Source organism: Lotus japonicus, chromosome 6 (assembly GCF_012489685.1).
Source record: "Lotus japonicus ecotype B-129 chromosome 6, LjGifu_v1.2".
In the NCBI taxonomy this organism is placed as follows: Eukaryota; Viridiplantae; Streptophyta; class Magnoliopsida; order Fabales; family Fabaceae; genus Lotus; species Lotus japonicus.
Genome location: NC_080046.1, coordinates 23,245,545 through 23,388,406, shown reverse-complemented (window position 1 = coordinate 23,388,406; position 142,862 = coordinate 23,245,545). Strand labels below are relative to the sequence as shown.

At 37.6% G+C, this 142,862-nt stretch overlaps 8 protein-coding genes and 1 long non-coding RNA gene across 9 annotated transcripts in view; 4 read left to right on the top strand and 5 right to left on the bottom strand.

Annotated features, from left to right (window-relative positions):
• The first annotated feature begins 18,347 nt into the window (after window positions 1–18,347).
• On the top strand, window positions 18,348–20,853 carry LOC130725121 (uncharacterized). The gene is made up of 5 exons (XM_057576374.1): window positions 18,348–18,351; window positions 18,482–18,502; window positions 18,616–18,686; window positions 20,357–20,446; window positions 20,554–20,853. The coding sequence occupies exons 1-5, from the start codon at window positions 18,348–18,350 to the stop codon at window positions 20,851–20,853; spliced, it is 486 nt and encodes a 161-aa protein (XP_057432357.1).
• A 5,193-nt stretch (window positions 20,854–26,046) lies between these two features.
• LOC130721960 (peroxidase RIP1-like) lies at window positions 26,047–31,561 on the top strand. The gene is made up of 3 exons (XM_057572546.1): window positions 26,047–26,254; window positions 26,692–26,886; window positions 30,668–31,561. The coding sequence occupies exons 1-3, from the start codon at window positions 26,048–26,050 to the stop codon at window positions 31,226–31,228; spliced, it is 963 nt and encodes a 320-aa protein (XP_057428529.1). The 5' UTR covers window position 26,047; the 3' UTR covers window positions 31,229–31,561.
• Window positions 31,562–36,068: 4,507 nt separating this feature from the next.
• On the bottom strand, window positions 36,069–36,875 carry LOC130725120 (uncharacterized). Its single transcript, XM_057576372.1, has one exon. The coding sequence runs from the start codon at window positions 36,873–36,875 to the stop codon at window positions 36,069–36,071; it is 807 nt and encodes a 268-aa protein (XP_057432355.1).
• A 31,678-nt stretch (window positions 36,876–68,553) lies between these two features.
• On the top strand, window positions 68,554–75,192 carry LOC130721974 (peroxidase RIP1-like). The gene is made up of 4 exons (XM_057572562.1): window positions 68,554–68,686; window positions 72,463–72,564; window positions 73,045–73,239; window positions 74,240–75,192. Exons 1-4 carry the CDS (start codon window positions 68,576–68,578, stop codon window positions 74,810–74,812), a joined length of 981 nt encoding a protein of 326 aa, XP_057428545.1. The 5' UTR covers window positions 68,554–68,575; the 3' UTR covers window positions 74,813–75,192.
• A 4,136-nt stretch (window positions 75,193–79,328) lies between these two features.
• Window positions 79,329–80,923, bottom strand: LOC130724108 (60S ribosomal protein L9-like). The gene is made up of 4 exons (XM_057575281.1): window positions 80,690–80,923; window positions 80,271–80,393; window positions 80,077–80,145; window positions 79,329–79,928 (listed from the first exon to the last, which is right to left on the bottom strand). Exons 1-4 carry the CDS (start codon window positions 80,921–80,923, stop codon window positions 79,854–79,856), a joined length of 501 nt encoding a protein of 166 aa, XP_057431264.1. The 3' UTR covers window positions 79,329–79,853.
• Window positions 80,924–88,994: 8,071 nt separating this feature from the next.
• Window positions 88,995–90,720, bottom strand: LOC130721843 (uncharacterized). Its single transcript, XR_009013670.1, has 2 exons — window positions 89,752–90,720; window positions 88,995–89,658 (listed from the first exon to the last, which is right to left on the bottom strand). It is a non-coding gene; the product is annotated as an uncharacterized LOC130721843 (long non-coding RNA).
• A 23,727-nt stretch (window positions 90,721–114,447) lies between these two features.
• Window positions 114,448–120,938, bottom strand: LOC130725118 (protein FAR1-RELATED SEQUENCE 5-like). The gene is made up of 5 exons (XM_057576371.1): window positions 120,840–120,938; window positions 120,441–120,722; window positions 115,645–116,144; window positions 114,854–115,552; window positions 114,448–114,736 (listed from the first exon to the last, which is right to left on the bottom strand). Exons 1-5 carry the CDS (start codon window positions 120,936–120,938, stop codon window positions 114,448–114,450), a joined length of 1,869 nt encoding a protein of 622 aa, XP_057432354.1.
• A 2,102-nt stretch (window positions 120,939–123,040) lies between these two features.
• LOC130726693 (cationic peroxidase 1-like) lies at window positions 123,041–125,438 on the top strand. The gene is made up of 4 exons (XM_057577989.1): window positions 123,041–123,312; window positions 123,670–123,861; window positions 123,981–124,146; window positions 124,781–125,438. The coding sequence occupies exons 1-4, from the start codon at window positions 123,091–123,093 to the stop codon at window positions 125,164–125,166; spliced, it is 966 nt and encodes a 321-aa protein (XP_057433972.1). The 5' UTR covers window positions 123,041–123,090; the 3' UTR covers window positions 125,167–125,438.
• Window positions 125,439–142,502: 17,064 nt separating this feature from the next.
• Window positions 142,503–142,862, bottom strand: part of LOC130724094 (uncharacterized) — a 1,492-nt gene continuing 1,132 nt past the window's right edge. The window contains exons 3-4 of the mRNA XM_057575265.1: window positions 142,861–142,862; window positions 142,503–142,721 (exon numbers count right to left, since the gene is read on the bottom strand). The exon at window positions 142,861–142,862 is cut by the window's right edge and continues 169 nt beyond it. Coding sequence (XP_057431248.1) covers window positions 142,623–142,721; window positions 142,861–142,862 — 101 coding nt within the window. The 3' untranslated portion in view covers window positions 142,503–142,622. The remainder of the gene's footprint in view (window positions 142,722–142,860) is intronic.

Below are 142,862 nucleotides of genomic sequence, written 5' to 3'. Positions count from 1 at the left end.
TTTTGTTTTATATGTCTGGCTCACTCCTTTTACACACATAATATAATAGTATTACTACTAGTACTCAAATTTTTTTTGGAGACAATGGGGGAGCTGAGGCTCCTCCCAGTCACTTAAATGCTCCGCCACTGCCTATACTCCCAAAAATATCAAAACTCAAATTAGTGCATGCATCTTGTTTTGAAGCCGCAACGGAGGAGATATCAACACTACTCTCACAGGAAGATTGGAGCGATAACAAACCCAGCAGTATCTTTGAATGGGTCTCCCTCCCACTGTGTCTCCTGTAATTCATCTTCATTAATATTGAATCTTCCCCTGGTCTTCACTTTCAGGAAAAATAAAAATCCCCTGGTCTTCAACATCATTACCAGAACCTAGAAGCACAAACCCAGAAAAACAAGCCCCTTCGTTCAAACCCAGATCCACACCCACCACCTTCAGTCACTTCTATTCATCGAATTGCAGCCAAAGGTAGAGCCTTTCTTGCCCCTTCATTCAAATCCCCTTCCAATCGCAAATCCAAAACAAGAAAAAGAAACACAATCGCAGATCCCCTCTCTCACCTTCTTCTCCTTCTCTCATAAACTCATATTGGGGGGTTTGAGGTTTAGGGTGGCGGTGGGGAGTGGGTGGTTTGGGTTTGGGTTTGGGTTTCGATTTGGGTGAGGTTGGGGTTAAGGGTGGCGGTGGGGAGTGGGTGGGTATGGCGGCGGTGAGGTTGAGGTGGCTGAAGGAGGTGGCGGTGGGGAGTGGGTGGGTATGGTGGGGATTGGAATTAGAAGATGAGGAGAAGAAGAACTCTAATTTGATTGGGAATTTGGGGGAATTGGGATTAATTAGTTTATGTTAATTAAATTAGGGTTAGTCTTGTTAATTGATTTTATTTTTGTTAATTTAATTTAATTTTCTGATGTGTAATTTATTTATTGTTTTTTATTAGTTTTTAAAATCCACATAAGCATTGTTATCCCAATCAGCAATCCAAATCATCACTCACCGAAGCTCTGGGCTCCGGTGAGAACCCGCCCCAAACAATTTACAAACAAGAGGATCTTTTACAATAATTTTTCCGGCGAGGGACCTAGTTCAGACGGCGACTTAAAGACAGGGACTAATATGATGCTTAACCCTTATTTTTATGCAGCAGTTGTAATAAAACCAAAATTTCTTTTAACTTGTCTGGGTGGATATATTAGAGCATATCTTAATAATATATAAGACTAATCCATCAAAGTGGGTCATATTATAACTTAAATGCCACATGTTTTTTTCTCCTATTGGTTGTTACAATGAATTTCCAAATGTTTGAATTTGATTGGTCCATATTGATGACTTAATAAATAAAGAAATTAAAAAAATTAAATCCATTTCAGAAAAAAAAATTTAAATCAAGTTTCATTAGGAATACTAGTGCAATAACCCGCGCGCTGCACGGAATTTTATGTTGAAATTTTTTAATGAATAAATTAGATTTCATATATATGTTTTTTTTTAAATTATAAATAAGTCAATCGTGTATAAGTCAACCGTGTAGAATATATGAAGAGAAAAATGTAATAAATAAATGAAATTGTGTTGTATACATCAAACATTTCTAAAAAAAATTAAACAGTACATTTACAGTACTGGTCTGTTGTTTTACCGACTCATCCAGTGGGTGTGAGCGGGTACGGTCCGATCTGCGAATCTGATCAAACCGATCCAAACAGAACACATTATGGTGGGTTGGATTGGATCATTGGTTCAGTTCGGACTTTTTTTATTGCATCTGATCGCCATCGATTCGGGTATCGGATTCAAGGATTGAAAAACCGATGAATCTGAACCAACCCAATGATATTGAGTTTTTTTTACTTCACCCCAAAGACTCCAACCTATTATATAATTTACATTTGAAGAGATACGAAAACATGCTCACTGATGTTTAACATTTTACTGCCTATTTTGTGTTAATGAAAACTTGGGGAGTACAAACCCAAGTTAAAGTATTTATATTTATATTGGAGATGTTGGTTTTAGCCTGTTTATGTTGGATTATATGAATTATGTCATCTTGTTCTTTTGGATATGTTGTATTATATGAAGATTCCTTTTTTTTTTTACAATTTTTCACGTTTTTAGAATACACTTCGTGCAAATTTTAAAACAATAATTTTTTTTATTTTAAATCCGACCATCCAAACGGAACCAATCTGATTGAGATCAGTTTGGTTCGGTTCGGGTCCAAAATAAAAAAAAATTAGGAAATCCGAACCAATCCAAACCGAACATGTTTGATTGGTTCAGACATTTAAACACCCTAAATCCGAACCAATCCGGTCCGATTACACCCCTATCCAGTATACAAATTAAGTTTAAGACCCTTTTTTGAGCGTAGTCTAGAGAGAGCTACATATAACTGACCATTATTGAAGACGGACCTCAGAAGGAAGAGTCCAACCTGAGATAGTGTTTGTCCTTGACTTTTGTTTTTGGTCATCGCAAAGCATACTGCAATTGGAAATTGTCTTCTTCTGAATTTAATTGGAAATTTGGAATCAGAAGGAACCAAGTTCATTCTTAAAATGTGCACTTTATCATTAGAATTTCTTCCCGTGATAACAATTGCACCAATAACACGTTCACCAAGTTCATCCACAATTAACCTTGTTCCATTGCATAAACTTGTTGTTTCGTCTAATATTTCTCAAAGGCATGATTGGAGTACCAACTTTCAATAATATTTTGTGGTTTGGGATTCCTGAACTTCTAGTGTTATTCAAAAAATTTGTGGTGAACCACTCATCTCGAATTTCAGAATCCTCATTGAAGGTGTGAAAAACAACTAGAAGGGGGGGTTGAATAGAGTTTTCAATATAAAAACTTTCCCCTTTGGATTTAAGGTAAATCTTTTCGGTTTATCTGAGATAAATGGTGCTGCGGATAAAGATTGAGAGAAGAGAGAAGCACACAAGTATTTTATCCTGGTTCACTTTATAAATCTCTCAAGCTAATCCAGTCCACCCGTTAAGGTGATTTCTTCCTTAGAATGAAGGCAATCCACTATTCAGAGTTTGTTACAACTGCACTAGCAACCTGCTCAGTGACTAACAATACAATGAACTAGTAAACACTAAGATTCACTCTCTTAGTCTTCTCAAGGATACTGACCTAACTGGTCCCTTAAGGAATCACCACTAAGATACACAGATCCTAGTCTTCTTAAGGATACTGACCTACCCGGTCCCTTAAGGAAAAACAAACAACTGTTTGAGGTTGGTGTTTACAAAGGTTTTCTTCTGAATAAGCTAATTGTAAACTAAATAAGAACAGATGAAGAAAGTGGAGGCTTGAATCTTTTCTTGTATTGCAGCTCTTGGTTTCTCTCTCCTAAGTCTTTCTTCTCTTCTTCAGCCTTAAATAGTCCAAGGTGCAAATGATATTTTCGTTGAGAAAATATGACCGTTGGAGGTCATTTATGGAACATCCAGAACCTATTGTGGCTGAACCTTGGTAGGTAGGCTTGTCAGAATAGTACACTGCTCTTGTACTTCTTGATAGTGACATTTGCCTTTAACCATTGACTTCTGATCTGACGACGCTTCATGTTGGAACTTGTGAAGCTTGGTGATCAGAGTCAGAGGGAAGCTTGGATCCTCTGACCTTCGTAACTTCTGCTTCTGGACCTCAGAGAGAAAGTACTTGGTCTTCAGAGACAGCTTACTCTTGGACTTCAGAGTCTTCACTCCTTAGCTTCTGGACCTTCAGAGCTTCTGGACCTTCAGAGCCTCTGGAACTTCAGAGCTTCTGGACCTTCAGAGGTCCTTCAAAGCTTCTGGACCTTCAGAGCTTCTGGTCCTTCAGAGCTTCTGGACCTTCAGAGCTTCTGGTCTTCAGATCTTCTGATCCTCAAATCTTCTGATCTTCAGAACTTCTGATCCTCAGATCTTGTGATGAATATATCTTATGGTATCAGAATCAGAACCTGTTTGTCAAAACACCCAAGACAAACGTTAGAGTATCATCCACAAATAAATACTTGTTATCATCAAAACATAGAGTTGTACCACATGACCAAATCTTGATCTTACACTCATGAGATCGCAAGGCAGAGTCAGAGCTTAGGTATTCATGTTATGGTGCAACTATCATGCCAAACATGTAAGAGTTTATCATTTCGATCAATAGTCTTTAGTGTAGGGTTAATATTGCTCTATCTTGAGAGAATTGTGGGTCTTCATTTTCTGCGTAAGGTCAGGATATGTATATTTAATCAATTCCATTAATGGATCAGGACTAATTGGGATGAGAAGATCTGACGGGATTTGAACATCATACTCTCCTGCTCCAGAATCAGAATGATTTCCAATTTTAAGAATCCAATATGTATACTCTTTGATTTTTTTTGCTCCATCAACCGTCTCAGTTGCGGTTAGCCGCATGTTCTTAGACAATTTCATAACATTACAATGCTTCCACAATGATGAAAAGTTTACAATAGCTTCAATAACTTCATGTCTGCTTTCTCTAGTTATTACATGTAGTATTTGTCTAAAATCACCTCCAAGTATTAATACTTTTCCTCCAAAAGGTTTATGAATGTTGTCTTCATTTTTCAACCTCTCTAAATCTCGGTGTGTAACGTCTAAAGCTTAGAAACAAAACTTTTTCAACATTGGAACTTCATCCCACATAATAAGTCTTGTTTCAAGCAGAAGCTTTTCTCGTAGACTTTCCTGCTTTATATTACATTTTGAGGTCTCTGTAGCATCTAATGGAATGCAAAATTTAGAATGAGATATTATGCCTCCAGGCAAGAGTAATGGAAGCAACATTAAGCACAATTAGTCCTCTGGATTTATGTGACGCGGATGAAGTGTTCCAAACAAAAATCTTTCCGGTTCTACCATAGGCATATAAAAAGTAGAAGCAGCTTGAGTTTGACAACATATGTGACAACCCTATCATATACAGACTTTTGCTCATATGTAAGCATACTAAGCAACTCTTCATAGTGTATTTTTAATGCATCTTTGTCATAATATTTTGGTTAATCGACAATAAATCTATTGTCAAATTGCAGGACTTCGTCATATTCTAGAGTTGGCAAAGATAGGTAATCGTTTAATGACCTACCATTTCTTTGGAGTTACTTCTAAATTTTAACGATACATTAATTTTTCAAATCAGCATCTGCGGATTCGTAGCCGTGCAGTCGAGAAGGAAGATTAGCCAATGATTTTTAACTGTATCGAATATAACTAATGTTGTTCACACACTTTGCATAATTATCATGCGCGACGTGATTTTCTAAACTTTTGAATTTCATTTAAATTAAATTTAGCAAATAATTATATGATTATATCAACATTTCAAATCTTAATAACATAACTTGAAAACCTACATACCTGAATTATGAAATGTTTTCTTCTATGGTGTAGAATGCCTTCAGATAAAAGAAGTCAGCATGCGTCTCAAACATCATTTGGTTTTGAGATTGAATTCATCATTAACATTTTTACAAAGAGTTTCCGCATTTGTTCTCCGGAAGAGAGATCAGACACTTCTTTAATTGCATCTATATATTCTTTGTCATCTTTTAACAATCTCAATTGATCACATGCTTTCTTAAAAGTATCATATGTTATTTCCTTCACCACTCTGATACTTCTATATGATGTACAACCCTTTTGCATAGTTAGTAGGATTCTCATGTATAGATGCTTGGAGGGATATATTGTAGTATGCCAATTTTAAAACCTCTCTTTCTTGGTTTCCATAGTCTATCTTTTTTATGATAAACAAATCTACAGGGAAATTCGGCATATGTTAGATTCCGCCTATCCCGGTATTTCTCATTAGCTGCAAACCAAGTTATAAACATAGTGGATCTTGTATCACTCTTTTCAAGAACATCTCCAACGTCTTTATCATCATTATAATATACCAAATATTCATTTGGAAGATGAAAACTTAGTTTTTGCATTGACGCTCTTCGTTTGTGTATGGTAAAGTCAAATGTTCTCCAAATTGCCTCACACTGATAAAGATAACGATAATCATAATATTGCTTTATCTCTTCCATTGACTCTTTCGCTTGAGCATTGTTATTCTTATTTGATATTTCAAAAATTTGCTCGGTCTGCGCCTTTGTTGATATATTTGAACAAATATTTTATAGTATTGGACTTGTTACAATACTCCACATTAATGTGAGTTTTGGTAATCTCCAAAGTTTAAATAGATATGTTGATTTTTTTTAAATGAATTAGACATGCGTGAAAAGGAATGGGGACTTGATAAGTGGAGTAATTCAATTCGCATTCTTTATGCCTAGTATCTAGTCATTATTGATTGATAAAAAATGATTACCAACAATAACATTGAATTTTGAATAATTTTAAGCACATTTGGAATAGTCATAGGTAGCATTTGGCCTAACTTGTTTGGACCTTAAAAACTAATTTTAAGTTAATGTTTAAAATAAGAGTTTAAAAAACATGATAGAAGTTGTTTGTCAGTTTTTATTTATTAATGCTTAAAAACTACTTTTAAGTTAAAAGTCGTTTGATGTAAATTTTTTTAAAGCACTAATTTTATTTAAAAGCAGTAACTTGAAAAGAATTTCAAATTAATATATTTTTGAGGGGCCAAATTAATATATTTGATTTGATGAAGTTTTTATTTCATAATGCTTAAAAACTACTTTTTAGTTAAAAGTTGTTTGATGTAAATTTTTTCAAAGCACTAATCTATATATATATATGTAAAGGAGACTTGAGGTTTTGCATGTATTAAATGCATTAAACCATAAAGCTCCCATACATTTATATTAAATACATTAAAAAATAACAAAAAAAATTTAAATATATTAACAACTGAAAAAAAAATATAATAAAAAAGTATTCAACTACTTATATTAAATAACAACATTCATAAACTTAAAATTGACTTGAGCTTTGCATTTTACAAATATTAAAAATTAAAATTAATAATAAATAATATTTATTAATAAATAATTTATATAAAATACTTTTAAATCTATCTATCCTCTCTATATATATATATATATATATATATGTAAGTACTAAATGCATTTAACAATGAAGTTGAACAAAATTTCTATTCAACTTTTAATATAATGTAACTTTTGAAACTCTCCAATCTTTTTGTGTTTTTTTTAATGTTACACATACTAGCATTAAACAATGAAGTTGGACAAATTTCTATTCAACTTCTTTTATTATAATGTAACTTTTGAATCTCTCTAATTTTTATTTTTTTACGATACACATGCTAATATAATGTAACTCTTGAAAAGAATACATATAGCTTCTATAATTGAAAAAGATATATAATAATCGCATGTCAATCTTTCTAAGTGCAAATTTGAATACATATTGTTTTTGAAAGTGCAAATTCCCTTTAACTAATGGAAATATGTCATCTTTCTCTTCACCAATTCATTTTCCCAAATTCAATTAATACTATCGGTTACAAATATGGATCAGTTTCATTTTTTATGAGTCATTAATCATTCATCCTCTTATTCAAAATTAGTGAGACATTTCATATTCTTCAATGATTAATCTTCAAGTATAAATACACCTCATTTGTTTGAGTTTTATGCAACTTTCATTCAACCCCCATGAAGTATGAGATATATATGGAGATAGAGGTCATGGATCTTGGGTGCTACATGTATTTCTTTTGTTATTTGTTTTCATATCTTGCTTTGGTAAGATTTATTTGTCCTTTTATGGCTTCTTCTTTGTTCTCTCACCTACTTTGATATTTTTATTCTCTAAAACCACCATTTTTCTACCCTTTTACCCCACCTTGCTTAACCCTTCTCGGTTTCTTACTCGCTTTTTCCTTGCTAGCTTTCACGCCGGGGTTGTAACACCCCGATTTCGGTGGCGTCACTTTAGTAACCAAAAGTAAACTTAATGCGGAAAAACGTGAAATATTTTTTTTTTCGATAATAACTAAGACAAGACTGAAGTAAATAAAACCCAACAATAACAATAATCAGAACTAATATACAATATATAAACAGCCCCCGCTGTAGTAGTAACCTCGTCACGAGTAAACCTCCAGTGACGGAAAGAAAAGTGTAACGCCCGAAGGCAAAAGGTACAATCCACAAGAAAGGTCAAGTGTCCGCAACACCATCCCTCAAAACTGAGAATAAGCTGGCCCATCGGCCTGAAGCAAGACCTCCTAAGTCCAACCAACTCTCTGTGATTCCCGTAAAGAAACCACACAAAAAGCTATAGGTGGGAAACTACCCTGTCCCCAAAGAAAACAAATGATGTTCAGAGCTAGGACTCTACTCCTACACTAATCCCATCTCGAGGAGCTCACACTAACACTCAATCCTACATGCTGGCATGATCGTCGTCCGAATTCGAAATCCAGAACGACCTAGTCTATGTACACCATCCGTCCTCCGCTCGCTATCGCGATGCGCTCCTGTTCCAGCATCCCAACTCTAGTTTCCCCCGAAGGGTGAACCGTCGTGAACCAGTCCGCCAAAGACATCTGACAAAGGGCGTTTGTCCGCCAAAGCACACACAGAAGACGCGAGGGTCAACTCCAAAGAATTACATAAATAATAGCACCAATAGATATAGATAAAAGAATAGCCACTTAGGCTTATAGCTAGGGATAACATCCTAGGGTTGCATATTCCATAATGAACTTAACAGCAATAATAACGATTAACATGTTCCACATAGGATTAACAAATAACAATCACACTCGACAACTAAATCAGTATGCATGAATGCAGGATGATTAGTCAAACAACGTCTCCGACTCTCACTCGACACGTCGCCACGTGTTCTAGATAAATTAAAGTCTCTAAAAGCTTACACTAAGGTAAAGTCGATTTCTGCGACAAAAGACACTTCTTCACATCAACATAGTAACTCATGATGATCTCCGGATCATCCGACTCATCTCAATCCGATGGTCACAACTGCTCAACAAGCAAAGAGTATCACATACTCGGAAACTACCGGTTTCCCGGACTTATCCCCAGGATAGCCCAACAATTAGGCATGTCAAGTCGATCCAACCCCCTGGGTTGAACATACGGACTCGCACACGCAACAAATGACAACGCCAAGTCGGTTCACTCAAAAGAGTCGAACATACGGACATTGCGCGTGTCCAATGACTATCGCCGAATCGATCCAATCCATCGGATTGAACATACGGATCCGCGCGAGTCGAAAGGTTATCGCTGAATCGATCCAATCCCTCGGATTGAACATACGGATTCACGCGACTCCCACGATTAGGCATGTCGAGTCGATCCAACCCCCTGGGTTGAACATACGGACTCGCACACGCAACAAATGACAACACCAAGTCGGTTCACTCAAAAGAGTCGAACATACGGACTTGCGCGTGTCCAATGACTATCGCCGAATCGATCCAATCCATCGGATTGAACATACGGATCCGCGCGAGTCGAAAGGTTATCGCTGAATCGATCCAATCCCTCGGATTGAACATACGGATTCACGCGAGGTAAAATGGCAATCGCTAAATCGACCCAATCCCTCGGATTGAACATACGGACTCACGCGTGCCTGAGTGACTACCGCTCACGATGACTCTTCGGGTCATCAATACTCTCACGAAGTCTCACGCTTCAGTGAAGTTTCATGCTCTCACAAGGTCTCACGCCTCAGTGGAGTTCCATGCTTTCCACAAGGTCTCACGCCTCAGTGGAGTATCCCGCATTCACAAGGTCTCACGCCTCAGTGAAGCTTCTCGGCTCATCCCTTGGATGACTAACAAACTGCTCAACGAGCGAAGGAGTACCAACATACTCAGAACTTACCAAACTCCTCAACACTTGGATCCGACGACACTCCTCGCTTTTCCAAAACCATGATTTGACTTCCAATGCCTTCCTTCGAGGTTGTTATCATTACTTAAAGATTTTGAGGTTATTTAAGGTCTTATGAATTTTCTTTATAAAATAGATTCCATTTTGTCTTATCGCAAGTCTTATACATTTGCAGGATCTCCCAATCCCAAGTCGCTTCCAGAGGATGTCTCGATCCACTAAACAAAATTAAGGCCCGAACCTCGTTCGTCCTATCAAACTTTCTCAAAACTCTCAAAATAAAATCGGCATGACCTGCCCGCTATTCTCACCATTCAGAATCTCAGATTCCAGTACAGAGCATATTTAAATCATCACAATCAACAACATGTCATATATCAATAAATCGCATCATAAACACTTAGCACTTAGCATATAAAGCATGCACCACACCTCCTAGATTACCCACATAGCACATAGCATGTAAGACAATCTCAAAAACATTCAGTAGATGAATCATCTACATTGTCAGCCGAAGCCTCAGAAAACATTTTCCAATCACACACAATTCCAGTGCATAAACAGTAAACAATGTCGAAACATCGACCCTAAGCATTAACTAGAGATTCAGTGAGAAGCCCTCACCTGCAGATTCTCCAGGATTATCTTCTAACTCTTCCTCACAAGCAAAGCGTTGCTCCTCAGGAAATTCCTCAAAAGTTCCTTTAAAGCAAAGTCACAGAAATACTATCAGAATCTATCGAGAACTAAGCTATCGATACTTACTAAGGTTACACGAAGTAATCTATACTCTAAGGTACGATAATCTAGCGCGAAAAGACAAGTTTTCGGAAAAGGAAATTTCCTCCTCCCCCTCTAATAGGCTCGGCCACTTTGGTTAATTATGGGGCTCGATTTTTCTTCGATCAAACTTGGTTCCTATGCTTTCATAAGCCGTAACTAAGGGTATTCTGAACTCGGAAAAATTATCGGATCAAAAACTGTCGCAGGGGTATTTTGGTCATGATTTTTAACTTAGAAATTTCAAAACTGAAATCCCTAAAATAAAATTTTGCAGGGACGTCACCAACGACGTTTATGACAACTAATCCTACTAGCACTAAGCTAAGGCGATAGTTTTTAGCCTAAAGGTTGAAGCTTTACCTCAAAAACTCCAAAAATGGGTATTTAAGCCTAAAATTGATTCCGGCGGAATTCCGGCGACATAACGGAAAATCTAATCCGGCAGAAGTGATCTTGGGCACATATAGAAGAGGTTTAGAATCAGAAATGAAAGATTCAGGATAGTTTTGCAAAAACCCATAAACTATCCGCTCAGAAAACTCTACAGAAAAGCTATGGAAAAAGCGATCAGAGGTAAGGATTAGCGACTATACCTCGAAACCTTGAAGCAGCAACTGATTAATCAACGATCAAGCAAGAGATGAAGAAAAACTCTTCTTCCTTCCTCTTCAATGGAGCTCGCGGGTTTGGGAGAGAAATGGAGGAGTTCTTGTAAATTTTCTCACCTTTCTTGCTATATGTAGAAGATGGAAATTCGCGGCGAAATGAAAGTTTCGCGAATCTGATTTTTCCGGCGTCATTCTTCATGAATTCTAAGATATGTTTTGGCGAAAGAATTCCAAAACTAAAATGAGGTCTCCTTATATTTTTGGCAACAAATGCATAGTCGGTGTAAAACTATTTTACCCGATAAGTTGCTTTTTGCATCGAATGTCGGAATAGAAAACTTCCTTCGGAAGAAAGATTGAAATCATCAAGAGAAATGGGTGTACGCGTGTGGAATAATCATTTGAAGCTCTGAATAGAAAAAGTCTTCATCGTCGAGAAATTCTAGGGTTTTGAAATACCAGGGATTCGGTTTCGGCAAACTTCCGATGATTGGAATCGGACGTTCGTAGATCCTAAAGTTTCGCCTCGAAACGATTGTGATATATGGAAAAAGAGAAGTTCTAACCTTTCTCTGAAGATTTTTGGAATTAACTTCCGTCGTGCCTAAAAGTGAAAATTAGCTATATACTAGGGTTTCTGACCTAGGTTTAAGCGTATAACGATCGTGCTATAACTTTTATCGACTTCAATACGAACCTCAGACTTTTCCTGAACTTTCTCCTTCATAAATTTATTTCATTTGGTAAACTCTTGTTCAGGTTTCCTTTCACGATACATCAAGCCTAATTGTAAATGGAAATCGCTTCCACTTATTCTAAGCTTAAAAACTTGGGTCTTACATTACTACCCTCCAAAAAGAAAGTTTCGTCCTCGAAACTTAGGGTTCAGTAAAAGCTCTGACTATTGTTCTTGATCTTTTCCTCTAACTCCCATATGGCATCGTCTGTGTCTTTGTTCCAAATAACTCTTACTAAAGCACTCTGCTTTCCCTTCGATTGTTTCACTCTTCTAGTCCCAATGTTGACCAACGGCGTCTCAACAGACATATCATCTTTCAACTTGCCGAGGTTTAACTACAATCATCAATGATAACACCACTAAAACTCTTACTCGAATATGATCTCCAGTTTCTGAAGTCAATCTTTACCCTAATATTCTCATTCCACTTAGCAAAATTCACTCGCTAATCTCTAGCTTGTATCACCGAAATCCATAACAAGTTTCATTCACTATTAGACTCTGAGTAGCTTGTCCAACTATGATAACTTCAAGTATTCATCTTAATACTAACACTTTCCTTCTTGTAACTTGATTACCATCTTGCCGATAAACTTCTTAATCTCCCAATCAAATTATGACAAACTTCAAGTCCTATACACTTATGACAAGAATTAATAGACTTAAAACCTAAACCTTTTCCAAGTTTGGATCTCTGATGCTCTGTAGCTCTCCAACATTTCCTAAAAGAATATTCATCTCTTACAACGATAACTCCTTCCCAAAGAAAATCAATTACTTAACACGAACTTTCCTCCCAAATCCGACTAATCCTCGATCAATTCAAATTCATCTTACACATCCGCACGGGTTTTATATCAAGTTTTATTTGAAAGCAGTAACTTGAAAATAATTTAATTGATTTGATGATGATAAATTCGGAAATGTTAATTACATAAATTCAGAAAATTTAATTAAAATTAAGATTGCTCGTTTTTTTGGGTACATCGGAAAGATAAATTACACCCGTCAGGAATCGATCCCTGGACTTCCCCTACCCAACCCATATGTCCCACAACTTCTACCACTTAAGCTATCCTACAGGACTGATTGCTCGCTTCGTATCTTCTTTTAATTTAAGAGAGTTGCTATTGCCTCTGACTCCATCGTCCGAATTGTCCTCCAAAGGCTCCAACAACACATTAATTTAGTTTCCATATCAATACACATTTTGCTTATAAAAAAATTAAGTTTAACTTTTTTATTTTTCTTAATTTTTCAAACATACCCCTGAATCTCATAATGGTACCAACAATAAATTACTTTCAGTTTTCAAAAGAAATAACAAATTCATTTACACTTAATCTTAATAATTTTTAACATAAAATATAATTGAATACAAATTTGTATTTAAGTAATAATTAATTAAAACTGTTACTAAATACATATTATTTTTAAGAGAAAATGAATGATGTATTTTTCGGCTAAACTTTTTTACACATGCATCTAATTGATTTTTTTTTTACTCCATCGGAAAATTGCATCTAATTGATTCTAGCTACATCATAAATTTATAAAGAGATGAAATCGTTTAATGCTATGTGACATAATGTGATATTTACATAAAATTTCTTTACACTGGCGTTGCATATTTATTAATCTCTATTCGAAAATAGATGGATAAGATTTAAATTTTCTAAATTTAAATAATGATTAATTAATTTTCAATAGTACTTCTCAAATAAATTTATATTATTTAAAGAGTTTAATTTTGATGCACTAACAGTGTAAAAAAAATTTACACCATCGATGCATCAAACTTTTTATCTTATTTAAAACTTATAGGGATTGTATATTTAAAACTTTTAAATTTAAATAAGAATACTTTTCATTATCTTCCACAACTACACTTAACAATGTTCTTCAGTTTGAATCAAACTTATGAATCAAATGATTCAAACCAATATATGTTTAGGTTAAACCCGAACCAAACCGATTTATAATCAGCTCGGTTCTCAATTTGTTTTAATCAGAACCAACCCGACCACCCGATTAGTTTATTTTTTTATTTAGGACTAATATTTACACATTTAAAATTTTATTATTTATAACAGTTGGCTAACACACAAGTCAAGTAGCTCAAATGAAAGCTTGAATAATCATGAATACGTACTTGTGAAGTGGAAAAGCAAAGAAGAAGTAAATTTCGGACACAAAGGGTGAGTTCGGAAAGTGGTAGAAAAGAAAAACTGTTAGCATTAAATGAGGAGAGAAGAGGAAAATTCGGAGGAAATAATTAGGAGAAAATATCATTTTTCATAATTTTTAGTTTATTGATTCATTGATTGTGCTCACAATTTCGACCAATGAAAATTAAACAATGTGGATCAATCATAATATGTCATTTGGAAATTCAATAGAAACAACCAACAGTATGAAAACATGTGGATATTAAGTAACAATATGGCCCACTTTGGTGAATGGACTTTATATATTATTAAGATTCTAACAAAATCCCACATGTGGAAAATCATCATTTTGCGGTGAATGGATACTAATTATGGAATTTGACTAATATGCTTATGTTGGAATTTTCAAAAAGCATATTTGTTTACTTTGATGAATGGATTCTATTAAAAAAATAAATAAATAAGAGAAGGGATACCCTTCATCAGTATGTTCGTGTTTCTAATCAAAACTGCATTTGCAAATCTCCCTTAGTCCCTTCAAATGGCCACGCCCCTTCTTCAGTGACATGACCATCAAAAGTTTTTTTAGGGAATTGTTATTCAAACCCCCCCCCCCCCCACAGCTATTCAGACTCAATGGAAAACCGGAAATCCGAAAATGCCCCTTTCGAACGCACCCTTGTAGTGCGTGTCTATCACACCTACCCACGGAGTGACGTAGACGCACGTTGAACATGCGTTCCGAGCGCACGTTGAAGGTGCGATTAAGTAGTGCCAGAGTTGATATCCCAGTGTCAGACTATACATAGGAAAGACACATATACGCACTTAGTGAACTGCATTAGTCGCGCCGTTACAAAGTGCGTGATATGAGTCGCTCTTTATTAAGGCGTTACCATCGCACACGGAAAGTGTGTTGGTCACGCAGTTCTAAAGTGCGAGATTATGCAGAAACTTGACAGAAACAAACAGAAACATAAACTCCAACAGAAACAGAAACTTTAACACAACAGAAACAGAAACTTCAACAGAAAAGGTACATATAGGAAAGGCACATATACGCACTTAGTGAACTGCATTAGTCACGCCGTTACAAAGTGCGTGATATGAGTCGCTCTTTATTAAGGTGTTACCATCGCACACGGAAAATGTGTTGGTCACGCAGTTCTAAAGTGCGAGATTATGCAGAAACTTGACAGAAACAAACAGAAACATAAACTCCAACAGAAACTTTAACACAACAGAAACAGAAACTTCAACAGAAACTAATCTGTCATTGATACATTTCAATGTTACATTATAAACTTCAAGTTAAATCTTACATCATAATCTATCATTGATACAATACAACTAATATGAAAATTTGCAAATGGACTACTACAACATCACGAAACTAATCTTTAGCGAGATTTATGATTTCATCGATCTTATGTATGTCTACATTTTCCTCTCGGGAGAGTTTGTTGAATAGGGTCATGCGATCCAGGTATGGTAGCTGCCAACCACGAGCTTCAACAGTACAATGATACATCCATTGTGGATTAACTGTTGGCAAAGGAAAGTCACTTGAAATAAGCACCTACAAAATGATCAATTATATTGTTAAGTATGTGATAAAATTCATGTAATGTTAGGTAAATTCATACTAAATGTAATATTGATCAGTACCTTCACCTAGTGGTTGTTGTTGACAAGGAGTAAACATAAAATATGGTGCTCTAACAGATACACGCACTCTCAATGTGCGTCTCTCTCGCTCTTTCAGAGTGCGAACTTGACGCACACAAAGAGTACGGTGCTCACGCTTAATGAAAGTGCGATAAATCTAGATCGGGATTAGAGTGCAGTACCTTCACAGACGACGGCAACGAGGGAGGAGAAGTTGGGTGAAGACGACGACGGCGGTGGCGACGTTGGTGATGGTGTTGGGTGAGGACGACGGCTGCGGTGGCGTGGGTGGTGGAGGCGGTGGCAGGCAACAATGTGGGTGTGGAAGTTGAGAGTGGGTTTGGAAGTTGAGAGTGGATTTAGAAGAAGAAAGAGAATATGGTGAGAGGGGGGTGAGGGGGGGGAGGTTGAACAAAGCATTAGGAAGAAGGTGAGGATGGAGGGAGGGGTATTATTCAAATTTTCTATTTTCAGTAAGGGTATTTTTGTCATTTCCCAGATTTTTGGGGGTCTAAATAGCTATGGGGGGTCTGAATAACAATTCCATTTTTTTTTATTATAGCCATCAAAAGTGCATTGATATGAATACTCTGTATTTGTATAACTTCAAAAAATATCCAACCATCTCATTTAAACTAACAGCCATCAACCAGTTTATTCGGTGAGTGGATACCCTTCATCATTGTTATTTAATGTTAAAAATGTTGTAAACAAACTTGTGCAACGCACAAGTATAATATTTAGTTTATATGTATTTCCACCTTAAAACAATTATGGATTTAGATTAAACCATATTTAATTTTTAAAGTAAAATAATTTATATGATGTATAAATCACAATAATTTACATCAAAAAATAAAGCACTAATAATTATTAAAAACAGAGGTTATTACACTTTTTTATAATAAAATAAGGCCCTTTTTTATTGGTTGTTTTCTTCTTGGATACTATATTAAAATAAAGGTTATTATACTTTTGAGTTTTGATTTCCAATATAAAAATGTCAATGTATAAATTCAAGTATAGTTTTTAAATTTAATAATAATAAAATTGAAAAAAATATCTCCACACAAGTTTTTAAAAAAATGTATATGCAATGATGTAACCTCCTCATACAAAGTCCATTCTGCATCGAGAAACAAGCAATCATTATTTATATAAAGTCGACTCTCAACAATTAGAGTATAAATGACACAATTAAGAAAATTACATGTCATGAAAATAAGAAACAAGTGTGCAATATAGGAGATGAGAAAGAGAACTAGGGAAGGACCATCTGGGCCAAGAGATGATCATTGTTTGGGGTCATTCAAGATGGACATGCCTTGCTTCACCACTTTGTCTGTACAACGAACCTTCAGCTTCCTCACAAGGGAGAGGTACTTTGACGCCCCGTTGTCGCTGTTATTACTTGGATTTAAAGCCTTTTAAATTGGGTCTCCTTTGTTTTCCCCACCATGATCCCCAATTCACAACTTCAACAAACAAAGAATGCAGTGTTAACAAATCGAATAATAACAATGCCGAATATTCGCAAGGCTCTTCCTTGATCACGACTTGGAGCACACAATAACTCACGCTACCATGCTTTCTCCTCTCCCCATAATCAAACATCACTTCTTCCTCCAAATAAGATAAATCTATTTTTGGGAACTGAAACACGGCTAATCACTCAAACTAAACTTTTATATATATTAAAAGAAACTATACTTATCATTATTATGAATCTATCTTAACCTATGGAATCTTTACCTTTTCTGATTTTATAGAAAGAGTTATATACCTAATATATTTAGTATTGAGACTTTTCTGATGTATTCTATTTACTTTGCGTGCACAGGAAGTTCCGAGTTCTGACACGGGTGCTTGAAGAAGCTGGCTATAAAAAGAATTCTATTTAGTCTCGCTTGACTTTGTGAAAGTCTTGAAAGTCTGTAACAACAAATATCTACAATGAGTTCCAACATTGGAATTCTTAAGTCTAATTTAGATAAAGATTTTTATAAGCAAGTGGCAACTAAGGGGTAACATTGAGTCTTTTATTTTGTTGTTTTGGTTGTTTCCCCTTCATAACTATGATGACCATGATCATTTTGTTTTTGCTGTTTCCCTTCATAACTATGATGACCATGATCGTTTACTTTAAAGAAACAAAGTTTTGGCGGGATAATTGCCTAAAATCATTAATGCATATTTTGTCTAGAACAATATTCTACATGACTTAACAAATGTTAACTTGCAGTGACAAGGTTATTAAATATCTTTAATGCCAATAAGTAAAACAAACATCAATATTTTCATTTGGAACATAGTTCATAATTAGTATAAAACTAAAACTTTATTTTTCAACGGGCATATCATCTCATGTGGTAGCTACAAGAGGTGTTTTGTGTCCTGGTCAGTTAAGGGTAGGTGCATTAAATTCTTTCCAAAGAAATTTCAAAACACCACCACTATTGACGAAGAAGGCCACCCGCAGTATAGAAGAATGCAAACAGGAATTGTAATAAAGAAAAAAGACATTGAAATTGATAATGGGTATGTTATTTATTACAGTTGTAATATGCATTGCGACTACAGTAAATTGATACCAATTTGAAAAAGCATAACTTCGTGAAAAAATGAAAGATAACTCAGATATGTTATTTATTACAATTGTAATCTGCAGGTGGCATGTTCTATATTGCAGGTATGTTGTGTCTTACAATCTCACTCTCCTTATGAGGTATCAAGCTCACATTAATGGGGAGTATTGTAACAAGTCCAATGCTATGAAATATTTGTTCAAATATGTCAGCAAAGGTGCAGATCGAGCAATACTTGAAATTTTAAATAAGGACAACGATGCTCAAGTGAAAGAGTCAGTGGACGAGGTAAAGCAATATTATGATTGTCGTTATCTTTCTTTGTGTGAGGCAGCTTGGAGAACATTTTCCTTTACCATACACAAACGATGGTCGTCGGTACAAAAACTAAATTTTCATCTTTCAAATGAATTTTGGTATATTATAATGATGATGAAGACGTTGGTGATGTTCTTGAAAAGAACGGTACAAAATCCACGATGTTTATGGCTTGGTTTGTAACTAATGAGAAAAACTAGGATGGGCAGAATCTAACATACGCTGAATTTCCCAGTAAATTTGTTTATCATAAAAAAGATAGAATCTGGAAACCAAGAAAGAGACGTTTTAAAATTGGTAGACTACGGTATATCCCTTTAGGCATTGGAGAATTATATTACATGAGAATCCTACTAACTATGCAAAAGGGTTGTACATCATATAGAAGTATCAGAACAGTGAAGGGAATAACATATGATACTTTTCAAGAAGCATGCAATCAATTAGAGTTGCTAACAGATGACAAAGAATATATAGATGCAATTAAAGAAGTCTCTGATTTAGCTTACAGAGAATAAATGAGGAAACTCTTTTTAAGAATGATAATGATGAATTCAATCTCAAAACCTAAAGATGTTTGGGACGCATGCTTGCTTCTCTTATCAGAAGTCATTCTACACCATAGAAGGAAAACATTTCATAATCCGGGTATGTAGGTTTTCAAGTTATATTATTAAGATTCGAAATGTTGCTATAATAACATAATTATTGCTTGAGATTTAATATGAATGAAATTAAAAAGTTTAGAAAATCACATTGCGCATGATAATTATGCAAAGTGTGTGAACATCATTAGTTATATTCGACACAGTTAAAAAACATTAGTTAATCTCCCTTCTCGACTGCAGGACTACGAATCGCAGATGCTGATTTGAAAAATTTATGTATCATTGAAATTGAGAAGTTGCTCAAACGAAATGGTAGGTCATTAAATGATTACTCATCTTTGTCATCAGAATATGATGAAGTCCTGTAATTTGACAATAGATTTATTGTCGATGAACTAAACTATGACAAAGATGGATTAAAGGTACAATATGAAGAGTTTCTTAGTATGCTTCCACATGAAAAAAAGTCTGTACATGAAAGGGTTGTCACATCTATGTTGTCAAACTCAGGAGGCTTTTACTTTTTATATGGCTATGGTGGAACCTGAAAGACTTTTATTTGGAACACTTTATCCACATCACTTAGTTCCAGAGGACTAATTGTCCTTAATGGTGCTTCCAGTGGCATAGCATCAATACTCTTGCCAGGAGGCAGAACAACTCATTCTAAATTTTGCATTCCATTAGATGCTACAGAGACCTCAACATGTGATATAAAACAGGGAAGTCTACGAGCAAAGCTTCTTCTTGAAACAAGCCTTATTATATGGGATGAAACTCCAATTTTGAAAAAGTTTTGTTTCGAAGTTCTAGACGTTACACTATGAGATTTAATGAGGTTGAAAAATGAAGACAACGTACATAAACCTTTTGGAGGAAAAGTAGTAATACTTGGAGGTGAGTTTAGACAAATACTAACTGTAATAACTAGAGGAAGCAGACAGGAAGTTGTGGAAGCTACTGTAAACTCTTCATCATTTTGGAAGCATTGCAAAGTTATGAAATTGTCTAAGATTATGCGGCTAACCGCAGCTGAGACGACTGATGAAGCAAAAGAAATCAAAGAGTTTACATATTAGATTCTTAAAATTGAAAACCACAATCATCTTAATTCCGAAGCAGGTGAGTATGATGTTCAAATCTTTCTAGATCTGCTCATCCCAATTAGTCCCAACCCATTAATGGAATTGATTAAATACACATATCCTAACCTTCTGCTTAAAATGTAGGACTTGCAATACTTTCAAGATAGAGAAATATTGACCCCTTCACTGGAGGCAGTTGAAATGATAAACACTTACATGCTTGGCATGGTAGCTGCATCAGAACATGAAAATCTGAGCTCTGACTCTGCCTTGCGATCTGATGAGGATTCTGAAATCCGAGGTGAGTGGTTTACCATAGAATTTTTGAATAGCACTAAAAGTTCAGGAATCTCTAACCACAAACTATTATTGAAAGTTGGTACTCCAATCACTCTTTTGAGATATATGGACCAAGCAGAGGTTTATGCAATGGAACCAGGTTAATTGTGGATGAAGTTGGTGAACATGTTATTCGTGCAACTGTTATCACGGGAACAAATGCTAATCACAAAGTACAGATTTCAAGAAGGAACCAAGTCCATTCTGATTCTAAAGTTCCAATTAAATTCAGAAGAAGACAGTCTCCAATTGTAGTATGCTTTGCGATGACCATAAACAAAAGTCAAGGACAAACACTATCTCAAGTTGGGCTCTTCCTTTCGAGGCCCTTCTTCACTCTTGGTAAGTTATATAGCTGTCTCTAGAGTACGCTCAAGAAAGGGTCTTAAACTTTGTATAATGGATAAGTCGGGCAAAGAACAGACCAATATAGTGTTTAAAGAAGCTTTTGAAAATGTTTTTTTTGGTTTGACACAGGTGTCCTCCTTCGGAGGCAATCGTGTTCGAGCCGGGAACATCCACATCATGGTGGAGCTAACTCTCCCAGCAGGGTTTTTTTCATCCACAAGACTCGAACAAGAGACCTTGCTTAAGTGGAATCAAGCATGTACCACTTGAACCAACCATCAGTTGATAATTTTTGGAAATGTTTGAAATATACAACACAATTTTATTTATTTATTCAATTTTTCTCTTCATATTACACGATTGACTTATTTATAATTTAAAAATTACATATGTATAAAAACTAATTTATTTATTAAAAAATCCAACATAAAATTTCGTGCAGTGCACAGGTTATCGCACTAGTTCAATGCAAGGTTCTTAATTCTTATTTATGAGTATTGAGTTCTAACTATTGGAGGAGGCTGACGTGGAGTACTTAGTTCTTAAAAATAAGAACTAGTTCTTATATAAGCAGTTTTACTTTTTGAGTTCTTAGCATAAAAAATTAATTTTTTCTCTCTCATTCATCAATTTTAGTATTGAATTAGCATTTAAATTTAAATCAAAATTATATGAAAATAAAAAATATTACTACTATAATGATATTTTGAGACCAGATGAATAGTGTTAATAACTAAGAACAAAAAACTCATGGTTGGACCACAATCTGCAAAGAGTTGCTTAAACACATGTGGCAATACGGGCTTACATGAATAGTGCTAAGAACTAAGATCATATGCAATGGTGAGTTGAGAGAGATGTTGAGAGTTGTTGAGGGTTTGTAGTGGTTGTTGAGGATGAGGTGGAGGAGTGAGATGTTGAGAGTGTTCAACAAAGTTGAGAGGGGTGTTTGGTGCACGTGGCGGCTTCTGAATGGTGGAGAGGAGAGATAAGGCAGGAGAGAGAATCTGAGTGGAGATTTTTTGTTTTTAAAAATTTTAAACTGAATTATCTTGTTGAAAAAAAAAAATTGAAATTATTTTTAACCAAAATTCATAACTTTTTTTGCTCTATAAATAGAGACTTGGTTCGTTTGATTTGGACACAGAAAAAAAAAACCAATTTTTTCACCATCTTATTATCTTTCCTCTATAAATTATTGTGTGCTTAGTTTGTTGTCTTCCATTTTTAAGTTAAGGAAATAAAATAAATTATTGTCTATATTTAAAAAAAAATTAAATTGTTAAGTGTTTATTGTTTTAATTTAATTTAAAACAATAATTGTAATTTTATGTAAATAATAAAAATAAAAATATAAAATTAAATAAAAATATGAAATAAAAAAGTGGTGGGGTAGGGTGAGTGGTGGGGTAGGGTGTTGAATGAAAACCATTGGAGTGGGTAATTGTTGAGAGAGTGTTGAATTGGAGAGAGAAGATGATGTGGAGTGTTGGGAAGAGAAAAAGTGGTGTTGAGAGTGTGTAATTTAAACATACCATTGTAAATGATCTAAGAAACTAGCGTTTATTAGTTTTTATTTTTTAGTTGAGAACAAAGAAATGAGTTCTTAACCATTGGAGGTGATGACGTGGAGTTCTTAGTTCTTAAAAATAAGAACTAGGTTCTTTTATAAGAAGTTTTACCTTTTTTAGTTCTTAGCATAAAAAATTAATTTTTTTCTCTCATTAATTGAATTTAAGTATTGTATTAGCATTTAAATTTGAATCAAAATTATATAGAAATAAAAAAATATTAATATAATGGTATTGTGGGTCCGGGTGAATAGTGCTAAGAACTAATAACTCATGGTTGGAACAAAATCTGCAAAGAGTTGCTTAAGCACATGTGGCAGTACGAGCCTACATAAATACTGCTAAGAACTAAGAACTAGCATTGGAGATGCTCTTAGGAGAGCCAAATCAATAGGGAGAGAAAGAGACATATGTTGCCTAAAATGACCCCAACAGTCACAAACGGATTGTTGATGCATTTTTAGGCAATATTTTTTACATGCTGCTTAAACCAGTGTTGTTAAAAGAAAAATAAATATTATAGTAACTATCCTATGGTCTTATTTCTTATAACCTCATTATATAAATTTCTTCCCTCCTCTTTTGGCTCCCCTCTTACTCTAAGAGTTTGATCTTATGGCTGTTGAGAGATAGTGTTTTTTTTTAAATGATGGTTCTGCCGATTTTGTTTATCGCCATGAACTTCATACAGATCCGTTCATGGACTTGGTTTTCAGCTAGAGTAGGTGGGAACAATTTTATATTTTCAGATTGTATCCATGCTTGTAGAGTATATTATAAACTGATTGGTTTGGCCATTTGAGTATGGGCTTATTTGCGCAAGTTCTTGTTTTGTTTATTCTGGAATAGTTGGTAAAGGTTTGGGGCTTTTTCATCAAAATACGTAGAAGGGTGGGTATCCCTTATACTCACTCTTAATAATTTATGAGAAAGTTTGAGTTAAATAACTTATTGTCCAATCACATTAAAGATAAGTGAGTTAAAATTTTTATATTTTATTTATTGATTTATTTATAAAAAATCTTATTGGTCTATGGACTTATGAGTTAGTAACCCACATGAGTCATTTAGACAATCTATTTTCATAATGTAGATAAAATTATATTACTCAATAACATTCGACGACTTTGGGTCTTTGCTGCCAGCTCATAGCTCTATTAAAATTTTCTGCATTTAATTCTCATGATCTTAAAAGCTTGACAATTAGATGCCCTGCTACACTATTTGCAAATGGTTTTGAAGGTTGAGTTGTAATTAAATTGGAACAACTAAATCAGTTTTATGCTTAGGATCTTGTTTGAATATGACAATGAAAATGACGTTGGACTGAATAAAGTTGACTAAAACAATCTATTTAGTAAATGAAAATAGTGTTTCAACTTCCAATAGTTGTGTGAAAGTGATTTTTTTTAAAGCAAAAAATCGTAGCTAGCTAGCTTCCCCATTCCGCGATATGCATTTTTACTTGTTCATCTTTGCATATTGATATATAAAATTACTTGTATAATTCTCAGCTAGGTTAAGTACTCTAGCCGGCGTGGGGCACGATGAACTAAAATATTTTGTATGTGAATCGTTCAAGCAAAAAATAAAGGCTTAATCCAGTTTTTGGTCCCTAACCTTTGGCATAAATATGGCTTTAGTCCCTCGCCGGAGCAAAGGTGGGGATTGGTCCCCAATTTTTTGCAAAATAGTTGGCTTTGATCCTTCCGGCCGGTTGGGTCAACGCCGGAGCTCCGGCAGCCCATGTGGCATGGCCACGTCAATTAATGAGCTGATGTGGATTTTTTTCTTTTTCTTTTAAAATATTAAAAAAATATAATTAAATAAAAATTAAACACAATTTTTTTAATGATGATCTTCCTCATAAAGGTTATGAACTACTAAACTCTTAAGTTCTTTAACAATTATGCAACAACAACTTCATCTCTACATCTGTTCATCTTTATCAACATCAACATCTTCTTTACAACCCAGAATACAACAGAGAGGGAATTACAAGAAGAAAACAGAGACAGAAGTAACAGATAATAGGCTAGAAAAAATGATTAGAACGAAGCCACAAAATTTGAGCATCCAATTGCCCCAAATTACCAACACATATACATCAGGTCCACCAACACTAAATCAACCCCACGAAACAACTCCCACCCAACCAAATACTTGACAACCTTAATATGCTGATAATTCATTGCCACAAATAATCAACCGCAACACCTCAGCTTCATCAACAACGTGAACACCTTCAAGGCCTAGGATCCAAATTAGCAATTTTGTACAACAAACGCCATGAACCACACCTGTAAGAGCCATACGAAATAACCTGCACTTGCTTCCAGTGATTGCAAGTGTACCAGCGGCTGGGAAACCCACTCAAATAAAGAGTACCTGAATTCTCCACATCAACATCTTCTTCTTCACCCCCACCTCCCACGCTCTCTCTCACCCTCACCCCCAACCCCAACCCCAATCTCTTCTCCCTTTCAGAAATTAAAATCCTTCAACCCAAAATCTCAAAACCCAGAAAACAGCCTTAACCTAGAAAACCTGAAGTTGCTGCACCTTCCACATCCCAACCCAGAAAACCACTATTTTCTCTGCCATAGACCAACCCAGATCCAGATCCAGAAACACTTCCCTCACCCAGCTCTCTTCCTTGTCCTCTCACTTTGAACCTAAATCTGATATCAACCCAAAAGCTTAACCTTAGAGCCATATTTGCCTCCAAGCTTTAGAGCTTCCATCTATCTGCCTCTGAATCGTGATCACACACGGTGAAGGCCCAGCTGCTCACCAACCACGTGACCAACACCCCTGTGAAACGAAGACCGACCCAGAAATCGCACCCCAACCCAAAAATCCTCACCCAAAACAAAACCGAGAAGGAAATAGGGAGAGAAAATGATAGGAAGATTGATACATCACGCATGAAGAAGAAAGGATCTAGGGATTTGAAGGTGGTGGTGTGGTTGGGGAGTTCTAGGGTTTAGTTTGGTGAGGGAGAGATTAATTAGTGAGGTTAATTATGTGTTTTTTTAATATTTTAAATGAAAAAGAAAAAAATCCACGTCAGCTCATTAATTGACGTGGCATGGCCACATGGGTCGCCGGAGCTCCGGCGTTGACCCAAACGGCCGGAGGGACCAAAGCCAATCATTTAGCCAAAAACTGGGGACCAACCCCCACCTTTGCTCCGGCGAGGGACTAAAGCCATATTTATGCCAAAGATTGGGGACCAAAAACTGGATTAAGCCAAAAATAAACTCTTCAATGTGCTCAATGGCTTGTGATCACATCCTTCGTCCTCTTATATAAATCATGTTCATATCCTTAGCCAAAGCAATACTAACTTAGCTCAAAGCATCGTAAGTGCATAACAAATGGCTTCTCTTCTCCAATCAATGCTTGTGCTAGTTATGGTCACTTTGGCCACCTTTTCCCATGCAATGCTCACTAGTGATTTCTACAAGAATGTTTGCCCAGAGGCACTGCCAGTCATACGATTAGTCGTTGAAAAAGCAATTGCTCGTGAGCGGCGTGATGGAGCATCCTTGCTGCGTATGCATTTCCACGACTGTTTTGTTAATGTAAGTTGCTGAAGGAAGTTGTAATTGCTGTTCTATATATGCGTGTGTAGGAGAGAAGCTAAGAGTGTGGTGAGAAAAAATACTTAACCTCGGCAAATAAGTAGCATATATATCTAATCTTGATTATATATTGCCTTGTATATATGCATGGTTAGGGTTAAGTTATGATATTTGTTAGGACAATTCTATCTCGTGCATCCGTAAACCATATTTTTACTATGTGTTAACATTTAGTGCATGCTATTTTACAATATGTTTCTTATATATTAAAATTAATATACATATAATTAAGTTCTTTTAACTTGTGAACTATTTTTTTTCTTAATTCACATTATTTTTTTGAAACACTTAATTCACATTAGATAAGGCCAAATAGTATGTAGTATCATAATTTATTGACATATATATTGATTGTGTTCAATTCTTGCAACACACAGGGTTGTGATGGATCAGTTTTGCTGGATGACACCCAGAACTTTATTGGTGAAAAAACAGCCCTGCCAAATAATCATTCATTAAGAGCATTTGACGTTGTTGATGACATTAAAGCTGCGGTTGACAAAGCTTGCAAACGTTCCGTCGTATCATGCGCTGATATTTTAGCTGTTGCTGCTCGTGATTCTATAGCCATAGTAAGTATATTATATATTTTTTTTGAAAACAAGTATATTATATATGCTATAACCAATTCTTTCTTCTAGATAGTTGAGGTGTTTTTAAATAGGCTTAATTACAATTTTAGTCCTGATATTTATAAAAACCACAATTGTAGTCCCTCACCTAATTTAATTACAAGAAAAGTGTCTCACGTTCTCTCTCATTTATAATGTTAGTCCTTCCATCTAATTATTAACGGAGAAGGTTGACAACGCACATGCCTCTCATGTGACCAAGAAAAATGGTTTAACTGCACTTTTGGTCCCCTACTTATACGCATTGTGTAGTTTTTGTCCTTAAAGTTCAAAAGTTACATTAACATTAATAAAAAACCAAAAAAATGATGACTTTTCATCTTCTTTAAAAATTGCATTCAAATTAAAATTTTATTTATTATGCCTGATTATCATTTTCTAAAATATTTATTTAAATTCTTATTTATTAATGTTTTGATAACAATCATAATTGTTTCGCTTTCTATCCTATTTAATTTAAATTGAAATTATTTATTTATAATCCTCTATGTTTTTTCTCGATATTTTTGTATTAGATTGAATGTATTGATTAAAGATATTTTTATTATTCTATATAATATAAACAAATAGAGCACATATATTTTTAATTATTTAAAATTAAAATTTATTTTACTATGCTTGATTATGACTTTATAAATATGTAATTAAATTTTAAGAAGATAAATACTCATCATTTTCTGGTTTTTTCTTTTGATTTTTATTAATTTGAATTTAATTTTTGAACTTTAAGGACCAAAACTGCATAATGTGTATAAGTAGGGAATCAAAAGTGCAGTTAGACCATTTTTCTTGGTGACATGAGAGGCATGTGCGTTGCCACATAAGCCTTCTCCGTTAATAATTAAACGGAAGGGCTAACGTTGCAAACAGAGGGAACGTGATGGACTAGTATTGTAATTAAATTAGGTGAGGGACTAAAATCATGGTTTATGTAAACGTCAAGGGCTAAAATTGCAATTAAGCCTTCTAAATAAGGACCGATGAATCTATGGTTGGTTCGGTTAAAGGTTCAAAACCAATATGTTATTCAAACGGTTAAACTCGTTATGAATATGTCTAACTTGAATGAACCAGCTTTAAACTGGGTGGTCGAACCCCACCTTCCACTCGACCAAACCAGTTTGAATTTCAAACTTTTGAATTACGCGGGAAACAAATTTTGAACGTGGTCAAATTTGATGAAAGTGCTAATTTAAATGAGAAACTATTTTAGCCGAACATTGGAGTAATGATATATACACACATCATCTTTTAAACACTTCATTTCAACCTATTTTTGTTTCTATCTCTCTCCTCTTATTATCTATCACATCTCATACTTTCTCTCTCTTACTTTTTCTTTTCTTTCTATTTCTCTCCTCCTCCACCTCCTTCTACCTTAAAATGAGGTGTGAATAAATCATTTTCCCGAACATTGCCAAAATTTGGAGGAAAATATAATATTAAGAAAAAGATAAAACATAGATAAAGATTCATATGTGCGGTTTTAATTGTTGTCCAATTAAAACAGGATACATAAACGAGATATTGGTTGTTCGAGAAGTTATGACAATAATAAAATATTAAGATAAGTAGCTGAACTTTTTACTAGTCAACAACACACAAAAAAAAAACTACCTTAAATATTGTACTAGCTAAGCTTTATCCAAGCTAATAGTGGGTCGAGAAATTAGTCTCATAACTGTTGAGTGTGACTAGAGCTGTCAATACGGGCCAGCCCGGCCCATATGGGTTAGCCCGTATGGGTTGGGTTGAAAACGGGTTGGGTTGTGTCAACCCGGAGTCTTAACGAACCAAGAAAATATGAACCCAATCCGGCTCGCTACGAACTCGCGGGTTGGCGGGCTAGCTCGCGGGTTGAGTGAAATAAATATAAAAAATTACGAAATTGGATTAGAAATTGTTTAAAATGTTATAAAAATAATTTCAAAAAAATGCTTATAGAAATTGGTATCAACTCATAAAAAAATGTTTATCAACGCAATTATTTTTATCTCACATTTGAAATATAGAAAAAAAATTTAGTTTACAGGATTTAAGAACACAATTATTTTACTGTCAAATTTAAAATGAGATAAATAATATAATAACAATAAATAAAACATAAAAAATTGACTCAAATTAAAAGAAATTAAAATTTTCATTTTTCTATCTAAAATTAATCCCTAAAACTAACATGGAATTAAAGAGATATAAAATAAATTTTTTTTATGAAAAATAACTCTGACCTGACGGGTTGGCTTGTTTGACCCGCGGGTTGGCCCGTCTAACCCACGGGTTAAACGAACCGGGTTGCACTAACTCAAGTTCTTTTCGAGCTGGAATTTAACCAACCCAACCTGGCTCATTTAGCCAACCCGTCGAGCTGGCCCGCGGGTTGGAACCCATATTGACAGCTCTACTTGTGAGGATATCTTAGTTAACACTGAAAGCTAAGCTTTGCCATGAAATAAAATGTACTCTCATAGATTTCTAACCTTGAATCTAAGAGTCAACGACAAGTGTCATAACCATTAGGCCACATGTTGCATTGTATCATTAATTATATATAGGGGAATACTAACTTACTCCCACTTGTTTTTTAGAAGGAGTAAATTAGCATTTAACACCTTTATCTCTTGGACAAAAATAACCTTTCTCTAATGCTTAAAAAGAACTTCACCTACTGGGCAATTAGTAATTGGGCTCTCCCTTATTTATTTATTTCTAAAAACCTGTGTTGCTTTTTGTTTTCTCTCTCATGCTTAACTTTCTTCAAGCTTCCTTCCCCAAGTACATGTCCCACATCTGCAACTTACTTCACCATTTTTTTTAAGAATGCGGTTCATGTTGTCTGTATTGTGTGATGTTTCTTCCCCTTCCATTAGACTTCAACTCCACCCATTCAAAAACATTTCTAGGTTACCATATATTCTTCCTACCACGCTATTTCTTTCTTGTCTTCTCTTCTTAATTCGTGGTAAAAGGAGATGAAAAACAAAAATACTGAGAAGTGGTAAAATGAGATGGAAATAAGAAATTTGTTGTGGCCGTGCGACGAAGAGGAGATGGAACTATGTTGGTGAAGCCATGAAATCTTCTGAGATCTGTGTTGGTTCCTTTAGAAAGAGAGAGAAATTGGGAAAATGTGATAAATGAGGAGAGAGAAATAGAAATTGTTGACTTTAAAAATTATGATAAGAAATTTACATGAAAGCCCTTAACTTTATCTACTTTTAACAATAAAAGGTTGGAGCTTTTTGTCAAAAGAAAAAGGTATTGAGTGCTAACTTACTCCTTCTAAAAAACAAGTGGGAGTAAGTTAACATTCTCCTTATATTTATATATATATATATATATATATATATATATTATCTTCGAGTGAATCGATCCCACCAGTGATACACTAATATGAGTATAACCAGTGACTCATTGACTCAATAGTCCAACTAAGTCGATAATGAGTCTAAGTTTTAGAACACCAGATACAAAAATGATTTTATAATTCTTTTTAACATGTTAATTTCTTAAACAAAATCCCGTTGTTAGTTTAAAATGTGAATAATACACGTACTCACATATTTTGTGTTAATTATTTTTTTATTATAAGAGCGAGATCAAATTTTAGACATCTAATCCTAATACTATGACTTGAACCAATTTTACACTAAAATTTAACTGTTAAGTGAAGACACATAAATCATCTAATATTTTATTTCTAACTTTGATGTATTTCTACTAGTTGGGGGGTCCACACCTTTGGTATAATGTATCATTGGGCAGAAGAGATGCAAGAACTGCAAGCAGGGATGCAGCAAACACCAATATCCCTGCCCCACTTTTCAGTTTCTCACAACTTGTTTCAAATTTTAACTCTCATGGATTGGACCTCAAAGACCTAGTGGCACTCTCCGGTGGCCACACCATTGGCTTTGCCAGGTGCACCACCTTCCGGAACCGGATCTACAATGAAAACAACATAGAGAAAAAATTTGCAGCCTCTTTGAAAAAGAAGTGCCCTGGAAATGGCGGAGACAACAATTTGACACCGTTGGATTCAACTCCTGCAAGGGTTGACACAATGTATTACAAGGAATTGATGTGCAAAAAGGGTCTCCTGCATTCTGATCAAGAGTTGTTCAAAGAAAATGGTAGTGAAAGTGACAAGTTGGTGGAGCTATACAGTACAAACCCGTTTGCTTTTGCTGAAGATTTCAAAGCTTCTATGATCAAGATGAGTAACCTAAAACCTCTTACTGGAAGTCAAGGAGAGGTAAGGTTCAATTGCAGAAAAATTAATTAATACTGTATCTAATTATTTGTCAAGTTACCTGGTGAGTCATATTGTCAACTTTTATCTATTTGTGAATGAATATGTGTGGTTGTCTAAATCACCTCAATAAATATTGTGTAAAATTACTTTAGCCTTTAAGAGACTCAATAATATTTTAACATGTGTCGTGAGTTAGAATTTTCTAAAACACATGTTAAAATATTTGCCTCACTTAAGTTAAGGTAATTTTACTCAAAATAAATATTGAGTGATTTAGAATCTGTTAATGGATTATGTACTATTTCAGTTTCTATATGTGTGGATAATTTCAGATTTAAATAATATTAAACCATAAGGGTCAAAAGGAAATCGGCAAAATCCTATACATGTTGAGTTCTTATTGTACTATGATTTCTATTACATTAAGGGAATTGCTTATTTAGTTTTATGTCAATTTTTGTGGAATATGAGGATAGTGTAAAGCAATCAATTATCCAAAAAATTGAAGTTATATTAGGTAAAAGTTACATGAATGATTTTATATTGTACTTTAAATACTCTCTCACGCAAGAGCTCACTTGGGCTAAAAGCGTGGACAGTGCACATGCTCAATCTACTACATGTGCTAGATTAAACCTCTTTTTATTAGAAGAATTTGGGGGTAAAGATCGAACTCAATACCATATAATCATTAAGACTCTGATACCATGTCAAACAACGAATTGTCCCAAAAGCTTAAGCTATTAGATAAAAACTAAATTATGAATGATTTTATATTACACTTCTAACATATAGTTTTGCGTACGATAGAGATGGAGATGAAACTGCAGGCTATTTCATGGAGTAATAATATTTTATTTTATATAAGAAAGAAGAATATATCGGTTTAAATAATTTTGTTCGTAAGATAGTTATGCAACCGTTTTTTTTATAGGTGACGACGCCGTCAAAAAAAAATGATGTGCAATTAAGAAATCCTAACTAAAAATGTTGATAGAGGAAATTACAAAATGCTTTATTTTCGTTAATGGGAATAAGTGGTATGTAGCGAAAGAATGTGTGCATTATGCAAAAAAAATGCGATGGAGGTTGAGAAGTTTGGATTTGGCTCTTTTAAACCGAGTATTTATCTTAGTGGGTAAAATAAGAATAATCCTATATCCTATCCTACATATCCAAAATTAAAAGTGACAATTCCGATAAGAGTCACTCTTTTATTTTATGTCTTTCTTCATAAGTTTTTTCTCCCATACTATAATTAGTAGGTAGATGATGTCATATTTATATTTTCTCATTTTTTTAGTAGTTTAGATATTAAAAATATTTCATATTTTCAAAAATAATTAATGCATTAGTATTGCATTTAATAGTTATTAATAACATTAGAATAATTAATAAGAGTCAACTGTGACTTTTTTCAAAAATAACTATTATATTAATTTGAAATTTAATGGTTTTAATGACATAAGAATAATTAATAACGTCAATTATTAATTTTCTACCATTATGATGTATGCTGACAATTTTTTAATGATTATGATTATTTTTTATATAAAAAATTTAATTGAATGAACTATCTTACGTTCAAAATGATTTCAAATATGTCATAAAAAAGTTGATATCTTGTAACCAAAAAAATTTGATATAAAATAGTTTTAGAGAATTGATTTGGAAATTAACTCAAAAAAATTGTATTTTATGTTTTCGTAATTACATTTGGAAGATTAAAATGGTCTTATCATATTGATTCGAAACATGACAAATTAGAAAAAAGAGGAAATTAGAATGTAACTAGGATTAGACAAAAAAAACTTAAATAGATGATATACTTATTTAAAAAAGAAAAACGAGAGACAAAATACGAAAACTCTGACAAAGGATCAATACTAGTTATAACTATTTTTTTTTTGCAAGGACAAAAAGAATGAATAAAAAGTAGCATTAGGGATGCTACAACCCAAGTACAAATAAGAGCTAAAAAAAAGAGAAAGAAAAAAAAAAGGCATATAACAAGGCTTGTAAGACCTCTGAACGTAGCAGGTCAAACAAAGCCAAGAACAGCAAAAGAGAAACATAAGTCAAGGACAAGGGCCAGAAAACCAGTAAACTAAATAACCAGCTACAACAGCTCAAAGGAAACATAATAGATTAAGATTGCCAAGTAAATCCTAACCCCAAACACACACTTGGGTTCCAATTCCAGGCATAAGAAGAATAAGAAAAGTCCTTCTTTTTGCATTGAAGCCACTTCCAAGCTTTGAATTTTTCCAATTCCACTACTGTCTCTGAGCTAATGTTCCTTGCATTAAAAACTACTTCATTTCTGTGTGTCCAAATTGCCCAAATAACAGCAAGCCACACTGACCACCAACCTGAGCCTGTGCTTTGAAGAATGACATAACCATGTTGCTCAAAATGGCTTCTTGCATCTTCTGCTTGAACTGTAATCACTCCCAGCCAGCTGTAGATCTTGATCCAAACCTCCCACGCGAATTGGCAAGTGAACAAGAGATGATTCACGTTCTCAACATGATCCTGCCAGAACATGCAATAGCTATTTTCTCCTAAATGGATTATTCCTCTTTTAACTAAATTATCCTTGGTCTGAATTCTATCTAGCAGTACTTTCCAAGCAAAAGCTTGGACATTAGAGGGGGCTGCTAATTTCCAGATTTTTTCAAACACAGCACAGTCTTGAGCCAAGTTATGCCTCATTTGAATATCATATGCCGATTTTACTGTGAAACTACCATCTACAGTTCCCTCCCAGTACCAGAAGTCTTTAGTTCCCCTTTTCAGTATTGAGGAATTAATAATTTGCTCCAAGTCTTGCAGTAGCAACTTCTCCCATTCAAATAACAATCTTCGCCACTTAAGAGTCCACTTCCACTGGTTATTTTCCCACTCTCCCATATCTGCTATCAAGTTATGCTACTGAGTAGAGATGTCAAACAACCTTCAAAACTTACACTTTAGATGCCCCTCATCCTGCACCCATTTCTCTGTCCAGAAATATGTTGCGTCCCCGCATCCCACCCTCTTCCTGATATTCGATTCAAACCACTCCCCTTCTCCTCCACAAACTTCTTTTACGTCCCTCCACCACATCGAATCCCCACTCTCCCTAGCTATCTCATGATTCTGATTAACCTCCCCATATCTCGCAACCAAAACTCTCCTCCATGGCCCACTTTGTCCTTTTACAAGTCGCCAACGCCACTTAGAAATTAAAGAACGATTAAACACCTCTATGTCCTTAATCCCTAAACCCCCTTCTGATTTTGGACGACACACGTTATCCCATCTCACCCAAGCAACTCTCCTTACTCCCTCATCACTCCCCCTGAGAAAGTTTTTCATAATTTGATTGGAAAGGAAAGAGATGCCCTTAGGCATTTTAAAGAAAGAGAGGAAGAAAAGTGGGATTGCCGATAGAACACTTCTAATCAAACAGATCTTACCTCCAAAAGATAATGCCTTGTTCTTCCCAGAGGAAAGTTTCCTTCTCAGCTTCGAAATCAAAGGGTCCCAAGTTGCCTTCTTTCTTGGGTTCGCTCCCACCGGAATCCCAAGGTACACAAAAGGAGTCTCTGTGATTTTACAATTCAACATGCTAGCAAAACGATTGAGGTTTTCCCTACTCATAGAAACTCCTACCAGTTTGCTCTTTGAGAAATTAATCTTGAGGCCGGACATCATCTCAAAGCACCTCAACATACTCTTTATGACCAGCACATTTTGTAGTGAAGGTTCTCCCAAAAACAAGGTGTCATCAGCGAATTGTAAGAGAGAAACTTCTACCCCTTTTTCCCCCACCTTAAACCCTCTAAACAGATTGTTTTTAGTTGCTTCCCGCATCATCCCTGAGAGACCTTCAGCCACCATAAGAAACAAGAAAGGGGCAAGGGGGTCACCCTGCTTAAGTCCTCTCTCCATAAGGAATTCCTCCTTCGGGCTCCCATTAACCAGCACTGAAATGGAAGCTGACTCGATGCAACCTTTCATCCAACTGATCCATTTCGCACAGAAACCCAACCTCTTCAACATATACCATAGGAATTCCCTATTCACTGAGTCATACGCTTTCTCAAAATCCACTTTGAAGATCAAGCAAGCTCTCTTTGACCTTTTAGCCTCATCCAAAACTTCATTAGCTACCAGAACAGAATCCAGCAATTGTCTACCCTCTATAAAAGCTGATTGGTTGTCATCAATGATGCGTCCCATCACCTTTCGTAGACGGATTGCAAGCAACTTTGATACTATCTTGTACATGCTACCAATAAGTGAGATGGGCTTGAAATCCGGCAAGACGGAGGGGTTGTCAACCTTAGGAATGAGGGAGATAAATGAGGCATTCCCTCCCTTAGGCCAAACCCCATTCCTGTGGAAATCCTCTACAACTCTCATAATATCAGACTTTAACACATGCCAGAACGATTTTAGAAAGTGAAAATTGAAGCCATCCGGCCCCGGGCTCCTATCCCCTTCACAACTCCACACTGCATTTCTCACCTCTTCCATATCAAACTTAGCCGTGAGCAAAGCATTAGCCTCCTCTGAGATTGTTCTGAAAAAAACCCCTTCAAGAGACAATTGGGGCCTAGGAGCTTTTTGAAACTTTGATTGAAAAAAGCTCTTAACTTGACCTTTTACCACTATGGGGTCCTCTACCCACTCTCCATCTACCATTAGTCCCCTAAGAGCATTAACTCTTCTCTTCCAGTTCACTAAGCTGTGGAAGTATTTTGTGTTTGAGTCCCCTTCCTTTATCCACTTGTCTCTTGATTTTTGAAAGAGAATAGAGTCGTTGAGTCTAGCCACCTTCTAAAATTCATTTATCAGATCACCCCTTCGGATTAGTTCCTCTTCAATTAGACCCCCCCTCTTCCGCCTTTAGATCCAACACATTGATGCTCTTCACCAATTCTTTACATTTTCTGTCCAAGTCCCCCACTTTCTCCTTGTTCCATTGTTTCAACTCATGTTTTAGCAACTTCAGTTTTTCTTTAAAAACAAAAGCTCCCCACCCTTTAATGGAAAGATTGGACCAAGATGAAGAAACAAACTCTCCAAAAGAGGGATCGAGCAACCAACAATTCCTAGTCTTGAAAGGTTTAGGACCCCAATCCACGTGAGAGCACTTCAAGACTAAGGGACAGTGGTTCGAGACATCCCTTTGAAGGACATATTGAGCACACTCAGGCCAGGTCAAGCTCCAAGGGTAAGACACCAAAAATCTGTCTAGACGACTACTTGCCTTACCGTTTGGTCTTGTCCAAGTGAATTTCCGCCCCACCGCTGGAATATCATCCAGCTCCATAGCGTCAATGAACCCATTGAACTCCTCCATTTCACTAGCTCCTGACACATCCTCACCACGGATCCCCCTTCTCTCCTCTACCCTTCTCACAGAATTGAAGTCTCCTACAAGGCACCAAGGTAAATCGACATACCTCCTTCTCAACTCTCTCAAGTTTTCCCTGAGCTTTCTCTTCTCTCCCAACACATACAGACTGTACACATTTACAATAACACTATCCACTTCCTTCCATTTACCTCGGAGCCAGAGAAAACCCTCCCCCGGCACACACTCCTCTAGACTAAAAATACTAGCTTTCCACACACATAGTAAGCCTCCTGCTCTCTCCCTTGCTGGCACAATCCTCCACTCCATATCATTACCCCCCCCCCCCAAAAAAGATGCACATGTGAATCTACTTACTGCTTCAGCTTTCGTTTCTTGTAAAAGAAGCATATCCACCTCTTCGGAAAGAACCAAGTTCCTCAGGGTCCTTTTTTTTATCCTCCCCCACTAGTTATAACTATTAATAGTGATTATCTACTTTTCTTTTGGTACATCGGAATTTAAATTGCACCCGCCAGAGATTGAACTCTGAACCTTCCCCTCCCAACCCATTTGTCATTCAACACTTACCACTTGAGCTATCATTCGGGGACATTGATTACCTACTTCAAAAAGTCAATAAAATAACTTACTTTTGTTTTTTTAAAAAATAATTATTATATTTACTTTTCTTATACAGTGTTAGTGAGTCCATTCACTATAGAAAAGTTTTTTTTTAAGGTAACTGATTTTATGTGGAGTTCCCACTTCCCAACAAATACCATGATCCAAATTCAAATACTCAATTTAGCTTCAATGGTTTTCAACGTCATTGGATGGTTTCGGATTTCAGCTACTGGGTACAAAGGCTGGGGCAAATAGTAGAACTCTATCAATGGTGGGCCTTTTGAGAAGTCCATTATCTTCAGCAAAAATAGCTAGTCTGACTACATGGTTTCCAACTTACTTTAAAAACTATATGGATTTTGATCAAAGCCAATTAATTGCTAGAGAATGGGCTAATTATGGATACCGAATTTTGTCCAGATCCACTTTTTTAAAACAAAAAAATAAATAAAACACAATAAAGCCTGAACTAATATTTATTTCTTAGCTTACACTAATTTAATATAAACGAAAAAAGGTTTTTTTAAAACTTATTAGAATTTAATAGTAGAAAATAGGAAAAAAGATGAAAGATATTTTCTCATGCTTTTCTCTCTTCACCCACCAATAGGACAAAAGATTTTAGTAGTATTATTCTCAATTTTCAGTAACTCACGCCCCAACTAGCACACACTATATAGTCTGAGTAATGATATATACACACCTTCTTATTTATACACTTCATTTCCACCTATTTTTATTTCTATCTCTCTCCTCTTATCATCTATCACATCTTATACTTTCTCTTTCTTACTTTTTCTTTTCTTCATATCTCTCCCCTCCTCCACCTCTTTCCACCTCAATTTAGAGCTGTGGACAAATAATTATTGATATAGTCTTGACTCCTGATTGATGTTCACCATTATAGCAACGAAACTTACAAAACATTAATGCACACACTAGACAAAAGCACACCACCTCACACATTCTAATCACAATTTCTCTCTTTCGTTCACATATTCACGTACACACACTTTGCAAAAACACCGCCAGTAACTATCGACGATTTTTTCATCGTTAACTAAAGATGGTTTTTTTTCATCGCAAACTTATTGACTTTTTTTTTTGTCGTTAATTACTGAAGGTTTTTTTTATTGCTACTTACCGACGATTTTTTTTGTTGCTAAATTACTGACGAGTTTTTTGTTGTTAATTACTGACGATTTCTCCGTCACTAATTACCGACAGTTTTTACGTTGTTAACTTATCGACGACTTTTTTGTCGCTACTTACAGGTGGTTTTTTCCGTAGCTAACTTACTGACTTATTTTTTTCGTCACTATTTACCAATAGTTTTTACAAAATTTTTTTCCATCGCTACTTACCGACGGCTTTTTTCCGTTGCTACTTACCGACGACTTTTTCTTCGGTAATTAATTTAGTCTACTAAAAAACTCCTTTCGTTGCAACTAAAAATGTCGCAATGACATTCTTATATGCAACAAAAAGAACATTTTGCGCTCTTTAAAATTATCACTATTTATAATTTATACAAAGTGAGAAGAAGAGGAAGATGATGATAAAGTGTACGTAAGATGGTCTGCAAACTATTATTTATAGGTTACCGACGGTTAGCTTATCGACAACTTTTTTCGGGATATTTATATGTTATTGAAAGTTTCGGCTGTTGGTATCTATTTTTTGTAAAGTCCACCAAATATTTGGTTGGTAGAAATTTCAAATTTTTAAATTACTGACGGCATTTTCTGCTGGTAATAAATTTTCAATTTTTTTAAAGCTTGTCAAGATTTTGGTAGGCGCCACTTTCAAATTTTGAAATTACAGATGGCTTTTCCATCGGTAAAACTGTCAGTAATTATTTTTTTCAGATTTTTAAAAGCCCGCCAAGTTATTGTAGGCGACAATTTCAATTTCAAATTTTAAAATTACCAACGGCTTTTATAGTCGGTAAAACCATCGATAATGATTTTTTGAATTTTTAAAGTCCGCCAAGTTATTGGTAGACGTCAATTTCAAAATTTGAAATTACCGATAGTTTTTTCCGTCGGTAGTTTGGTGGTAACACGACTTGACATCTAAAGCAAAAAATATACAAGAATGAACATCTTTGAGTGATCCCTATACGGGTGGGTGGGTCTTCTTTGAGTGATCCATATGTTGGGAGGCATAATATTAAATTTTGGGCTTAAGTCACGTGGCATGTAAGAACAAAAAAGGAAAAGTCATATCAGCCCCGCCGTTAGTTTTCTAACGTCAAACTGTCGGAGGGGTATTCGCTACACTTTTCTGTATCATTGAGGATACAAACATGGATAAAAATAGATGGGGTGTCTTTTGCACATTCGCGATACATCAGGGGCATGAAATGCTTTTAAGCCTAAAATTTGAGAGACCTAAATCTACCCAAAGAAAAGCTAGCTCAAGAGGTGAAGATTGTCTTTCCATATTTAAGGGCTATCTTGGCCATATATCTCTAGTTAATGTGAGATTTGTTATCAGACCCCCTCACGCACAAGACTAGATATTTGGAATGTAAAACCGCAGAGGTATAAAACTTTAAAGGGATTTCCACATAGGGTTAAAGAGTAGCCAACAAGTGGATTATACACCACTTCTTTCTCCCAAAATTTTAGTGCACAGGGTGTATGACTCATCTCACTTATAAAATGATTAAGACTCCCATTTTCTTTCAATGTGGAACTAACTAATATCACAAGAATTTTAGGGTTGGATTATATAGTATACCAACCTTGATGGCGGGGTGTGTCGAGAGGGTGGGGTTTTTTTTTATGTACTAGTTTGGATTTGGACTTTATCCCAATCTCATCTAAGAAAGATGTTCTTAAAATTTATTTAGGGTTAAAACTGTTTTCTGTCCCTGAACTTTAAGCAAGTTTTGATTTCTGTCCCTCGCCGGAAAATCTTCCTAGAGCCATCCTAAACTCAATTGTTTGTACGGAAACCGTCCTTGTCGTCGATATACCTCAGACAGTCGTGCACGTGGCCATGCAACGTCATTTAATGAAATGATGTGGCATTTAAATAAAAAAATTAATTTTTTTTGTTTTTTAAATTTTAATTAAGCCCCCAGATTTTAACCTAATTAACCTAAATAATCCAAAAACTAATTAACTCTAAACAAACCTCTAACCTTTACTCCTTCAAAACCCCCAAATCGAAATTAGGGTTCAGATACACCAATTTATCATCTCATTTCCTTTCTTCTCTTCTTCTCCATCGAATCACCAACTCTTCTTTGTCGATTTCTTCCTCTCTTTCTCTTCCATCGATTTCATAGTCTGAGTGGCATCCTTCGATTACACCCTTTATTCACTCGATTTCCCGTCCTCTCTACTTCCTGGGTTTTCTGGTTCGAGTTCTTCACAGTTCAACCATGAGAAGACTGTGTTCATCTAACTCTAGTGCATCCTCGGGCACTTACTCCATGCCTCCAGGTAGAATATGTGCTTGTGGGGAACTAATTGTGTACCTGGCATCCCACACCTCTGAAAACCCAGGAAGACATTTCTTGAGATGCAGGAATTTCAAGGTAAATTCTCTCCTCTCTTTTACCTTTAATCTGCCAATTTAAACTGGCTATGTTAACTTGTCCCCTTTTCATTGTAATTACAGACCCCCAAGGACTGTGGTTTCTTCTTGTGGGATGAAGATGTTGGAGTCCAAAGTTCATGAACACAACGTGTTGTTGATATGTTGAGGACAGAGTTGGAAGATTCGAAGAACAAACTGGATGAATTGAAGTAGAAATTGGAGGATACAAAGATGAAATTTGAGGATACAAAGATGAAATTGGAGGAAAGCAAGAGCAAGATTTGCAAGCTTCAAAGGAAGCTTGACTGTGAGTTGCTGAATAAGAAAATGGCCTTTGTAGCCATACTAATTGTTGTATTAGCTTGGGTTGTTAGTTTTTGCTTCCTTTATGGGAAAAAAATGTAACCTGAAAAGGGAATGGAAGTTATTGTAAGGTTTCATGTTGATGTTTTGGAAGTTATTTGGGTCGGTTGGGTTTATGTAGAATCATGTAATGGAGTAAGGTTTCATGTTTATGTTGTACCATGTTCCTGAATTGAGAAGTAATGGAGATGAACTTGTTTATTTCATGAACTTTGTATTGTATTGCCCCTCTTTATATACTTGTTTAATGAAGCAAATGCAATTGAAATGTAAAAAAAAGAGAACTACATTACACATAAACAAAAGTAAAAGAGAGAATCTTTGACTAATGTATTGCCAACAACATCAAGCTTCATAATTCAATGTCAAGTGGTCCACACATCCACACATTCAGATTTTAAAATGGTCCTATACAAAGCTTCAAGCTTAAGTGGTCCAAATTACATAAAAAAAAAAAAAAACACTGCAACCCATGTGCTGCCTAAACTATATCAAAATGTGCACCCATGTGGTGTCAAAAGTAATGCCAACAAACCACAAAATATTCCCACTTGGTCTATTCACATTAAATTTCTTTCAGCCCTCCATTATTGCTCCACAACCGAGCTCTTACCAACCACAACAGCTTTCAACCCTCTCATTTAGCAACTTGAGATTGGGGTGCCTGAACAACTTGAGATGGATCCTCTTGAACAGCAGCAGATCCTCCACTTCCAACACCAAGATTAGATGGCCTTGCTCCATGAACAGTGTGCAATCTTGCCATGTCTTGATCCCATTGTTCCATTAGCATGGCAGATATTTAATCATACTGGATCTGATATTGAACAATATGAATATTAAGCATTATTTTTGATGAGAAACTTACATAAATTTGTAGATCTGTTTAAAATAAGTTAGCCTATTATAAGTTAGCATATTATAAGTTTACTTACACATGCATCTTGTGTGACATTGATGACCTGAGATGCATCCTCTTTTGTTTGAACTGGCTCAGATCCTGCTGCATGTGGAACTTGTCCTGCTTCAGACCCTAGTCTTGCTTCTGGTTCTTGACTCTCCACTGGATTTGGGCATCTCCTTGTATTATGGCCATGCTGACCACACCAGCTGCATCTGTGTCTAGCAACATTCCTGCTGAGTCTTGTGCTACCTGTTTCTTCATGGAGATCCCTTCTTCTCAGCTTCTTAGGCCTTCCAGGCCCTCTCTTCTTTATGGGAGGAAGGATCTCAGGGTCATTTGTAGGCTGCCATAGTTTTTGGCCATTGATAGGAGTGATCTCATGCCCATATGTGGTTTCATATGCAGCTCTCTTATAGTATAGAAGCACAGAATTCTGTGGTCTCAACCATTTACATGTTATGGCAGCCACTGCATGCCTGCATGGTATGCCAACCAAATCGAACAGATTGCATGTGCATGAACTTTTGCTCAAGTCCACAACAAATCTCTCACCTGTTTTCATCATATTGCAGAATGAGTACAACCATTAACCATGAAAGTAAACAAAGTGTATAAATTCTTGTTGGAAACCATCCTGATACAATGTGTTTGACTTCAAACCTTCACTATGAGCACATTGTTGGAAACCAGCGAGAAGCCTTTTCAGTCTCCCATGCCAACCTCTTTAAAGGCTTGCATTATGTCACATCTAAACTTGTGAAAATTCTCCCTCAAGGTTGCAAACCTTCCCATTAAGTATGTTCTGATCCAGTCCATCATGGTCAGAATTGGCTTGTCCCTTCCCAATAGAATTGTGGAGTTGAATGACACCCATCTAATCCAATAAAGGGTCTACAACCCTGAAGAAATCACCTCTTACAACCTTCTAGACACATATAGAATCTGCCAAACCTAGGTTGTATAGTTCCAGCAGGGTTCTCCAACTGCATTTTGCATGTATTGCCTACACAAACCCTCCTCAGTTCAGCACTGAATTATAGAGCAATGTGTATTGTTTTCTTGCATCTCCCTCAACTACCTGCATAGCAAGCTGTCTACCCTTCCAAGTTCTATACCTTGTGATGCCAGTTGAAAAACCCAACCTCATCTCAGTTTCTCCACCAATTTCTTAGCAACAAACTTGGAAGTAGCATTCTTATTGTTGAATACTCTCCCACAAGTATGAGGGCCACTCAATGTCTTAATTGCAAAAGTTTGTTTCCACCCACTTTGCTGCACAACATAACCCAACTACAATCCTTCTTGCAAGCAGCCCTAACCTTGGTTGTATAATTTTTGGGGAAATAAATGTCCCTTCCATTCAAAACAGAGTGGTCCTTAGCAGCAACCTTAAACTCTTGCAATGAAGTAAATTCCATACCTACTTTGAAGTTAAATTCTGCCTTCATATCCTCAGGATGAAACCTCATACTCCTGTTCCTCACAATGCAATCAACATCATCACCTTCAGACATGCTATGTAACTCTTCCTCTTCCCAAGAAGCCTCCATTTCATGGTCACCATCAAAAGCATCATCATTTTGAGGAAGCACAGTTTCTGCATCACCACCATCTACTTCATAGGTACCTTCCACCATTTGCCTTACTTGCTCATTTAACAAAGCTTCAGCAACACCAACTGGTATGCCTTCAAATCCATCATCATTAACCCCTGCAGCTCTTTCCTCTTTGAAGGTGCGAAAAACACTAGAAAGGGGGGGGGTTTGAATAGAGTTTTTAACCAAAAGTTTTCCCCTTCTTAAGTTTTGACAAACTTAAAGATAAGAACTAGGTGCTAAAGAATATGAAGTAGAGCACACAAGTATTTTATCCTGGTTCACTTGAGATAAAAGCTCAAGTTAATCCAGTCCACCCGTGAAGGTGATTTCTTCCTTCTTCTGATGAAGGTAATTCACTAAAATCAATGAATGTTACAACTGCACTTGCAACCTGCAAAGTGACTAACAGTACACTGATTTTCTCACTAGTATACTCTCAAGAAGCTGATCTACTGATCCTCTCAAGACTAGCTAAACACTGAACCAAACTTGATTCAGTCCTCTCAAGATCCGACCAACCTTTGTCTCTTAAGGAACTTTACAAAGTGTTTGTAAAAGGTTTCGGGTTTTCAAGAAATGCTTCTGAAAAGCTAATGGTAAACTCAGATGTTCAAGAACAATGAAGAAATATTGCTAAGAGATAGGTTAGAATGAACTCTAGAAAATCAGCAAAGTTTCTTAGCTTCTTTCTTCTATCTTCAGCCCTTATATACTCCAAGGCATTTGGTGTATCCATTGCTAGGGTTTTGACCGTTGGAGTGACAATCTTGTAATATCAGACTGCTAGGCTGAACGTGGTAGGTGGCGGACAGGCTATGACAGTACGATGTGTACTATGACAGCGACTTGTCCTTTCACCAGCTGACTTATGATCTGGAGTGCTTCATATGGACGTTGGTGAAGCTTCTGATCAGAGTCAGACGGAAGCTTGGATCCTATGACCTTGCAACTTCTGCTTCTGGGCATGTTCTTCAGAACTTCTGAATGCCAGAGTTAGAATAGCTTGGGTCTTCAGAGCCAACTTCTTGCAGGTCTTCAGAACTTGAGTCTTCTACTTCTGGACCGCTCCTTCTGGAACATCTGGTCTTCAGAACTTCTGACTCCGGTTCTTCAGTACCTCTTGAGAGCTTCTATCTTCAAAACTTCTGAAGGATTTGCTACTGTTCTGAGCGAACATGGTGAGCTTTAGAACTCTCTTTTGGTTACTCTTGGGTCTTCATCTTCTGATGGAATCGGCTTGAGTCAGAATCAGAACCTGTTTGTCACAACTATAAAAGACAAACATTAGAGTACCATTATTGTTCATACTCAAAAACCTTAATTGTAATCATCAAAATATAGAGATGCAACCACTGATCAAATCCTGATCTTACACTCTTCACTATCATTGAAATGTACAGAACCTGTGGAATCTTTAGTGTCACTTGATGGAATGAAAGAATCATCATCTTCATATACATCATCAAATCGAGGCTTTTTGGCATTTTTCTTTCTAGTAACATCCACATGCACATTGCCAGCATCTCCATTAGCAGTGGCATCACTGGCAGCATCTCCATTACCAGTGGCATCATTGGCAGCATCTCCATTAGCAGTGCCACCAGTGTCACCAGTAGCATCATTGGCAGCATCTCCAAACAGATTGACATCATTGATAACATCTCCAATAACAGCATCCACATGCACACTAGCATCTACATTAGCATTGTGAGCAACATTTTTCCTTTCATCATCACTATCTAGAAGCAACAATACAAGTTTTCTATTGTTGGTCTTTGGCTGGACAACATTGCTTCTTATCCTATCAGACCTCCTCACTGGCAGTTTGAAGTTTGCAGCCCTCTTTGTTGGAGAAAATTTCTTAACTCTCTAAATTATCAAGACCAGGTAACAGAGGGGTTGGTGACTTCAGTGGTGCATCCACTTGCTTCTTGGAAGGAGGTTTAAATGGCTTGTTTTTGTTCTTCGGAGCCTCCACAGCCACTTGCTTCCCCTTGTTCTTTGAATCATTTGTTTCCCCTTTCTTCTTTGGAGCATCCAACTTGGTCTGGTAGAGACGAAGTAATTGGGCTGACTAAAACTTATGTATCAAATGGGCCGGGCAACCCATGGTCCAGCCGGACCAAAACACAAGCTATAAATAAAAGAGGAACCCAAGCGGCGGGGACCTATCATTTCACGCATTTTACTCGCTTTGTTTACTTTCGCTTGCTCTCTAAATTGGTTAGCCTAAGTCTGCGGTTCCATACCGGAACATTGGCGCCCACCGTGGGGCCGAAGGATAATTTCCTAGGCTTCGCTTTTTCACTACGATGGTGACTCGATCCGGGGCGAACGGAGAGAGGAATCATGTTCAACAAAATGATGTTCCTCCCGATGCTCTTCAGCGGATCATGGACGATCTCAATGAACTTCGGCAACATAATCAACAGTTACAAAATCAACTTACTGATCTCAATCAGACTCAGGGCTTACGAGAGGGCGATCGAAGAATGGCTGAGACGGTGGTGGACTTTCAACCTTTCACAGAGGAAATAGCGAATACCGCCGTCCCAGACAATTTGAAGACGTTAAAGCTTGATTCTTACTATGGTGATTCAGACCCAAAGGACCATTTGGTGTATTTCAACACGAAAATGGTCATTGTTGGCGCATCGGACGCGTTGAAGTGCAAAATGTTACCGTCAACTTTTAAGAAGTCGGCGATGATTTGGTTCACGACTCTACCGTCAAGGTCAATTGTCAATTTCACGGAATTATCTACAAAATTCTTGTCTCAGTTTTCTACCAGTCGTGCACAAAAAGTAACTCCGGCGACATTATTCAATGTTCGTCAAGGGCCAAATGAGACTTTGCAGTCTTACATGGGGCGATTCAATCAATTATCTGTTCATTTAGAGGATAAAATGCCGGAAATTTGCATTGCAGCTTTTGAATTGGGCTTGAAGCCGGGTGGTTTGAACAGTAATTTGAGTAGAAAACCTGTGGAGACAACGGCGCATTTACGCGAAAGGGTACAAGGATACATCAGAGAGGAGCAGAGCGATCAGATCATGAACAACCGCCCGAATACAGCGGTTACAAGGCAGAAGCAACAGTTTGAGGCGAAGAGGGGAACGGTTGCAGATCAATATTCGAAGGGATGGACCGAACGTGGCAACGCAGGGTATAACAATCGCAACCGTTATGACGGTCGTTTTGATAACCGTTCTAATTTTAAAACTCGTGCTCAGCCGTATGGGATGCGTGGGCCAGGACATTCAATGACGTGGACCCGGAATCAAAATGATCGTGCAGTGCCGTTGGCGGTTAATTTGACTGAAGCTTTACACGCGTGTTTGGAGGCGAACGTCATCCGTTTTCCGCGGCAGCCAAAGCCGTCAACGGGTTATGTGGATAAGAAGAAGTGGTGTGAATATCATAGGACCTCGGGACATAATACTGATGATTGTTTTACTTTGAAGAAGGAGATAGATAAATTGATAAAGGCTGGGTATATGAAACAGCTTGAAGGGCGAAGCAATTCAGATGAAGCAGGAACTTCAACAAGACGAACCGAAGATGGAAAAGAGATTGAGAGTGAAGGACAAAACAGACAATCTGAAGGGAAAGCGAAGGGGCGGATTCACTCCATTTTTGGTGGATTTCGCGGGAGAGGAATTACTAACTCAGCACGTAAGAGGTACGTCCACTCCATTAATGCTGTTTATTCTAACGATTGGGGAAGTTGGGCAACCAATCAACCCGATATAACTTTTACTGTGCGATATTTTGAGGGGGTCCAACCTTATGAAGACGATCCGATTGTAGTAATGCTGAGAATTGCTGATTACGAAATTGAGAGAGTACTTCTGGATCAAGGAAGCTCGGCGGACTTGATTTATGGTGATGCTTTTGAAAAGTTGGGGCTAAATGAATCTGATTTGTTGCCTTATGATGGTTCTTTGGTGGGTTTTTCTGGAGAAAGAGTATTTGTTCGAGGGTATGTGGAATTGAAGACTGTCTTTGGAGAAGGGAAGAATGCGGAGACATTTGCTATTAAGTTTTTGGTAGTAAAATGTACTTCGCCGTACAATGTACTCATTGGGAGACCATCACTAAACAGATTGGGAGCGATCATTTCTACAAGACACTTAACAGCGAAATATCCATTGAGCAAAGGAGGAGTTGGATTTTTAAAGGCTGACCAAATTGTTGCTCGGAAGTGTTATTCAGAAAGTTTCAAGCAGTATGGGCACATGGGAAAGAAGGCAGTGAAAGAGGGGCATCGAGTCTATGAGGTGGATTTAGAACAATCAGATATTATTTTGGATCCTCGAGAAGGATTCAGTGAGCACAAGATGAAATCAGAAGAGGAAACTAAGGCGATCCAAATTGGTGAGCGAAACTTGAAAGTTGGTGTCAATTTAACTACAAGTCAGGAAAATAGGTTAGTAAAGTTGTTATCTGAGAATATGGATTTGTTTGCATGGAGTGCAAGGGATCTACCAGGAATTGTAAGGCCCGAGTTTTTAAGTTCATGCTAAGTGAATAAACTTCTTATTCACGATTAGGGTTGATGTAATGTGAAGGGAAACCTGAACGAAAGTTTATTAAATGAAATAAATTTATGAAGGAGGAAGTTCAGGAAAAGTCAAAGGATCGTATCGAAGTCGATAAAAGTTATAGCACGATCGTTATACGCTTAAACCTAGGTCAGAAACCCTAGTATATAGCTAATTTTCACTTTTAGGCACGCTGGCAGTTAATTCCAAAAATCTTCAGAGAAATGTTAGAACTTCTCTTTTTCCATATATCACAATCATTTCGAGGCGAAACTCTAGGATCTACGAACGTCCGATTCCAATCATCGGAAGTTTGCCGAAACCGAAACCCTGGTATTTCAAAACCCTAGAATTTCTCGACAATGAAGACTTTATCTATTCAGAGCTTCAAATGGATATTCTACACGCGTACACCTATTTCTCTTGATGATTTCAATCTTTCTTCCGAAGGAAGTTTTCCATTCCGACATTCGATGCAAAAAGCAACTTATCGGGTAAAATAGTTTTACACCGACTTTGCACCGACTTTGCATTAGTTGCCAAAAATACAAGGAGACATCTTCTTAGCTTAGGAATTCCTTTGCCAAAACCTATCTTACAATTCATGGAGAATGACGCCGGAAAAATCGGATTCGCGAAACTTTCATTTTCCCGCGAATTTCCACCTTCTATATATAGCAAATAAAGGAAGAAAAAACACAATTTTCCTCCATTTTCTCTCCTCTAAACCGCGGCCAAGAACAAGGAAGAAGGAAGAAGAGTTTTTCTTCATCGTTTGCTTGATCGTCGATCAATCAGTTGCTACTTCAAGGTTTCGAGGTATAGTCGCTAATCCTTACCTCCGATCGCTTTTTCCATAGCTTTTCTGTAGAGTTTTCTGAGCGGATAGTTTATGGGTTTTTGCAAAACTATCCTGAATCTTTCATTTCTGATTCTAAACCTCTTCTATGTATGCCCAAGATCACTTCTGCCGGATTAGATTTTCCGTTATGTCGCCGGAATTCCGCCGGAATCAATTTGAACCTAAAATACCCATTTTATGTAGTTTTTGAGTAAAGTTCCAACCTCTAGGCTGAAAACTATCGCCTTAGCTTAGTGCTAGTAGGATTAGTTGTCATAAACGTCGTTGGTGACGTCCCTGCAAAATTTTATTTTTGGGATTTCAGTTTTGAAAATCCTAAGTTAAAAATCATGACCAAAATACCCCTGCGACAGTTTTTGATCCGATAATTTTTCCGAGTTCAGAATACCCTTAGTTACGGCTTATGAAAGCATAGGAACCAAGTTTGATCGAAGAAAAATCGAACCCTACAATTACCTATAGTGGCCGAGAGCTATAAGGGGGGGAGGAGGAAATTTCCTTTTCCGAAAACTTGTCTTTTCGCGCTAGTTTATCGTACCTTAGAGTATAGATTACTTCGAGTAACCTTAGTAAGTATCGATAGCTTAGTTTCCGATAGATTCTGATTGATTTTTTGTGGTTTTGTTCTAAAGGTGATTTTGAGGAATTTCCTGAGGATCAACACCTTGCTTGTGAAGAAGAGTTTGAAGTTTTTGCTGGAGAACCTTCAGGTGAGGGCTTCTCACTGAATCTCTAGTTAATGCTTAGGGTCGATATTTCGACATTGTTTACTGTTTATGCACTGAGATTGTGTGTGATTGAAAATGTTTTCTGAGGCTTCGGCTGACAATGTAGATGATTCATCTACTGAATGTTTTTGAAGATTGACTTACATGCTATGTGCTATGTGGGTAATCTAGGATGTGTGGTGCATGCTTTATATGCTAAGTGCTAAGTGTTTATGACGCGATTTATCGATATATGACATGTTGTTGATTGTGATGATTTAAATATGCTTTACACTGAAAATCTGAGATTCTGAATGGTGAGAATAGCGGGCAGGTCATGCCGATTTTATTTTGAGAGTTTTGAGAAAGTTTGATAGGACGAACGAGGTTCGGGCCTTGTATAGGGTTTATGGATCGAGACATTCTCTGGAGTCATTTGGGGATTCGAAGATCCCGAGAACTTATAGGAATTGCGATAAGACTAAAAAGGATATTATTTTGAAAAGAAAATTCATAAGACATTAAACAACCTCTAAATCTTTAAGTAAGGGTAATAATCTCGAAAGGAGGCTTTGGATGAAAATCATAGTTTGGAAAACGAGAAGTGTCGTCGGATCCAAGTGTTGAGTCTGTTGTTGTTGTGCTGTTGGAGCAGCGTTGGTTGTTGTGCTGTTGGAGCAGCGTTGGTTGTTGTGCTGTTGGCGCAGCGATGTTGTTGGGCTATCCTGGGGATAAGTCCGGGGAACCGTTAGTTCCCGAGTATGTGATACTCTTGTGCTGTTGGAGCAGCGATGTGTGTTGTGAAGTGTGTCTTTTGTCGCAGAATCGACTTTACCTTAGGGTAAGCTTTTAGAGACTTTAACTTCCCTAGAACACGTGGCGACGTGTCGAGTGAGGACGGAGACGTTGTTTGACTAATCATTTTGCATACATGCAACATTAATGAGGTATTAACACAGGACGTACTCTGGACCTCGTCGGTTTCCAAAATGGTCATAAGACCCGGAATGCCGTGAAAGAGCGTTTGTAGACGTCTCTTGTAGCAGACCGAAATGGCAGACCTACGGGTTACGGCTGATCTGGCTACCTTGGTTTGGTGTAAGAGACACGCGGGCGGAAATGGTCCCACCGTTGCTGGTGCTAGGATTGATCCGTTGATGTCCATCCCAGAGGCACGCGAGCGGAAATGGTCCCACCGTTGCTGGTGCTAGGATTGACTCGTTGTTGTCCATACCTTTGCTTGGTGTAAGAGGCACGCGGGCAGAAATGGTCCCACCGTTGCTGGTGCTAGGATTGATCCGTTTTGATGCCCATCCGTTTCCGGATTGCATATTGGTTGACTGGGTTAACCTGCATACATATCACGCAACATGCATACTGACTTAGTTGATGAGTGTGGTTGCTATTTGATAAACTTACTTGGAACATGCTAAATGTTATTATTGTCATTATGATTTGGTGGAACATGCAACCCTAGGAATGATATCTCTAGTTATAAGCCTAAGTGGCTATATATTATTTGTACCTATTGGGTTTATTATCTACATAGTTCTTTAGAGTTGACCCTCGCGTCTTCTGTGTGTGTTTTGGCGGACAACGCCTTTTGTCAGATGAGTATTGCGGACTGGTTCACCATGGTTTACCCTTCGGGGGAAACTAGGTTGGGATGCTGGAACAGGAGCGCGTCGCGGTAGCGAGAGGATGACGGATGGTGTACATTGACTAGGTCGTTCTGGATTTCGAATTCGGACGACGATCATGCTAGCATGTAGGTTCTGGTGCTGGTGTGAGCTCCTCAAGATGGGATTAGTGTAGGAGTAGAGTCTTAGCTCTGAACATCATCTGTTTCTTTTGGGACAGGGTAGCTTCCCACCTATAGCTTTTGTGTGGTTTCTTAACAGGAATCACAGAGAGTTGGTTGGACTTAGGAGGTCTTGCTTCAGGCCGATGGGCCAGCTGATTTTCAGTTTTGAGGGATGGTGTTGCGGACACTTCACCTTTATTTTCAGTCTGTACATATTGCCTTCGGGCGCTACACTTTTCTTTCCGTCACTGGAGGTTTACTCGTGACGAGGTTAGTACTACAGCGGGGGCTGTTTATGTATTATATATTAGTTCTGATTTTGTTATTGTTGGGTTTTATTTAATTCAGTCTCGTCTTAGTTATTATCAGGAGGTTGAAAAAATATTCACGTTTTTCCGCATTAAGTTTACTTTTGGTTACTAAAGTGACGCCACCGAAATCGGGGTGTTACATTGTGGTATCAGAGCACGGTCGAGTCTTTCGGGAGTTGTTGGGGAATAGGTCTTCTGTGCTAGGTGGTGTGACTCTGCAAAGGGTGAAAAATTGATTGTCTGCAAGCGATTTTTCGCTTAAAAATTGATTGAAGTTATTGCTTACTCATATTGTATAGTTATACTAGATGCTATCTTATGATGAGTACTAACTGTTTGTTTAACTTAACAGAACATGGTGAATACTAATCAGCTAGCTGAGATGATGGCCACTATGGCCCAAGCGGTAACAGCGCAAGCCCAAGCGGTAACAGCACAGGCAAACGATAATGCCATGAGGCGTGCTACTGAAGAAGCACGTGAACAACATCAGCGCCAGAGGGAAATAACTCTGGACCAGAACAAAGGCCTCAATGACTTCAGGAGGCAAAACCCACCAAAGTTCTCTGGTGGTACTAATCCAGACGCAGCGGATCTCTGGATCCAGGAAATCGAGAAGATTTTCGGCGTTCTGCAGACTGTAGAGGGTGCCAAGGTGGGCATGGCGACTTATCTTCTGCTGGGAGATGCTGAATACTGGTGGAAGGGCACCAGGGAAATCATGGAAGCCAACCATGAAGAGATCAACTGGGACTCGTTCCGGACCGCATTCTTGGAAAAGTATTTTCCAACAAGTGCCCGGGATGAGAGGGAGGCGCAGTTTCTGACACTCCGTCAGGGAGGTATGTCTGTACCGGAATTTGCTTCGAAGCTGGAGTCTTTGGCGAAGCACTTCCAATTCTTTAATGATCATGTTGACGAGCGCTACATGTGCAAGCGCTTCGTGAATGGACTGAGGCCCGATATTGAGGACTCAGTGAGGCCACTGGGAATCATGCGATTCCAATCATTGGTGGAGAAAGCCACGGAAGTGGAGCTGATGAAGAACCGGAGGTTGAACCGGGCTGGAACTGGAGGGCCGATGAGATCAGGTTCTCAAAATTTTCAAGACAAGGGGAAGTTTCAGAGCAGGAAACCATATCAGCGTCCTGCTGGAGGAGGGATTACTTCAGGATCTTACAGACCCATGACGGGTACTGCTGGCGGTTCTGGAGATCGGACTTTGAACAGGGAGGTGACCTGTTTCAGATGTGAGAAGCCGGGGCACTATGCTAATGCTTGTCCCGACAAGAGGCCCAAATGCTTTAATTGTAACAGAATGGGGCATAATGCCGATCAGTGCAGAGCACCCAAGACGGAGCCAACCGTGAACACTGCTCGTGGAAAACGTTCTGCTGCTAAAGCAAGAGTTTACACCATGGACGGTGAGAAAGCTGAAGGATTTGTCAGAGGAGAGCGCAAGAACGATGGTAACCTTCTAACCAATCTTTCTTATTTCGGTATAATATTGTTCCATTTCTCTCGTAGCGTGTGCAAACACACCTAACTTACATATACTGTCTGAGCTTTAACCTTATAGTTAGTACACCTATTAAGACTTTACTCAGTTATTGCTCGTATTTTAACTATAGAAGTACACGAGGTTTAGGATAACATGCTAAGCCTAGGAAGTAGTCTTCCACCGATACGTTTAAACGGAAGTATATTGTGGAGCCGACACATGCTATTGAGCTGTATGACAGTAAGTTGAAGGGTGAGATGACGAAATGACTGGTTAAGTCCCTTGAGGTATAGTTATGGTTTGAACCTCTAGAGGTTAAGTCTTGATCTGTGTGAAGTGTTTAGGATTTCAATAAGTCGAAATTGGTTTGAGTGAGGAATGTTTTGAGGACGAAGACGACAATAATGGATTATTGGATATTAAGAAGATGATTAGCTGATGAGTGGTCAATGAATGGATGATTAAGGAGATGAGTCTTGTCATGCACGAGGTATTAAGACTCAAGTCGAGTTTTAGACTTGAATGGTGACTAAGTAGAAGATTGATTTCATGGTGCGAGTGATGATGATCACGAAGTTAGAAGTAACGTTAATGGACTATTAGATTCCAAGGCAATAGTTCGACTAGGAGTTATCAAGCGACCGAGTTGAGTTTGGATCATGAGTGAACATCACGAGGACAAGTTGAGCATTCACTCCGGAACACAGAGAAGTACCGAGCTACTAATCAGTAATTTGGACGAACAAAAGCAATGGAGCAAGTGGTTAAGGTTGTGCGATTGCACGAATGCCAACGAATATTATTTCCAACGGAGACCCGATGCAAGTGGTCGAACCGGACAACATAGAGTTGGAAGATGATATGTCTTTTGAGACGCCGTTGGTCAACATTGGGACTAGAAGAGTGAAACAATTGAAGGGAAAGCAGAGTGCTTTAGTAAGAGTTATTTGGAACAAAGACACAGACGATGCCATATGGGAGTTAGAGGAAAAGATCAAGAACAATAGTCAGAGCTTTTACTGAACCCTAAGTTTCGAGGACGAAACTTTCTTTTTGGAGGGTAGTAATGTAAGGCCCGAGTTTTTAAGTTCATGCTAAGTGAATAAACTTCTTATTCACGATTAGGGTTGATGTAATGTGAAGGGAAACCTGAACGAAAGTTTATTAAATGAAATAAATTTATGAAGGAGGAAGTTCAGGAAAAGTCAAAGGATCGTATCGAAGTCGATAAAAGTTATAGCACGATCGTTATACGCTTAAACCTAGGTTAGAAACCCTAGTATATAGCTAATTTTCACTTTTAGGCACGCTGGCAGTTAATTCCAAAAATCTTCAGAGAAATGTTAGAACTTCTCTTTTTCCATATATCACAATCATTTCGAGGCGAAACTCTAGGATCTACGAACGTCCGATTCCAATCATCGGAAGTTTGCCGAAACCGAAACCCTGGTATTTCAAAACCCTAGAATTTCTCGACAATGAAGACTTTATCTATTCAGAGCTTCAAATGGATATTCTACACGCGTACACCTATTTCTCTTGATGATTTCAATCTTTCTTCCGAAGGAAGTTTTCCATTCCGACATTCGATGCAAAAAGCAACTTATCGGGTAAAATAGTTTTACACCGACTTTGCACCGACTTTGCATTAGTTGCCAAAAATACAAGGAGACATCTTCTTAGCTTAGGAATTCCTTTGCCAAAACCTATCTTACAATTCATGGAGAATGACGCCGGAAAAATCGGATTCGCGAAACTTTCATTTTCCCGCGAATTTCCACCTTCTATATATAGCAAATAAAGGAAGAAAAAACACAATTTTCCTCCATTTTCTCTCCTCTAAACCGCGGCCAAGAACAAGGAAGAAGGAAGAAGAGTTTTTCTTCATCGTTTGCTTGATCGTCGATCAATCAGTTGCTACTTCAAGGTTTCGAGGTATAGTCGCTAATCCTTACCTCCGATCGCTATTTCCATAGCTTTTCTGTAGAGTTTTCTGAGCGGATAGTTTATGGGTTTTTGCAAAACTATCTTGAATCTTTCATTTCTGATTCTAAACCTCTTCTATGTATGCCCAAGATCACTTCTGCCGGATTAGATTTTCCGTTATGTCGCCGGAATTCCGCCGGAATCAATTTGAACCTAAAATACCCATTTTATGTAGTTTTTGAGTAAAGTTCCAACCTCTAGGCTGAAAACTATCGCCTTAGCTTAGTGCTAGTAGGATTAGTTGTCATAAACGTCGTTGGTGACGTCCCTGCAAAATTTTATTTTTGGGATTTCAGTTTTGAAAATCCTAAGTTAAAAATCATGACCAAAATACCCCTGCGACAGTTTTTGATCCGATAATTTTTCCGAGTTCAGAATACCCTTAGTTACGGCTTATGAAAGCATAGGAACCAAGTTTGATCCAAGAAAAATCGAACCCTACAATTACCTATAGTGGCCGAGAGCTATAAGGGGGGGAGGAGGAAATTTCCTTTTCCGAAAACTTGTCTTTTCGCGCTAGTTTATCGTACCTTAGAGTATAGATTACTTCGAGTAACCTTAGTAAGTATCGATAGCTTAGTTTCCGATAGATTCTGATTGATTTTTTGTGGTTTTGTTCTAAAGGTGATTTTGAGGAATTTCCTGAGGATCAACACCTTGCTTGTGAAGAAGAGTTTGAAGTTTTTGCTGGAGAACCTTCAGGTGAGGGCTTCTCACTGAATCTCTAGTTAATGCTTAGGGTCGATATTTCGACATTGTTTACTGTTTATGCACTGAGATTGTGTGTGATTGAAAATGTTTTCTGAGGCTTCGGCTGACAATGTAGATGATTCATCTACTGAATGTTTTTGAAGATTGACTTACATGCTATGTGCTATGTGGGTAATCTAGGATGTGTGGTGCATGCTTTATATGCTAAGTGCTAAGTGTTTATGACGCGATTTATCGATATATGACATGTTGTTGATTGTGATGATTTAAATATGCTTTACACTGAAAATCTGAGATTCTGAATGGTGAGAATAGCGGGCAGGTCATGCCGATTTTATTTTGAGAGTTTTGAGAAAGTTTGATAGGACGAACGAGGTTCGGGCCTTGTATAGGGTTTATGGATCGAGACATTCTCTAGAGTCATTTGGGGATTCGAAGATCCCGAGAACTTATAGGAATTGCGATAAGACTAAAAAGGATATTATTTTGAAAAGAAAATTCATAAGACATTAAACAACCTCTAAATCTTTAAGTAAGGGTAATAATCTCGAAAGGAGGCTTTGGATGAAAATCATAGTTTGGAAAGAGCGTTTGTAGACGTCTCTTGTAGCAGACCGAAATGGCAGACCTACGGGTTACGGCTGATCTGGCTACCTTGGTTTGGTGTAAGAGACACGCGGGCGGAAATGGTCCCACCGTTGCTGGTGCTAGGATTGATCCGTTGATGTCCATCCCAGAGGCACGCGGGCGGAAATGGTCCCACCGTTGCTGGTGCTAGGATTGATCCGTTGATGTCCATCCCAGAGACACGCGGGCGGAAATGGTCCCACCGTTGCTGGTGCTAGGATTGATCCGTTGATGTCCATCCCAGAGGCACGCGAGCGGAAATGGTCCCACCGTTGCTGGTGCTAGGATTGACTCGTTGTTGTCCATACCTTTGCTTGGTGTAAGAGGCACGCGGGCAGAAATGGTCCCACCGTTGCTGGTGCTAGGATTGATCCGTTTTGATGCCCATCCGTTTCCGGATTGCATATTGGTTGACTGGGTTAACCTGCATACATATCACGCAACATGCATACTGACTTAGTTGATGAGTGTGGTTGCTATTTGATAAACTTAGTTTCCAGGCAAATTCAGGGTGAATATCAGGCGAGGGATGCACAGCTGGCTAAGTATTTATTGAAAGCTCAGGGATTGATAAAGCAGATAGGCGCAGTGCAGGTCAATTATGTTCCGCAGGAGGAAAATACAAGGGCGGATATTCTTTCAAAGTTAGCAAGCACCAAGAAGCCGGGGAACAATAAGTCAGTCATCCAGGAAGTTTTAAGCAGCCCGAGTATCAAAGAGGATGAGACAATGATGGTGTTAACTTTAGAAGAATCAGATTGGATGGGGCGTATAAAAAAGTGTTTGGAGGCAGAGGGCTCAGATGTGTTGACATTTTCTAAGGATCAAATTCGTGAGTCAAGTCGTTACACATTGCTGGGGGATCAATTGTACAGAAGAGGGATTGGAGTGCCTTTATTGAGATGTGTATCTAAAGATGAGGCGGAAAGAATCATGTTTGAGGTCCATGAAGGTGTGTGTGCAAGTCATGTGGGGGGCAGATCTTTGGCGGCGAAAGTGCTCAGAGCAGGGTTCTATTGGCCAACTTTACGAGGGGACTGTATGGAATATGTGAAGAAGTGTGATAAATGTCAAATTTATGCAGATTTACATAAGGCACCGCCTGAAACTCTTAGCTCAATGATATTCTGGGACCGTTCACTCCAGCAGGTTCTCAGATCAAATTTATTTTGGTTGCGATAGACTATTTTACTAAGTGGATTGAGGCGGAATCAATGGCGAAAATAACAGCAGAGAAAGTCAAAAAGTTTTATTGGAGAAAATTGATTTGCAGATTTGGCGTTCCAGCAACTATCGTCTTAGACAATGGCACACAGTTCGCTAGCAGGAGTGCGAAGGATTTTTGTGCAGAAATGGGAATTGAGATGCGCTTCGCCTCAGTTGAGCATCCTCAGACAAATGGTAAAGTAGAGTCAGCGAATAAAGTCATTCTCAATGGAATTAAAAAGCGTCTAGGCGAAGCTAAAGGATTGTGGGCAGAAGAGTTAATCACAATCATTTGGGCGTACAATACTACTCCTCAGTCAACTACTGGCGAATCGCCTTTTAAGTTGACTTACGGGGTAGATGCTATGATCCCAGCAGAATTGCAAGATGTAACTTTCAGGGTGACAACTTATAATGAAGAGCAGAACGACTTGAATAGATTGGTTGATCTCAATTTAGCAGAGGAAACGCAAGCAGAAGTTGGTTTGAGGCAAGCAATGGTAAAACAGAGGTCGGAAAGGCGATACAATTCTAGAGTGGTTCCGCGACAAATGAATTGGAGATTTGGTTCTGCGTAGGAAGGCGAAGGGGCCTGATGATTCGAAGTTATCACCTAATTGGGAAGGACCTTACAGGATTCTGCGAGAGCTTGGTCAAGGGGCGTATCATTTGGAGGAGTTATCGGGGCGAAGGGTCCCAAGGGCTTGGAATGCACAGCATCTCCGTTACTATTACAGTTGAAGTGCATGGTGGTTCGTTCAGTTTGTTTTGTGTTGTACAGTTTGGTTCAGTGTATGTTTGTCCAAGACCTTGTTTCGTTGTTTCAGTTTGTGTGTGTTGAAGTCTACGTTTGTTGGTTGTATCGTTTAAGACTATGTTTGTTGTGTAAGACTAAATTTGATGCACTCTTTTCTCTACCCCAGGCGGGAGAGTTTTTAACGAGGCATCAATTATTAATGAATAACAGGTATGCACTCTTTTCTCTACCCCAGGCGGGAGAGTTTTTAACGAGGCATAACCTTTTTAAAATGATCAAGGGCGTATCATTTTACTTATTCCTTTTACCCATAGCGGAAACTTATCAACTAAGGTCTATCAATTGGGCGACGTCAGACAATTGAGAAGAAAGTAAGTCTCTTAAAACAAGAGCATTCGACCACGAATTCATAAGCACAGTCTTAAATTGGATTTAAGCTTGTCCAAACTAAGCACAAGTCTCCACACGAGCATACTAATGAAATCAAATATTTTGACTTTGATTTCCATGAATAACTATGTCAAAAATGAAAAATTTGACTAGGTTATGTACACAAAGGCCTTATGATTCCAAAGTAGTTGACTAAGTTTAAACTTTACAACATTTAAAGAGATTCACTCAAGAGTATTTTATTATGTACGGTAAAATGCGAGGATAACGTACTTAACTAAATGATGAAGGCGTACCGATTTTGGTGAAGGTTAGTAAATGTCATTTATGTTAAGTTATATTTTGAAGTTATATGATAATTTCAATAACTAAGTGAAGTTATGCTTATATTTTCAAGTTATATGATAACTTGGATGATTTAGTAAAGTTATGCTCAGTTATAGAATTAGTTTCTGTGATAGTTGTTTGGGTGAATTAGGGATAAGGTTATTATAGAAATTATGAAATTTTAGATTTTAGGCGAAGAAATTACGACATATGTGGATTTTTAGGCGAAACAAGTATAATGTGAAGTACTCATGTAGGTGCTGAAAGGAAATTCATTACATTAAGGGAAAAGTTCAGTACATAAAAGTGAAGGAATAAAGGGACGAAAGTTAAAGAGACCGGAGGTCTTTTACATAGTTTGCTAAAAGGAAAAGGAGCAAGACTTGCAGCTAGTGGTTCTCTCCTTCTCCTTCTTTGGTGTTGACATTTTCCTCTTCATTCTTTTCTTCTTGTTCTGCTTCTTCTTCTTCTTCATTTCCTTCCTCATCCGCGTTATCCGAGCTGATTAGCTTACCGTTCACGATACGAGCATAAGGGTTTGAACCCTCCAAGTTAATCGCCAGGTCAGGATTGAGGAAGGAGATTTGATTCAGTGCTTTGGCGAAGCCAGCTTCGAATTGATCCAAGACGGAACATTTTAGTTCAGTAATCTCCGTTGTCATCTTAGAATTCTCATTCAGAATTTGGTTGTGCACTGTAGTCAGTTGCGCGAGATCAGCCCTTATTTTTTCATTATCTCCGCTTAATGCTTGAGCGGAAGCTTTGTTCTCCTCAGCAGTCTTCTTTAGATTGGCAACTTCCAATGCCAAATCAGCGGCTTTTTTCTCATTGGCCTTGTTGGATTTGTCCAACAACTTCATTGTAGCTTTCATTTTTTCAATCTCTTTCTCTTTTTCCTCAATGAGTTTGGCGTTGGTAGGACCGTCAAACCCAGCAGATTCTAAGTCGATCATTTTAGAGATGGCAGCAATCTCTAAACCTTTAGTCATCATGGCTTGACAAGCTTCTTTCAGACCAATCTTTCTCATCTTTTCCCGGTCCGCCTCAAACACTAAGTTTGTTTCCACGAGAGAGTTGAAGACCATCTTCGAGTCCCACAGTGAAGTTACTTCAGTTGAAGACAATTCTTCAAATTCCTTCAATAAATTCTTCCAGCAAGGGGGCGGACCGCTTGATGAACATCCTTTGTTCGCCTCCAGAGCACCGCTTTTGCCCATAAATTGTTCCAGAGAAGTTTGGTTGATGATTTTGCTTTTGGCAGAGGCCGGATCTTCGTTCTTCTTCTTCTTCTTAGTAGGGCGACCCGTTTCAGTGTCGGAATGGCTAGTGTCTTGATCAGCGAGCGACTTGGAGGGATTCCTTTTTTCTCGTGCAGCTTGTTGTTCACGACGGAAACGAAGGATATCCTCCTCTGATAGGCGAGCCATTTTGCCTGCAACAAGTGAGGAACATTAAAATATCAACAAACATAAGGTGAGGCAGGAAAGGAAAATGTAAGTTAGGATGCCTTACCAATGTAGACACCCACTTGATTTTTAGAAAGGGCGGTCATAAAATCATTAAGGTTTAATCCTAGGTTTGACAGAAATCGGCAATCAACTAGTTCCTCAGGTGTCAATGCGTCATCAGGAATTTTGATGATTACCTCATATTGGTTCGTCCAATAAAAAAGGAATCGAGGGCTTCCATCATCGAAGTAGAATATATCCTTACACCGATCAGACTCACGGAGTTTGAAAAACTTTCCTTTGAAATGTTTGTAATGACTTTTGAAAAGGGTAAACAGCCCCAAGCCTCTAGCTGTAGCGAGCGAAACATATTCTCCCCTAACATTGCGTCCACAGGTTTCAAAAAAATAAAAGAATTTGTTGCTAGTGGGTTCGATGCCTAAGGTTAAGCAGAGGACTTCAAAGGCTTTCAAGTAAGCCCACGCATTACCATGAAGTTGGGTAGGGGCTACATTTAGCAGGGTTAGAATAGAACAGGTGAAATCAGAAAATGGGAGTTCGTACTTCAAATCGGAAAAGAGGCTTTCAAAGAGGTAAGTGAAGTTTCGCCCTTGGTTATCTGGCTGTCCAAAGCAACATGGTTCGTCAGGGGAACAGGGAAGTATATCCAGGTGGGCATCTAGGCCATCTTTTCTAAAGTTATATTTGGTAACTAAGTCTATGACAGCTTTTGAGGAATTGATTTTAGAAAACTGTTTTTTGATTTTACTAGAAACCCATAAAGAGTCTGTAGTGGTTTGAACATTAAGTGGCGAAGTTTCCCTACGTGTTCGTTTGGCAGCCATTTTTTCAGAAGGAATCCTGAAAGTAAAAATTTTAGAACAGTAAGATGAAGGTAGGAGTTGGGTTAAGTTGTAGGACCGAGCATGCAAGAGATTTATAATGAGTTTCTGGGTTGAAGAGAGTTCAAGATTTATAATGAGTTTCTGGGTTGAAGAAAGTTCAAGTTTCTGGGTTTGAAAATGCCCCAATGTTCATGTAAAGTAGTAACTATGCAGAAGGAAAAGGGAAGAAGGATTTACCTGGGAACGATGAAGATTCGAATGCTTTCTGGAGATGGTGTCACTAAATGTGGGTGGAAAATGGTAAACGTCGAGTGAACTTAATAGGAAGGACTAAAAGTTTGAATTTTTGTTAGCTATGGTAAGAGGGAGAATAGGAATATGGAAGAATGAAGTGTGGAAGTGGGGTAGAAATTTTAGACTTTATATAGACAAAAGAATGAAGATGAAAGGGTGAGGTAAATGGTGAGCGAATGGACGCGTGCCTTCATACGTGGGCCCGAGGCACGGGTTTTGACGATTGGATCAAAAGGACACGTTGGTAGGAGAAATTTGAATATTGAAGGGATGAGATTTGTTGCAGGGGTAGACTGAGGGGGTATTTTAGCCCGGGGGATGTGACGTTTCAAATTTGTTGACGTTTCGAGAAAAGATACAACTTTTCGCTTATACATTCAATAACAGCTTTATTGCATTTACTTCCATTTTGATGATTGTATTAATGGAGTTTTAAAACGCATGATACTGTTGTAGCACCAAGTTCCCAAAAATATGCAGGATATCTACTTGATGTATTTATGGCAGGAAAAGCAATAATGGCTTTGAAATCCGCCACAGTAAGGGCATATGAAGTGACAGCTGAGTGGATGTGACAAGTTGATTCAACACGCAAAGATGATGTTCATTAGGTGTTTGTTAAGGTTTATAAGTATTTGAATTTATACGCCTTTATTGACATTTTATGTGATGTAAATAGCTGAGGGCTTATCAAAGACACTTTCGCCTTACACAAAGTCTTAGTGTCTTGAGGGCTTGTGGTCTGGTAGAGACGAAGTAATTGGGCTGACTAAAACTTATGTATCAAATGGGCCGGGCAACCCATGGTCCAGCCGGACCAAAACCCAAGCTATAAATAAAAGAGGATCGCCCAAGCGGCGGGGACCTATCATTTCACGCATTTTACTCGCTTTGTTTACTTTCGCTTGCTCTCTAAATTGGTTAGCCTAAGTCTGCGGTTCCATACCGGAACACAACTGCAATTGCTTCCCCTTGTTCTTTGGAGCCTCCACAGCCACTTGGTTCCCCTTGTTCTTTGGTTCATTTGTTTCCCCTTTCTTCTTTGGAGCATCCACAATCACTTGCTTCCCTTTCTTCTTTGGACCATCCAACTGCTTGTCCTTGTTCTTTGGTTCATTTGATTGAACTTTCTTCTTTGAACCATCAAGTACCCGGAGGAGATCAATTGGAGTAGCTGGCAGTTCTTCAGGATCATTCATAATAAACAGATGCACTTCCCCCCTCTTTTCAGCATATTCACCCAACTCCATTACCTCTTTATCGGTCAACAAAGGCCTGAAAATATGAATTGCATAGTCCTCGTCTTTCATCCAAAACACCTTGAACTTTCCTTTTGTATACCCCAGCTCAACAACTACATCAAGATACTCAAAAAAAATCCACCTATCAGTTTCAGCATCCACATTGTTAGATGACATCTAGGTAGTGCAATCTTGGCTCCTCAACAAATTTTTCAGAGTGATGAATAATGGCTTTGAAAGCCATCCTACATTAAGCAACATAATCAAGATTAATTACGTGTAGGGTTAAGCAACATCATGCTAGAAATAGAAAGGACAAAGGATGACAGATGAGGTTACAAATTGGGGTCTACAAATTGATCAACAATAACCCAATGCAAGAATGCATGACTCTACACAATCAAAACCCTACCAAAACCCTACGAACAATTCATGCTAAAAATAGAAAGCATGTTCAACTGCGAAAGAGATAGGCAGAGCAGAGGAACCCAAACCAAAGATACACACTAACCTCGCCTACGTCGCCGTCGATTGCAGTCGCCTTCCTCGCCATCGTCGCCGTCCAAGTTCGTCGTTGCCTCCTTCACAGTGCTTCGTCTGGGAGAGAAGGTAGGTTTCGAGTGGGAGAGATTGAAGGGTGGGTTGAGAGAGGGGTGAATAATTAGGGGTAAATGTCAATTACTGTATTAGGTTTTAGGGTTAATTAGTTTTAGGATTATTTAGGTTAAAATCTGGGGGCTTAGTTAAAATTTAAAAAACAAAAAAAATTAATTTTTTTTATTTAAATGCGCCATGTCATTTCATTGAATGACGTGGCATGGTCACGTGCACGACTTCCGGAGGTATATCGACGGCAAGGACGATTTCCGTACAAACAATTGAGTTTGAGGATGACGTTTGGAAGATTTTCCAGCGAGGGACGGAAATCAAAACTCGCTTAAAGTTCAGGGACGGAAAACAGGTTTAACCCATTTATTTATTAAGTTAAATCAATTTCAGTTTTTTTGAAAAAAAAAAGAAAATAGTTTCCCGACATATAGTTTTTTGAAATCAATTGTTATTATAGAATCATAATTAAGTGATACATGTTTGATTCATCTCAACAATTTTGGTGTGAAATAAAATCTTTGAATAAAGCATACACCTTACTATAAGAACACCCCTTAACTATATATACACTCTTCAAGAGATAACTGTTAAAAATTCCCGTGAGAATGATTCAACAAGTTATAATTACTTTTTTAATTAACTGAATGATTCAACTTTACTTGGTTAATTTTTTTAGTATGTGCTTATCATATTCATAAATAATATAATAGACAGTATGCAACATGCCTGCAATTAGTTTTAAAATGTGTTTCCTCAAAACAAGTTGGCTTTGGCTGCCTCTGATCATCATATTTTTTTTTTTGAAAAATTCCTCTGATCATCATTTGATATGTTCATAGTTGACATGGTTTGAACAAAAACATTCTATATGAAAAGGTAATAATATATATAACCTCGATCTCTACTATCATTCACCAAATTTATATGATTAAGTGATTCGATCGTGAGCAAGAGAATGAAAGCTTAAATTAAATTACCTGTTCAAATGATGATCTCATTTTAAATATCTATTATTTGGGATTTTCTTAGAAAATGAACAATATTATTGAAAGCTTCAAAGCATGAGAACACGTACCCCTCTTAAGTGGATTTTCGAATTATTTTTTATAAGCAATGAAATATATTGAAATGAAGTACAAGGGGTACTTCAACCCAATACAAGAGGATAAAAGGTAAGAAAGAAAATCAAGGGTAACAACTTATACAAAATCAACACTAATGAACCTCCAACTAGAGGATAACCCACCACCACCACCTCCTTAGAGAAAGATTATATAAATTATGTCTCATTAAAACCTTACCATGAAAAACTCCTTTTTAGGAAAAATGTCGAACTTAATTTAAATATCAATATATAGATGTAATTGCAATTTTTACCCGAAAATTCTCTTACCCCATAATTTATTTTCAAACTCATTCAAATTTAATTTTCTTTATTACTCACACCATTTAGGTTATTTTTATTCTTTTTTCTTCCTCTTGTGTGTTTGTCTTGGGAAGGGTGGAGGGGAAGAACCGTGTCTCAAAGATTCTGTGAAAATTGTCTTTTCTAATATCTATATTCCGAAGGAATGATGGTGGTAATTACTCAAATCTTGAGGAGAAGCTTCTTACAAATTTCTTCACTATAAGTTATACATATATATATATAGTAAAATACACTTACTCCCATCAAGGTTTGCTAGAAAAACACTCCACCCCATTTTTATTCAAAATATACACTCCACCCCTCTCATTTTATCAAGTTAACCTCATTCAAAAATATGCTAACGGAATATTCCATTCAAATCAAAATTATTTAATGTAAACTTATTTTTCCTTTTTTTTATCTAGTTATTTTTTTTTTCCAGAAAAAAACGTCACTTTCTAATATTTGACCAAACAAATATTCTCAATGCTTACATACTGTTGGAGCTGGTATATAAAGTAACCATTTTATAAAATAATTCAAGAATAAATATGTATGAAATAGTTTTAAATTAAAACTTATGGTAAAAGTACGTTAAACTTCCACTCCATAAAAGAATATAAAGTTATATTATTATTTTAATTAATTAATTAATTTGGATAATATGATCGCGTTGGTTATAACATGTTAAATGTTAAAGTATATATTACTTTTAGTAATTGAAAATGAGGGATGTTATTGATATATGATAAGAGAATTTTATTAAATAATATCCATACATTACTCAATGAATTCATAAGCAACATTTTTTTATAAATCTAAGAAAAAGAAATTTAATTAGTATTTATTTGGGGAAATTTTAATTAGTATGAAATTAATTTCGAAATATTTTTATATAATTCACTATTTATAAAAATCTTTATAAACTGGGTATTACTAGTAATTGTGATGTTATATTCTTTTTTGTTGAAACTAACGCTTTTTTTTTAAATGGAACTGACGTTAAACGATTTTTATTTGAAAGTGATGTTTTTTTTTGAAAAAAATAAAATAAAAAATAACCAGAAAAAAAAAAGAAATGAAAAAATAAGTTTACATTAAATAATTTTGATTTGAATGGAATATTCCGTTAGCATCTTTTAGATGGAGTTAACATAAGAATGGGTGGAGTGTTTTTCTAGCAAACCTTGAGGGGGTAAGTGTATTTTACTCATATATATATATATATATATAAACTTTTGGCTTAAAATTTTGCTTTGTCTTTGTCGGTCGTGCACTAAGAAAATCTAATAATAAGTTTCAGTAAATGAATTATAATACATAAAAAATATTTTGTGAATAAACATACATTAAATATTACTAGAAAAAAACCTTCAACTGCTCTATTATATATCAATCATTATTCGATTTTTTTCCTATTTTCCCTCAATTTTTTACAATCTGTCAGTTTAATTTTACAATTTCAAAGTATTCTTATGTTTTATTAATTGTACTCTTAACTTAATGATGATAAGACAATTAAAAGGTCGGAATTAATAAAAGAGATAAATTACTATATTAGAAAATTATGTAATAATCTTGATAGGTTTATGCAAGAATATTAATACCATTCCATAATTTTTAAAATTTTTAAAATATTATCAATATTGTGGAGAAATAACCCCTCAACATGAGTACTAAAAGTTGCTGAAAACCCAACCACAACCTAAAAAAAGTTGTTGGCAACACAAACACAACCCCCACAAGCAAAAACGAATGCTTAAACACCTACCAAAATGACATAAACCCGAAAACAACCCAAGACAAAGAAGAGCGCCAAAGAGACATTCATCTTCAAATGATGAGCCACGACGTTAGTGAGCGGCCGAAAACCTGAGTGAAGAACCATAAACCCAATGAGTAGCGCTTCAAAGAGTACTAGAAGTAAAAGACGCAGAGAGGTGCGACAACGAAATATAGACAACGAGAAAAACGCCAAGAAAGAGGCAAACAACCCACCCAGAACCAAAAAACCAACCACGACTCAAAGCTCAAATCTGCCTAGCCTTACATGAGCAGAAGCTAAATAAGAATAAAGAAGTACCGCCGAAACAAACGAAGAATCACTACACCAAGAACTTCAAACCCAATGAAAATCTAGTGAACCTCACACACCCACTCCACTGAATTTCCTTGCCTCACAAAATTAAAACTACTTATCAGCCACCCCACCCTTAACACCAGCACTTCGCAGGCCAGAAAGCTAATCGAACTCCGCTACAAGATACACTACTGTCGCGACTTGCAAAGAAACCAATAGCCCAAATTGAGGCGTGGAAACTTTGCCTCGACCAACAACCCAACCTCGCTACACAACCACCACCGCCAATCTCGATCCAAACTGAATCTCTTTGAAGCAACACCAAGCTCTACTGCCCCAAAGACACCTTGACCAAAACTCGAACCCCTGCAGAACCAGCACACCACAGCTAAACAGCCCCAACACCAACCTAACTCGAACAAAATACAAAATCACCACACAATAAAACGATCAACGACAACAAGAAGCAGGAGCGAGCAATGGCGACAAAAGGAGTTGGATAAACCTTTGTGTCGGAGCCGAAAGGCAAGGACAAACAGACCCACCAACGATCGACGGACAAAGCAAACTGAGCAGAGCACGAACCTGTAGAGACTAGGATAGGGTGAGACCAGAAAGAACCATGCTTGTGCGCTCCAACTAGTGTCGATCTGCTCTAGATTTGCTAGAAGAGCCTGTACCACACATAATCCGTACGTCGTTCCATAGCAAACAAAAATGGACTCTCGCATCTCCACTTTGAAGGGTGAAAGAGGAAGCTACATGAAAGGCCAAAATAGGAACGCCAAACGAAAGGGGAACGAGAGGGAGGATTGTCGTCGCGCGGCGGCCACCCAAGCAAATTCTAATTAGGAGAGAGAGAAGAGACAAGGGGGGGGGGAGGGTGAGGGAGGGGGGCGTGCTAGTTTAGGCCGCTAATATTATTCCTTAATACATGTGTCAAGACCTTAAAGTGACAGATACAAAAAAACGGAGGAATAGTTCATGAATAAATCGATTTTTAATATGGTCCCCATAAAATTGTCATTTTCTTTTGTGCATTATGAATGGATAATTCAATTCCATGCGAAGGATAAAGCCGTGTGGGGGCAATATTTGAACATTTCATGGCCGTGGTTTGGGTCAACGGTACTGAGCTAACAAAATCCAGTTGGACTAAAACAACATGAACTAAAAATATTATATTATGTTGATAACTCAAGCAAGCTAAGTAAGCTGAATAGATCAGCTACTTGTTACTAATCACTCTCTATATAAACTCTCTCATAGCAAGATGTAAAATTCACAAATCAATAACACACTATCCCAGATTAAACATCACAAAAAAAATGGCTTCTCATATTGTTCACTACTGTTTACTTATGCTTCTTGCCATGTTAACAATCTCTTCCCATGCTACAACACTTTCTCCTAACTTTTACAATCAAGTTTGTCCTCAGGCACTGTAAGGCCCAAGTTTTTAAGCTTGTGTCAAGTAAATAGAATCATATTCACGATTAGGGTTGATGTATCGTGAAGGGAAACCTGAACTAGAGTTTACCAAATGAAATAAATATGTGAAGGAGAAAGTTCAGGAAAAGTCTGAGGATTGTATCGAAGTCGATTTAAGTTATAGCACGACTAATATTCGCTTTAAAAACCTAGGACAAGAATCTTAGGAAATAACACTATGTTCCACCCTTGGAACACTGTAGGATTTTAGTCCAAAAATCTTCAGAGAAATGTTAGAACTTCTCTTTTTCCATATATCAAAATCGTTTCGAGGCGAAACTCTAGGATCTAAGAACGTCCGATTCCAATCATCGGAAGTTTGCCGAAACCGAATCCCTGGTATTTCAAAACCCTAGAATCAACCGACAATGAAGACTTTTTCTATTCAGAGCTTCAAATGAAGATTCTACACGCGTACACCCATTTCTCTTGATGATTTCAATCTTTCTTCAGAAGGAAGTTTTCCATTCCGACATTTGATGCAAAAAGCAACTTATCGGGTAAAATAGTTTTACACCGACTATGCATTAGTTGCCAAAAATACAAGGAGACATCTTTTTAGTTTTGGAATTCTTTTGCCAAAACGTATCTTAGAATTCACGGAGAATGACGCCGGAAAAATCAGATTCGCGAAACTTTCATTTTCCCGCGAATTTCCATCTTCTATATATAGCAAACAAGTGAGAAAAAAACACAAAACTCCTCCATTTTCTCTCCAAGGCCGCGAGCTCCATAGAAGGAAGAGTAAGAAGAGCTTTTCTTCATTACTTGCTTGATCGTCGATCAATCAGTTGCTGCTTCAAGGTTTCGAGGTATAGTCGCTAATCCTTACCTCTGATCGCTTTTTCCATAGCTTTTCTGTAGACTTTTCTGAGCTGATAGTTTATGGGTTTTTGCAAAACTATCCTGAATATTTCATTTCTGATTTTAAACCTCTTCCTTATGTGCCCAAGATCACTTCTGCCGGGTTAGATTTTCCGTTATGTCGCCGGAATTCCGCCGGAATCAATTTTAGCCCAAAATACCCATTTTTAGAGTTTTTGGAGTAAAGCTTCAACCTTTAGGCTGAAAACTATCGCCTTAGCTTAATGCTAGTAGGATTAGTTGTCATAAACGTCGTTAGTAACGTCCCTGTCAAATTTGGTTTTTGGGATTTCAGTTTGAAATTTCTAAGTTAAAAATCATGACCAAAATACCCCTGCGACAGTTTTTGATCCGATAATTTTTCCGAGTTCAGAATACCCTTAGTTACGGCTAATGATAGCATAGGAACCAAGTTTGATCGAAGAAAAATCGAGTCTCCTAATTGTGAAAAGTGGCCGAACCTATTAGGGGGGAGGAGGAAAATTTCCTTTTCCGAAAACTTGTCTTTCGCGCTAGATTATCGTACCTTAGAGTATAGATTACTTCGTGTAACCTTAGTAAGTATTGATAGCTTAGTTTCCGATAGATTTTGATTGATTTCTGTGGTTTTGTTCTAAAGGTGCTTTTGAAGAGTTTCCCGAGGAACAAGGCTTTGCTTGCGAGGAAGCGTTAGACGATCATTCTGGAGAACCTACAGGTGAGGGCTTCTCACTGAATCTCTAGTTAATGCTTAGGGTCGATGTTTTCGACATTGTTTACTGTTTATGCACTGGATTGTGTGTGATTGGAAAATGTTTTCTGAGGCTTCGGCTGACAATGTAGATGATTCATCTACTGAATGTTTTTGAGATTGACTTACATGCTTTGTGCTATGTGGGTAATTTAGGATGTGTGGTGCATGCCTTATATGCTAAGTGCTATGTGGTTATTGCTTAATATATTGATATATGACATGTTGATTGATTGTGCTGAGTTATTTAAACTTATGCAATGAAATCTAAGTTTCTGAACGGTGAGAATAGCGGGCAGGTCATGCCGATTTTATTTTGAGAGTTTTGAGAAAGCTTGATAGGACGAATGAGCATCGGGCCTTGTTAGGATGTTTATGGATCGAGACATTCTCTGGAGTCATTTGGGGATTAGGAGATCCCGAGAACTGATAGGATTTGCGATAAGACTAAAAGGATAGTATTTTGTAAAGAAAACTCATAAGACATTAAACAACCTCTAAATCTTTAATTAATGATAATAAACTCGAAAGGAAGGCGTGGAAGTCAAATCTTAGTTTTGGAAAACGAGAAGTGTCGTCGGATCCCAGTATTGAGAAAGTTGAGAGGCTTCGAGTATGTAGGTGTTGTGGGGCTGTTGGAGCAGTGTTTGTTGTTGTGCTGTTGGAGCAGCTATGTTGTTGGGCTATCTTGGGGATAAGTCCGGGAAACCGTTAGTTTCCGAGAGTGTGATACTCTGTGCTCGTTGAGCAGTTGTGACCATCGGATTGAGATGAGTCGGATGATTTGGAGATCATCATGAGAGAATGTGTGTTGTGGAAAGAAGTGTCTTTTGTCGCTGAATCGACTTTACCTTAGGGTAAGCTTTTAGAGACTTTAATTTAGCTAGAACACGTGGCGACGTGTCGAGTGAGATTCGGAGACGTTGTTTGACTAATCATCCTGCATTCATGCAACATTAATGGGGTATTAACACAGGACGTACTCTGGACCTCGTCGGATTCCAAAATGGTCATAAGACCCGGATTTCCGTGTAAGAGCGTTTGTAGACGTCTCTTGTAGCAGACCGAAATGGCAGACCTACGGGTTACGGCTGATCTGACTACCGCTGATGTTGGAGTAAGAGGCACGCGGGCCGAAATGGTCCCACCGTGGCTGGTGCTAGGGCTGATCCGTTGATGTCCATCCGTTCCGAATTGCATATTGGTTGACTGGGTTAACCTGCATATCATTTCATGCAACATGCATACTGACTTAGTTGTCGAATGTGATTGTTATTTGTTAATCCTATTTGGAACATGTTAAGTGTTTTTATTGTCATTTATGTTCGTTATGGAATATGTAACCCAAGGATGTTATCCCTAGCTATAAGCCTAAGTGGCTATTCTATTATCTGTATCTATCGATGTTATTATTTACATAATTCTTTGGAGTTGACCCTCGCGTCTTCTGTGTGTGCTTTGGCGGACAAACGCCCTTTGTCAGATGTCCACGGCGGACTAGATCATGATGGTTCACCCTTCGGGGGGAACTAGAGTTGAGATACTGGAACAGGAGCGCATCGCGGTAGCGAGAGGAGGACGGATGGTGTACTTAGACTAGGTCGTTCTGAATTCAGATTCGGACGACGATCATGCTAGCATGTTGGTTTTAGTGCTGGTGTGAGCTCCTCGAGATGGGATTAGTGTAGGAGTAGAGTCTTAGCTCTGAACATCATTTGTTTTCTTTGGGGACAGGGTAGTTTCCCACCTATAGCTTTTTGTGTGGTTTCTTTACAGGAATCACAGAGAGTTGGTTGGACTTAGGAGGTCTTGTTTCAGGCCGATGGACCAGCTTATTCTCAGTTTTGAGGGATGGTGTTGCGGACACTTCACCTTTACTTTCAGTCTGTACATATTGCCTTCGGGCGCTACACTTTTCTTTCCGTCACTGGAGGTTACTCGTGACGAGGTTGTTACTTACAGCGGGGGCTGTTTATATATTGTATTATAGTTTTATTACCTTTCGCTTTTGGGTTTTATTTAATTCAGTCTTGTCTTAGTTATTATAAAAAAAAAAAATTATTCACGTTTTTCCGCATTAAGTTTATTGTTGGTTACTAAAGTGACGCCACCGAAATCGGGGTGTTACAGGCACTGCCCATCGTTAAGTCAATTGTTCAGCGAGCAATTTTACGTGAGCGACGCATGGGAGCTTCTTTACTTCGTTTGTTCTTTCATGACTGTTTTGTCAATGTGAGTTAATTAGAGATGTTTTTCATATATATTTTTGTCCATTTGGTAACCATATTAAATATTTAATTAAAGTTTGACTTTGTCTAAGGTCCACCACTTAAACATGTGGTTATGCTAGTAATTCAAAGTAATTCACTCAATAAAAAAATTGGAAGGACTAAATTTGATAAGAGAATTTTGAAAGGACTAAATGTGATAAAATAATATTTTGAAAGGACTAAAACTGATGTGATAATTCAACATTGACATTTCTATGTTATTAGGATTGCCACGTGAGTTGATAAATGAGTAAAACATATTTAATGATGTCATAATGACTATTTTCAATAAAAAAAATTTAGACTAAAAATTATGAACTTTTTTTTTTATAAGGATCATTTAGATTATAATATGTTACTTAAGGACAAAAACCATATTTAACCCATTAATATTGTGGCCAGAAATTGATGTATAATTGTGCAAATTTAACCATATATATAGGGATGTGATGGATCAGTTCTGCTGGATGATACCCCAAACTTAATAGGCGAAAAGACAGCCCTACCAAATATTGGTTCAATTAGAGGTTTTGATGTGGTTGATCAAATTAAAGCAGCAGTTGATAGAGCTTGCAAAAGCCCCGTGGTGTCATGTGCAGATATCTTAGCAATAGCTGCTCGTGATTCTGTAGCCATTGTAAGCATCTTCAAAAAATTACCTTCTCTCACTTCATTTTTCTTCTGTAGTTAATGATGACCGACATGATGGATGAACATAGCGGTTGGACACCGCTTTTAGCAGACACCCATTGACAATTGTAGTTTTTGATAGTTTTTATTATTATAATGGGATAAGGAGAAACGTCACAAAATATAGGTGTCGGCGACGTCGCTAATGGTGTCTGCCAAAAGTGGTGTTCACCAATCAAGGTTGTATGGCAAACACTAGAAACTAACTTACACTGTGTTTGTTTCTATGAAAAAGGGAAGGAAGGAATAAGGAGGGGAGGGAAAACAGAAGTAAAAGGGAATCTTGATCAGTTTGGATCGGATGAAAATAATGGGGGAGGGAAAACTGACATGTAGACCCCACAAAAAAGTTTTCCGTCCATCTTTGCCATGAAAATGCACAATATAACCCTTGTTAAATTGTGTTTTCTTGTTCCACGTTTTTTACTTCATGAACGGTGGCAAAAAAACAAACCGGTTCTGAACTATTATATTTCATGGGTATCATGATCACATAGCTAATTACTAAAAGTTTTTCTTCTTGTATATGCATAAATTAAGCAAGTGGGATGCTATTACAATTTTTTAAATAAGTTTATAAAATAATATATATATTATTATCTTTTTAAAATTCATAAATCTAAATAAAAGTATTAAATTTCTGTACTAATATTTATAAAATTATTAAATTCATACTGGGATAAATTAATAATTGATATATGAACTTTGAAAAGTGAGATAAAAATTGTTCTAAGGATTTGTATAAAAGGGCAATATAGTAATTATGTAAACGTCACTCTCACTTTTCCTTTCATTTCCCATTCTTTTTCTCTCAATCCAAACAACTTCAAAATAATCTCATTTTTCTCTTATATTCCTTCCTCTTATATTCTTTCCACTTATATTCCTTCCGCTCATTTTTACCTCTGCATCCAAACAGAGCATTAGTGTGGTTTTTTATTTTACAGCTAGGAGGTCAACTCTATTGGTACAAAGTGTTACTAGGAAGAAGAGATGCAAGAACTGCAAGCAAGGATGCCGTAGTCTCCAATCTTCCTGCTCCATTTTCCAGTTTCTCTGAGCTTCTTTCCAAATTTCAGTCTCATGGGCTGGACCTTAAGGATCTCGTAGCTCTCTCGGGTGCCCACACCATTGGATTTGCAAAGTGCACTACCTTTAGGGACAGGATCTACAACGACACCAACATAGACCGCAAGTTTGCATCTTCTTTGAAAGGGACATGCCCTAGAACTGGTGGATTTAACAACTTGGCAGCACTAGATCGCGCCACTCCCATAACATTTGATACTTCTTACTACACGGCTTTGCTTCGTAAAAGGGGTCTCCTTCATTCTGATCAAGAGCTTTACAAGGGAGATGGTAGTGAAAGTGACAAGTTGGTGCAGCAATACAGCAGGAACTCGTTTTACTTCGCTGCACATTTTAAAGCTTCCATGATCAAGATGGGTAACATGAAGCCGAAGCCTCTTACCGGAAACGCAGGAGAGATCAGGACCAACTGTAGAAAAGTCAACGGATAATGATACATTCATAATCATTTTCTCTTTTTTTTTTCTTTTTTTCTCTCTCTTTTTTTTTTATCTCTCAGCCGCTAATGTGGGTCGATTTGGGATACAACTTGGATTTTATTAGTATTCTATGCAGTCATTTGAGATTTATGGATTGTGAGAAATAATGTTTCTCTTGCTTGTTTTTCTGTCAATAAAATTATGGATAAGAGGCATAAGGCCTCTTGGAGATGCTAATTAGTTGCTGAAGTTCTATCTTCCAACACTCATTTGCGCGCTATCTTTGTATGAACGTAGCTCCACTAAAGACAGTGCCTTTGTAATTTTATCCTTTCTTAGCAAACTTGGAATTGGAGAATATTTTCTTGTCTTGTTGTGTACTTCCAGCTTTTTGTAATTATTGTTTGATATAAGTTCGAGCCCGTCTCTCTATATAAATTAATATCATGATGTTGTCTATTTCTGATATAAAAATAACTCCATGGTTCAAAGTGATTCACGTTTTGCATATATGATGGTGTTCTCTTCTTCGAAATCTTTCGAACTTTGACTTTATTTTTGGATAACAACACTACTAAAAAATGTGATTTACCGAGAGATTTTAGCGAGGGAAAATAATCACTCGTTGTTAGCGATAGAATACAACGAATTTGCGACGGATTCGTGGTTTTGGAATTCAAAATGATGTTTAAAATTTAGCGACAGATTAGTAACCTCGTTGGATTTCCGTCGCTGATTCCCTCGCTAATATTATTTTAATATCTTATCTTGGAAATTAGCGACGGAGAATAACCGTCGCTGATGTACTCCCGTCAGTAATTTAGCGACGGGTCATAAATTTCTTAATTCCGTCGCTAAAGCTTTTTTTTTTTAAATGAAACACATGCTTTCTCAGGCTTCGTTTGGATTGACGGTACATAATGGAGCGGAACGGAATGGAACGGAATGGAATGAGATAGAACGGAATAAAAACCCCTTACCATTGTTTGGACACTTTATGATGGAGCGGAATAACTTTACCACTCTATTGTTTGGACAGTAGACGGAATGGAATGGGTTTTAATTATTTTCCTTCCAATATTACCCTTATTATAAAAACCCCTTACCATTGTTTGCATACGAACTATTGCATACTAACTATAAACATAAAAATTCATAGGCTAATAACTAGGATAATAGTTTGGCACAAGACGATGCAGCAACTCCTTGCGCATCTGAGGCGGAACTCCATTAAAAGCTTTGAAATCATCAGGATGTTTAACGAGGTGCACATACACATCAAGCAAGGAAGCTGGTTCAACGCCTATGTCCACTAATTGTGCCCAAATATCTTCATCACTAGTGTTATTTTGTTTCTTGTTAAGCCCAACCGTGTTCACTTTAAACAGCTCAACCATTTCTTTCAAAGATTTCCCAAGATCACCCACACTTATATTATCCTCCACAACTTTTTTTGCCCGCTTCTTAGGCCTAGCAGAATTCACATCTTGAGAACGTGCAGCAGAAAGCCAGCTTACAGGAGAGGAGTGAAGAGGAACTCCCTCATCTACATCAAATCCCTCTATAGTAGCTTCATTGGCGGATACCAAGTTGTCAATGTCTTCTATGGTGATCCCACCACTCGTGGCTCTTCTTGCTCTAATTTCAGCTGTTGTTTCTGCATGCTCTCCAGTTGCTCGATCTTTTCCAAAAAGTTGAGCTAGTTTTTCATAAAATAAGCTAGGCTTGTATCTCCATTCAGCAGCTTTAGGATTAGCCTGCAGTTAAAGAAAATTAAACTAAGTATTACCTGGAAAATGATCAATATGTAAGGTAAAATAAAAACTATCCCACACTTCAGGTTCAACAATCCACATGCTTGTTGTTGGATCCCATGCAAATCCACTTAGGCCATTCTTAAAAATATCATAACAAAGATTGAACTTCCTTTTTAGCTGCTTCATGTGATCTTTTATATTTTCTTTAGAAATAGGTTTGTCTGGAAAGTGTTTCTGTAGTTCTTGTAGAATGTTGTCCATTGCATTTGTTGTCATACAATTGCCATTTTTATTCCCCGAAGTTTGTTCATGCAAATATGCATCAATCAAAACCGCATTCATAGACGTTGTCCAACTCACTGTTTCACCAACTTTAGGTCTCTTTGCCATCTTTATATTGTCTTCCATGTCTGAACTAATTAAAAATGAATCACATATAATCTAACAAAATAATACATATTTCAAACTAATAATGAACATAAAAACAAAATGGTACATATTTCAAACTAAAAATCAATCCAAGCATTATAAATAAAAGTACGGAAAATTAGAAACCAACAAAAGTATATCAAAATACATAACTAAAAAAACTAACAACCAATGAAAGCAAATTTTTAGTAATCTCGCCACATATGTGCTGCAACATTGTCTCTAATTAACTCTCCTCTAGTTGAATCATCATTATCTTCTCTATGAGCTTGATGACCCTCTTGTAAACCACTTCCACTTGCAACCTCACGTTGTACCTCATCTATTAAATTCTCATTTGGATCTACACCCATCAAGTAGTTGTGTAAAATGCAGCAAGCAAGGATGATTTTTTTTTTGAGTTGATGTTGTTCCTTCCCACCCAGGAAAGATATATGTAAATTTTAGGTCAAAAGAGCATGCAGCAAAAACATTTTGTGTGGGGTAGTCTTTCCTTCCACGATACCTAGGGGCCTGTTCTACTGGAACTTTAACACGCACGTGTGTACAATCAATTGCTCCAACACAGTCCTGACATTCATTTATGTAGTTAAACACGTGTGATATCTAATTGGTAATGAAAAATTAAAGTATATCATGCAAATATATGTTTACCTTAAAATACGGGTTGAATCTAGGGTTGTCAAGTATCTCTTGAGGAACATGTGTTCCATCAGGCTGTTTCAAATATATCTCCTCCAACTCTATTACACCTTGTAACACTCTATGAAAATGACGACTAACAGTTTCTCCAGAGCGTCTAAAGAAAAAGGACATTACACGGTTTCTGACATTGTGCCCTACAATGTACAAAAATTTTGCTACTTGCTCTTCAATTGTCGCTCTTCGTGTATGTTGAAGTTCACCTTGCTCTCTTAATATTGTGCACAAGTTTATGAAAGCTTTAGGACCCATACGAATTATATCACGACATCGATCATTGCCTACAATTTGTCTCATTATTTCATCTCTTACTCTATCTCTATGTATTATGATTCTAGAAGGTATCACTACTACAAAAAGTACTTTTCACATCGGGCGAAAAGTACTTTTCACATCGGGTATACAACCGATGTAAGCAAAGGTGATGTGGTATGTCCACACCTTTTCACATCGGGTACACAGCCGATGTGAAAACTACACATTTCACATCGGTTTATGCCGCAACCGATGTTAAAAGTATGTTTAGTAATTTCTTTTTCAAATCTGCACGTGTATTTCACATCGGTGGAATCAAATACCCGATGTGAAAACTACACATTTCACATCGGTTTATGCCGCAACCGATGTGAAAAGTCTGTTTAGTAATTTCTTTTTTAAATCTGTACGTGTATTTCACATCGGTGGAATCAAATACCCGATGTGAAAACTACACATTTCACATCGGTTTATTCCAAAACCGATGTGAAAAGTCTTTTTTTTTTTTTAAAAAAAAAAAACCAGTTATGTTTGGAATCAATTAAAAAGTCATACCTAGCACATTTTCCATTCAGAAATAGCTCATATAATTAGGTCATAACTAATTTAACTTTCCAAAGTTCTAGTTACAAAAAGTGAAGTAGCACACACTGTTAACCTAACATAGAAGGAAATGAGAGAAAGTGGATGAATATTATTTTCATTAGCTAACCCTTCATTAGTACATTGCACTAACTATCTCTCAACCAGTATAACTAGCTCATTCATTACATAATGAATCTGATGCACAAAAACTGCAAGTATAGATATTAGATAAACACATACCCTTAATTTAGACTTTCTACTAAATACATGCTCCAATCTTTTTCCCCATAACGATATTTTTCACCACCTACATATGGAAGAATATAAGAATAAAGATGAGGGAGAAATAGAGAACTAAATCAACAAACTTCAGCTTTCTCATTTATTTACATTGATCCATTGCAAACTTAACTTTTCTACATAGATGCAGGTTAAACAATTGAAAATTAAAAACAGGAGTTAAATCAGGATGGCTAAAAGAGAATAAAAAATTGAAAAGCAAGAAGCAGCTAACACTGAAATTGTTAAATGACAGAAAAATGAAAAGCCAAATACAAAATGATGTAGGTAAACAGTTAAGGAGTGAGGGATGTGAATTTCTAAAATGACAATTGAGGCCTGCAACAATAAAAAAACTCAGATCATGCTTTTATGGACATGGATGAGGCTCTGTGAATTTTATGAGCAAACGATGATTATGAAACTTTGGTAATCAGAATTAGCAGCATGAAGGAGTGCTTGTTTTTGCAAATAAAAAAAAAAGAGAAAAGATTTGGGTAAATGTGAGACCTCATAAAATAATCTGGCCAGAGACAGTCACCGATGTGGGAGAGGAATCAATATCAATATAGCTAAACGAGTGGCAGTAGAAATAGCTAAACGAATTCCATCAAGTCCAGCTGCAATAGTACTGATAACATAATTTCTATACAAAGAATGCTAAAATTCATGTATCAACTCTCAATTACCAGTGTCTTTGTGAGCATGATTACGAGAAAAAGCTTGAGCATCTCTCAGGCTTCCTATAATCTCCACATCAATGGGTTCTCCAAAGGTTTCTTTTTAAGCCAACGGGTGAGTATATCACATAAACGCTTGAGTATCTTTCAGGCTTCCTAACAGGCAAGCACAACATACACATTACTCTTCTTAACTTTATCAACAAGTATCAAGTACTATATAGAATCAAATATACAGATACATGTCTCAGAAAAGCATAGGGATGCCTTTACACCAGCCTACCCTTCCAGCAACAAATCCAGAATTTGTTCAGATCATACACATGTTTTCCAGCTAAATGAAACTAGCCATGATTCTTAACAGTTCTAGAAATAACTCTCACACACAACTCTTTTCAAATAACCACCACTTTTATCTCTCTTCAAAAAATCATTCTCTAGCTAGGAAAAAAGCAAGGAATTCAAAATGAGCAGTTAAACAAACAAGCAAATTAGAAATTAAGATCACTGAAAATGAATATTACTATCTATCATATATTACAATCTTTACAGAAATCATCAATGAACTTAAAAGGTGATAAAAAGGTACCTTCTTTATTAATGCGGTCCCCTTCTCACTAACATAAATACCATCAAGAAACTTCCTGATATCCTTGTTCTTAACATGGCATTTATGTAACAAAAACAACAAAATAACCAAAATTAAAATCCAAGCAAGACAAAAATTAGACAACAACAAAGTCAGGCATTAGCATGTATCCATAGAATGAAAAAAAACTGTACCTGATTGATAAGGGCACATGACCTAGAAACAAGCTCAATGTCATTTCCATCGAAAACCAACTCATCCTTCACCTTCTCAGATTGCACAATGGAAACTCTATCAAGCATATCCACTTTCCTCACCTAATCGCACAATGACAAAATCCATAGTTCAATTAATCAACAAGAAAAATCAGACTTGAATTACCCAACTAAACGAACAAACGAATGCAAAATTAAATTACTTGAAAAAAAGCACATTATTGACACAAATGCACAGTTCAAAGTTAATAAAAAATAAAAAATGATCAGCACTTAACCAGTTAAACAAGCAAGCAAATGAGAAACTAAGATGACTGAAAATGAACATTGTTATCTGACCCATATACCAATCTTAACGGAAATCATCAAAGGAGTTGAACATAGGGTTTAGGGTGAACGAAAAGTAGAAAGCTATGGATCTTGATGCCCTTGTTGTGATTAGTGATGCTAGCATTGATGGGAAAATGGGCATAGATGAGCCTCATCTTGTGGGTACCGAACCAGGCCTCGATCTTGAGCTTCTTCTTGCCGTTCTCATCGGTGATGAGCTGGAAATCCCCACGAGGGCCTTCAACCTTGATGCTCACGCCGTCGGGGATGTCCATGGTCTCCGATGAAAAGATCTTCTTCATTCTCTGATGAAAGGATTTCAAACATAAGGCCAAAATGAAATAGCACAGGTACAAATTGAACTATTATGACTCAGCAGTTTTACCCTACACTAAGTTGTAGAATAATGATTATATTACTATGTATTGCAATCACATGGACATTAAAACACTGAATCGTTCCAATCAACTTCAGCAGGTGTAGCAATGGAAGCCATGGCCTGCAAAATCACCGCATACCCATTACACGCAACACACATAAACAACAAAAGGGAATCGATTTTGCGAGGTGAATGGGAAAAGGGTATTGTTGGATTGAATGAAAGGTACCTTTTGAACGCGAGTGGAATCGACCTGGCGATCCTCGACGCCCTCAGTGAGCTTGTCGAAGGCTTTGCTCTGTTGTTGCATGTCCTTGGAATCCAGCATCATCTCCACTCCTTCTTCTGCTCCCTCCATTCTTCTTCTCTTTCGCTCGCTTCCACCACCACTGTGAACAAGATGCCCTAGCTTCTATAGCCCCAGATCCTCGACGCGGTCAGTGAGCTCTTGACAAACCTTTGAAATTGTTGAGCGAGGGAGAGGCGGTCGACGGCGGAGAGGAGGGAGAAGAGGGGTTTGGATTAGGGCAGCAACCCTCTGAATCATAACTCGTTCGCGTCATCGGTGCCGGTGTGGCCAACGATCGCGGGCCACTCGGGCGGATTAGGCGAGGATTAGAGGAGGATTCATGGGAAGGCGAGGACGACGGCGATGGAGAGCTTCAGAGAATCGGTGGTCTGAAAGTGAGGCCGTGGAAGGAAGGAAGGAGAGCTTCAGAGAATTGGTGTTTAGGTCGTGAAAGCAAATTAGGGATTCAGTGTTTGTTTGTGAATTTGTGATATCTTGAAAGACTTTTCCCAACGGTTATACTACCACTGATGTTAAATATATTTCATCAAAATTTCAAAAATTCCACCGTGTTTAGCTTTCACATCGGTTATTATATTCATCGTTGTAAAAAAGTCTTTACTAATTATTTTCCACATCAGACATATTCCCAACTGATGTGAAAACTATCATAAAAGTTCACTATAATTTCAATATTGCCACCGCGTTATCTTTCACATCAGGTATTTCTTCCACCGTTGTGAAAACCCTGATGTGAAAAGTCCTTTTTCTAGTAGTGTATCCGAGATCTTCTAGTCTTGATTTTTAATGCACACATTAGAATTATAAGGCATGACATTTGAATCATCATCATTTGAAGCAACTGCCACCGTGTGGATGTTATATCTTGATTGGTCATCTATGGAAATATAAGTAATAATAAGTCATTTTCTTATGAAAAATTAATTAAGAACACAGCATCACTAAAATCATCACCAAGATCCAACATTGAGTTTATTAATTATCTCTCTCAGCTTTTTGTAACAATTGGAAACTAAAGAAGCATCTCCTAACTAGCATATCCAAATTTGTGGAAAGGTTCAGACACAAAATGGAACTTTACACGATAGATGATACATATGAAATTGTCAAGTAAGAGCATTCCTTCTTCTACCAATATATTAGCTTTGTAAAGTTTTTTTATAAAAATAATCCAATGCTTTTTGTCTTAGTTTTCATAATCGGCAAGAAGGATTTGCCAATGAGAACAAATTGAAAATAATTACCAAACAAGTCTTTGATATGATCATCTTTTCCTTAAACTACCTGTACTCTCAATTTCAATTTCAAGTCGTACAGGTCTATAAAAATTATCAAATAATTATCAATTATAGCATGAAGCTTCACCAGTGTATAAATCTTTTCCTAATTTAACCAATAATTGATTGACCCACAGTAAAATTAACTAGAAAGTAGAAAAGCAAATCAAAACGAAGCAGAAAGAAACACATAACATGAAAAAGACAATCAAGAATTGAAGAGGTGCAGAGACATGTTAAGAGGGAAACTTACTGTTCACGAATTGGGAACTTGTAGAGCAGCAGATGGAGGCAACGTGCAGCAGCAAATTGGAGGCAGCATATGAGAACGTGTGAGCGATGAGGGCCCCAAATAAACCTAAAATGTGCACAAAAAAACCGAGAAGAGAAAACAGAAAGCGGGAAACGAAATTTAGGGATGATATATATGTAATTTTATACTTTTAATTGTTCAGCTCTTTTTTGTTCCACTCCCTTCCCCCCAAATTGGGGGGAGCAAAATTGAGGGTATTGAGTGGTATGTGGTGGAATTGGTGCCACTGGATTCCATCCTATTCCATCCACTTTTTAATAAACCAAACAAGGGATCCCTTACTCCATCCCTTCCATTCCATCCCGCTCCATCCCCCTCCTTCAATCCAAACGAAGCCTCAGGGATTCGAACATGGGTCATCCTTGGCCAAAGAGTTGGGCTTAGCCATTTCATCTACGGTACATTTTTGCATTAATTTATGAAATATGCATATTAGTAGTTTAAAAGTGTTAAGTTCAGGCACAAAACAAGATTGAATCCAGATCATTAGATTTGGCACCCCCATCATTAGAAATGTCACCCCACTTACGGAAACTCAGTTTCCGAAATATTTCGGAAATAAGGTTTCCGAAGCAGTTTTTTACTCAAAAGTGTGGTTTTTTACTCAAAAGTGTGGTGTTAGATGTATTTTGAACTAAAAATCACGAATTAATTTCGGAATCTAAGATTCCGAAATAATTCGGAACTTGAAAATTCGAAAATTGGGGGTGTGAAATCTAATGGTTGGGGTGGCAAATCTAGCTCTCCTGAATCCATTTACACTCATACTCTCTCACGAAAAACCCTAAGTCTTAGTTTTCTCAGAAATTTCCTCTCACACTCTCATGGCCAACATCGTCGCTCCTGCTCCACCGTCGCTGTCGCTCCTACGTCGTTGAACTCGCCGTCGTGATATTTGTAGCGGTTTACCGCGACGACCAAGAAGTAGAACTGAAATCAAATCAAAAGGTTCGAAGTTGAAGATCTGAAACCCTATCCATCTTCCTGTGAATTTTTTGAAGATCGTAGAGGAAGATCGAAGCTTTGAACTTTGAAATTAGCGATTAGGGAAAAGAGATGCCACAGAGACACTCGAAGAACAACAACGATCTCGCCTTCTTCACGTATGATGACAAGCGCAAACTCGGGTATAGGACCCAAAAGGAGAGGTTGGGTAAGGATTCCATTAAGCCCTTCGATGCTTGCTGCCTCTGCCTCAAATCCCTAATTGATCCTATGAGCTGCCAAAAAGGTCATCTCTTTTGCAAAGAGTGTATTCTTCAGTGCTTGTTGTCTCAGAAGAAAGATATTCAAAGGTTCAGTTGCAATTTTGTTTTCAATTATTGTGTTTAATGTTTGTTGAGTTTGAATTATTTTCTGGTTAAAATTGCTTAGCACTAGGTAGAAGAAGTTGAATGATTGAATTGTTCTTATAACTTGTGATAGAAACTTGGAATGAAAGATTATTAAGTGGATTGCATTGGTAGTTTGTAATTATCTTTGTTGGAGTAAGTTGGGAATGGGGTTACAACAGCTTTTTGGTTGGAATGTTAATATGGCAATTGGCAAGTTTAAAATGTATTTTTATTGCCAATTGAGTCTGTTTGTTTGATCAATGCTCCACGATGTCGTGGGCTTTTCGATTCGGAAGTTCCGGTGAAGGTTTTTGATTATGGGTTTCTAGATTAGTTACTGTGTTTGCATTCCCAATTTTATGTATTCCGTTTTTCTCTATTTTCTCACAAAGCCATTGATGATTGGAAAAAGGGAAGAAATGAACTTGACCACCATCCGTGGATTAGTCATGCTCCACGGACTAACCTCTTATGTTTGTCTGCAATTGGATTCCACTTCCCAGCTGAAATCCTTATGATGTTGAATTCTACTGTTTTTACTTTTTTGCAGAATAATTTGAGAGCCGACAAGGATGATTTGATCCTTGTTTTGGATAAGGGTGTCTCCATGTTGTTTCTGCCATAGATGGTGAAGTTATTTGGAAAAAGATTTTGCAGGTGAAAGGTATGGAAGTTTGCGTTTGGTGAGCCAAATATTCTTTTTGAAGCATGATTGTGCTGCTCATGTTGTTATCTTCATCATAATTGCATCATTGAGATTAGCCAAATTATTCAGTCTCCTGATGTGTTCTATCCAGCTGGTTTTGATGGTTCTTCAAAGTTTCATGTTTATGGATTGGATGCTAAGAATGGAGAGTTGTTAAAGAATAGTCATGTTGCACTTCCCTGTGGTACTTTTGGGGAATTATTACCGGTCTCAGGTGATAATTTTGTGATATTGGATGATACGAGGTCAAAGATTGTAACATTGAACATCAAGAATGGAGAGGTTAGCTACAACCAGAAGCATATTTCAGACCTCATCAAGGAGTCATCTGGACAGGCAGTAATATTACCATCTAGGCTTCTAAGATTGTTTGCATTAAAAATCGATTCCCATGTTCTTTTAGTTAAAGTGACAAGTGAGGGTGAGTTGGTGGTGGTGATAATGCAACAACTTTTAGTGATGCTTTGTCAATTTCAGAAGATCAACATGCATTTGCTTTTGTTCAATATGGAGACAACAAAATTCAACTCTCCGTAAAGGATGTTAATGATTGGAATAGTGATGTGATTAAGGGAAACATAGTAATAGACCATCAAAGAGGAAACATTGATAAGATTTTTATAAACAATTATGTGAGGACTGATAGATTTCATGGATTTAGAGCATTAATGGTAATGGAGGATCATTCACTATTATTGGTGCAACAAGGGGAAATTGTCTGGAGTAGAGAGGATGGCTCTGCATCAGTTGTAGATGCAACGACATCAGAACTGCCTGTGGAGAAGGAAGGTGTATCTGTGGCAAAAGTGGAACAGAACCTCTTTGAATGGCTTAAGGTATGCCCTTGATATGTTTAATTAGGACATTACCCTGCATAATTTTACTTAGAAACATCTAATCATTAACACACACTTGAATATTTGGTGAGAGCATGCTTTCATGGAAGAAGAAAAATTAATCTTGGTCATACTACATAAATGAGTGGTCCATATTGTATTTAAGTGAAACGATCTTGACCATCCAATAGTTATATGGTCATAAAGTTTAACTCCTCTAGACTCTCACTTAATACACAGCTGTGTGTGTGTATGTATTTTTATGTTATTTTTATGATAGGGATTAGGAATTTTATGTGAATATCACTACCTACTGCTCTAACAGCTGATTTTTATGCAATGATTTATTATTGAAAGGAACATGTGCTGAAGCTCAAAGGAACATAAATGATTGCAAGCCCTGAGGATGTAGTCGCTATTCAAGCGCTCAGGTTGAGGAGTTCTGTAAAAAAGCAAAATGACTCGTGATCATAATGGGACATCTCAGGATAGAGGGAGCAATCTACTTTGTGTTTCCCTTCTGTGGATGTAAAGCTGCTTGAATCAAGAGGTACATCCCTATCTGTCTTAGTTTGAAACTATTGAAGGGTTTGACACATGTGCTTGTGGGTAAAATCGTTGCTGGGACTTAACTTTATGGGTCCTCACTATTTTCAGCAACAATATTTTCCGCCCCCTATGCCGAAGATACACTCTTGGTGTTCTTCGTGAATGCCCAGTCTTTCGACCGTCCCAACCTTCGTGAAGCCCAATCGAAGCCGTCCCAACTTCACCGAGGCCCGATCTTTCGACCGTCCCAACCTCGAACGTATGCATGATGCAATATGGTTAGCCAAACATCAAATCGTCCTCACAACGCAAGTGTTTAGCTTTAATCTCAATTCCAAAACTCAAGGGTTTAATGTCGACCCTACGACATAAACTTCAACAACAAGAGTACCAATGTACTCGGTGACCTCTTCTCGTCACCGTGGCTCACCCCCGTGGCGTCCACCAATTCTCAAGAACTCATGACAGTGTCGACCCTACGACAGAAGCTCCAACGAGCTTGAGTACTAAAAGTACTCGGTGACTTCCTCTCGTCACCGTGGTTTACCCTCGTGGCAACCACCACAAAACTCAATACTCAGGGCTTGTCGACTTTTTCCCGTTTTCGCAATCATTTCTCCTCTTAAGTTTCCCTAAAGGTTTCGTTCATTAATCAAAACATTCCAAGTTTAGTTAATCAAGTTATCAGTTTTATTCTCGAAATCGAAGTTCCCTATGTTCTCTAGTTCCAAATTCTAACTATTCAAAGTTTGCCAAAATCCCCCAAATGAAAACCCCGGGAAAAGTCTAAGTGTTCAATAGGGCTAGGTCTTAGACCCCCGTCAGAGCCTGCCTAGGGTTTCCTCTCAACCCGAATGGTCAACAAAATCCACTCAAAAGTCCCACGCTCCGCAATCGCGTCAACACGCACAATTCGATATCCATTCAACAATATTCAGCTCTAAAGAGCGATGCAACAATAATACAGTGCGGGAATCATAAGACAGAAACCAGTAAACGGTCGAAGCCTCTAAGAAAACGGAGACACACGTCTCATATAAGTTCACTCGGCTGAATCCTCCAGAAAACATTTTCCCAGTTCAAAGCGATAAGCAATATTCAATACACTATTCAACATTCAAGCAATATTCAAGTCGAATTCATCGACGCATATAAATCAATAGCTAGTAAGTAAGTTGCCCTCACCTTAGGCGCTTTCCTTACTAAGCTGTGACTCAAATCCAATACAATCATATCTTTGCTTTCCCGTGTCGGCTCACTTCCATTTGTTCTTTGGCTTCGTCGCCAAGCGCTTCCTTTATTCGTACCCTTCATAAGTACACATAACGTAATCACTAATTGAGCTACCTACTTTCCAAGTCTAAAGCTACACTCTCAAGCAATTGACTCGACGAAATCACAAGTTAAACTCAATCTCCTTAATGGTTATAAACCATCAAGATCAACTTCAGAAATTAAGATAAGTCATCATAATGACAACAAAGCAATAACAATGCTTCAAAATCTTTTGACTTAGTAAATCAGCTTTAAAACCAAATACTTATATGCTTGTCAAAATAGAAAAGTACACATTACTAGTACTTACTCCTCTCGGTTTCCTTAGAGATCTCAGTCTCTAATAGGATAAACATTGAGGTATTTTCGCGATACTACACACAACTTCCCGTTAAAGCAATTAACACAACATCTGCAATAACATTCTCCTATCATCATCCTTAAGTAATATCTTCCCTTTTTCTATTCCATAATCCTCTTTATCCTCAATACTTACTTATCAAGTCACCTACAACAACTTAATGTCTCAACTCGCTCTCACAATCCATTCCTCAAGTCAACACTATATCCTTATCAATTCTTATCAAATTCACTAACTCTTATAAAGAAATCCATAAACCATAGTTAACTTCCAAGACAAACAACTCTTCTTATCTAATGATCATGTACTTATTCAAGACTCATAAGCTCCTTCAAAATGATCGAATCATTTCTCTTCAACTTAAACTCGTGATATCTCGTTAGACACAAAACCCTAGTATCTTCGATACTCCACTTTGGTTCTACAAAAATCCCAAACTTATAGGTAAGTCCTCAATCTCTAAGAAACAAGTTCTAGTCCTCAATTAATCCCTTAATTACTTCTAAGTCCTCAAACTTCCAAAGTTTCAAATCTAGACCTTTTGGAATCAAATATTTATAGTAAAGCTCATAAACTTCTTGGAATTCAAGATTCTATCCTAAGTCATATCTTCCAACATCAAGATTGCAATCACATCTTAATCCATTATAATTAATACTTTTCGAAGTCTAATTCCTCTCTCGGAAATCCAAACTTAATTGTTCTATCTCTATCCAATCATGTTATTCCTAAACATCCATTAACAAAGAGGTAATATTCGAACACTTATTCTCTAACACTGCAAACACTTGTTCGACTTTCAAAACTTTTCGCAATCGCTTTTTAACGAATAAATGTGCGTAAAGACTCAAAAGTTATTGATTTTCATAAACGAATAAACAACGTACATAAGTTTCAAAAGATGTTTTCCTACTCCAAAGCATCGCAATATCAATTAAAATAAAAGGTTTTCTCATCTTTTCCCAAAACAACTATTTTCACTTGAAATAAGTGATTTTGTCAAAACGAACATCAACTGTACAGCGACTTTAGCTAATTTTTAAATACGTCAACTAAACTCCGAAAAATCTAATATTTTTATCATGGCTTCTTTTACAAGTTTTGTAAATCCTCATAAATTTTCAAGTCAAAACTCAAAGTACAAAATTTAGGAAAAATCGAATACTATAGCAGTTCGTGAGAAACGGGACAGCTTAACCCGTGCTCACTAAAATGCGTATAACCTAAGCTAGAGAAATCCGAATGACATGAAACCAGCGGCAAAAGTTTGCTAACAGAAAACGCTACAATTGTTATGAAGAACACAGTTCCAAAATATGAACCAAAACACACGAATTTGACAGAACAACGACTACTACATTGAAAACAACAACAGTTTTATGTGAGTTTTCGCAAAAGATTTTCAAGCATAGTAAGGGCTGAACCCTCATGCCCTTAGAAATCAACAATCATAACACTATCACTCACACCACACACATACACTATTCTATATTTCTTCATTAATTTTTACAAGGCACTTGGGCAGCAAAATTGACAATGATTTAAGACTTAGAGAAGCATAAAGACTCTAGTAATCATTCGATGCAGTTAAGAATGTCAACCCTATCAAAGTTGAAGGCAGTAGGAGGATTCTCCTTTGCTGGTCATGGCTGCCCTCTCCAAGTGTGATCATCAAGGCTGACAACAATAGCACAAAACTAGGGCAGGAAAAATAGGAGATGAATCGGAGCAAAGATTAGGGTTTTGAAAAGGGGCAAAACAGAAATTGGAAGGGAGGATTAATCTCTTACCCAAAATTGATAATCAATTCAGCAAGAGGAGAAGGAGAGCTTCCTGGTTTTAAGTTCAGTGACATTTCCGGCGAAGGTTGGCCGGAGAAGACGGTGGTTCACGGTGGCCGGCGGCGGTTCCCGGCGAAGGTTGTCGGAACATCAAATTGATTTGGGGGTTTTGTTGCGGATGATGAGAGGAGTCCAATGGTGGTGTTGATTTCTCCAAAAGATTAGTGGTTCGCCGGAGATCGGAGCTTGAAGGTGGCGGTTTTAGGGTTTCGTTTTCTCTCTGGTTTTCGCATCCATGGTGGCCGTGGTGGGTCGTTCATGGTGCTGGGCGTGAGGGAAGGTGGTGCTCGCGTCTGGGCTTCGCCGGAGCAGAGAAGAAAACGCGTGGTGGTGGCGGTTTTGGCACTTGGTGGTTCTGTTCAAGCTTCCTGGAAACAGAGGAGGTGATGGTGGATGTGCGTGAGGAGGACGCGGTGGTTGTTGGCGGCGTTTTGCTCAGCCATGGAGGGGAGAAGAAGTATGGTGATGATTCTTGTTGCTCTACCATTAAAAGAAGAAAATGGGTTTTGGAGAGGAAGAGAGAAAGAGAGATGTCAAGTGAGTGAGGGAGAGCATGAGTGAGAGAGTGAATGGGGGAGAGAGTATATAGAATTATGATTGGGGAAGTAAGGCCCGCTTGAGAGAGAAAGTGATCAGAAATTTGAATGTGTGGTTGAGAAGAGAAAAAGAATAAAGAATATTCCTTTGTAATGCTTGATAGGCAATCATAGGTAAATAACAAAGGTGACCTATTAGAGCAGGTTATCTCTTCATAAAAGAAAGAGATAATCAAAGAATATAAATTATTAAAATTAAAATTAAATAATACACACAAAAATAATTATAATTAAATCCTTACTTTCAAATCTATATCTATATATATTAGAAAAGAACAACTTCTAGCATGACGTGTCGCTCCCACAGGCCAAGTTAGTGACGTGTCGCTCCCAGATTAATTCTCATAAAAATTATTCCACGTGTCAATTTGTTAGGGGATATAATTTTCAATTGATATATGTTTTAATTTTATATATTCTAAAATAATTGATTGATATTATTTTAAAAGATAAGATTTGGTCTTTTAATTTATTTTTAATTTATTTTTAGATTTTACTTCCAGGAAATATTTTATTTTATTTTACATTTATTTATAGAGTATAATAATTAATTTTTATTGAATTTTCGAATTTTTAATTAATGCAGGATTTTATGAGTTTTTATTGTTATTTGCTAGATTTCTAGCATGACGTGTCGCTCCCACATGCCAAGTTAGTGACATGTCGCTCCCAGATTAATCCTCATAAAAATTATTCCACGTGTCAATTTGTTAGAGGATATAATTTTCAATTGATATATGTTTTAATTTTATATATTCTAAAATAATTGATTGATATTATTTTAAAAGATAAGATTTGGTCTTTTAATTTATTTTTAATTTATTTTTAGATTTTACTTCCAGGAAATATTTTATTTTATTTTACATTTATTTATAGAGTATAATAATTAATTTTTATTGAATTTTTGAATTTTTAATTAATGTAGGATTTTATGAGTTTTTATTGTGATTTGCTAGATTTGATAGTTTTTATCTATCTTTATTTAATACCATTTTTAATATTAGATTTGATTGGGATTTAGGTTGTTAATTTCTTAATTTTATTTTAATTTATCTTATCATTTATTTTAAATCTAGAAAATACTTTATTTTTTTTTATTTTTTTTTTAGAGCAAAGAAAGTTATATAGATTATTGAAATGAGTCATGAGAACAATCCTCTCATGTAGATATATGAAGATCAAAACAAGAATAAAACCCCTGCCAACCACATAAGCTAAAAGCCCCACAAGCCCCGGGTGCTATTTTGGGCTAAACAGCGACTCATGAGAGAGCCTCGTTAAAACCTCCCTAGAAAAAACCCAATGGGAAAAACCCTAGAGAGGAAAAAGAGTACTCAATCATGAGCGAAAACCCAAAATAGACACTAAAACAATTGATGGCAAGCAACCTCCCTCCACTGACAGTAGCAGCACAATAGAACCCATCTAACATGACAATGAAGCATTAATACCAACCACTAATGAATCATGGCTTTAGCTACTGTGAACTTTAACACCAAATGTCAGATATAAATCTCAAATTGCAAAGCTAAGGTAATTCCAAATCAGCTTATATTCCATGAGAAAGTGAATGCCATAAAAGTGCCAGACTAGCATCTATTCTTACACTTCCTGGAGATGAAACTTTGGCCGGTTGCATCCAAGTGAGCATCCTTTTGTAATTCAGCCTGCAAGCTTCTTCACATGACAGATTTCCATAGCAATGAATTAAGCCTCAGCTCAATATCAATAGAGCTAATTTAGACATGACTTTCCACCTTGCAGCATAATGACTTTCGCCAAACATTCAGCACCTCCACGCAACCTATTAAAATCCTATGCCAATAATACTCCTTCATGCCCAGAGAGATAAGCATGACAAAAAAAAGAACACAAGATGCCAACTAGACAAGGCCTCTCAATATACCACTCTTCCTTCAAGATCCTATCCTCTGACATATAATACAAATAACCAGAATTTTCCGCGGCCAATGACAACCGCAGCTATAATCATACATCCTGCTAGTGTGTCTTAGAACACTGAAGCCATTTGAACCAACAAAATAATCATCCTGCCTCTCATCTCAACAAATAGGATATACCAAAACCTCTGACCTTAAGACAATAATTTCACTGAGATAAATTACCCCTCAATCGGTTTTCCATAAAAAACCAGAAGATGCCACAACAAAGAGCAAAGAAACTGAAACTGGAACTCCCCACTGAGTTCCATCTCCTTGACCATCTCGTTCCAGAAGCTCCATCTCCTTGACCTGTCCATTATACTAGATTGAAAGAGGAATGGCTTGATCTTCAGCTAATTCTTCGGCTAACCCTCGAATTGCCTCCTCATCACTTCCAGGATAGGAGAGACCCACTGATTTTCCCAGTAGCCATACCTTAGTTGCCCTCGTGAGATAAGGACTTGCTCCTTCTCTTGCAGCAGACTCTTGTAACTTGACAAAATTAGGATCAACTCTTCCTGATCCCTCCGAAATCTCTCTGAGAATCGATGGCCCAACAATTGCTTTAGGTTTTCTACCCCTCTTCTGTTTTATGTATCCTGGTCTTGCGCATTCAGTTACCAAATTCTCCAAGGATTTAAGCTTGGACACTCTGCTAATGCCCTGTTTTGTTTTCTTCAATATTTCTTCTTCATCACCATGGGCTGGGTACTCTTCGTTCTGGGCACAATCCACACAAGGTTTGGAAGCGCTCTCCTCACAATCTGTATTGCATGCGCTGCTGTCGAAAGAGGTGTCTTCAATCTCTAGCGATACGACATCGTTCCCCTTGTTGGCGTGTTGTTCATATTGGACTACCTTCCAAGAGTTTAACCCAAGTTCTAGTGGGCCTGGGAGCCACACCTCCAAGGGGCGAAATGGTAAATTGTATCCATAGACAAGAAAGTTGAAAAACGCCGTTGGGATATTAATCCTTATTTGGTTAATGAATGAGTTGGCACACCTCCCATTAATCTCCCAATTAAACAATATCATCTGATCATTATTCACCGACCAAATTAAACGGCAGGCCCTATCACCATTAGTCAATTCAAATCTCTTGTCGGCCATCTCGCTGCTCACGAGAGCTTGCTCATCATTGGCCTCGATCAAACCCATGGACTGCTCGACTTCTCGTATTCTTCCGGCGTCCCCCACGCTACCGGAATCCACTACCGGCGAAGCGTATTCCGGCCTCCCTGTTTCATCAACCCCTGAAGTTTCCGGGCACATCTTCATCTCAGAGCAATGATCGCTGCTTTCATTATCAACAACATCCCTGTCATCCAAATCATCCAAATCAGTGGCTTGAAAAATGTTTTCATCATATATATAATCAATTTCCACAAGCACATTAGTCTCCACTGATCCAACTGTGATTGGGATGATCTGGTTCTCTATGATGGGATCAGGGACTGTTATTAAGGCTCTAGCTACATCATATCTCAGTCCCTTCCTCGTTGTCTCATCAATACACACCATTGAACCCATTCTAGATGCTATCTTTGAAATGAAATCTACTGACCAAAGACCAATAGGAATTTTCCAAATCTTTATCCAGATTAAGTAATCTCTGGGTTGTTGTGCTAATTCCATTGGCTTCAAGGAAAGGAATAGACTTTCTTTTCCTTCAAATGTCTCCATGAATCTCTGTCTCTCCTCTAGTGTAACAAATTCTAGTAATTTCTCCTTGGCGCCAAATGGTTTTACCAGAAAGTTTGAGAAGCCATTTTGATTGAGCCAAAGCTTAATATCATCACAACATAATACTTCTGGAGTAGTTACTGACCCAAGTCTGGACATATTTTTATTCAGGACCACCACCTCTGGTTTCATCTGTATTTCAGGTTCTGCACTTTTAGGCTTTGCCTTGACTCTCCAAACTTGACGCGTTTTTCTTTTCCCTTCACGCATCATATTTTCCTTTTTTCTCCAAACCTGTTTCAATCCACGATTCTTCGGTTTGTCTTTGTATAGAGCTTTTGGCATGTTCCACTTAAGTCTGCTATCACTAAATCTTGCTGGATTCACTGAGAGATAGGTACTATAGAGCTTTTTACCATGAAGAGCCCTCATCGCCGACAATCCATTCTTCCTCTGCTTGAAAAACACAAAACCGAACTGCATCCTTCTCCCTCTCTTCAGGTGTCTTGGGATGAAAGCGCTTATCACCTCTCCATATTTCTCAAAGATTTTTCGTAGCTGTTTGAAATCCATGTTCGCCTCCAGTCCATCGACAAAGAGTTTGATTCCTTCTTCATGAACGGCTTCAAATTCTCCATTCTTCCTTTGAGCATAGTTTGAAACCCTAGCAGAGCCAGTGGGACTCATGCTCAACATTCCTGATACCCCATGAAATACTTTATTTTATTTTAGATTCACTTTTAGAGTATATTAATTAAATTTTCTTAAATTTTCAGATTTTTAATTAATTCAGAATTTTATGAGTTTTTATTGTGATTTGCTAGGCTTGGTAGTTTTTATCTATCTTTATTTAGTACCTTTTTAAATTTTAGATTTGATTAGAATTTAGGTTGTTTATTTCTTAATTTTATCTTATTATTTATTTAATTTTACTTCCAGGAAATATTTTATTTTATTTTACATTTATTTATAGAGTATAATAATTAATTTTTATTGAATTTTTGAATTTTTAATTAATGCAGGATTTTATGAATTTTTATTGTGATTTGCTAGATTTTGATAGTTTTTATCTATCCTTATTTATTATTTATTTAATTTTAATTTCATGAAATATTTTATTTTATTTTTGAGTTACATTTAGAGTATAAATGAATTTTTATGGTATTTTTATTGAATTTTCATATTTTTATTTAATTTAGGATTTTATGAGTTTTTTATTGTGATTTGCTAGATTTTGGTAGTTTTTATCTATCTTTATTTAGTACCTTTTTAAAGTTTAGATTTGATTAGGATTTAGGTTGTTTATTTCTTGATTTTATCTTAATTTATCTTATTATTTATTTAATGTTAATTCTAAGAAAAGGGAGTTGATTTGGTGCTGAGGGTCCACAAAGCTACCATGGACACGCAGAGATTTGATAGCTGTTATTTCTACCTCTGCCACATGTCACGATCATGACAGAGGTATGCCGTAAGATGATGTTACGTGAAGAAGAGTTTATCATGTTGTGATTGATGGTTTGTGCTATTTCAGTTTATCCTTTGTTCGTAATTCAATCCTGGATTCTTAAATTTCACATATTTTGTGTGTTTTGATCCAAAAGTTTACAAATTTTTGCATAGACCCTTTAACGAATCATTGTTGAAGACGTAATGTTTTTTCTATTGTTCTACTTCCGCTTTTGTATTTTTTTAAATCAGATTTTAGTATAGTTTGTAGAAATCCATGCGTTTGAAGCCATTCTAAACCAGATTTTGGTATAATTTATAGAAATTTACGAAACTTAGGATATCCTGAATTTATATTCATTTCTATTATGTTTTAGTTGTGTGTATAAGCATACTATTTGCACTGTATGTGAATGATGCACAACTTACTAATTTTTTTTTAATGATGCACAGGTCAGTCAAATTGATGAAAGCATATGAAGAGCTCACATTTAATCTTCATGAGTATGGTTAGCTCATTCTTAAGGTTGGTTCATGTTTTTCTCAAACTCATTAGTTTTGCATATACTCATGTTTTAGTATGCCAATTGGGTGACTTATCTTACTTTACTCTATATATTTCCTTAAGTTTAATTTAAATTGATTGTTAGTATAAGTTTATTAGTGAAGTAACCACAATTATTTTGGGTGAGAGAATTATTTTGTTTTTTTCTTACATATATAGATAATTTGCTGGGGTGCGCACATATGGGGCAATATATCATTTTTTGTTTCTCTTGACTGAAATGTTCCTTTGATTTTTTGTTTCACAAGGGCTCTACCCCAAGATTCACAAATACACTAAATACAATTCTTTCACCACAGTCCTTTCAAATTGGTGAAAGAGGGTATTTTGTTCTTCAAGACTTCATTTTGGGTTTCTGTTTCAATCTTCTTCATTAATTGATTTTGTTCTTAAACTAATTGTAAGATGGCATATGCTTTAAGGATTTCTGCTTTTATCTTCTTAATCAAAAGCAAAAGGATTGAGGAAAAGAAAATCTTCTAGGGTGCAGAATATTCACTAATTGGAAAAAAAAAATAACACGTGTCATTCTCAGATTAATTCTCATAAAAAATACATTTTAAAATTTTAGATTTGATTAGGATTTATGTTGTTTATTTCTTGATTTTATCTTAATTTATTTTTGATTTATTTTTAGAGTAAAAAAAATACATTTTTAAATTTTAGATTTGATTAGGATTTAGGTGGTTTATTTCTTGATTTTATCTTAATTTATTTATTATTTATTTTTAGAGTATTAATTAATATATCCCAAACTTTTTTTTTTTAAAAGAGTGAGTTTGAAAGCTATAGCTTAAGTTAATTTGTTAATATATTTCCAAATAATAATAATAATAATAATAATAATAATAATAATAATAATAATAATAACATGTGTGTGCGGATATGGGCCGGTTGGGTACTATAGTACCCATACCCGCACCCATACCCTCTATTTTTTGCGGGTAATTATCTATACTCAACCTCATACCCATTTAGCGGTTTTTTACCCTACCCATAGTGGATATTTTTTGCGGGTACCCTATGATTTTGAGACCCATTGTCATCCATAGATTTAGATTTTGGCAAAGATGAATAGCTTCCTATAATGACATTGAATTATCTAAAGGTGGAGAGCTTCGAGTTGCTACCCACGTGAGTATGGAGACGGGTACATGTAATTTTTAAAAACGCGGATATGGAGATGGTACTATAGTACCTACCCATTGTCATCCCTACTTAGTTGGAATAAACACAATAATGTTATACTTTATGATATATCTTACACAATCCTGATTTGTGCTACTATCACATTAATTTTTTTTTAAGATTAATATGTTAATAATTCCTTATATCTATGATTTGTGTTATCATCTTCATATTTACAAAGAATGTGAAATGAGTTCCTCTTGGTCTCAATCGGGCTTAGAAGAGAAGTCTTTATATCCACTTTACTCATCAATTCTGACTTTTCTATTTCATTCGTTGTTTAATATATTTTTAATAATCAAAGTATTAATTAATGTATCAAATACAATAGACATATTTCCCGTGCAACGCGCGGGTAAAAAACACTAGTAACTCTATAAAATTAAAATATTGAAATTAATTACTACTTAATTAATTTTCCCGAATCACGATTAGATTCGAGTTAAGAAAATAATATAAAAATAATAAATATAAACACGCGATTAAATGACTGTAAGGAAAATATTCCTCAAGCTATTTTCCGCCGTCGTGGCGCGAATAATATATCAATAACAAATAATTAATAACAAAATACTTGTTGTCGTAAATTAAGGAAATTAAATAATTAAACGTTCTATTTAATTTCGGGTCTTACAGGCTGCTGCTCAAACACCAGCATAGAAGCTGTCGAGGCCGCGCCTCTCTTAGCCATATAATCCGCTACCGCATTCCCTTTCCACAACAAATGATGACACGACACATCCCAACTCTGCTGCAGCAATCTCCGTATGCTACTGATGGTTGCAGCATACTGGTGAAAGGAAGCACCTCCCTCAGAGCCTCCTTACAATTCGTATAGACCTCCACTCTCCTGAATCCCCTCTCCCAGCAGGTCCGTAACCCATGGAGAACGACGAGCAACTCACCGCGCAAACAATCTGCCACCCCAATACGACCAGTGAAGCCAAAAAGCCAAGCACGGTGCGCATCACGCGCCACACCCCCAAATCCGGACAACCTAGGATTCCCAAAAGAACTCCCATTAGTGTTCAAAGCAACATATCCCTCACGAGGACACTGCCACTGGACCAAACGAACCTGGTGATCCTGCTCAGCGTGCGGATACACTCGAGCAATGACCTCCCAGAGCGCACGAGCATCACGGACCACCTTATACACCATCTTGAATTTCCCCGTGAAGTAAAATCGACAATTCTGCTTCCAGATGGCCCAGGTCGTAGCCAATAGAACCATCAGACCAAAACTAGAAAATCCTCCAAGCCAGACTCTAAGATCCATCTGCGCGAAGAAATTCACTGGCAGGACTACCGCAATTGCTTGCCAAACTTTTGTAGCCCACGGACAGTCCTTAATACAGTGGAAGAAAGACTCTGGAGCTGTCATCCACTTCTTGCAAGTTGCTGTTGGAGCCAAGTGCCTTTGGGAAAGCACTTCCATCGTAGGCACCACATTATGAAGCGCCTGCCAAATAAAGAAACGAATGTTCTCTGGAATTGGGAGTTTCCACCAATGAGACCATGAATTCCCAATCAGAATAGTGTTCTCCTAACGACTTAAAAGCCATTGATATCCAGCTTTAACCGAATACTCACCATCCAAGTTCTGATTCCACACCAAACAATCTCTCGTATCCTCATCGTAGACAACATGATGGAATTCATTTAAAAATGAAATAATCTCAGGAGGAATAGTAGTGTACAGAATCCCAGCATCAAAGGAACCAGAGGCAAACACCTCTCTCAAAGTCACCTCTAGATCGTGAACATCAACATAAGGCACCATATCGCACAATCGACCAAACGATGACCAATCTCCAAACCAGAACGAGCTTTTACCGCTGCCAAGTCGCAAGGAGAAGCCCTCTCTCAACTCCTCTCTCGTTCTCATCATAGCCTTCCAGAATGGAGACCCAATCGCAGGCCCACTGGACAAAACACGAGAACCTGTAGCATACCTAGAGCCAACCGTATGAACCCAGAACTTATCTGCTTGTTGCACTAGATGCCAAAGCTGCTTCCCAAGAAGTGCTACATTGCTCATACGAGCGCTTATGATGCCAAGGCCCCCATTCTTGCGCGGTTGCGTCAACTTCTTCCAGGCCACCAAAGACACACCAGGACCTCTTGACGATCCCCAAACGAATCGCCGAACCACAGTATCTAACTAGTCACACACTGATTGGGGAAGCCAGTTCAGTTGCATGACATAAACAGAAATGGCAGTTAAAACAGATTTGGCCAGGGTGACTCTAGCCGGCTTAGTGAGCAGGTTTGTTTTCCAAGTAGCAAGGTGCGAGGCTACACGAACAATGACAAACTGAAAATCCTCCTTCCGCACCCTCCCATGGAAGATAGGAAAGCCCAAGTACTTACAAAAAATTTTCATGAAGGGAATCGAAGTAATGGACACAATCCTCTCCTTCAAACCCACATCCACACACCAGGTGGCCATTGCCTTAGACTTAGCAACATTAATCTTAAGGCTAGATGCCCCACAAAACTGCTCCAACACGCGTTGGGCTACCTGAATTTGATCCACCTCCGCTTTTGCAAACAATAGAACGTCAAAAGCAAAAAACAAATGAGAAATTCCTGGCCCCCCTAGTGAAACTGTCACCGGTTTCCATCTTCCAGCTCCCACTTCATGCTGAATCATGTGAGCTAAACGCTCCATAGAAAGAATAAAGAGATAAGGGGAGAGAGGATCCCCCTGGTAGCTTGGAACGAAGGAAGCTGCACCCCATTCCAGATGAGAGCCATAGATGTGGAGGAAACACAATGCATAATTAGAGAGATAGACTGAGAAGGGAACCCAAATTTTCTCAAGGTATCCTCTAAAAAGGCCCAATCAACCTGTCATACGCTTTCTCCAAGTCCAGTTTAAACACCACATTCTTGCTCCGCTTCTTCTTACTTCTCATAAAATGAACCACTTCGTGCAAAATAATAGCATTGTTAGTAGTCCCTCTACCTGGAATGAAACTTCTCTGAAGTGGACCCACAATCTCTTGCAGACAAGGGCGAAGTCTCATGACAAGCACTTTAGTGATTATCTTATACACCACATTGCACAAGCTAATGGGGCCCAATTCCCTAAAGGACTTAGGCACATCCACCTTCGGAATGAGCGCAATAAGCGTTTCGGACACCGCCGGATCAAAAGTCCCTAAGGAAAAAGCATCACGAACTAGCTGCCAAACATCATCACCAATCACATGCCAGTAAGTTTTAAAAAACACCGCCTGAAATCCATCCAGTCTAGGGGCTTTAAAAGGCCCCATAGTGGATATTGCCTCCCAAACCTCCTCCCTGGTAACTTATGGGCTGGTCTCAAAGTTGGACATAAATACGTCGCGACTTCCACAGGTCTAGAAGAACCCTCAGAACAAAAGAGCTCCTTAAAGAAGTGTATTGCCTCACGCTGCAAAACCTGCTCATCCGTGCAAATCTCCCCTGAAGGTAACGTAAGAGAGTGGATCTTACTCCTCTTTCTACGGATCATAGCTTGTGTGTGGAAACACTTAGTATTTATATTCCCAAACAGTGCTTGTTGCTCTCGAGATTTTCGAAACCAAAACAGCTCTTCCTGAGCTAGAGTTTGGTCCAATTCACATTGAAGCTGATTATGCAAGATGGACAAAGAAGCAGAGTCCACCTGATCCAATCGTCGTTGAATTCCCCAAATTCTAGCCTATAGAGAACGCTTCCTGTTAGTAATATGCCCAAACACCTCCTGATTAAAAGTCACAGATTCCTGTTGAACCCCCTTTAGCTTCGTTGCTAGAGAACCACCACGCCAGGCCCCCTCGACTACTCCTGCATATATTGGATGAGTTATCCAGTCCGCTTCAAACCGAAATGGTCGTTCCCCCGACGTAGACGAGAACCCCCCGCACCTCACAAGAACTGGGGAATGATCCGAGTGGTACCTACTAAGATTCTCAACCACAACATTATGGATACAAACTGCCCAAACACCATCCAAGCTTCTTGCTCATGATCACGCGACATGATCACGCGACCACCCACACGCCACACCCAAGTGAAACGCAGCCCAATAATGTGCAGCGGGATCAAAGAGCAGTGCTACAGTAGGCTGTAGAAAGTGTCTGCCCTAGACTGCGAGAAAGAGCCCCCACGCTGGTCAGAACTGAGCAAGCACTCATTAAAATCGCCCACGAGCATCCAAGGGTGCGTTATTAGACTACGAAGATGACAGAGATAGTCCCAACATCCGACACGAATGGATGGCGTTGGGCTTGCATAGACACCTGTGCAAATCCATCTTCCTGTAGAGCCTCACTTCTATCGAAACCGCTTGATCAAACACATCCATCAGTGTAAAGGAAAACGCACACTGCGTCTGCTTGAGGCACCAAATGGGCTGCATGGCCACGAGCCTCGACAATATAAATCGGGCTATAACCCATATTTTTCCTAAAGGCTTGTACCCTACTGAACTGTGTCTGCGTCTCTAGTAGAAACACCAAGGTTGGCTTTGTACGAGCAAGGAGCCCCCTAAGATGTCTCTTCACACACACACTTGCAGCACCCCGTATGTTCCACGATATAACTGTAAAGTCTTTAAACTCCATTAAACACAATAATGATGTTGTGCAGTGGGGATGGAACCCCTTTTCAAGCAGCTTCATGGTGATGAGGCTTATCCCTCTGAGGGCCAGCCACAATTTCTCCTTCTTCACAGCCATCCACATCTCTAAACAGTAATTTCCTTTGGAGTATAGTAATGTTCTGCACTCCATTGTCTAGCCCGACAACATTGAAGCTAAAGCCTGAGGCACTCTCACTCCTTGTCTCCTTCACCTTGTACACCTTGCATGTTTCAGATGGACCCGTTTATGACTGACGCTGGGCTCCAGGTCCCGCTCGCTTAGCTCTGGCAACTGCTTGGCCACCATTCCCTCTGCGTCTTTTTAGGGGTGTTCTAAGTAGTGGGCTCAATGACGTGCTCTCCACGTTACCCTAGGTTATTTATTTTCCATTCCCAGCAGGCTGTTTCTTGGCTTCCCCATGAATAGTGCCTGATTTAGTGGTTGCATTAAAACCTCCTTTGTGGGCCCCCCTCGTTCATTAACTTGCTTCTTCTTTTTTGAATTTTTTCCCTTAACAGGGATCCAATCATTGCTTGAATCATACACGTTGGGGAGGGAATCTCGCTCATCCGTTACTACCGACTTTCCAGCAGTTTTGAATTGTTTAGGGTTAGATGGCAAGCCCTCTTCCTTCGACTGCCACTGCTTAGCCGCCAACGACGACGTACAGTTTCGGCCAAGATGGCCAAAACACCCACAATGTTCACAAATCATATGGACCCCTTCGTACTGGACGTCAATCAAATGATCCCTAAACCATATCTTAGTGTGTGCCGGTTTGGAGATCTCCAATTCCACACAAACACGAGCATACCGTCCTCGATGCATTTGTAGTGTCTTTCCATCAACCTTCACAGGTTTGCCCACTGCCGCCGCCAAAGCCATGAGAAAGCTTTCTTCATAGACCCAGGAAAACTGAGCCACACCAGCGACTTCAGCGTAGAGGCTGCAGATGGCACAAAATCAAGGCTCCATTGTGCTACTGCCACAAGGGGATCGAATATCATCCATGGGCATCCATCCCGCACTTTCTCTCGATCTTCCTCCTTATCAAATTTGACCATATAGAACCCATGATCAATCACGATAATATCAAATCCACCAGTCGGCTTCCACAGGCTTCGCAACTCTTATTTCATAATGTTATAGCCGAAGTTCTTCCCTATCAATTTCACCACTAGAGCCTGTTTCCAAGGCTTGTTGAGTTCCTCCAATAACCAATGGTGGATATTTTAATATATCCTAACTGCGACTTTCAAAAGGACATTTTACTGTGATTTGGTTTGGAACCCAAGGAGAGATTCTGAGTGCACCTTGAGGAATGGGTGGAGAAAGTTCATCAAAACTAATAACCTTACTAAGAATCAAGCTGTATGGTTTGGAATCATAAAGATGATCCACATCTTATTCATGTTGGAGTCATAGATAAATTTATGTCGTAGATATGAGAACTTTATTTGAAAATTTTGCAGTTGTTTTTAATTTATCATGGTGGTTGATAATTAGATGAATTGGATTTTAAATCCAACAATTTTGTATTAGAACTAGTGTTACGCCCGTGGCCGACGAGGGCGGGGAGTGATCGTCGGTGCAGTGAGGCACGGACAAGGAGCGGCTCCTGGCAGGCTTCTAGGCGGAGGGGCACATGAATGAACCGATCTCACACCTGAACAAGAGGTATTCCGAGACTGTATAGGGATGGACTATACAATTGAGGAGGGCATAAAAGATTTGATTGATACTACTCATAACAACAAGTTGCAACTTCTTTTCGGAAGCCCAAGTCATAAGAACTCCATGGTTAAGTGTGCTTGCCTTGGAGCAATATTGTGATGGGTGACCTCCTGGGAAGTTTTTCCGGGAAGCGCGTAAGTGAGGACAAAGCGCGCTGAAAAGACTCGTGTTATTACCGTGAGACCAGTCTTCAAGTCGGGATGTTACAACTAGGATGTTGTTCCAGTTTTTCACCAAGACAATCTATGATCATTTTTAATTAAATATTGTTTCTTTTTATATACATTATATTATTTTATTTAAGAGTATTAGTATTACATATTTTATATTTTATAAATTATCTATAATTATTTACAGATGTGAAAAAAAATTGAAAAAATAATGTAATTTATTATGTATTCCATTTTTATATCTTAAACAAATTAATCAAACATAAAATGATATTTATATTTATTTATTATTTATATAAAAAATCTTAATCCATGTACTAAAAAATAAATTTTAATATATTCAGAATTATGCCCCGTGCAATGGCACACGTAATTAACTATACTAGTTTGAAAAAAAAAAAATAAAGATATACGAAATGTAGGTAAAAAAATAAAACTTGAAACAATGTCGAGTCCTTTCTCCTCTCCAAGGTATGCTACTCTGCTAGGGTTTCCCCTGACCCTGGCTCACGGCAGCTCACTCTTTCGGGTAAGGGCGGCGCGACCTCTGCAGATGGCGCGAGCGACGAGCAGGAAGTGGCCGGCGAGAACGATGGTGAAGATCCAGTTGAAGGAAGAAGTGAATCCTCATCGTTTACTCTCTTCGTCGACGGGATCTCAGAACCGGTGCACTACTACCAGATTCGCGACCTCTTTGGCTAAATCGAGGGTCGGCTGAACGTCTTTGTTTAGAAGCAGAAAAGGATTGGCAGGGCTTTTCGTTTCGGTTATGTCCGCTATTCTTCGCTGGATGTGGCTTAAATTTCCATCAAATTGTTCAACGAGGTGTTTGGGGGGGGGGGTCGATCCTTGCAGTGGCTCTTACAAAGTTTTCGAGAATGGGACGTGGCGATCAGAGGTTGGATGCAGCAGTTGTTCCAGGTTCGCTGATTGCGACTGGGTCTCTTCGGTCCGACGAGGGAGGAGCCTTGAAGGAGCGTCGAGATGGGGTCTTCTCCGCTGGCGAAGTGTTGATGATTTTAGGTATGCTCGTTCTTCCCCTGTCCAGGCTTGTCCAGCGCCGCTGTTGTTCCCGAAGATCGACTCCTCTTACAGGGGAGATGGGTTTGCGTTATCTGGTGGCGTGAGGTGTAATCCCATTGAGGTTTTGTTTCCTGAATTGGGGGTGGGCCTTGCTGGGTCTGTTTCTGGTGTTTGCTTGGGGTTGCCCGAGCCTACTTCCTCTCTCCTGCTCCAGGGCCGCAACTTCAACCAAAAGTTTCGGTCGAGGTGGTCGTGGACAATCCGAGGGTTGTGACTTCGCTGGTCCAGAGCTCTCCTCTGATTCTCCCTGAGGCTCGAGGTTATGAGGGTGCTTTGACGAGAGCTCGCAAGGATTACTTCTTTGTCAAACAACTTGGAGTCGTCCCGGAGAGTTCTGATGAGGAAGATATCCTCGGTCTTGCCCATCACCTAGTCAGTGGCGGATCCAGGACCCCAGGGTCAGGGGGTTCAAATTTTTCAAATGAGCAAATCGATAAAAATATAATTAAAAACAACTGTAATATGTTTATACATCAGAAATTATAACAAATCATAATTGTCCTCTACAGAGTCAATGTTATTCTTAGACATAGCACTATGGGGCTGCTATCATATTCTATAACAATGGTATGAAGTTTTTGATTCTTTGTTATCATGAAGTATTTCAAACTATTGCATATTTGCACAGCACAACAGGGATTAACCGACACTAGGGGGGATTTACCTTCTTTAGCTCCTTCAAAAGTAAGAATTGATATAGATTGCATAATGTCATATTAATAGTGATAAAGATTTCTCCTCCACATAGCCTATTATTGTGTCTTGTAGATTCTCCATGCATTATGCTATCAATGAATTTAAAATTCACAACCCAACACAATATATAATTCAAAGAATAACATACAAGGGTAACAAGGCTATTTTTCTTTCAGTTTGTTTTTTTGGATAAGCAAATTTGTATTAATATGAAGTACAAGAGGTACTTCAAACCCGAAACAAAGTAAAGTAGACAAAAAAGAAAACAAAAATTAGCACCAAGCAGGCACTACACATAAAGAAAAGTGGGATCAAGAGAGTAACAATTACAACTCAGGACCCGAAAGCAACAAAAGAGGAGAAGATTCACTAGCCCTATGCTGCTACAGAAAAACAGGATACTAATTCTCTAGCTCCATCCCCACTGTACAGAAACAATCTTCTATGATCAAAACAAAACGAGTAATGATATATACACACCTCATTTTTTAAACACTCCATTTCCACCTCTTTTTATTTCTATCTCTCTCATCTTATCATCTATCACATCTCATATTTTCTCTCTTTTACTTTTTATTTTCTTCCTATCTCTCTCACCATTCCACCTCTCCACCTCAAAAGAGAGGTGTGAATAAAACATCACTCAAACAAAACTCCTCCCTTGTAAATAATTCCAATTTCCACACCAGTTCTATTAAGTGAAGATAGAAACTAAAAACATAAGAGCATCCAGCCACGCAGAGGACAATCCAAGCCCATCAAATCTCTTGCTCTGAACACCAATAGCTCTGCCAAGTTACCCCACCTAAAGCATCTGCATACCCTGCATTCATTACCATGGATCCAAATCAACAAAATTATCCCACCATTCTAATGCACAACTCTGGTTGAGAAAGCCATTCATAAACAGAAAAATGGAAGCATTTCACCCTACTGTTTTCCCAGTGCCACACCCTAATAAGAGCCCCTTCTAACACCTCCTCACTTGCTACCTTTCCTCTGAATATTGACTTCATTTTTTTTTGTACGCCTACAAGGTGGTTCAAAAAAATGAAAAGGACCAAAAAAACCAGTAGATATCTGATTCATATTTTTGAACTACATAACTACTCTGACAGTATAACACCAACTCACGTGTAAACTAGAACTGAGAAGTTTATATTATGAAGGCCATTTGCTAAGCTAGAAAGTGTCAAGAACACAGAACATGAATGGCCTTAAGAACAGCATAGACAAAGTGAACAAATGCAATCACATCTTGACATTTCTCTTAATGCATTAATTGGTTCTAGCCTTCTAGGAGGCTATTTTCTTTGAAACTTTCACCGTTTAATTTTCATCATTACAGTAAAATTGAAGAACCTCAAAAAACGTTGATAGAACCCATTCTATAAGACCACTGATCACCATCATAGCTCATATGATAATCAGGTTGAACCATACGAGAAGCTCATGACTAAGGGCCTGTGCAAACTTTCTCTCCCTAAACTTGGTCAGGTACCTTACACTCCTAAGCCCAAATTTTGGTTTCCCAGAGTAGAATTTCAAAATTTCTTTGGAAAGAACATAACTTTACTAAAACCTTGTTTGCCTCATAAACTGAGAACATCTAAAACCTATGATTATAGAAAAATTACACAAATATATACTACAAAATACAAAGTGAGAATCAACCTAAGGTGATGGGTAGAAGGGAATCAATTTAGGGTTAGGGAAATCAGCCATACCTAGGGTAGAGCCTCAGAGCCTCTGCTGGACTGGTGGTCGGTGGACGGTGGTGGCGTGGTGGTGGCCGGTGGTGGTGGTGGTAGTTCGCGGCGTGCGGCGTGCGTCGTGCGAGAGGGTGAGGGCGTGGTGACTGGTGAGCCTGAATCGTGAGTGAGAGGGTGAGAGCGTGAGTCTGTGAGTGCGTGAGAGAGAGGAGTAAGTGAGGGTCTGGGTGCAAATATAAAATCTCAAGGGGTTCAAAAAAAAACATTACAAGGGGAGGTAAGTATAATTTTTTTATTTTTCAGGGGGTTCATCTGAACCCCCTGACTTGGCTGTGGGTCCGCCCCTGCACCTAGTGGCTAGTAGCGAACCATCCGAGGCTCTACGGAGGTTCTTAGCGGGTCCTGACTGTTGTTGGGTTTTGTTTTGGTGTTTTTAGTTGTTCCTAGACTGGTTTTGTTGGCTTTTTAGTGGTTGCTTGGGTGGATAGGTTTTCTTTGTTGGGGTTTTGGTCGGGTTCTTGGTTGTTGGGGGTTTTTGTTGTTGTCGCCTTGCGGATTTTGCGTCGTTTAGTGGTTATCTTTAACGGTTCTTATCCGCTTGAGAGTGCTCTCTCCTTTTATATATATATATATATATATATATATATGACAAAGGCTACGGTGCACAACCGATCAAATGGTGTGTACGCATACACGAGCGAAAATAACTGTTGGATATAATAATTAAATAAATGAACGGTTGTGATGCATTACCGGGTACTAGCCATGTATGTTTCACTTTTAATTGTTGTTTCCTCCTTCGGAATTAAATAAATTGCAAAAGAATGCTCCTACATAATTGCTATAGTAGGCCCGTGTGAAATTGCAAAGTTGCCCTGTATTGTAACGGAACGGCCCCAACCGCCATTCTTTCCCTTCTTCATTATTCGTTATCCCACCTGCAACTTAAGTTGGGGGAGCTCGACATCAACCGATTTTGTGCCAGATATTCAAATCAATCAACCCAGATCATGATGCACGCTTGAACTCATGATGCATGAAGGAACCCAGATCACCATTTGTGAACCAGCCCGGAATCAAAGACCCCGAGCTTGTTTCCTCTGTTTGGACCTCTCTGAAATGGGGTGAGGGTGAGGGTGAGGGTGAGCTCGAAATCAACCCAGATAGTTTTCCAGACATTCGATTAAAGTGACGACACCCGATGCATGAATCAATTTCGTTGGCTAGATCTTCTGGCTGGACCTCGATGAAAATTCGTGAAAAAGGATTCATGACATGGAAAGAGATGTTTGAAAACTTTACAAGAGGTTCGTATCTCATCTATGGTTGAAAACATTGTGATTTATGGTTTTTTTTCCTTGCCTAAATTTTCCCTTAATTTGTGCATGATGAATGCAATGGAATGTGCCTAAATTTTGCCTTGGTTTGAGCATGATGAATGCAATTGAATGACTAATTGGTAGTATGAATTGCAAGATAAAGTCTTGTCATGCAAGATAAATTTTCCCTAGTTTTCAATGCCTTTTATTGCAATGTAGTTAAGTCAGTTTGTGTGAATCACGTAGTGCTTAATACTGCTTGATGTAATGGTAAATTTTGATCCATAAATCAGTTTTCTCGACCAAATGTGGTATTGAATTGATAATGTTTAGTTCTGATGGTCATATGTTGATGTTGTTGTCCAAATGTGAGAGTTCATTAGCTTAAATGTGAGAGATTGGCTTGCCAAAATTAGACTTCCTACTAATTCAATATTTTGCAAGTGATAGTGTCCCATAGGAGCATGTGATTTGAAACCAAGAACCTCCTTTAATTAAAAGCATTGCAATAGCTAAGTACAGCCCCAGTACAACAGCAAAAAGACCCTTTCCTACAAAATAAATGCCCAGATTAGATGGATCCAAAAGATTGGGCATTATCTAATCTCATCAGCTCTTAATTGGACTAAATAAGAAAAGGGCCAAGAACACATTGGGCCACTTAGGTCATAAAAGACAACACAAAGTCCAAGTACACATTGGGCCAACTACATAAAAGACATAGACATAGACATAGACATAAACAAAACATAGGACCAACTACATAAAAGGCAATAACATTTTTGTGTTGCAATAGGATTCAGCCTTCATCTGCAATTCTGCTCTGCACTGGTTGTGTAGTCCTTGCAACAAGCCAATGCAAATCTTCATGCGAACTGAATCTTCATCAATCTACATCACATAGGCAAAACCAAATATAGTATAGTTTAGGGCAGGGTCATAGTTTAGTGACTATGGAGTATTTATGAATAGATATTTTGGACTTAGAGAAGAAATTTTTAATCACCTCTCCACATATGTGTGGATTGAAAAATTCTTCCATATCCATCCAATGAAGGACCCAAACTGCAGAGTTATAACTACAATGTAATGAAAAAGGTCCAGTTAATTTCCTCATGAAGAAAACTAATTGCAGGAAGGAAATATTGAAAGTGATATTTACTATCTTCCAGGTCCAGTATTGTTGATCCCATCAACAACTGAAATCTCCCATCCTTCCACTCTAAGAAGTTGAGTTAGGCTGTTTGATGTCATGTATTGAGTGAAAACAATTTGAGATATTGCTGCACACTAGGAAAACCAACAAAAATGTCGTTATGAATATTTAGTGTAAAGTGAAGTTAGATCTACTCTAGTAGGTACTCTAGTAGGGCCAACTTGAATAAAGCTTCTTACCAATCCCCTGATAGTATTTTTTCTTGTCAAATCATTCATACTCATACAACCTGATTCCAAGAAGTAAACCATTTGGTTTGTGACAGAAATTACTGCCATGTACCAAAGACCACAACAATCCTCAATGGGAATGTAAACCTAATCACAATTATCATTGTAATAATATTTTTATTATATTTTTATTATGCAAAAAAGAACTTTGATTGAGTGACATACATAGTGTAGATTATCAAATGCTGGCATCCAGTCTTTGAGGTATTTCTCAGTGAGTGTGCTATGGTTTGTCCCTTTCATAACATCCACCTGGAAGATTAAAAAGAAAAAAGGAATATTTAGGTTACTAATGAGTCTTTGAGGTATTTCTTAGTGAGTGTTCTAGGGTTTGCCCCTTTCAATGTTGTTACATTACTTACAACAAATGAGGGTGGAAAAGCCCACACTGTTGGTGTAGGTGTCAAGCTTTGGATCCAATTGATTTTCAAGGCCATAAACATCACATTCTAAAAAACAATAGTGTTAGGCATCTAGCTCATGCATGCCATTATCTATTTAAGAGTTAATCAATATTTATGAAAATATCTTTCTTGCCAATATCATAGGCTCATGGCATGCCTATTGTAGCAAACCCTTAAGTTACCTCTTTTTCCACTATGACACCTGGACACAATCGTTGAAAATCCTTACGTGTACCATAAGTCTCACCCATGAGGAATAGAACTTCGCTATAAGTGTGAGTATTGTTCCAAAGTTAGAATCATTTCAATGTACAAAGTGAATTGTAATTTGGAAGATTTTTTACCTTGGATCCAATGTATTGCTGAACACATAATCAACAAGGTTTTCTTGGTCAGTGTTCAAACCCATTTGTGTAGTTGGCATGAACAAATTTGTCAACTTCTGTGAAGAAAACACCATAAACATGTAAAGTAAAATAATATCAGAAATATTAGGTGTTAAGTTAAGGTTTATGGTAATTCCAACACTTGTTTAACCTTAGGAGAACATGGTGACACACTTCTTAGTACATCACATGCAGGTTTCTTTCCCCTAGCAACATCCATGTTTCTGCTACTTCCAGGTAGTTGTTGATCAGTTTTTATGTCAGCATCCACAGATAAAGCTGACTCGATCTTAACTTTTTTGTTTCTATTATCAGTTGGTGAATGAGTGAATGACAACCTCCTTGCTTGAAGTGCAGCAGAGTTGACAACATTAACCTGTAAATATTCATTTCATGTCTATTATTTTACCTTCCAACACTGAAATAAAAAATTTACTAAGTCAAAATGAAAGTAATACATACAAGGGTTTGATGGGGCTTTGCACTTTGAACTCTGCGGAAAGCACTACCAACAACCTTCTTGGTTGTGAACTTTTCATGTTGGAAGGTCTTTTTAACATTTGATAGTGAAATATGCATTCTGGACACATGGTTGTCAGCCAAGTTCACTCCTTCATCATAATGAGTAGCATCATCATCATCAGATGATATGTCCATTATAACCTTTGAGAGCACATGCGATGGTGGAATTTCCCTGGTTTGTTGAGTGTTTAGGTGTTAATGTGGTTTTTTGTTTGATCCTTGAAGGAGGTGTAACATGCACCTCCTTTTTTTTGTTTCCAACCATATCAACTTTTAGGGTCATTTGGAATCTTGAGAATGCGTTGGATATGTTGGCTTGATGTAAAGTCAGAACCTGTTTCAAGTCCTTAGTAATAGTTAGGCATTGGTCTTCCATAGCTTCCATACGACGCTCAATTCCCTACACAAAAGTGATATCGTATTGTTTAATAAACACATGGTGATATTTTGATTGCAAAATAATGAAGTGGTTGATATTGTAGACACACCCGGATGCATCTATTTTGATCACAGATTGCATTTAAAATCCCTTGGATGCCAAGACTTATTTCATTCCATCTCTTTTCCATTACCTAAAAAAGGGGTTAAAAAGTCAAGGATGTTATGGTTGGTGAGATACAGAAGAAGTGAAGAATGGAAAATAGACATAAGGGAATAGAAACATACCACCATCAAGTGGTCCCTTCGAGCATCGAATTGAATGCAGTCCCCCATTCCTTCTTGAAGATCTTGTCCCCTGTGTGGAACAAGTAGTATACTTTAACACCTTGGACTTAATAACCCTACCACTTTTAAAAAAATGCACCAAGAAAGTAAGTTCTTACCCACTCTCACCATTCCGATTTGAACTGCTCATGTTAAACCAAACCAACCAAGTAGAGGTTCAGAGATTGAGTTAGTAAGTGAGAATGAGAATGAAGAGTTTAATGGTTAGTTGTGCCATCTACTTATACAAGAACATGTGGCATCCAATGTTGGTGTAGTGAATGACAAAAGAGGTAGTGTAAGACCCTAACCTTGCTTATGTATTGCTTAAGTGATTTATTTGTTGAATTGGAGAGCCAGAATATTTTGGTGAAGCTATGCAAGGGAATGAATCTATCAAGTGGGAGTTAGCAATGAAAGACGAGATGACGTCCCTTCAAACGAATGGAACATGGTCTCTGACCAAGTTACCAGAAGGAAAGAAAGCTCTACAGAACAGATGGGTCTATAGACTGAAGGAAGAATCTGATGGCAGCATAAGGTACAAGGCAAGGCTTGTAGTGAAAGGGTTTCAGCAGAAGCAAATAATTGACTTCACAGAGATTTTTTCTCCAGTTGTCAAAATGACCACTATAAGAGTTATCCTGAGTATTGTAGCTGCAGAGAATCTTCACTTGGAGCAGTTAGATGTTAAAACTGCATTCCTACATGGGGATTTGGAAGAAGAGATTTATATGACACAACCTAAAGGTTTTGAAGTTCCAAGCACGAAGAATCTTGTATGCAAGCTTCACAAAAGCTTGTACGGTCTGAAGCAGGCACCGAGACAGTGGTACAAGAAGTTTAATGAGTTTATGAGCAACTCAGGTTTTAATAGATGTGAAATGGATCATTGTTGCTATGTTAAGAAATTTGCTCATAGTTATATTATTCTTGCTTTGTATGTTGATGACATGTTGATAGCAAGATCAAATATGACTGAAATTGACAGGTTGAAGCAACAGACGTCAGAAAACTTTGAGATGAAGGATCTTGGTCCAACCAAACAAATCCTTGGTATGAGGATTTCCAGAAATAGATCAGAAGGTGTTCTGAAGTTGTCTCAAGAGAAATATGTTGAAAAATTACTTGACAGATTCAATGTTGGAGATGCCAATACCAGAAGCACCACCCCTTTGGGAAATCACTTAAAGTTTTCAAAGAAGTAGTCCCCACAAACAGATGAAGAAGAAAGTCACATGTCAACAGTTCCATATGCATCTACAGTAGGGAGCTTGATGTATGCTATGGTTTGTACCAGACCTGATATAGCACATGCAGTGGGAGTTGTCAGCAGATTCATGTCAAACCCTGGGAAGGAGCATTGGGAAGGTGTAAAGTGGATACTGAGATATCTGGAGGGTTCTTCAAGAATGTGTCTATGCTTTAGAAGAAACGATCTCACTTTACAGGGTTTTTCTGATGCAGATCTAGGAGGAGGCTCGGATGGTGGAAAAAGCACCACAGGTTATATTTTAACTTTAGGAGGAACTGCTGTGAGTTGGAAGTCTAAACTTCAAAATGGAGTTGCTCTCTCAACCACTGAATCAGAATATGTTGCAATTTCAGAAGCAGCCAAGGAGATGATATGGCTGAAGAGTTTTCTCAAAGAATTGGGAAAAGAACAAGATGTTCCTCCATTGTTTAGTGACAGTCAAAGTGCTATTTGCCTTGCAAAAAATCCTGTCTTTCACTCCAGATGCAAGCACATACAGATGAAGTATCACTTCATCAGAGAACTTATCAATGATGAAGAATTATCTCTGTTGAAGATCTTAGGATCAGAGAATCCAGCTGATATGTTGACTATGACTGTTACAGCTGATAAGCTGAAGCTTTGCATTACCTCAGCTGGCCTTCGAGGATAATTGAAGACGAAGGCGCTACACTAGGTGGAGAGCAGATTAGCTTATTGCTTACAAGAAGTACTACAATTAGACTCCAAGTGTGAGAATTGTTATGTTATGTAGTCTATTTGTAGTCCTACATCGCTTATGTAGTCTATTTGTAAGTCCCACATCGCTTAGAATACGGAGGAGGTTGACTTACTCCTACTATATATAAGCACCTCATTGTAAGCATTATACAAACCAAAAAGAAATATTACTACCTAGTGTAGTCGTGGACGTAGGTACACACATTGTGTTCCGAACCGCGTTAAAAATTCCTGTGTGATTTTTCTTTCTCTCTTCTCTCCTTTCTCTTATTGCTCCCAACACTTTCATTCCAAGTCTTTTCATACACATTCCAACTCAAGTGGACTGCCACTGAAATCAACAAAAGAATTAAAAATAGGTTAGTCAACAAAGAAAAGCACAATCCAGTATGTAAGCAAATTATGTAAATGCCAAAGGGCTTACTAACATTTCCATGACATTTCTTGATCCACAACACTACCCAACATTTTCATATGATTCTTCTTGGGTAGGCACAGTCTCCGCATTAGTATTTTCTGTCATCTGGCGTGCTTGAGTTCCACGCTTGCAAGTAGTTTTATTATGACCATATCGGTGACATTGTGAGCACTTCCTACTCCCTTTCCTCTTGTTGCCTTTGTTTTTGCCAGCTGCACTTGACGGACTTGGACAACCAGTACCTTTAGTCCTAACAACATTAGGATCTTTAAGGCCAATAAAGGAATTACCCAAATCATCAACTTCTTCATCACAGTCCTTGATTGCCCTTGACTTCAATTATTGCACAGCTTTTGTCGTTCGATCTCTTTCATTATGAAAATCTTCAAGCCTACGACAGGTAAATGAGGCTAATTCCCTGTATTGACTCATCAAGGCACCATACCTACTAATCAAAAAGGAATCCAAGTGTTTTGTTCCTAACATTGCATTCTTGTCCACATCATCCTTTGCAAAAAATGTCCATCTCGGCAGGACTAGACATTTTGGCAATTCACAGACATCAAGATAAACAAGGACTGCAAGTACATGGTGACAAGGAAGACCCATGGATTCCATCTTTTTGCAAGCACATTGGAAAAAAAATGCAGAAGGCTGAAATGAGACATGCCACTCACGTCCAGAACCACGATATTTTGAAACCAAAAATATATACTGGCTGGATGTTTCTTTGTAGCCTACAACAATGGAATCTCCTGACCTATGTAGTGCAGCACGATACATGGAGAATATCTCCCTTGTAAAGACATTGGCACCAGACCTCTCAAGATTTTGGAATTTAGTCTCCAACACAGCCTCACCATAAGATGAATTAAAGTTAGCTTCAATTTCTTTATACCTAATATGATTCATCAACCTGCATAAGTGTTGGATCAGCTCTGTTATATTACACCTTGAATTAACAAACTTCCCAATTTTGGAATGATGACCCTCACAACGGGATGTTGTGCGAAATCCAGCAAAAAAGTTTCCACGCATATGCGATGCAGCCCACATACTCCTTTTTTCATACATTTCCTGAACCCATCCATTATCATGCAACTCAAACTTATCCACCATCTCTGTCCATTTTTTTTCCATGTCCCTATGTCATAATACCCAGCAAGCATGGAATGGTTGAATGCAGCAGTAAATTCAGGATTATGCAAGTTTGAGGTTACATTCTGACTCAAATGCCAAGCACAAAGCATGTGATGGGATTGAGGTAGCACAAGCTTTATTGCTTTCTTCATTGGAATATCCCCATCTGTGATGACTGACGTAGGTGCCTTGTCTTTCATAACTTCCATTAGTCTTTGGAGTAACCAAACATATGCATCTTCCTTTTCATTCCCAACAATTGCAGAAGCAAACACAATGGTTTGTTGATGATGATTAACCCCGCAAAAAAACACCAGAGGACACCTATACTTGTTTTTACCGTACGTGGCATCAAAAGCAACCACTTCACCAAATGCCTTGTAATCAATTTGGCTCATTCCATCACTCCAAAACAGGTGCTCCAATTTACCTTCACCATTCTCTTTGTACCGAAAAAAAAGCTCGGGGTCAGATATTTGTAATTGTTTCAAGTACTTTAATGCGGCCACACCATCAGATTCATGTTCTGCCCTCTGTTTTCCTACTTGATTATAAATGGCTTTCTGTCTAAAACCAACATTCTCATAACCACCTGACTGCATTGCAAAGGAACTAAAAATATCATGTGCACCTATACTGTAACACCCCGATTTCCGGGTGTCACTTTAGTAACTCCAAAATAAAATAAAGCGGAAAAGCAGATATTATTTTTTTCATTTTCTTTTTAAATAGAAAGATTTTTCGAAATAAAGACTCAACCCAATCGCGATTAACAACGACTAATATACAATATAGGTACGGTCCTCGCTGTAACTAAAAGCATCGTCACGAGTGTCCTCAAGTGACGGAAAGTAACACCAAGTAACTGAAAGTAGTGCTCGCAGGCAAATAAGTGCGACCCATAGTTAGAGTCATAAGTTTTATAAATACAGTCCTCCAAGAAAGTAAGTCAGCCCAAAACGGCCTCCAAAAGACTTCCTACATCCGACAAACTCCATGTGATCCTCATGGAAGAGAATCACACAAAAATCTAATAGTCGGGGACCTACCCTAACCCAAGATAAGAAATGACAATCATAGCTATGACAACGACACCCGATATACTACACCCCTAATATCGACCCTCATCCAATCCTGCATGAAGTCTGGGTCCACGCCGAAGGCTCAGTAGTAGTCATTTCGCTCCGGGTCTTCCCCGAACGACGAAGCATCACGAAACAATCTGTCAACGACATCTGACAAAAAGGGCATACATAGCCCCCCAAACACAGGTAGCACGCTCAAGGGTCAACTTACGGAATATAGTATAGAGAATACAAGACAACAGGTAAAGTATAAGGGGTATATATATATATATATATATATATATATATATGTTGTATATATATGTATAAGTTCTGCATTGTCTACCTTAAGGTTTATACATAGCATGTTATCAAATCTCTAATACAATTCAATCATCAAAACACATAATGATGTTTATCAACATCAAATCATTAAAACACATAACGATGTTTATCAACATCAAATCATCAAGATCTCAACAAATATAGTTAGAGTGCATGATATGTCAATGCAACGTCAATTCAAAGGTTCCGGAAGAAGTAGGCTGGGCACGATCGAGTCGGTCCTAACACTGGCATTGTGTCGACCATAACCCTCAGGTGTCACTTACAGTCTTGACATAGCCGGATCAGTCCTAACCCTGTGGGTCGACTTTTCCCTCCGCTATGCCTGACATCAACAGGTCGATCCTAACCTTACGGTCGATCATATCCCCCATCGAATGCCCGATGTACCCGAAGGCATGCTGTACCCGAAGGTATATACTGTACCCGAAGACATATACTGTACCCGAAGGCATATACTGTACCCGAAGGTATATACTGTACCCGAAGGCATATACTGTACCCGAAGGTATATACTGTACCCGAAGGCATATACTGTACCCGAAGGCATATACTGTGGTCATAGACCAAAACTTGCTTAATCAGCAAAAGTGTTAGAGTTCATTGACTCTACTGTACCCTAAGGTAAATGTCGATTCTGCGACAAAAGACAGATAACTATAAAAAGAGTGCAATCACTCTTGATGACTTCTTGAGTCATCTGACTCATCAAATTTCGATGGTCAAAAACTGCTCAGCGAGCGAAAGAGTATAAACATACTCAGAAACTTATGAGCTTCCCCAAAACTTCGATTCGGCGACACTTCTCATTTTCCAAAACTAATATCCAAATCCTAGAAGTTCATTTGAGATCCTTAACATTTAATTAAAAGAGTTTGAATGTTGTTTAAAGCATTATGGAATTTCTCATGAAAATATTTTCTTTCCAAAACTATAAGTTCAAAAGATCCCGATATCCCCAAAATCCCATGATAATGTCTTGAAACCACAAAAGAAGACAAGAGTCTGAACCTTAGTTCGTCTTGTCGAGATAAACCCTTAAGAATTCGCCACCAACGGGGCATAACTAACTGTTATTCCTCACATTTTGGTAGTCCACGAATAAACGATATAAATTGCACCATATGGTCAGCATATTCCAATAATAATTGCATGTTCCAAAATAATGTGCATAAGTATTCACATAGCCTAAGATTAACCATTTAATCACTTAGCAAGTATGGCATGTGAATCAAGTAATTGCGGTAAAACATAACCCTGTACTATCCACTAGGAAGCAGTAAGACGGAAACCAGTAAACGGCCGAAGCCTTTTAGAAAAAGGAGACACACGCCTCATATTAGTTTCACACGGCCAAAGCCTCAAAACATTTTCTCCAATCAAAGCGATAAAGAAACATAAATAAGCAAGTCGAAATTATCGACGCCTAAAGCATTAGCTAGCAGTGTAAGTTGCCCTTACCTCTAGTTCCTCCAGAATCACAGTGTAAGTCACACTCACAAGCTTGCTCAGTCAAGTCCAAGGCTTCCACAAACGAACCTTAGAGCAAACAAAGCAAGAATCAATCAAAATAAGTCGGTACAATCGAAACAATACTAACTAACGTTAGACAAAGCTCAAGAAGCTTCAGAGTACAACATTTAGGCACGAATGGAAGGGCTTTCCCCGAATGGATGAGTTTTGACTCGATTCAAGTTTTGTACAAAAACACTTTATTCGCTAAAACGTGCATAATTCGAGCTACAGAACTCGGAATGACACGAAACCAAAGCCAAAATTTCGACAACGGAGAGAGCTACGCTATAACTCAGGTCAAACCGACCCAAAAATTATTTTTGGACACGGTACCACACCAAATAAGTTTCGGCCACTATCAAAATAGGTTTTCCCGAACTTTTTCTTCGATCTAATTTAATTCCTAGGTATTCTTACGCGATATCTAGGCTAGGGAAACTCTCAGAAAAATTATAGGGTCGAAAACTAACACAGGGGTATTATGGTCAGTGTTTTTAGCCTGAAAACTCAAAGTCGGAATTTTGAGAAATAAATTTGATGAGCGTGTTCCTAACGACATTTATAACAACTAATCCTACTGACACTAAACTCAGTCGAAAGTTTTTAATCCAAAGAACGAAGCTTTGGTTAGAAAATGGGTATTTTCACATAATCGAAGCTCTGCGACGATTCGGCGAGATTCAGCAGAAAACAACCGGATATTCATGCTCTTGGGCATGTAGGCAATAAGTTTAAACACTAAAATCAAGTTATTTGGACAGTTTTACAAAAAGCTCAAAACTTTGAGCACAGAAAACAGAAAGATATAGAGAAAAGCGACTGAATTTACGATCAGAGGTAAGGAATAACATCTATACCTCGAGGTCTACGCGTAGCAACAAACGGTGCAACGATCAGGCAAGAATCGGCGAAAAGCTCTCCTCCCCTCTCCTTCCTCAAGCTCGCGGCCTTGGTGTGGCAATGGTGAAGAATTTTTGGTTTTTCTCCTATTTATAGGAGATGGAAAACGCGGGAAAAAGAAAATTTTGCGATTCCGATTTTTCCTGTGCATTCCTCTGTGAATTCTAAGATAGGTTCTGGCGACAGAATTCCAGAACTCGAAACAGGTTTCTTGAAATTTAAGCAAACGATCCAAAGTCAGTGTAAATCGATTTTACCCGAAAAACTACTTCTTGCAGTTGATGTCGGATGAGAAAACTTCTTTCTGAAGAAAGATGAGAAACATCGAAAGAAATGGGTGTACGCGTGTGGAATATTCGTTTGAAGTTCCGAATAGAAAAAGTCTCCATCGACAGTTTATTTTAAGGTTCTTGAGCTATCAGAGATTCAGTTTCGGCAAACTTCCGAGAATTAGATTCGGGCGTTCGTACATTCCAGGGTTTCAGATCGAAACGCTTGTCATGGAAAGGATTAAGAGAAGTTCTAACATTCCTCTGAAGATTTTTGGAATTAGTTCCTATAGTGCTTTAAAAGTAAATTAATCGTTTACTAACGCTCTTGCCCTAGGCGTAAGCGAATAAGACTCGCGTTATAACTTATATCGATTTTAATACTATTCCTAGTCTTTTCCTGAACTTTCTCCTTCATAAATTTATTCCATTCGGTAAACAATTGTTCAGGTTTCCTTCACGATACATCGAAACCTAATCGTGGTTAGGAATTTAATTAATTAATTCTATAACGGAAATTTTGGGTCTCACATATACCAGCCATCCTCATGTTATTCATTTGCACAACATCAGACTCATTCATTTTCCTATAAGCAGGCAACATTCCACAAGATAGTCCATCCAAAAGTTCATGATTATGTGCAAATGCAAAAATAGTTACATACCAACGTCGAGTAACAATATGGATGTGGACTCTGAACTTGGCTTCACATCCTAGCCTTGTCTCATTTTTTGCCCGTCGCTTTCGGCTGAGTCGACGTTTCCCTTCCCTAGAGCACACAAAGGTCTGTTGCAATACTTCATGACTTGTTTTGCTCCGCAAAATACTGCTTTTACGAACTGAGAACCCATTCACCCTTCCATACCAAGTATAGAATAAATAAGCAATATCCAAGCTAATGAAGCTCATCATTGAGACTTTGTCAGGACATAAATTCTTAAGATCAATCATTAGGATGTCATCTTCATTGTTGATATCTATTGTTGCATCAGTACCTTCAATATGGGTTTCCTCTTCATACTCAAAGTCCACACTATGGTCTTCTCCATTTTTATCTTCCACATTCAACTCATCCAAATCCTAAGACAAACAAATTTACAAAAGATAAGACAAACATACATGCATATCTATGGCACCCATTTCTATCTATAGCCATATGACACCTGCAATTTTTTCATGGTTCAATATGTTAATTACCTCTGACATTTTATCAGCATCTTTCAACGACCCACTCTGTTCACTGTTTCTATTCAAGCATCCCGTGCCACCATAGCTTATCTCGGTTGAGTTTGCCATTCCAAATCAACAAACCTGGAAGCTCGAACGAGAGGATCGAAATCAACAATCGATTCAATTTTTTAAACAGATTAATTAACAAAATCAACCCATTTTGAAAACATATTCACTGTTGGGACCAAAATCAAACCAAAAAAATGGAGAAACCGATAAATGTAGGCAAAATTGTAAATGAAATACGATGAGGATGTACCGTGGAGATAGTAAACGAAGCTCAAATGCCGTCGAGATAGAAGATGAAGCTCAGATCGAATGATGGAGCTCAGATCGGATGATATGTGCGTGCCACAGGAAAGAGAAACTACAAGGCACAAGCTGAGGGAAAGCAACTTATGTAATTTTTTAAGTCAACCTTAACGAACCCGGAACCAATCAAAAAACCCCGTTTTGCAAATATGTAAATATGACAATTTTTTTTTTTATTAATAAAACTCTTTTTTTACCGGTGGTAACCGGTCAACTCGCTCATGCACCCATACACCACATGTGCCGGTGATGCACCCTAGCCTTTGCCTATATATATATATCTTTAACTTTCTATAAAAAAAGAAATGTAGGTAAATGAAAGTAAAGAGATTAAGCTAAAAAAGAAAGGTGTCAACATGAGTACTCTAGTGGGGTGTTGGGCAAGGGTACGTAAAATTTCATTTCGTCTAGTATCTTTTTCTCCATTTTGACTGGTGACTTGCAAATTCAAATTAAATGAATGAGGAAAGCAAGAATCAACATTCCATTTTCTCAAATATGGGACCCAGCTATAAATGGTGGACCTCACATGACAAATTGGATTATATGCTTGTAACGCAAGAAAAACCCTATAGTTTATAATGCTAACTTCTGTTTGTTATCAGGGAAGGTTTATTCTGCTTCAGTTCATTCCTCTGACAAACCAAATTCAAATATAAACCTTTTTGACCCTTTATTGTACACAACGTTTACTTTTGCTATTATTATTAATTAATATTATCATACTCTTGGAATGTTCTGAAGTTTGGCAGATTGGCAGAACTTGGTTCCACTTTTGGATATTATTCTGTTGACTAAGTTGATTCCTTTGATCGCATGTTCACATTCAAAAACTGCAATAGTTTATGAATTAAAACGTTACATCCGCCGGCTCTTGTATCACGATTAACGACTACAAAGGTAAACTTAATCTTTATGTTTCCTAAAAAATTAATTTTCCAACTATTCTTAATAAAATTAGGATCTCTTTACTATTCATTTGCAACTAATGAGTTACACCACAGTTGTATCAATGTTAAGTTTCTTAAACATTGAGGATTCTTTCTATCCTATGGAGAGTGAGTTAACGGGAGAAATTTACACGTACACTTAATTAATATGATACATTACACGTACACAATAAATATCTAAACACACATATTTAATGTTACTGCATGATAGCGGAAGTGATAAGAACTATGAGACATATAAATTGAGTACTGGGAGAGATTCTAGATTCAATCTCAAGAGGGTGCAATTTATCTTTTTATATATCAAAACAAAATCCACATGTTCATCTTTTTCTTCGTTTTTGTTTTTATTTTTCAAATCACTCCCATGTTTTTCTTCTCGTCAATGTGTTTCCTTACAAACTATGATACTAATGCAACTCAAAATTAGCAACTCTATTACTCTTGCCCAACATAGTTTAAGCTTTTACAACTATGATACTAATGCAATTAAGAATTAGCAACTCTATTACTCTTGCCCAACATAGTTTAAGCTTTTAGAATAATTAATTTTTTAACATTGTATGAGAGGTTAGTATGATCAAGCAGTTATAGAGTTCGATTCTTGTCACCCCACGAGCTCTTGTGTGTGAGAACATTTTAGAAATAATAATATAAAATCATTTGTATGACTCTTACTCTATAGCTTAAACTTTTAGGATAATTGGTTCCATGTTTGATTTTGATAAAATTTAATTATTAGGTGGGTGTACAAAGTAGAGAATAAAATTTGGTTGAAACCCAATAAAGACCCAAGTTGATAAAAAGTTCATAACTAACCAAAGGCAAATGTTGCATGGGGTCCAAAATGGAGCGCGCATGCCTCACTATAAATTAAGCTTGAAGACAAGTGCTCTCACACAATCACATCTTAAGTGCTTGACTTAATATTCCCGTTGAGTTTAATTATTTTGACAATGGCTTTTCACTCACATTATTATGAAAAATTTTGGTTCTGCATTTTGTTTTCCTTGTTGGCCATAGCTATATCTGCTGATCAGCTAGCTTCAGATTTCTATGGCACAACATGCCCCAAAGCCCTCTCCACCATTAAATCTGCAGTGGTCAGTGCAGTTGCCAAAGAACACCGCATGGGCGCGTCCTTACTCCGTCTTCATTTCCATGACTGCTTTGTTAATGCACGCTCTTTCTTCTCTCTTCTCCAATATCATTTCTCACATCACTGACTCATGCATTCATATCCACTCACCTTAATTGCATGAGCAAGCATGTATATGTATATAAATATATATGCATTCATTTCCGTGTGTTGTAAAGTAAGTGTTGATAGTACTCCTCTTTTCAAATTCAACCTCTAGATAGTTTCTAAGTTATTGAACTTAAATGATCATAGAAAATTTGAAATCATGCAAAAATAGTTGGATCCAATAGCTAGTATACATGCATTATTCAATGCGTTACACATTATATTTTGCTAGCATGCATGAAATTGTACCTTGGTTGACTATATGTTAAAGATGAAATTAAATTTGCAGGGATGTGATGCATCGGTTCTATTAGATGACACTTCGAGTTTCACGGGAGAGAAGACAGCTGGTGCAAATGTGAACTCCCTGAGGGGTTTTGAAGTAATTGACGACATCAAAACTCAGGTGGAGTCTGCTTGTCCTGGAATTGTTTCTTGTGCAGATATTGTTGCTGTTGCTGCTCGTGATTCTGTTGTAGCAGTAAGTCTAGATTGACATCAATCTGTCAAAATTTCTTGATAAAATTAAGGTACCTAAAATTAATTGGCGCAAATTGGCTGATTGACATGTTCTGTGATCTTCTTCATTATATTTCACAGTTGGGAGGTCCATCATGGAGTGTTGGATTAGGCAGAAGAGACTCAACTACTGCAAGCAAAGATGGTGCCACAAGTGATATCCCATCCCCTCTAATGGATCTCAGCGACCTCATCTCTGCTTTTTCAAATAAAGGCTTCACCACCCAAGAGATGGTAGTCCTCTCAGGTAAACATAATAAAAATCGATTAAACCCTTGTTGGGCTTGAAAGTGTGGGCCCAAAATGTACCCATAGATTGAGTAGGATGGATTTGGTTGAAGTGTGGTCTGACCCAAAATGCATTAAGACAATCTAACATTAGTATCAAACCCATTCATGTGGGACTTAATTATATATGTTATTTTGACACTCCCCTCATGTTCAACTTAATTATTTGATCTTGTTGGACTTGTAGTGTTGAAGTTTGTACTCAAACGGAACCTCAAAAGTCATGTTTGAACTTGTGCTCTGTTATATACAAACTTGAGTCTCATATGCCCAATGTGATATTTTTTTTCTCTGGATCAAGTGGCTATTTTGACTCTGATACCAATAATTGGACTTCGAAGGTGGGTTTCAGAATCAAAATAATGTACCTAGATTGAGGATAGTATCAGGTTTTGTTAGAGTGTGGTCTGATCCAAAATGCTTAAACAATATGGACTTATAAAAGTCTAACTTATATACTATAGTATCAAACCTACTTATCTTATTTTGACAACCCTCATGATTAAAATTATGTCAACATAATCACATATGATTTAACCTAGAGTTATCTAAACACTTCTTTTGTTGTCTTTTCATGAAACTTGTATCTATAGGAGCTCACACAACAGGGCAAGCCAGGTGCCAGATGTTCCGAGGCAGGATTTATAACGAGACCAACATTGATTCAGACTTTGCAACATCAGTGAAGTCAAATTGCACAAGCACTGGGGGTGACAGCAACCTCTCCCCACTTGATGTTACCACCAAAGTGTTATTTGACAATTCTTATTTCAAGAATCTTGTAAACAAGAAAGGACTCCTGCATTCTGATCAGCAGCTCTTTAGCGGCGGTTCAACTGACTCACAGGTCACTACCTATAGCACAAGCTCTTCCACTTTCAGTGCAGACTTTGCAAGTGCCATGGTGAAAATGGGAAACCTCAGTCCTTTAACTGGGAAAAATGGTCAGATTCGTACCAATTGCCGCAAAGTCAACTAAAATTGGCACAAGTAGTATGATGAGCAAAAAATGCACATCAATATTTCATGTATTATGCTTTTTCCTAGTATGTGTCTAGTCATAATGTTCTAAGAATCTGAAATGTGGCAGTACTTAAGGTGTTCTTTTAGTTCTTCATTATGAATTTATCAATTGTAATGTGTGGTAGTCAGTCATGGATTGAGTGTTGATTGAAAAATAATGGTAATTAATTACTCATTCCTATGAATGAGGATATTTTCCCTTTGATGGAATATATAAAAGTTAGTATTTGAAGTTGTTTAATAATTGGCCCTCAGCATCACATTCTGTTTTCCACTATTTCAGAGTAGGAATGAACAGCGTCTTGGTTATTTTGCTGCAGCATATATATTCTTAAGATTCCTTTTGATTTGATCAGTTCTGTGCGGTGGCAAGGTTATCAACTATGAATTTTATGCGATCTAGTTAAACCAGCATGGAAAAGTTATGGATCTAAGAGTAGCTAATTTAATTGCATCAATTCTTTTAAACATTTGAAGATGCAGCAAAACTTGTTAGCATGTTTTGTGGACCTGCTTATTTTTAGCTTTGATAATTTTTGGATAAGGAAACAGACTATTACAACAGAGAAATAGTTTGGTCTTGATTTTGAATGTGGACTGCTGGCTATAGACAAGTAAATGGACAATAGACTTGACACTCAATATAGATGTGAAGTGAAAATAAGGAGCAATTCTTCTATAATAAAACTTAATATTCATACACAATGGCTCAGAAGCCTAAAGAAAAATAGACTGAACACTTTGAATTCTAGAATTGAAACATGCTTCATATTTTTTGAATGAACGATCAACACATACATGCTCCCATTTGTATCGGCTAAGAAGGAGAACAAGTTTATTGTATAGAACTACAAAGACTTGGGTAGATGGTCGACCACACCTAACCATTTGCACCTTAGTTAAGTGATGTTCGCTTAGTGTTCTGCATCATTCACTCCTGGTTGGAAAAGACTAGTCACTTATTGTCGCGTTAAAATAAAACACGTTTGTTACGAGTAAGTATATCTTATCACGTAAGTAATATAGGATTGTAAGTCCCACTTATTGAACTCAATTAAGGGACTATGTGGACTAACAACCTTTAGGTTGTGTTAAGTTGTGAGTATGCAAATAAAGCATTTATTGGAGATAAGATTAAGTATTAAAGAGCTCAGAATCGCAATGATATTGAATCATCCCCTGCTACAATGTGTTATCCTAATTATTTATTATGCCAACCATAGCTCACTCTTAATTTGTTGCTAAGCGCCCTACCAGTTTGCACTAACTTGCAAGCAAATATCATTGTAAGATGATAAGTGAAAATAGGCAAATGAAGTTGCATAAAGGTGTCCTAAAGGTATTTCATTACCTAATCGTAGGAAGTTGAAAACATACAACAACAAAATTCGAAAAACTCGTGTTAGGAGCGAGTTATCGTTAATTCCCCTATACTCATTCTCTCTTATTGATTGTATAAATTATCTCTCTGATTAAGAGCCAATTAATTACTATTGATATGGTTAATTACTCTAAATATAATGGTTTGCATACCAGCTTAGGGGTTTTTGGGTTGTTTAGTTCGTGGGTGGCTTGGTGAGGATTTTGGGAGGTTGTGTATTTGAAAGCTCTCTTAGGGATTTTAGTACTCTTTTTTCTTCACTTGATTTTCTCCTTAATGGGTTTTTCCTTGTAAGGTTTTAATGAGACCCTTTCTCAAAGGTGGCTTTCATAGGGGATTTGCTTGTTCTATTTCTCATATAATCTTCTTATTCAATAAAATTATCTTTTGTTCTAAAAAAAATAGAATTAAGCGAAGAAAAAAAATCACAAATATGAAACTGAATTAAGAACTTAACATATATAATAATGGGGTTTAAAATTGCTATGATAACTTTAATTATAACACATTAGCACAGACGAGAAGAGTTAATACATGGTCATAGTCTTTTATTTTAATTAGCACGATTGTGGCTTAGAACGCACCACCGTGTCTCTTCGTTGGCATATCTGGATCCACGTTCGTCATCCATTTAATCTCATTATTCCTGTTTTTTATCTGTTGAGATTTGGCTCATTATATTTTGGGCTAAAATCTTTAGTTTATTAGGATTTGATTTAATGTGGATTGTAAAAAGATTTAAGGGATTGTTAGAATTTATTAGGATTTTATTGTAAAATAGAGATCAATAGAATCCATTATAAATAAAATAACAATGTAACCCTAAAAGTTGTACTTGGTACCACATGCTTCATGCCACAAGTAATACAAAGGAGCTATAGCTACTCTATAGCCGTAGAGGTAGGCAATTTGGCCGAACTGCGTGACCAAAGATGTTGTGTGCTTTATCTGTGATTTCTCGCTCCACTACTCCGTGCGAAGAGAGGTGTTTGAATCCCCTACAAGTGGTATCAGAGCCGATGGTTCGTGAGACCATGGTAACGGCTGGACAACTTCCATATGAACGCACTGTCGCGGGTGCGTGTCAAAGTATTCTGCTTTGAATGCAGTACAAGGTGTTGAACACCAGGATCGATCTCACGAGGACTCGGTGAAGTATTAATTGATAATAGAGTAAAACAAAGCAATTAAAAAGGGGGTTTGGTTGATTTGATTGTAAAGTAAGCAAACAGAAATTAAAAGAGATTTAATCATATAAGAGAAAGTGTTAGTCATCGGATTATAACATTCAAGTGCAACAAACCTTCATTGGTTTCAAAAGATTAATTCTTCCTTATCAATTCCCTAATTCGTGAGAACTAATTAACTAAGCGAAAATTAATTCACAGTTTCCTAAACTAAGCGATCAAGAAACAGTTACGAACTAACATGAACTAAGCGAACACGCATCAACTCTTATTTCTAAAACTACGGAATTAAGCAAACCCTAGATCAGAAATAGAGATGTAGAGAATTAATAAGAACAAATTCGCATTAAGAATAGAACCTCAAGTTTGCAAACACAAGAATATTAAAAATCCTAAGACTAACTATGGAGTTTAGCAACTCATAATAGAAAATAGAGAGAGAGAAAGGAGGAGGAGGAGGTTATGGTGAGATGAGGTGGTGTGGTTAAGAGGTTGTTTCTAACAAAAGCCTAAACCTCACTTATTTATACTAATAAATAAACTTGTTCATCAAGTAACAATCTTTGTTATCTAAATCTTTTCTAAATCTTCACAAAATCAGGTCTGCGAATGCCTGATTGTTCAGCAGTTGTACTTGGTACCACATGCTTCATGCCACAAGTAATACAAAGGAGATATAGCTACTTTATAGCCGCAGAGGTAGACAATTTGGCCAAACTGCGTGATCAAATATGTTGTGTGCTTTATCTGTGATTTCTCGCTCTACTACTTCGTGCAAGAGAGGTGTTTGAATCCCCTACAAGTGGTATCAGAGCTGATGGTTCGTGAGACCATGGTAACTGCTGGACAACTTCCGTAGAGGGGCCGATGGTTAGTAACCATGGTAACGACCGGGTAACTTCTGCGGAGGGGCCGATGGTTAGTAACCATAGTGACAGCTGATATCTTCTGCTGCGAAGGGAGGTCAACAAGGATTGCATAAGTCGTTGTGAGAGGAGAAACTGACGGATCTGAAAGACACGGAACAAGGTGAAAATCTGTCTACTCTCAAGAGGCGATGGCCACGCCGGGGAAGGAGAAGTGGATGGATGCCAAGGTGGAGGAGTGAAGCAATAGGGTGTTGAGCAAGGTGGAGTTCAATCCCAAAAATCAGAATCAAGAAACTAAAGCAGCAGATCTTCATAGGGGAGTTCGGAATTCGCCAAGGTGGAGATTGTTGAGATTTGGCTCATTATATTTTGGGCTAAAATATTTAGTTTATTAGGATTTGATTTAATGTGGATTGTAAAAGGTTTTAAGGGATTGTTATAGGATTTATTAGGATTTTATTGTAAAATAGAGATCAATAGAATCCACTATAAATAGGATAACAATGTAACACTAAAAGTTGTAATTGGTACCACATGCTTCATGCCACAAGTAATACAAAGGAGCTATAGCTACTCTATAGCCGTAGAGGTAGGCAATTTGGCCGAACTGTAAGATCAAGTTTTGATCTAGTAGTACAACTCTATGTTTTGATGATTACATGTTAACTATTGTGTATGAACAATTATGGTACTCTAACATTGTTTTCTGAGTGTTCTAATGACAGGCTATGACTCTGGTCTTATTTCACATAATTCAGAAGAACTTTGCTAAAAGAGTAACCTCCGCAACGCTTTCGCACTCACTATGTTCAATCTGAACAGTAGATTAAGCTTCAGAAGATCTGAAGATAGTAAAGCTCTGATATGGATTCAATTGAAGCTCTGAAGGATCAGAAGCTCTGAAGGTTCAGAAGCTCTGAAGGTCCAGAAGCTGAGTAGTGAATATTCTGAAGTCCAAGAGTAAGCTGGCTCTGAAGACCAAGTACTTCTCCTCTGAGTCCAAAAGCAGAAGGTACAAAGGTCAGAGGATCCAAGCTTCCCTCTAACTCTGATCACCAAGCTTCACAAGTTCCAATATGAAGCGTCGCTCTGATCAGAAGTCAACTAGGATAAAGGTCATGTCACTATCCAAAGTACAAAAGCAATTGTACCATTCCTGACAACCTTACCTAACTTATTCAGCCACAACAGAACCTGGAAAACCCAGATCTGCCCTCCAACGGTAGCATTCCATGCAAACTTCCAAACCTTATTCCTTGGAGTATACAAAGAGGCTAAAGATGAAAGATGCTGCTAGAAGAAGAAACTTTGTTAAAGCTCACGCGAAATTCAAATATTCTTTTAAGCAGTCTTTCTTCATATTGTACTTATTGTGTTTACTATTAGCTTTCTGAGAAGCATTTCTTTGTAAATCCAAACCTTCAAACAGTTGTTTGTTTTTCCATAAGGAGACCAACGTTGGTCGGATCCTTGAGAAGACTAAGAGAGTGAATCTTAGTGATAGCTAAGTCAGTGTATTGTTAGTCACTTTGCATGTTGCAAGTGCAGTTGTAACAAACTCTGATTAGTGGATTGCCTTCATTCTAAGAAGGAAGAAATCACCTTAACGGGTGGACTGAATTAGGTTGAGGGATTTATCAAGTGAACCAGGATAAAATCATTGTGTGCTTTCCTCAAACTCTTATCTTAGCACTTTTATCTTTGGTGTTCAAAGAGATTTGTTAAAATCTCAAGTGAGAAAGGTTTTAGATTGAAAACGCTATTCAAACCCCCCCCCCCTTTTTATCGTTTTTCATACCTTCACGAACTGCGTGACCAAAGATGTTGTGTGCTTTATCTGTGATTTCTCGCTCTACTACTCCGTGCGAAAAGAGTTGTTTGAATCCCCTACACTATCTTTTTCTCATTTTACCTGCATTATGCAAATACACATGAAAGAACATGAGTATTGTATAAGAAGTGCATCAATTAGGTGTAAAATACTAGTGAAATAAAAGCAATTATGATGCATCTTAGATGCGCATCAACTTTACCACACTTAAACTCTACTTGACCTCAAGCAGACTCTCTCTTAGACTATAAGAAAAAGATGTGCGTCACCATCCTACTAACAGATCAAGCTTGGAATATTTTCATCTGAAAGGGGTCATTAAAAGCATGCATAAAAGTTTTCAGTCTCCCCTCATCAGAGCATACAAGTCACTTGTATATATGAAGAATTCACTCAATTTGATAATACAAACACAATGCAATTGATATGTAGATCAATCAACTTTGTACCAAATGAAGAAGCAAAGTGTAAAGTTAGAGAGACTTCATAAGGTTGTAATGGGGTTTTGGATGCAATTTGCAAGGTAGGATATAGAAAAACAGGATAAGCACGAGGCTATAGAATTTTTCAAACTAGGTGATCATATGTTAAGCACAACAAGTGCAAACATTTTTATTAATTTACTAAGACTTTTTCTCTTCTTTTTCTTTTTCTTTTTTCATTTTGGTTAAAAGGAGGACCTAAGCCCGAAACAAAGAACTAAACTCGGATAACCCGAGGAAACGAGACTCCTGAAACATTAAAGAGGAGCAAGTTGGAACACCTAGGGGGGCTCTCCAATACATGAAGTCCTAACTCTATACTAGCTAGACAATCCGCAACTTTGTTAGCCTCCCTGCACACATGCACACTGATAACTCTTAGGCAAGTGTACCTATTCGTTAAGTAGTAATAAATTATCGAACTCAAGGATTGCAGTCGTCTAAATTAATTTAACCTATTAAATAACTAAAAAGACTAAGTCAAAAGGTTTTGGGGGTGAATAACTGTTGAAAAAGAACTTAATTAATTGCAAAGTAAAGTGAAAAGCAAGTACGTAGTATTGAAAACAATCAAAAGGGAAAGTACCTGGGGTAGGATTTCATCAATCTCACTTATGTTCTTAATAGACTAATTAACTCATGAATTTCCTAACTTACTTTTGATGTTTGCCTAAGTTTCTACGTGATAATCTCTTAACTACGCAGAACTTCCAGTTAAACCGCTAACACTAATCTCTTAGTTCTTAGACGAATTCAATTGGAAAATTAAAGTACTTAAATACTAGCTAACACAATTAGAAATTACCCTTATCTCTAAGGTGTAGGCATTCCTAATCAATTCATCACCGGATCCCTATTTTCTACCGATTTCTCAATCGCATACAAAAATGCAAAAGTAATCTTCATGCATAAAAAATTCATAGATAAAAGGTGAGAAATTCATAAATAAAAATAGGATTCATGAGTCTAAAAGTAAATCAAAACATAAGGTCAAGAGAATCAAACCGAACACCCCAAGTAACTACGGAGATTTAGTCAAACATGACTTCCATTATCAAATAAATTATTGAAATAAAAAGAGTTTTTAAAAAGCTCAAAGTGGTGCTAGGGTTTACTCGAAAAAACTACTGAATAAAAGTTGCTCTCCAATATCAATTTCACGTTCCATCCCCTTCTGTGTATTTTTTTTCAATATATAATCAATCAATGACGTAGCCTTCCTCACGTGGTGCCTCTGACTGGCAAAAGCGTCATCTAAAAGTGGTGCCACGTGTCAGCAACCAACTGGTCCAAGCTTTAAAAACGTATTCCCGTGCTCCGCGCACCACCAATCTTACGGTAGACCTTCGTCACGATTGTAGCACGTGGTAGAAAGAAAATATCAACCGTTGGATCTCCGCAGGTGCGTGGTAGATTCCAGCTAGATTAGCTCTATTATTCCTGATTTTAACATCAAATAAGATAAAAATTTCAAAATAAACCAATTAAATTCTAATCAATCTATAATTCAAAAAGTCCTAATTAAAGATAGATAAAAACTAACAAAATCTAGAAAATCAAAATAAAAACTCATAAAATCCTAAAATAATTAAAAATCCGAAAATTTTATAAAATTATCATAAAAACTAATTAAAACTCAGAAAATTAATTAAAAAAAAATAAAAGACCCATAAAAATACCCTTATATTCCCGGGTTATCACACACACCGGACCTCCCATGCATTCGCCATAGAAGCTCGAATCTGATTCACAAGGCCACTATACAGGTGTAGCTCATCACAACCATTATTAATGAGCTGGATAGCAACACTATAATCACTCTCAACAAGCACCCTCGGAAATACTCTGGTCCAAGCTTCTGTAAAGACTGTAAAGATGCCCCAGAGCTCCGCCCACAAGACATTGGAAGTGCCCAGGTTTCTTCTAAAACTGAAAAGCCACCTGCCATTGGAATCTCGCGCCACACCGCCACACGCCGCCAGCTTCAGGGGCCCTTTCACCGAGCCATCACAATTTCACTTGACCTAAGTTGGAGAGAGAGGAACCCAGCGAACTTGGGCAAGGCGAAACTCACTCCGGCCAAGCAAACAAGTTTGTTGCACTAATGCACGACACTGAGAGTGCTGCAATTGCAGGCACAAAGATGTGGTAAGAACATGATGAAGATCAAAATCCACCCCCTGGAAGACGAAATTCGCGCGCATGGTACAAATCACCCAAAGAAGCAAGCCAAAATCCAGAGCAACTCCTCGACCCATATTAGACAATGAGCCTTCCCGCAGGTGATCAAGAAGCCACGACCAAAAATCAGTGGCGAAGAAAGCAGGTTGAAGACGCGCGCAGACAAGCTCGTTCCATTGTGGATGAATGCAACGACAGTCAAGGAAAAGATGGAAGATCGTCTCAGGGTCTTCACCGCAGAGGGGATAAATTAGGTCGAATATCATTCCGGCTTGCCACCGCTGGAAATTTTCCCACGCCACTGGATGAGCTGCACAGTTGCCACTAGAAGAACCCCAAATAAAATCTCATTGTATTTTTTCTAACTTATTACAAACTTCCTTCGGGAGAAGGTTTGTTTGCATGCAATAAGTAGGAAGGGCTGCAATAACTCACTTTGTGTCGCAACCGGGTCGCGGCGGGACGACGCATAAAAGTTTTTAAATCAAAAGAGTCGTCACCAATTTATTAAGGGAAATTGGAACCCTTGAAATAAAGAGAAAATCTGGTCTGCGACAGAGTTCTCGGTTCGGGAGTCATTTACGTATGGGGAAGGTATTAGCACCCCACGACGTCCGTAAGAAACGGTTACTTCTGATTAATTGTGCAAAAACCGACAACTTAAAAAATGTTCATTTTACCCCAAAAAAAAGATTTAAATTTTGATATCCTATATATGATTTAATATTTACACTTGAAAGAAGATGATTATTTACATGGAACCCTAAGGTTTTCTATTTTTTTTAGTGTCTGTCAAGAATTAAATCCCGGCCTACGTATTCTCTGTGAGGAGACATAAAGGCTACGTAGTTCTAACATGATTTAAATTTGATTAAGAAAGGATTTTTTTTTTTAAAAGAGATATTGACCTTTTTTGTGATTTACGAAAAAGTTTTTTTTTTTGGGTTTTCTTTAGATTTTTCCATGTTTTTGGATTTTTAAATTTGTTATGATAATGAAAGCATATCTTTTTGATTTTGTATATTTAAAACTAGGCTTAATCCTCAAATTAGTCCCTGTCTTTGTTTCGCCGTCTGAACCAGGTCCCTGACCGGAAAAATTTGTGGCATCAATCCCTCTTGTTCAAAAATGTTTGGAGCCAGTCCTCGCCGGAGCTCCGAGCTCCGGCGAGGGATGAAGTGGCATGCTGACTGTTTAAATAAAGGTGACGTGGCACTTAAAAAATAAAAAAAATCAACATTTAATTAATATAAATTAAGTTGTTAAAATCCTAACCCTAACTTAATTCACTTAAACATATTTCCCCCCAATATTTTCCTAAAATTTCTTCTATTTCCAGAAAATCAAAACATCTTCCAACTATTTACAAATTAAAATCAAAGGAAATGGCAACACAGACACAAATCAACTAAACTCATTCTATCATCAACTAATTCCATTCATCATCACGGTGTTGCATACCATCATCAATTCCTTTCCTCTACAACCCATCTTCAATTCCTTTCACGGTGTTGCATACCACCATCCCATCAATTCCTTTCCTCTGCAACCGATCTAAATCAACAGAAGAAAATGCGCGAACAGAACCCATGGAGCCCTCAACCTCAACCCCACCATCATCATCATCACTTTTCTACCCTCTTCAAATCTTCATTGATTCTTTTCTGAGATACAAATTGTCTCCATCTTCTCATCTTCCTCACTCTCCCACCATACCCACCTACTCCCCACCACCACCCTTAACCCCAACTGAAACCCAAACCACCCATCCACTCCCCACCATCCACTCCCCACCGCCACCCTTAACCTCAAACCCCTCAGTCTGAGTTTATGAGAGAAAGAGAAGGAGAAGAGGGTGAGAGAGAGGATGGATCTGTGAACACCGTTTTCGCACCCTAGAACCCCAAATCCACCACCATCTGCAACCGATCGCAAGAAAGGCACCGCCATTTGCAAAGGATCTGGGTTCTTTTCGCGATTTGGGGTTGCTGGGTTTCGGAAGACAAGGAGAAAGATGAACGCGAGAAGAGAAGAGGAATGGGTGAGGAGAAGAGGAACAGAGAAGAGAAGAGAAGAGGAAGATGAACACGATTGAGGAATAGAGGGGAGAGGAAGAAGAAGATCAGCAGAGGAGAAGCTGTGATGAACCCTAATTTCAATTGATGGAATTGGGGTAATTTGGGGGGAATTAGGAAAAGATTGGGGGGAAATTAGATTAGGTTAATTAATTTAGGGTTAGGATTAGAAATACTTAATTTATGTTGATTAATTTTTTAATTTTTTAATTTTTTTAAAGCCACATCAACTTCATTAATACAATCATCATGCCATTTCATCACTCGCCGGAGCTCCGGGCTCCGGCGAGGACTGGCTCCAAACATTTTTGAACAAGAGGGATTGATGCCACAAATTTTTCCGGTCAGGGACCTGGTTCAGACGGCGAAACAAAGACAGGGACTAATTTGAGGATTAAGCCTTAAAACTAAACACATATTTACAACAAAACAAGAAAATATTTAGAACAAATACACCCTAAACATATCAGCCCAACACAACACAAAATTAACTCACACACTGAAAAAACACGTTAGGTCCAACACAAAACATATGCTAACCTAATTACTAAAACATGTGTACAAGAGAAAGTGGCACAACGTTGGATGCAAATGTTGGCCGGAGAGGATCCGGATTCGAGGAAATAAAGAGAGAAAAGGGAGAGACAGAGAGAACCGTGAAAGGAGTGGATTAGAAAAGAGGGCTGGTTCGGTGACGGTGGCGCTCGGCTGGGGTAGGTTGAGATTGGTTGGTGATGGTTGGCGGTGTGGGAAGCTTGAACCAATTCCAGTGTATGTTACTTCCTTTCTTCTTCCCTTCTGGCTGCGATTTGAGGTTGTTGGCGAAAGAGGTATGGTGGTGGATGATGGTTTTCTCTATCAGAAGGAGAAAATAATTGGAGGATGAAGATGATTTTTTCTTTATTGTTCGGTTCTTCCCATCCTCTGTTTTATTCTCTCATTTTCCTCAAGTGTCCATCCCCCTCTCTCAGTTTTGATTCTCCTTTTATAGACTCAAAGTACTGCTTGCAAGCTGCTTAGTCATACTCATGGTGATAGGCAATTTGTTGAGCATTCTAATCGAAGTCCTGTAAAATCAGTTTTTTTGTCTGCAATTTTGTTCATTAGTTTCGGCTCCTCTATCCTCTGTTTTCCCTGTTTTTTGAATCATCATATGCCCTGTTTTTACTGCCACTGCAAGTTGCTTGCTTTTCCCTTTCTCTTCTTTCTTTTAATGTTTCTTTTTTGTACTGTCAGAAGGTGAAGGTGGTGAAAATTAAATTTGATCAAACAGCTTATTTATGATGAATTCTTAAGAAATAAGTTTTCCAACCTGCATTTTATCTTCTACCCCTACAACTATCTAATTTTTAATCATCTCCCTATTCCCTACTTGCCACAGCTAATGCGAGTATATGCTTTACCCTAATTTTGACTCTTTTCTTCTTTACTCATCCGAGGGTAGCGTTTGGTGACGGAACAGGACAAAACGGGACAGAACGGAACGGGACAGAACAGGATGGAATGAGACAATAATGTTCTGTGTGTTGTGTGTGTTGTGTTTGGTAACTCCAAGTCAATAGAACAGAACCATGATTTTAATTACATATATAACCCTGCATGTTTAGTATTTGATTGATGAAAACAAATTGAACTCAATTTAAAATCACTTTTTTTCATCTCCTCTCATCTATCATCATAGATTTTCATTATAAGTTAAAGTAACTGTTTCAAATAATCTATTTTCAGCTTCAGCTGAAACAAACACAAAAAGTGATTTTTTGATTTTAAAAGTGATTTTATTGATTAAAAAGTGATTTTTTCAAAATAAGTCGAAACAAACGCACTCTAATTGACTCGTTTATCATTGCTTACAAAAACTGATTTTACTTTTGAAAAAATAATTGATTTTATTTTAATTAAGTTGATTCGTGTTTGACTACTATAATTAAAATAACTTTTTTTTTATCTCTTCTCATCTATCATCATAGATTTTCATGATAAGCAAAAGTAACTATTTCAAATAATCTGTTTTCGGCTTCAACGGAAACAAACGCAAAAAGTGATATTTTGATTATCAAGTGATTTTTTGATTTTAAAAGTGATTTTTTTTTATTAAAAAGTGTTTTTTTCCAAAATAAGTTGAATCAAACGCACTCTAATTGGCTGGTTTATCATTGCTTACAAAAACTGATTATACTTTTGAAAAAATAATTGATTTTATTTTAACTAAGTTGATTCGTGTTTGACTACTCAAATAAAATCATTTTTTTTATCTCCTCTCATCTATCATCATAGATTTTCATAATAAGCTAAATTATCTGTTTTAAATAATCGGTTTTCAGCTTCACCTGAAACAAACACAAAAAGTGATATTTTGATTAAAAAATTGAAATTTTTATTTTAAAAGTGATTTTTATTAAAAAGTGATTTTTTTCCAAAATAAGTTGAATCAAACGCACTCTAATTGACTCGTTTATAATTGCTTACAAAAAGTGATTTTACTTTTGAAAAAATAATTGATTTAATTTTAAGTGTTTTTTTGAAAAAGTAGATTTTCATCTAACTTTGTCTACAAATATAATAAGTGCTTTCAATTTTAGAAGTGATTTTAAACTGTTTAGATACATAAAATATCAAATATAAATTAAGGGTATTTTTGAACTTGCAAATTTTTTAAGAGAGTGTTATGTTCTGTTCCCTTCCATTCCACCATTTTCCAGGGAACCAAAATGTCCCGTTCCTAGAGTCTTTTGTCCCGTTCCGTTCCGTCTTAAAAACATGACAAACACAGAACGGAACTCATGTGTCCCATTCCGTTCCCTTCTCACCTGTCTACCAAAGGCTACCATCAAGTTTCCTTGCGTCCCCTGTTTTCACCACCACCACAAGTGGCTCTATTCCCCCCCCCCCCCCTTTTTTAGTCACTCACGTGACTTCCTTTTCTTCTTCTTTTGTTTTTTTAATAACTTAAAAAAAAATTATAATAATACTAATAATATAATTTACATTTATAAATGAAGGATAAAATTGGGTGCTGACACTTTGCAAGCGTTACTCTCCCCGTAAAATTCAGGACATGAGAACGCCAAGAGGACAATCTTCTTTGAGTTATGGCAAGGAGATACTGGTAAGTGCTCGCATTTTCTAGTTGGTGCACAAGAGGAACACCCAAGAAATGCCCAAGGTCATTAGTCAAAGAGATACCCGCCACACTACAAAGCTGATCAGCGACATTTAACACCCACATTAGACGATACCATCATCTTAGTCTTTGCAACACTAACCTTCATTCCAGAAGCAGTGAAAAAGTCTCCCAAGCAAGCTACAATAGAATCCATTTGATCCATGGAAGCTTCGCGAAATAAGAGAAGGTCATCTGGAAAGAAAATGTGAGAAATCAGCGGACCATTCCTAGATAGCTTGATTGTCTTCCAATCTCCACATACAATAGCATCATTGATCCGATGCGCTAGCCTCTCCATACACAACACAAATAGGTAGGGAGAGAGGGGATCCCCTTGTCGAAGGCTCCTCTAAGGACGAAAGAATTCAGTTCTATCCCCATTAAAACAAACTTGGAAGCTATAAGAAGTAATACACTGCATGATAAGAGATCACCTATGATCCCCCAAACCAATCAGCGGCAAAGTATCAAGGAGAAAGGACCACCTAAGACGGTCATAAGCTTTCTCCAAGTCAACCTTCATGGCTAGCCACCCCTTCTCTCATCTCAAAGTCCTCATTGAGTGAAACACCTCCTTGACAACAATAATATTATCTGAGCTGTGTCTACCAGGAACAAAACTACATTGGTTTGGAGCAACCAAATCGCCCATGACCAGACGCAATCTATTAGTGATAACTTTAGTCACTGTTTTGTAGATCACATTGCAAAGAGAGATGGGCCTGAAGTGAGTAATTCTCGCCAGACTCTCTATCTTCGGGATCAGAACTTACGATGTCTCATTAACCTGAATTATGAGAGTTGGATTCGCGAAGCACTTCAAAGGAAAATCAATTGTAGTGACCCCCGCATACTGCCACTGAGATTGGAAAAAGATTGGCTGGAAACCATCTAGCCCAGGGGCTTTTAGAGGCCCCATGCTAAAAATTGCATCCTTTACCTCACTGTCACTTAGCTCAGCTTGCACAAGATCAAGAAAAGCCTTAGAGATGGTTAAAGGAAGTATAACAGTCAAGGGATCCCCCTCCACCATCCTCCAAATAAGTATCACGATAGAAATTATAAGTCATGCCCCTAAGAGCATCATAGTCAGTGATCAAACTCCCATCATCGCCTACAAGTGCCTCAATGCGATTCCTCTTCTAGCAAACTAGAGTAGCAGTTTCCGCTGAAGATGATCAAGTCCTCTATCAAAGGACGTATTGTGCCACTGATTAATACCCTCCAACCTCCTAATCAAGCGCCTCTTTTTCTAAAGAATGTTAATAAAGACCTCATGGTTCTAAGCAACCACATCCTCACTGAAACCTCACGACGCCGTTAGCCAATCATCCCCCCTCCCCACGAGCTCTTAACAACACGGGGAAAGTCATCATGAGTGAGCCAACTAGCTAAGAAACGGAAAGGCCTCACAAAGGGAGGATGCTCCACAATACCAGCGGCTTCCATGAGGATGGGCTTATGATCAGATTTCAACTGAGGCAAGTGGAGAATGGATGACTCTAGAAAACAGTGCATCCAACGAGTGTTACACACCCTTCTTTCAATTCTCTCCTTCACATCCCTACCTTCTCAGGTGAAAGGACGCCATTTGAACCCCATATCTGAAAAACCACAGGCTACAAGACAAGAATGAAAACGCTGCATGCTAGAAACAATTAGGCCATTACCACCATCTTTATCACCGACTTTAAGATAAGCATTAAAATCCCCCTTGACAAGCCAAGGAACATCAAAGAAGGGTTAAGCTTCTCCCAAAGCACAGACATGAGAGGAGCTTGGGGGCTGCCATAAACAAAGGTGACGAAGGACTCTTGAGTATTACCAAGAACTCACACCTTAGTGTGAACAAATTGACAGTGAGAGACCAGGATCTGGATATCTAAGACAGTCGTATCCCAAAGAATCCAAATTCCTCCCTATGAAGTAATGGAGTAATTGGGTCATATGAAAGGTGTTGTAACTACCCCATATCCTTACTTTATTACCTATATTTTTCCTTTTATTTCATTGGCATATACATCCAAAAAAAACATGCCATTGAAGTTTATCATTATTACACCGATATCCCCTCTATTATGTGAAAAGACACTAACTACTCTTATTTTATTGTGAACACTGCACTAAACTCCCCAAAGTTTATCAATATTGCATTGCCCTCCCAAAATATTTGTCATTATAATACTCACTACCCTTCTATTATTCTAAGTGATATATGAAGAATGGGAGGTCAATGCACTTTGCAAAATAGATGAGAGGTCGATGCAGTAATCATAAACCTCAGGGAGGTGAGTAAAATTTCTCCTTGCACATAATGATGTTACCTTGTGTTGCTAAATACAAAGAAATACATAAAAGTGTATAAAAGTAAATTAATTATGAAATCTCTCTCTTCCCTGATCAACAATATAAAAAAGAGTTTTTTCCCTCTCCATTCCCTCCTATGAACCAATCATAATAAGTATTAAAATCTCTCTCATCCCCTCCACTTCACTAAAATTCATCCCTCCCCTACCCTAGTTGAACCAAACACGCCCTAAGTCATGTAAAGAGCATAAAAGATGAAAAGTGTTGGAAAAAATGAAAATGAGCCAAAGAAAAAAGAATCTGGTCCGACTTGAGGACTAGGTTGTGGTAGACTAGGGCCACGAATGTGCATCCTGTTGAGTGCCACACTCATGGTGAAAGAAGACACGTCCAAGGTGACAAATATTTAAGCAGCACGATCGTGCCACTCAAGTAGGCACGACCGTGCCACTCAATAGGAATGGTCATGCTTCATCGCACAAAATGTGTCGTAGCAACTTTTACAGAAGATTGACAGAGCAGCAAAGTGTGTCGTTTAAGAGAGAATTCTTCCAACATGGCGCGGAGAAAAAGAAGGACTCCAAAGAAAAATATTCAACCTTTACAGTTATACTAGGATGTTAGCTATGTTTTTTGTTGTGGTTTTGTATTCGCATATTACTATGCGTAGCTAACCATTTACTTAAGATTGTATATGATGTATTTGATGACATAAACTCTGATTTCAATTCAATCTCTTGCTTTATATTTGATTAAATTATTTCACTATGCGTCATGTATGTCTTGATTTGGTCAGTTGGAGTATAATCCTTGTGAATGATTTAACATTAGCAGGGATGATCAATTTATGGAGCCTTGATTTAATTAAATATAAGAAGTCTCTCTTACTTCACTCTTGGCAGAGGTTTTTGGTAGTATTTTATGTGCTTCTAGTTAGCCGATGTTTAGATGGTGAAACATCTCTTAGGTACCCTCTCCGTTCTTCAAATTAACCTATTAGCATGATCACACCAGTGATGCAGGTTGCTCACTATATAGTAGTGCATTTACATAAGCAAGCTAACAAAAACTAATGCTTTAAAGGGTAGAACTAGCTTGACCAAAAAAAAGAAAAGGGTACAACTAGTAAACAAAGGATTTAGCAAAGTGAATTGGAACTGGGGAAGTGGATCTGACTGCTTTAAAGCATACTCTTTGTTCTCAATCAAAACAACTCTTTGTTTTGATACGTTTATGTTCTTCACTTTGGTGAACAGTTTTCCTCAGTCCAACTCAACTTTTAGTCACTTAGACATAAGAATTTCCTGAAGTTAACTCTTATCACTTTGATCCCTTGAGATTCGATAGTTGGGACTTCCGTCCTATATTATATTACTTGAGCGATAGAGTAGACTTGCTTTTGTATATGTATTTTTAGGACAACGTGTTTTTGGGTTGTTTCTGGGAACCAATTGCAATATTAACATATTTTTCTTGATTTAAGAATTTTACTTTATTTTAATTTACTGAGCAAATTTCTATTAACCTTCCTTTTCTTATGTGTTATTTCTCACATGCATGCAACTATAGGGCACTCATTTAGGATGCTGGTCAGTTTGGGACTACACACTTCATAAGAATCCTATTGGGCCGGTCTAAATAACCCATAAAAAAACTTGGGTTAAATTACTCAGTCCTAGCTAGGTGGATCAATGATTTAAGATAAGTGGAATTTCTAATCCACTTATTTTAAATATATTATTTATCCACTTAAAACTAATTAAAGTGATTTAATATAAGTTTTTCTAGAATCATTTAAATAAGATATTCATCAGAAAGTCAAACTTCTACATGGATCTATTTATATCTAATATGAAACATTTTGGTAACAAAGAAAGAGTAAACTGATCAAGTAAACACAAGATTTCTAATTGGGGACAGTAGTTTTTTCTGATCATAATTTCTGTGTAACTTCCTTCCAATTTTGAATAGCTTGAGACACTACTTTTTCAACCATATGTGCATCCAAAGGACGAGTATCTTGATTGTTCTCCTGAAACATCCATAAAGCAATTAATCGTGTCAGTGGCTTCACCAAAAATGTTTCATCATTCATTCAGTACAAATGAAAGGAACTGGTTTCCTTAATTGATAATTATGCATGTGAGTGTGTATGTCACATCATTCATTACTT

Excerpts from the sequence above, each read along its gene's own strand:
- LOC130721960 (XM_057572546.1), top strand. The coding sequence starts at position 26,048 with ATGGCTTCTCTTCTCCAATCAATGCTTGTGCTAGTTATGGTCACTTTG. Across the intron at positions 26,255-26,691 it reads TCCACGACTGTTTTGTTAAT|GGTTGTGATGGATCAGTTTT; the intron begins GTAAGTTGCTGA and ends TGCAACACACAG. Across the intron at positions 26,887-30,667 it reads CTCGTGATTCTATAGCCATA|TTGGGGGGTCCACACCTTTG; the intron begins GTAAGTATATTA and ends TATTTCTACTAG.
- LOC130721974 (XM_057572562.1), top strand. The coding sequence starts at position 68,576 with ATGGCTTCTCATATTGTTCACTACTGTTTACTTATGCTTCTTGCCATG. Across the intron at positions 68,687-72,462 it reads ACAATCAAGTTTGTCCTCAG|GCACTGCCCATCGTTAAGTC; the intron begins GCACTGTAAGGC and ends GGGGTGTTACAG. Across the intron at positions 72,565-73,044 it reads TTCATGACTGTTTTGTCAAT|GGATGTGATGGATCAGTTCT; the intron begins GTGAGTTAATTA and ends CCATATATATAG.
- LOC130725118 (XM_057576371.1), bottom strand. The coding sequence starts at position 120,938 with ATGGCAAACTCAACCGAGATAAGCTATGGTGGCACGGGATGCTTGAAT. Across the intron at positions 116,145-120,440 it reads GGAGCAAAACAAGTCATGAA|TCAGGTGGTTATGAGAATGT; the intron begins GTATTGCAACAG and ends TTTGCAATGCAG. Across the intron at positions 115,553-115,644 it reads CATCACATGCTTTGTGCTTG|GGACATGGAAAAAAAATGGA; the intron begins GCATTTGAGTCA and ends ATTATGACATAG.
- LOC130724108 (XM_057575281.1), bottom strand. The coding sequence starts at position 80,923 with ATGAAGAAGATCTTTTCATCGGAGACCATGGACATCCCCGACGGCGTG. Across the intron at positions 80,146-80,270 it reads CATGTGCCCTTATCAATCAG|AACAAGGATATCAGGAAGTT; the intron begins GTACAGTTTTTT and ends TGCCATGTTAAG. Across the intron at positions 79,929-80,076 it reads GGACCGCATTAATAAAGAAG|CTAGAGAATGATTTTTTGAA; the intron begins GTACCTTTTTAT and ends CTTTTTTCCTAG.
- LOC130725120 (XM_057576372.1), bottom strand. The coding sequence starts at position 36,875 with ATGGAGTGGAGGATTGTGCCAGCAAGGGAGAGAGCAGGAGGCTTACTA.
- LOC130725121 (XM_057576374.1), top strand. Across the intron at positions 18,503-18,615 it reads TGGCATGTTCTATATTGCAG|GTGCAGATCGAGCAATACTT; the intron begins GTATGTTGTGTC and ends ATGTCAGCAAAG. Across the intron at positions 20,447-20,553 it reads TCATCTTAATTCCGAAGCAG|GACTTGCAATACTTTCAAGA; the intron begins GTGAGTATGATG and ends CTTAAAATGTAG.
- LOC130726693 (XM_057577989.1), top strand. The coding sequence starts at position 123,091 with ATGGCTTTTCACTCACATTATTATGAAAAATTTTGGTTCTGCATTTTG. Across the intron at positions 123,313-123,669 it reads TCCATGACTGCTTTGTTAAT|GGATGTGATGCATCGGTTCT; the intron begins GCACGCTCTTTC and ends TTAAATTTGCAG. Across the intron at positions 124,147-124,780 it reads AGAGATGGTAGTCCTCTCAG|GAGCTCACACAACAGGGCAA; the intron begins GTAAACATAATA and ends TTGTATCTATAG.